This window comes from Bos taurus, chromosome 2, assembly GCF_002263795.3.
Source record: "Bos taurus isolate L1 Dominette 01449 registration number 42190680 breed Hereford chromosome 2, ARS-UCD2.0, whole genome shotgun sequence".
NCBI lineage: Eukaryota > Metazoa > Chordata > Mammalia > Artiodactyla > Bovidae > Bos > Bos taurus.
The window spans coordinates 74581630-74725808 of record NC_037329.1 but is presented as its reverse complement, the minus strand read 5'-3'; positions in this window follow the sequence as shown (position 1 = coordinate 74725808).

Here is a 144179-nt window from a genome sequence, read left to right as displayed (position 1 = left end):
TTTTTCAAGCCTCTGACTAATTTACAGACTCTTCTAAAAGGAGTTAATTCTGACAGCTTTTGATAATGTTCTCATTGCTTTTAAGAAGAAATGGGTTTTTGGAGGTCCTTGCTCCACCATTCCCACTGATACAGAAGGTTCACATACTGAGATATGGAGAAGTCATTCTGACTTTTACATGAGTTAATGTGAATTTTATACCTGTTTGTGGCTTATCAAATAAGCATTGTACATTTACTTTAATTATTAAAGAAAAGGGTGCATTGGCCAAAAGTAAAGAAAGTCCATGCTATAAATGAAGAGTAAATGCTGGGGTCTCAGTGCTGGTACTCTACTGTTGAGCAGACACCCTTCCCAAGTGCCAAAGCCATACTGACTCACTGTGCACATGCTGAGCTTCTTTTTTTTAATCTTTAAGGAATGTATCTCTGCCTTGTTTTGATGTTCTTTGTTCTGACAAGACAGAAAACTGTGTTGACAACCATGCTTCTTCTCCAGGGCAGTTCCTCAGAGTCATCTGAGAAGCTGCCTTCAAGGGTATAGTCCTCAGCTGGGCTCATGTAAAACTCTTTCCTATCCATATTATAGATTGTTTACTGATTATTTTCATCAACACCACTGATCTCATTCAGTGTTTTTTATTATTAACCATGATTTGAGTACAGGTATTCCTACATGTTAACATTCAAGAGAGAACCTGATGGGAAATCAATGTGATTATTAGTTAGCAAGTAATTTGGGAATAATCTACTGAACATTCTTTGTTTGTCATTCTGACTTTCACATGACTTAAACCACAGAAATATGCTTGAAATAAAACTCGTGCAGTTTACTAGACATGAAACATTCATATCAAAACTATCTTTTTTTGAGGCAGAAGTGACAGACCCTATGCATTTCTGCTTGCCCCTCTTTCTGCTTGTGGACACCCTCAAGAAACCCTGGGATTTATTGGAAAATAAATGCAGTCTGAGGAATAAAGTAACAGTTGAATAAAGTGGGTCCATGAAAAGATGTGATGGGAAGGTGGCTTCCCTAACATCCACAGATGGAGATGTAGGTACTAGAATTTCTAGTCCAAGACAATGTATGGAAGCAGTATACTTTCAAGGTGGAACTACTCATTACTCATCTTTTTATTTGAAGAATATTATGAGACAATATTTCTCATTGTTCAGCCTGCCTGAGTAAACATTATATGACTACAATCATTCTTATATAGATAGTACATTTGTAACTAACACTGAACAAAAGTATCCATAACAAGCTGGATGAAAAACACAAAACATTCCTTTATTTTCAAGGCCACTAAACTGTAAATGAACCACTATTTCAAATTGATCTTGGGAAAATTGCTTATTTAGCTTTCCTGTTACTTTGTTTTCCTGTTAGTGTAATAAAGAGTAACTGAAAAAGCAGTGATGTTTAAGAGCACCCCAGCACAGAACAATAGAAAACATATTTCCCTGCACACAGAGAGATGAGTGAGATGACTTGCCTCAATGCTAAAGAGAAATAAATTAATTGGTCTTATTGAAGTCTTTGTTTTCTGTTGTTTTTTTCACATCAGAAATGCCAAATGAGTCTGACATATATGTCAGTCTCTCTGTTTTGTATGAGATAGCACTTGGCTTTTTAATCTGCAGAAATAAGCTTTGGTGTGTTCAGTGATGCCAGTCAAAGTTGTTTTTATTTATTTTTAAAGCATTCAATGGAAAAGTAATCCACAATTCTCTTTCATTTGCCAGATCTTCTAACGTCTGTATTTCTAAATTGGGAATTTATATCTTCAAGAAAATAAGTAACTCAAAGGGAGTGCATTTTAAACACCACAGTGGTCAGAGAGAACATGAGGGTTTTGCAGTGTGCTTCCTCTATGCCCATATGAGATAAAATCATGTGTAAGCACAAGGCTCTAAAGTAGGAATCAGCGACAAAGGTCTGTGGGAGAAATCCATCCTGGTGCCTGATTGTGTAGGGTCCATGAGTTCAAAATAGTTTATACATTTTAATGGTTTGGAAAAAAAATAAGCAGCTTATTTGGTGACATAAGAAAATTATATAAAATTCAAACTTAAGTTTCCATACAAAGTGTTTATTGGAACAGGTAATGCTCATTTTTTGACATATTATCTGTAACAGTTCTGCTACAATGTCAAAATCAAGTAGTTGCTAAAGCTATAATATTTACTATCCACCCCTTTGCAGAAAGGGTTTGACAAAGTATCTGAAAGTCTCAAATCTAGTAGGGCCACAGGCTGTTTTGACTTCCTTATTCTTTTACATTACCTTATTTTTCATTCACCCATACATCCTATTGCTTTGATTTCTGCCTATACTATGTTTTATTATATTTGTAATAAATTGCATTTATAAATCATGGAGCAAACAGGACCCTCTAGATGTGTAGGTTTCTGTTCTTATATCATTCACCTTCCCTTCTCCTTGTGCCTAGTACAGCACCAGAGAATTCAAAATACACTGTAAAACTAACTTTGGCTTGATCTTCCGGGTGTTGCTAGCTACCAATCTTGCTCTTTTTCTTTCTGTCTTAAAAGAGTTAAAGATCCATTTCAAGAAATCATCAAACCTGTCAATTTCTTCATCTTTCCATGTTACCACTCAGTTCAGTTCAGTTCAGTCGCTCAGTCATGTCCGACTCTTCGTGACCCCATGAATAGCAGCACGCCAGACCTCCTTGTCCATCACCAACTCCCGGAGTTCACTCAGACTCACATCCATCGAGTCAGTGATGCCATCCAGCCATCTCATCCTCTGTCGTCCCCTTCTCCTCCTGCCCCCAATCCCTCCTATCAGAGTCTTTTCCAATGAGTCAACTCTTCCCATGAGGTGGTCAAAGTACTGGAGTTTCAGCTTCAACATCATTCCCTCTAAAGAAATCCCAAGGCTGATCTCCTTCAGAATGGACTGGTTGGATCTCCTTGCAGTCCAAGGGACTTTCAAGAGTCTTCTCAAACACCACAGTTCAAAAGCATCAATTCTTCGGCACTCAGCTTTCTTCACAGTCCAACTCTCACATCCATACATGACCACAGGAAAAACCATAGCCTTGACTAGACGGACCTTTGTTGGCAAAGTAATGTCTCTGCTTTTGAATATGCTATCTAGGTTGGTCATAACTTTCCTTCCAAGGAGGAAGCGTCTTTTAATTTCATGGCTGCAGTCACCATCTGCAGTGATTTTGGAGCCCGAAAAAATAAAGTCTGACACTGTTTCCCCATCTATTTCCCATGGAGTGATGGGACCAGATGTCATGATCTTCGTTTTCTGAATGTTGAGCTTTAAGCCAACTTTTTTACTCTCCACTTTCACTTTCATCAAGAGGCTTTTGAGTTCCTCTTCACTTTCTGCCATAAGGGTGGTGTCATCTGCATATCTGAGGTTACTGATATTTCTCCCAGCAATCTTGATTCCAGCTTGTGTTTCTTCCAGCCCAGCGTTTCTCATGATGTACTCTGCGTATAAATTAAATAAGTAGGGTGATAATATAGCCTTGACGTACTCCTTTTCCTATTTGGAACCAGTCTGCTGTTCCATGTCCAGTTCTAACTGTTGCTTCCTGACTTGCATACAGATTTCCCAGGAGACAGTTCAGATGGTCTGGTATTCCCATCTCTTGAAGAATTTTCCACAGTTTATTGTGATCCACACAGTCAAAGGCTTTGGCATAGTCAATAAAGCAGAAACAGATATTTTTCTGGAACTCTCTTCCTTTTTCCATGATCCAGCGGATGTTGGCAATTTGATCTCTGGTTCCTCTACCTTTTCTAAAACCAGCTTGAACATCAGAAAGTTCACAGTTCATGTATTGCTGAAGCCTGGCTTGGAGAATTTTGAGCATTACTTTACTAGCAAATGAGATGAGTGCAATTGTGTGGTAGTTTGAGCATTCTTTGGCATTGCCTTTCTTTGGGATCAGAATGAAAACTGACCTTTCCCAGTCCTGTGGCCACTGCTGAGTTTTCCAAATTTGCTGGCATATTGAGTGCAGCACTTTCACAGCATCTTCTTTCAGGATTTGGAATAGCTCAACTGGAATTCCATTACCTCCGCTAGCTTTGTTCGTAGTGATGCTTTCTAAGGCCCACTTGACTTCACATTCCAGGATGTCTGGCTCTAGGTCAGTGATCACACCATTGTGATTATTTGGGTCGTGAAGATCTTTTTTGTACAGTTCTTCTGTGTATTCTTGCCACCTCTTCTTAATATATTCTGCTTCTGTTAGGTCCATACCATTTCTGTCCTTTATCAAGCCCATCTTTGCATGAAATGTCCCCTTGGTATCTCTGAATTTCTTGAAGAGATCTCTAGTCTTTCCCATTCTGTTGTTTTCCTCTATTTCTTTGCATTGATTGCTGAGGAAGGCTTTCTTATCTCTTCTTGCTATTCTTTGGAACTCGGTATTCAGATGCTTATATCTTTCCTTTTCTCCTTTGCTTTTTGCTTCTCTTCTTTTCACAGCTATTTGTAAGGCCTCCCCAGACAGCCATTTTGCTTTTTTGCATTTCTTTTCCATGGGGATGGTCTTGATCCCTGTCTCCTATACAATGTCATGAACCTCATTCCATAGTTCATCAGGCACTCTATCTATTAGATCTAGGCCCTTAAATCTATTTCTCACTTCCACTGTATAATCATAAGGGATTTGATTTAGGTCATATCTGAATGGTTTAGTGGTTTTCCCTACTTTCTTCAATTTAAGTCTGAATTTGGCAATAAGGAGTTCATGATCTGAGACACAGTCCTTTCTTCCTGGGGAAAGGACTATTTGTACTGTGATTAAAGCTAGAATGAAGCACCAGTCAGAATCAGTTCAGTTCAGTTCAGTTCAGTCGCTCAGTCGTGTCCGACTCTTTACGACCCCATGAACTGCAGCAAGCCAGGCCTCCCTGTTCATCAACAACTCCCAGAGCCTACCCAAACTCATGTCCATTGAGTTGGTGATGCCATCCAAACATCTCGTCCTCTGTTGTCCCCTTCTCCCTCTGCTCTCAATCTTTCCCCGCATCAGGGTCTTTTCAAATGAGTCAGCTCTACCCATCGGGTGGCCAAAGTATTGGAGTTTCAGCTTCAACATCAGTCCTTCCAATGAATATTCAGGATTGGTTTCCTTTAGGATGGACTGGTTAGATCTCCCTGCCATCCAAGGGACTCTTAAGAGTCTTCTCCAACACCACAGTTCAAAAGCATCAATTCTCAGCTTTCTTTATAGTCCAACTCTCATATCCATACATGACTAGGGGAAAAACCATAGACTTCCCTGGTGGTTCAGACGGTAAAGCATCTGTCTACAACGCAGGAGGCATGGGTTCAATCCCTGGGTTGGCAAGATTCCCTGGAGAAGGAAATGGCAACCCACTCCAGTACTCTTGCCTAGAAAATCCCATGGACAGAAGAACCTGGTGTCCATAGGGTCACACAGAGTTGGACACGACTGAGTGACTTCACTTTCTTTCTTTCTTTGACTAGACAGACCTTTGTTGGCAAAGTAATATCTCTGCTTTTCAATATGCTGTCTAGGTTGGTCATAACTTTTCTTCCAAGGAGTAAGCATCTTTTAATTTCATGGCTGCAATCACCATCTGCAGTGATTTTGGAGCCCGAAAAATGAAGTCAGCAACTGTTTCCACTGTTTCCCCCTCTACTTGCCATTAAGTGATGGGACAGGATGCCATGATCTTAGATTTCTGAATGTTGAGCTTTTAGCCAACTTTTTCACTGTCCTCTTTCACTTTCATCAAGAGGCTCTTTAGTTCTTTTTCACTTTCTGCCGTAAGTAACTAATGCCAGAGAGGGTGTGGAGAAAAAGGGAAACTGTTTACACTATTTGTGGGAATGTAAATTGGTACAGCGACATTGAAAAACAGTATAAGACTTTTCTCTTTGTATTCAAGTGGCTATAATATGCATTCTCATAATAAGCAGAGGAAACTTTTAAGAACAGTAAGGAGAGTCCTTAAAAAATCTAAAAATAGAGCTACCATATGATCCTGTAATCACAATCTTAGGCATTTAGAAATAGAAAACCATAATTCAAAAAGATATATGCACCCTGCTGTTCATGGCAGCAACATTTAAATAGCCAAGATGTGAAAGAATCTTAGTGTCTACTTACAGATGAACAGATAAAGAAGATGTGGTATATATACACAATGAAATATTATTCAACCATAAAAAGGAGGAAATAATACTATATGCAGAAACATGGATGGATCTAGAGAATGACAAATATCATATGATATCACTTACATGTGGAATCTAAACATAGATACAGTGCGTCAGTTCCTCAGTCGTGTCCAACTCTTTGCAACCCCATAGACTGTAGCCAGCCCTGCTCCTCTGTCCATGGGATTTTCCAGGCAAGAATACTAGAGTGGTTCGCCATTTATATGTGAGCTTATTTACAGAACAAAAGTATATATAGACATAGAAAACAAGCTTATGGCTACCAAAGAGGAAATGGGCAGGGAAAAATAAGGAATTTGCGATTAACATATACACACTACTATAGACGAAATATAGGGAGACAGTGAGGACAGGGAAGACTGGCATGCTGCAGTCCATCTGGCGAGTCTGACATGATTTAGTGACTGAACAACAGCAACAATATTAAATAGATAACTAACAAGGACCTGCTGTATAGCACCTGAAACTAACATGACATATAACATTATAAATCAACTAAACTTTGATAAATAAAAGTTAATTAATTAAAATATTCTTTATAAAAATAATTAAAATAAAACTTAAATAAAGAGTCACAAATACACATTTCTTTAACTTATTCTCTTTCTCCTAGGCACAAATGTTCTGAATCCAAGGAGTAAGACCTAGAATATAAAATAGAAAGTAATAGGGGGGAAAATTTGTGCTTCTAATAGGGAAAGAATAGTTGGATCTTTTTCTACCTTAAAACTTTCAGAGAGCATAATTCCAATAAGATTTAATGATTTTTCTTTGTTTTTAATCTCCCCATATCAAGCATCTTAAAATTGATATAAAATTGCAATAACCCATTTCCTTGACATTATAAATGGATTTCCATTTTATATTGACATGGCAAAGTTTTCAAAAAGTGTTTATTATTTTTAACAATCATTTTCTTTTTAAGATATCTATAGATTTTCCAATTATGTTTTTCTAGAATAGGAGTACCTCCAAAAATTTTTTAAAGCCTGACTATTGTTTTAATACATTTTCAATTGCAGTCCAGGTTGTATCCTCAAGAACGAAGACCAAAAACCCATTAGAAATACATCCCTTTGATTATAATCCTGTTTTGCCTTTAAAGAGTTGTTAATTTTCCAAATCCCTGCAGATGGATATAGAGCACAGATGTGCACAGCAGTAAGTGAACAATATGTAGGCGTGTACCTTATCTTCCAAAGTAGCAGTTGAAAATGGCACTCAACCTAATTAGCTCTCAGAAATGATTTAGAAGGACAGGAATTGGAAGGAGAGTCAGAGCCAGACAATATGTTGCTAAGTTTTGAAATAGAAACATGTCTTTAGTAGAGAGTCTTAAAAAAGATTCATATGTGGGAAAGAGGATGATCAAGCTTCACTCAGAGTTGACCTCGACTGTGATTTCATTGGCCTCAGTCTTCTCAAGACTCTACAGTTAGCTTGACAGGGCTTTCCTTTTGAACCTTAGGACCCTATTTTCATGAAGGTGTATTCTGCCAGTTCTTCTGCTTTTGACCTCCACCAGTTTAGTCCCAATTCTTTCAGTGCCTCTAGTTCTTGTGTCTGTGATGTGCTCATTGACCCTGATGTCCAACTCCACTGTCTCCTCTTATTAATCTTGATCTTGACTCTAGAGCTTATCTTCTCAGTTAAACTTCTATACTGGGTTTCCTTGTTTGGGTGTGGACTTCCAAGAAAGTTTCCAGGGACATAAACTTATCTCCTTAGAAATGTCTAAATATATATAACAATAAAGTTAGTTATAACTAACTTTGCGTTCATGAGTCCTTGAAAATGCACCATTTTCTTAAAGACATTTTGAGGGTTTTGTTGTTTGTTTTGTTCTAATACCAGAATTTTCAGTAAGGCTGGTTTGACAGCATAGCTGAACTTGTCTCAAGAGAACAATTTCCTAAAATTTTAAGGTTAAAAAAAAAAAGAATATTGGGAATTGCTAGAGGAAAAGTCAATGAACTACCATCTCTACCATACCTATATTTGGTGAAAATATTCTCTTTAGCTATTAATGGGACTTCCCTGGTGGCTCAAACAGTAATGAATCTGCCTGCAATATGCGAGACCTGGGTTCAATCCCTGCATTGGGGTTTGAGGAGGAGGGCATGACAACCCACTTCTGTATTACTGCCTGGAGAATCCCCATGGACAGAGGTGCTTGGTGGGCTACTGTCCATGGGGTTGCAAGAGTCAGATACAACTGAGCAACTAAGCACATAGCTATTAGTATATCTTGTGCACATAGATACACAAATACCAGTGCTATTTAGATAAATGTTTATAAAAAGTAAATTATATAATCTAAACTCTTAAGACATGGTCATTAATTTCTTCAAGACTTACTTATTTAAAACACTGTAGACTTGCCTGGAAAATCCCATGGATGGAGAAGTCCATGGGGTTGCTAGGAGTTGGACACGACTGAGCGACTTCACTTTCACTTTTCATTTTCATGCATTGGAGAAGGAAATGGCAACCCACTCCAGTGTTCTTGCCTGGAGAATCCCAGGGATGGGGGAGCCTGGTGGGCTTCTGTCTATGGGGTCCCACAGAGTCCGACACCACTGAAGTGACTTAGCAGCAGCAGACACTGGTAAACATACCTATTTTCACTCTTTACTATGTAAAGAAAAAACAGAACATTTTTGTCCTCACAAATAATTTAAAAGGATTGAAGGAGGCTTTCAGACATGATGAAATTTTCTCTATTCAGCACATCATTCCTTCATTCCTTCAATGCTAGTCCTGACTCTGGGTCCATCTCTAAGTTGCTTCCTAATTATTCTCAGATATACCCTCCCTGGCTTCTACTTTTTGCTGTTCAAATGACCCATAAATTAGTGTTTCAAGGTGACTTATGTTTTATAATGAACACAGAGTGATTCTCACTACCAGGAAGTAGCCCATTCCTTCCCCTCCTTGCCACTTTTCTCTCTTCTGCCAAAAGATTCTCTTCAACTAAGAAGAAATGTGTTCTCTTCATGAAAGAACACAATGTTGAAGTGATTTCTGCATTCTGAAGTTTCTCTCAGAGGCATTGACTTGACCAGAATCATATTTTCCAGTTTTGAAAAAAAATATGTGCCCATGTTCCTCTTAAATCAAATTCTACCCTCTATGCAGCTTAAGACAAACATGAAGTTTTATGCAAAAAATAATCTTTACATTATTCTCAAGCTATCACTAATTATTGAATTACTTTTGTAACTAAGCAGAGATTGAGAGATTTTCCTTTCTCACCACTCAGATTTGCTTGATCTTATTACTCAGTGATACACCTATCAACCTGATATACACACAAACACACACATATGAACTCATATTTTGTGTGTGTGTGAGAAAAACAAGGTCTATTTAATACAGCAAAATATTTGTAATAATTTTTTACGATTAAAAAAAAATAAAAATCCTCTATCAAATAACCTCTCTGAACTAATCTGGAAATGTTTGAAGATGTAGTTATATATTTTTATATTTCTTAATTCTTTTTTCTGATTGGCACGAAGTGGGTAGACATTGAGAGTTTAGCCTACAAGCCAGCGATTTGGGAGTTGCTGCATTGGGATTTCACCCAGAAACCCATGGTGGCATTGGCTGCTGCTCAAGAAGAAAAGCCAAAAAGCAGTTTGCTCCCATCTGGGTAAGTAGAACTTTAGCCTGTCATTTCTGAAAGTGGAAACATATTAATTACCAAGAAGAGATCTTCTCTGCAAACTTCTAAATAAATGAAGTGGGAAAATTTTGAAAGCAAAGCTGCTGTTGCTGCTGCTAAGTCGCTTCAGTCGTGTTCAACTTTGTGCGACCCCATAGACAGCAGCCCACCAGGCTCCCCTGTCCCTCGGATTGTCCAGGCAAGAACACTGGAGTGGGTTGCCATTTCCTCCTCCAATGCATGAAAGTGAAAAGTGAAAGTGAAGTCGCTCAGTCATGTCCGACTCTTAGTGACCCCATGGACTGCAGCCTTCCAGGCCCCTCCATCCATGGGATTTTCCAGGCAAGAGTACTGGAGTGGGGTGCCATTGCCAGTGATAGTCTATTAATTTAGCAGCCAAAGGTGATGCTGTGCTTTGTCAAAACTACCACAGCTCTCCTTTCCCAGTCTCCTCAAGCCCGGAAGAAGCAGTGCATCAAAGCTAGGTTGCTTTTCTATTATTTAAAATAGGTTGCAGCTCTTTGTTTTTATAATAAGAAGCTGAGGCTCACAAAGTGTATTAACTAGAATCAGAGAGTTTTACTCAGTTTCATCCTGAATGTAAACAAAGTTGGTTTCCCTAAGGAAGGAATCTGGTCACAAATCGATGACCTTGTAATTATGTTCCCACTTTATTTAATTATTATGAAAACTAAGTGCAAAGAATTGGATGCTTGTGTCACTCTAAGATGTGTTGAAATCCTAACTCCTAATGTGATGATATTAGGGTTGAGTCTTTGAATTAGGGTTCTTATAAGAAACCCCAAAATGTCCCCTTACTGTGCTTCCTCGGGCTCTCACAAGAACCTGACCATGCTGGAACCCTGATCTCAGACTTTCAGCCTCCAGAACTGTGAGAAATAAGTTTGTGTTCTTTATAATGTAGCCAGTCTATGGTAATTTGTTATGGCAGCTGAAACTAAGACATTAAGTGTTTATTTTAAATAAAATATTCTGACTTGGCTCGAGAAAGCTGATTGTTTCATTTTTAATCTTTTACCCTGAAATTACAGTGAAGACAACATCCTTCCTTGTATACACAAACTAAGTACATGTGTGTGGTTTCTCTTCACAATATGAGATTCATTTCCATCATCTTGACTTTACCAATTGTGCTTCTTTGCTTAAGATACCCCTTAGCTATAGCAAATCCTCTCTGTATGCTGTTTGTTTCATGAATCAAATCCCACGCTCTTTGAATATTAGGACCAAGGGGCTGGATATTCTATCCCTAGACATTCATGAAAATATGATAATGAAATTAAGTACTTGATTTTTAAAATCTTGTTGGAAATATTTCAAGAATAGAGCAATCTGGGGACTTCCTTGGCGGTCCAATGGCTAAGTTTCCATGCTCCCAGTGTGGGGGGCCCAGGTTCATATTCTTATCAGGGAACTAGATCCCACATGCCAGAAATAAGAACCTGCATCCTGCAACTAGAGATCCCTCATGCTGCATGAAGATCCTGAGTGCCACAACTAAGACCTGGCACAGCCAAATATAAATAAAGAAATATTTCAAAAGAATAGAGCAACCTGACAACTCCCTGCCTCCTCCAGTTTCTCCATCCTGTTTGGTAATATATCTGTAATATTGTCCCAATCTCTCAAGATTTATACTTTTAATTGGTTGGGCGGGTTTGTTTTCCCTCAGTAATTCATTCATGCGTGTATTTCATGTCTCATAAGAGTTTACTGTGCTTGTGCCAGGCACTGAGGCTACAGTAGTAAACAAGCATAACAGTTATGCTCTCAGATTCCTTGTGTTTGCTGTCTCTACTGTGTCCTGTTCCCTTGATCCACGTTTCCTACCTCTTCCTCCTTTTTTACGGTTATGACCTCTTGCCACATTGCTCATCATTGCCTTTATATTTGCATCTTTGTTGTGATGTTGCTCTTCAAAGATTGACTTGAATAACACCATGGATGTCATGGGCCCTTACTGCAAAATGACACAGACAGGCCCAGCTCAACTGTTCCAGGTCCTCCAGGTCCTCCTGGGGCATTCCAAAATCCCCCAGGCTCCACACTGGCATCACAGAGGAGGTTTGTGGAAGAGCTGAGGACCTGGGCTCCTGTTTATGCAAGTGTTTGGCCTAGGGTCTACCAGCAGGCTCTTCTCACATCTGCTGCAGGACTCAGCCCCTGAAGTCTCTGTGAAACAGAAACATTTGCACCTTCCTGATGATGTAACTAAAGCCCACTTTCCTCTATGATTGACATTTTCTTGACACCCTCCTTCCTAAATAAAAACCACTTTGCCTCAGACTATTTTGGGATCACAAGAAATGAAGCTCTACTTCAAGCAATGGCACATCCTTGCCGGTTTTAGGAAATATGTCCTTGGGCAAAATGGTCTTCTTTGTGAAACTCTGGTCTCTCACTGAGGCAATGGGATACCTGCCCATACGTAAGATGAACTTAAGTCCTGCCACTGAACTCAGTGTAATAAGGTAACGGGTGCTAGATATGGAGGCACAGGTGATGAACTCAAAGTCTCCAAGAATAAATTCCAAGATAGAAAAAAGCAGAAATTGACAGACTATAGGAGACTTTGGTGACAACAACCAAATGATATTGGTCAACTTTATTTAGGTTCTGATTTTAATCAGTCAAATTAAGCACAATAGTTTCACGGAGAGTGGAAGAGATAGAGAGAAGCTATGAGTAAGATAACTGTGGACATTTGGACACTTACTTGACACTTGATTCTATTAACCAGTTTAATTTTTTTGCATGTGGTGTGTCTATGGTCTTATAGGTGTGATTTTTAAAGAAAAAAATCCCTTACATTTTTATAACTATGAGCTATTTACATATAAAATTATATATTGCCTGGAATTAGGCTCAAAATAATCCATTGAAGACAGTGGGGGTGGGGGCATAAAGTTAACAGAAATACTTATATAATATGAATTTTCAAATATAGATAATAAATACACTAGGTTTTATAACATAATGTTATTCTACTCTACTTTTGTTTATGTTTGAAATTCCAAGTTTGGAGAACAAAGATTATGCAAGGGGTAATTCAGGCAAAGAAACACTTAGCACAGTATTGAATAATCTGGCCTATGGAAATGGAATTGTGTAAGTACCAGACTCCAAATAACTTAAATTGAAATCTGCTTCAAGCATCATATAACTGAACAATGCATGATAATGTGTTGGATCACGACCATGACCACACATTTTTTATTTTTGTGTAAAAAAGTTTCAAATGCTCACTAGAAACAAAGAAACACATTACTCTGTGTGGTGGTTAGTGTGTGTGCTTAGTCATATCCAACCCTTTGGGACCCCATGGACTGTAGCTTGCTAGGCTCCTCTGTCTGTGGATTTTTTCCAGGCAAGAATACTGGAGAGGATTGCCATTTACTACTCCAGAGGATCTTCCCAACCCAGAGATCAAACCTCAAGTGGCTCTAGTTATCAAGAATCCACTTACCAATGTTACTTTGAGAGTTGTTCAAAAGTTCCCTGAGATCTGAAGAAAAGATTGGAGGATATTCAAGACTGAGACAAAGTGGAGTGAGTATGAAGGGGTGAGGAAGGACATAGATACAGTATGTCACCCACAGAGAATGATGAAGGACATGAAGAACAAGGTAGATAGGGGATGAAGTAGACTCATCCAGGTAAATAATGCCAAAAGCTCTGGACATCCCTGGAGCCTAGAATTTCCTGTTGACTGGGTCAGTTTTCAGCCACCATGCAGTTTGGACAGATTGCTCTCATTAGACTGCTTCAATAAGATGATGTTCTTCCTTAGGAATATAGAATCAACTTTATATCCCAAATTTTGCATCTGTGAAAACAAATGCCATTCTGAAAATATTGGTTATTGTGTTGCTAATCAGATATAATACTTTAGGTAAAGCCTAGACATTCACTAGAGAAGGCAATGGCACCCCACTCCAGTACTCTTGCCTGGAAAATCCCATGGATGGAGGAGCCTGGAAGGCTGCAGTCCATGTGGTCGCTGAGGGTCAGACAGGACTGAGTGACTTCACTTTCACTTTTCACTTTCTTGCATTAGAGAAGGAAATGGCAACCCACTCCAATATTCTTGCCTGGAGAATCCCAGGGACAGGGGAGCCTGGTGGGCTGCCATCTATGGGGTCGCACAGAGTCGGACACGACTGAGGTGACTTAGCAGCAGCAGTAGACATTCATTAGAAGGTGGATAGCTTCAATGCAGTTTTATTGAGGGAGATGGAGAATAAAAAACAATTGATGAGGCACTGTTTTGGGATACAATTTTTGATAGTTTATTGATCTTATTTGTGGTTCATTAAAAGTCACTATTTTCTTTTAGTTCATCCAATCATGTAATTACAAGGCAAGTTTTTGGAGGTCATTGAGCAGTTTCTTGACAATAGAAAGTTTGAGCAGGCAGCTGAAACAAAGGGTCCTACTTATATGAAGTATGATATACAGAATCTAAAACTTGTGATAAGAGATAAAAAGAAACTAATAGCTCTTGAGTTAGGTGTGAACAATCATGGCACCTCTCTTTTCGAAGGAGTTTGAGTATACTACTTTCTAGTATACTATATGCATTCTGCTCAATATACTAACCTAAAATAAATTCTAATATTAAAATTACCTTTGCAATTTTTGCCCATATAAAAGGAAGTACTAGCTTTCTGTCACTCATATCTTCCTCAAGTAAGTAAGTATATATGAGAATAGTGCTGAGACTGAGGTACTAAAACATAAAATTTTTTCTGAGAAATGAAAATATGATCAGAAAAGACATCTTTCTCCAGAGAGTAACTTCAGGATGAATGATACTGACTAAAGATGGAAGAGTTTCAGAATGAAAATGTACAAAAGAAAACACATCAAAAGATGACAGGCCTTTATCTACCATACAGGGAAGAAAACATCTAGATTAATCTTCTTTCCTTAGAAAGCACTTCATTAAATATGTGAATTTAAATGTTGGTCAATCATGAGAAACTTGTTTAGGTCACAAGATAAATTCTGGTGAAGTCATTTCTTTTCCTCTTTTAATTTATTGCAGCTTGGTGACCAGGTTTTCATTTAAATGTTGGGTGGGGAGGGAATAATGGAGTGAAAAAAAACTGGCAACAGGATTAAAGTGTTAAGCAGGTGTTGACTGAGCAGTGACTCAGTGCCTGAAAGAGAGAAGGATGCACTCCATCGGCAGGTGCTGGCAGAGCCTAAACCCCTGTCCAAACCCCTACCAGCACCAGCACCAAATGACAGGAGTGGATTAGCTCTGCATGTTCTTCCACAATATGATCATAGAGCCTGATTTTAGTGGGTTGTCGCTTTGTCTATAACAGTCCCATTTGATGCCTCGTATGACTTCCCAGATGGCGCTACTGGTACAGAACCCATCTAACAGTGCAAGAGATGTAAGAGATGTGGGTTTGAATCCTGAGTTAAGAAGATCCTCTGGAGAAGGGCATGGCAACCCACTTCAGTGTTCTTGTCTGGAGAATCCCATGGACAGAGGAGCCTGGCGGACTCTAGTCCATAAGGTCCCAAAGAGTCAGACATGACTGAAGCTACTTAGCATACACACAGCACATCATGGCATTAAAAATTGCTTTTTTTCCCCTCAATTTCAAAATATTCCAGTTTGGTAAAAACAATTAAACTATCTTAATTTTCTGAGGTCTACATTTTTCTTTAGTATTGTGTTTGATATTCATTACAAATTTTTTAAAAATTGATAGAGGGACATTTAGAAGTTTATAGTTGTATACAAACCACTACACATAAAATAGACAGGAAACAAGGAGTTACTGTATAGCACAGGGAACTATATTCAATATCTTGCAATAACCAGTAATGAGAAAATAATCTGATATGTATGTGTATATATATATATATGTGTGTCTGTATATATATATATAGATAGATAGATAGATATAGATATATATAGATATAGATAGATAGATGTATATATATATGCATTGGAGAAGGAAATGGCAACCCACTCCAGTGTTCTTGCCTGGAGAATCCCAGGGATGGCAGAGCCTGGTGGGCTGCCGTCTATGGGGTCGCACAGAGTCAGACACGACTGAAGCGACTTAGCAGCAGCAGCAGCAGCATATATATATGCATATAACTGAATCACTTTGCTGTACAACTGAAATTAACACAGTATTGTAAATTGGCTATACTTCAATTAAAAATATTTAGAGTGGGATATTTTGCAACAAAATCTTTTTAAATATGTCCTGCCAATGTCACTCACAAAATTGTACATGGCTGTTCATAAGACTTTTAATTAAAAATTATGTGTGTGTGTGTAAATAAAGTATGTGTGTAAACTATGTGTATCTAAATATATGTGTAAATATTATAAGTGAAGTCGCTCAGTCGTGTCCGACTCTTTTCGACCCCATGGACTATAGCCTACCAGGCTTCTCTGTCCATGGGATTTTTTAGGCAAGAGTACCGGAGTGGCTTGCCATTTCCTTCTCCAGGGGATCTTCCCGACCCAGGGATCGAACCCAGGTCTCCCGCATTGCGGGCAGATGCTTTACCTCTGAGCCACCAGGGAAGCAGTGTAAATATTATAAATATATAACATATTGTGTGTGTGTGTGTGTGCACGCTCAGTCTTGTCTGACTGTTTGCAACCCCATGGACTATAGCCCACCAGGCTTCTCTGTTCATATAATTTTCCAGGAAGAATAATGGAGTGGCTTGCTATTTCCTTCTCCAGGGGATCTTCCAATCCCAGGGATTGAACCCATGTCTCTTTCATCTCCTGCACTGGCAAGCAAATTCTTTACACTAGCACCATCTAGGAAATCCATATAACATGAAGTGAAGTGAAGAAGTGAAGTTGCTCAGTCGTGTCCAACTCTTTGTGATCCCATAGGCTGTAGCCCACCAGACTCCTCAGTCCATGGGATTTTTCAGGCGTGAATACTGGAGTGGGCTGCCATTTCCTTCTCCAGGGTATCTTCCCGACCCAGGGATCAAACTCAGGTCTCCCACATTGTAGGCAGATACTTTACTGTCTGAGCTACCAGGGAGGCCTATACAACATATAATGCTGTTATATATCATACTTTGTACTTCTTATGTACATGTCCAGATAAAAACACATGTATGTGAACATGTCTTCACAGTTATACATAAACACGCACAGCATACACACATATACCATAAAAATGATGTGTGATTCATTTAAAATAAACTGCTGTACGTTCATTATTCAACTTAAAAGGTAAAGGTTATAGGCTTTTTTGTTTGTTTTAATTTCTTTATTTGATGGATAACTGCTTTACAATATTGTGTTGCTTTCTTTTTTTCTTTTTTTTTTTACCATACATCAACATGAGTCAGCCATAGGTATATATATGTCCCCTTCCTCTTGAACGTCCCTCTCATCTCCCACCCCATCCCACCCCTCTAGGTTGTCACAGAGCCCTGGTTTCAGCTCCCTGAGTCATACAGCAAATTCCCATTGGTTATCTATTTTACATATGGTAATGTATATTTCCTTACTACTCTCTCCTTTCTCCCATCCTCCCCTATCCGCTCAGCGTCCACAAATCTGTTCTCTGTTTCTGCATCTCCATGACTGAGCTGCAAATTTGTTCATCAGTACCATCTTTCCAGACTCCATATATAGATATATATGATATTTGTTTTTATCTTTCTGACTTACTGCACTCTCTATAATAGGCTCTAGGTTCATCCACCGCATTAGAACTTACTCAAATGAGTTCCTTTTATGGCTAAGTAATATTCTATTGTATATATGTACCACAGCTTCTTTATCCATTCATCTGTCCATAGACATCTAGGTTGCTTCCATGTCCTAGTTATTATAAATAGTGCTGCAATGAACATTGAATGAGGAAATATTTCAAATAAGAGTTAGACTGTAAGTGATCTATTTTCTTCAAATACAGTCATGTAGAATCCTTTCTATACAGCACACAGAAAAGAAAGCATTTTCTGGATAAATCAATGTTGAAACTGTATGTATATTTACAAGATTATAAAAGAATGACAACTCTATCTTTTCTTACTTCTACATTTTTTTTAAGTGAGAGAAGAGTGGCTAGTGCTATAATAAAAGCATTAATACAGGTTCTAGGTAAACATTAAATTTGGGGGAGCTGTAAAAATCTTGAGAATATGCTGCAATTAGTATTTCAGTAATATTTCAAAAGCATTCCCAGCTCCATGTGAATGTGAATTACAGGTGGTATGAAATAACAAAATCCATGTGTAATGCAGATTCAGATACTTGGCAAATAGATTCCTGATCAGATGATTTATTTGTTCTCTGGTGTGGTAAAAACCACTGGAGCAATGGTTATACTGTCAGTAAGATATATGAATATGTGCATACACACGTTTACTTATAAGTATATAAATACATACACATACATTCCATATGAGGGGATTTGTGTGCATCAATACAGATAATTTAACTGCACTGGTACTAAATGCAGAGAATGGCTCTTAAAACTGATGTGCTGTTTCTTCATGATCCTCTATTCAATTGATATAAAAGAACATTTATTTAGTTCAATCTGGTTTAAGACTTTATCCAATCAGTGGTCTAAGTAATCCTTTTAAGTCACATTATCTTGCAGGTACTTGCTTAGCCTCATAGATTCTGTCCCTTCTCCTGTGTGTACCCAGTGTGACTTCTGACTATGTGGAGGAAAGAGGACTCTTGTGAATGGAATGACACAAGAATGGAATGACAGGTTTGACTGGTTTGATCTCCTTGTAGTCCAAGGGACTCTCAAAAGTCTTCTCTAGAACTACAATTTTAAAACATTAATTCTTTGGTGCTAAGCCAAAGAGTTTTATGGTCCAACTCTTACATTTATACATGACTACTGGAAAAAACCATAGATTTGGCTATACAGACCCTTGTTGGCCAAATGATATCTCTGCTTTTTAATACTCAGTCTAGGTTTGGCATTACTTTCCTTCCAAGGAGAAAGTATCTTTACTTTCATGGCTCTGACCACCATACACAGTGATTCTGGAGCCTTAGAAAATAAAATCTGTCACCACTTCCATTGTTCCCCCTTATAGCTGATATGAGAGAAGAAGATGGCAACCTACTCCAGTCCTCTTGCCTGGAAAATCCCATGGACTGAGAAGCCTGGTAGGCTACGGTCCATGGGGTAGCAAAGAGTCGGACACAGCTGAGTGACTTCACTTCACTCACTTCTTACTTTATCATTGGAGAAGAAAATGGCAACCCACTCCATTATTCTTGCCTGGAGAATCCCATGGAAGAGGAGCCTGACAGGGCATGGTCCATGGGGTCATAGAGGGTCAGACATGCTGAAGTGATAAGCAGCAGCAGCAACATAGTTGATATGAAGTGTTGGATCAGGATGCTATGACCTTAGTTTTTTGAATGTTGAGTTTCAAGACAGCCTTTTCACTCTCTTCTTTAACCATCATCAAGAAGCTCTTGAGTTCCTCTTCACTTTCTGCCATTAGACTGGTATAATCTGTTCATCTGAGGTTGTTGATATTTCTCCCTGCAATCTTGATTTGTGCTTGTGATTCATTCAGCCCAGAATTTCACATGATGCACTCTGCATATAAGTTAAATAAGCATGGTAACAAGATATAGCTTTGTTATACTCCTTTCCCAATTTTGAACCTGTCATTTCTTCCATGTCCAACTCTGTTTTGTTGTTGTTGTTGTCGTTGTTGTTGTTTTACCTACATACAGATTCTACAGGACTCAGGTAGGTGGTCTGAGTCTTAAATATTTAAAAGGTCTTAAAATATTCCCATCACTTTAAGAATTTTCCAGGTTGTTGTAATCCACATAGTCAAAGTCTTCAGTGTAATAAAAGAAGCAGAAATAGATGTTTTTCTGAAATTCCCTTGCTTTCTCCATGATCCAACAAATGTTGATCTCTGATTCCTCTGCCTGTTTGAAACACAGATTATACATCTGGAAATTCTTGATTCATGTACTTTTGTAACGTACCTTGAAGGATTTTGAGCATCACATTGCTAGCATGTGAAATGTGTACAATTGTGTGGTAGTTTGAATGTTCTTTGTCATTCTCTGAGATTGGAATAAGACTGACTTTTTTCAGTCCTGTGACCACTGCTGATTTTTTCAAATATGTTAACATATTTAGTGCAGCACTTAGTATCATCTTTTACGATTTTCAATAACTCAGTGGGAACTTCATCACCTCTATTAGCTTCATTCATAGTAATATGTTCTAAGGCCCACTTGACTTCACACTCCAGGATGTCCATATCTAGGTGAATGAATATATCATCATCATTATCCTTGTCATTAAGATCTTTCCTCTATAGCTCTTCTGTGTATTCTTGTCATCTGTTCTTAAATCTTCTGTTTATGTTAGTTCCTTACCACTTCTGTCTTTATTGTGCCTATCCTTGCATGAAATGTTCCCTTGATATCTCCAATTTTCTTGAAGAGATCTCTAATATTTCCCATTCTATTGTTTTCCTCTATTTCTTTGCATTGTTCTCTTAAGAGAGCCTGCTTATCTCTCTTTGCTATTCTTTGGAACTCTGCATTCAATTTGGCATATCACTCCCTTTTTCCATTGCCTTTCACTTCTCTTCTTTCCTCAGCTATTTTTAAAGCCTCTTCAGACAACCACTTTTCCTTCTTGCCTTTCTTTTTTTTAGGGGGGGGATAATTTTGGTCACTGCATCCTGTACAGTATTATGAACCTCCATCCATAGTTCTCCAAGCACTCTGTCTACCAGTGCTAATCCCTTAAATCTATTTGTCATCTTCAATATATAATCATGAAAAGGCAAAATGATAGGATACTGAAAGAGGAACTCCCCAGGTCAGTAGGTGCCCAATATGCTACTGGAGATCAGTGGAGAAATAACTCCAGAAAGAATCAAGGGATGGAGCCAAAGAAAAACAATACCCAGTTGTGGATGTGACTGGTGATAGATGCAAGGTCTGATGCTGTAAAGAGCAATATTGGATAGGAACCTGCAAAGTTAGGTTCATGAATCAAGGCAAATTGGAAGTAGTCAAACAGGAGATGGCAAGAGTGAACGTCGACATTCTAGGAATCAGCGAACTAAAATGGACTGGAATGGGTGAATTTAACTCAGATGACCATTATATCTACTACTGTGGGCAGGAGTCCCTTAGAAGAAATGGAGTAGCCATCAGGGTCAACAAAAGAGTCTGAAATGCAGTACTTGGATGCAATCTCAAAAGTGACAGAATGATCTCTGTTCATTTCCAAGGCAAACCATTCAATATCACAGTAATCCAAGTCTATGCCCCAACCAGTAACACTGAATAAGCTGAAGCTGAACGGTTCTATGAAGACCTACAAGACCTTTTAGAACTAACACTCAAAAAAAGATGTCCTTTTCATTATAGGGGACTGGAATGCAAAAGTAGGAAGTCAAGAAACAACTGGGGTAACAGGCAAACTTGGCCTTGGAATATGGAATAAAAAAGGGGAAAGACTAATAGAGTTTTGCCAAGAGAACGCACTGGCCATAGAAAACACCCTCTTCCAACAACACAAGAGAAGACTCTACACACGGACATCACCAGATGGTCAACACCAAAATCAGATTGATTATATTCTTTGCAGCCAAAGATGAAGAAGCTCTATAGAGTCAGCAAAAACAAGACCAGGAGCTGACTGTGGCTCAGATCATGAACTCCTTATTGCTAAATTCAGACTTAAATTGAAGAAAGCAGGGGAAACCACTAGACCATTCAGGTATGACCTAAATCAAATTCTTTATGATTATACAGTGGAAGTGAGAAATAGATTTAAGGGCCTAGATCTGATAGATAGAGTGCCTGATGAACTATGGACGGAGGTTCGTAACATTGTACAGGTGACAGGGATGAAGACCATCCCCATGGAAAAGAAATGCAAAAAAGCAAAAAGGCTGTCTGAGGAGGGCTTAAAGATAGTTCTGAAAAGAAGAGAAGCAAAAAGCAAAGGAGAAAAGGAAATATATAAGTATCTGAATGCAGAGTTCCAAAGAATAGCAAGGAGAGATAAGAAAGGCTTCCTCAGCGATCAATGTAAAGAAATAGAGGAAAACAACAGAATAGGAAAGACTAGAGATCTCTTCAAGAAAATTAGAGATACCAAGGGAACATTTCATGCAAAGATGGGCTCGATAAGGGACAGAAATGGTATTGATCGAACCGAAGCAGAATATATTAAGAAGAGGTGGCAAGAATACACAGAAAAACTGTACAAAAAAGAGCTTCATGACCAAGATAATCACAATGGTGTGATTACTGACCTAGAGCCAGACATCCTGGAATGTGAAGTCCAGTGGGCCTTAGAAAGCATCACTATGAAAAAAGCTAGTGGACGTGATGGAATTCCAGTTGAGCTATTTCAAATCCTGAAAGATGATGCTGTGAAAGTGCTTCGGAAACTCAGCAGTGGCCATAGAACTGGAAAAGGTCAGTTTTCATTCTGATCCCAAAGAAAGGCAATGCCAAAGAATGCTCAAACTACCGCACAATTGCACTCATCTCACATGCTAGTAAAGTAATTCTCAAAATTCTCCAATCCAGGCTTCAGCAATATGTGAACCATGAACTTCCAGATGTTCAAGCTGGTTTTAGAAAAGGCAGAGGAACCAGAGATCAAATTGCCAACATCCGCTGGATCATGGAAAAAGCAAGAAAGTTCCAGAAAAACATCTATTTCTGCTTTATTGACTATGCCAAAGCCTTTGGCTGTGTGGATCACAGTAAACTGTGGAAAATTCTGAAAGAGATGGGAATACCAGACCATCTGACCTGCCTCCTGGGAAATCTGTATGCAGGTCAGGAAGCAACAGTTAGAACTGGATGTGGAACAACAGACTGGTTCCAAATAGGAAAAGGAGTACGTCAAGGTTGTATATTGTCACCCTGCTTATTTAACTTCTATGCAGAGTACATCATGAGAAACGCTGGGGAAGCACAAGCTGGAATCAAGATTGCCAGCAGAAATATCAATAACCTCAGATATGCAGATGACACCACCCTTATGGCAGAAAGTGAATAGGAACTCAAAAGTCTCTTAATGAAAGTGAAAGAGGAGAGTGAAAAGGTTGGCTTAAAGCTCAACATTCAGAAAACTAAATCATGGCATCTTGTCCCATCACTTCGTGGGAAATAGATGGGGTAACAGTGGAAACAGTGGCAGAGTTTATTTTGGGGGGCTCCTAAATCATTGCAGATGGTGATTGCAGCCATGAAATTAAAAGACGCTTACTCCTTGGAAGGAAAGTTATGACCAACCTAGATAGCATATTCAAAAGCAGAAATATTACTTTGCCAACAAAGGTCCGTCTAGTCAAGGCTATGGTTTTTCCAGTGGTCATGTATGGATGCGAGAGTTGGACTGTGAAGAAAGCTGAGTGCCGAAGAATTGATGCTTTTGAACTGTGGTGTTGGAGAAGACTCTTGAGAGTCCCTTGGACTGCAAGGAGATCTAACCAGTCCATCCTAAAGGAGATCAGTCCTGGGTGTTCTTTGGAAGGAATGATGCTAAAGCTGAAACTTCGGTACTTTGGCCACCTCATGTGAAGAGTTGACTCATTGGAAAAAAACCCTGATGCTGGGAGGGATTGGGGGCAGGAGGAGAAGGGGATGACAGAGGATGAGATGGATGGATGGCATCACTGGCTCGATGAACATGAGTTTGTGTGAACTCTGGAAGTTGGTGATGGACAGGGAGACCTGGCATGCTGCAATTCATGGGGTCGGAAAGAGTCGGACACGGCTGAGTGATTGAACTGAACTGAACTGAACTGATGAGTAAACTAGTTCTAACAAGATTAGTTTTTAATCTTAAGATTTTTGTCTCTTTCTTCTCAGATACATACACTCATAGTAAGCTAACAGATTTTTTATGCACCTCATTTCAATCATTTGCATTGTAAGAGTCTAATACAGATGAAAGAACATTAAATTTTACTTTGCACTTATTGCTCTGGTAACCTTGGGAAATTAATTCAGCCTTGGTTAATTGGCCTTGGTCTGTTAACTTGTAAAATGGGCATAATGCCTGCCTCACAATGTAACTGTGACTATCAAATATACAAAAGACTTAGCAGATGACAAATAGTGCACTTTATTTCATTTTCTTATTTATATTGAAACCTAATACATATATACTTTGATATATGCCTTATAGATTACCTTTTAATAAAATTAAGCTCTAAAATAGGACGAAAAATCATCCTATCATATCAACAATTTAATGTGTTCTTTTTCACATTTTTTCTATATACATTCAGTTTTAGATATGATCAGAGTACAGATAATTTATATTTTCCATTTTTAACATTAATTGATAACTGTTTTAACATTGTTGTATAACCTTTACGATATCAACTAAATGGCTTCATATGTTCAAGGATCACTATTAATATTTCCCTGATATTGAACTTCTGGTGTTTTTCAGTAACTAGGATGTGTCCAATTCTTTGTGACATCATGGAGTGCAGTGATCCAGACTTCCCTATCTTACTTTTAAATTTTGTCTTGAGTTTTGTAATAACCAAAAGAGTCTGTTTTGAGAGTATCTTACACAAACACACACACACACATGCATATCCACATGTACATAAAAGCTTTTTTGTTCTAAATACTTACAATACACACAAGCACCCTGCACTGAAAGACTTATGAAGTGCTGCATCTCTGCACAGGAAACTATGACATGTTTGTCCTGTATGTAGGTATCTCTAAAGCCCCCAGATACTCTGAGATTTTCATGCTCATCTATGATGCTAACTGTAGTTTCAGCAATAGAAGCAACATCTGATTTGGAATTTTACCACTGTGTCTAAATGCAGGCTAATCACTGGATCTTCCTTTGCCTTAATAGGAATTGTCAAAACCCCTGTGAAATGTATCCAATCCACCATTGTACAAAGGCTGGAAGTTGAATGGGAAGGAAATAATGACAGCACTAGACTGAGTAGCAGCCCTTCATTCTACAGACCAACAGACTTCAACTCTAAAAAGAAACTGATGAAGTTGTTAAAAAGACACACGATGCCATATGCCACCTCACTAGCTGAGCACCAGTTCACAATACCCTTCCCTAAGGGCAAGCACACTGGGGTTCACCTGTAAGGCCTCAGACATCTGTGCATCAGTAGGAAGAGACTGAGGATGTCCAAATGGCCAACCAGGCAGCTGGGCCTTGTCTGCAGCTGACACACTTAGCATTCCTAGTTAAGCAAGTGTCCTTTGGGTTAAACATAATTATCTCCTTCTCAGCGTGAGGATTAGGATGGTTGCATGTGTTTTTTAGCAAGAACGTAAAAAGGACAAGATAATGCAGTAAAGAGTAGATTTAATCAGTTATAAGGCCCATGGAAATAAAAAGAGAAGGCTTTATTGAACAGAGATTAGAGACTATGTAGAAAGATATAAGAACATCCCATTCATAAAGCATTTTACTTAAAAAAAAAAAATGCTGAAAAAGCACCTAGAGAGGTTCCAAATATAGTTTCCATCAGCAATAGAAAACAAACTCCCTAAGAAAAAATATCTGATGTTTATAACTATAAAGTAAAACTGTTTTAATTTTAAATCACTGTTTAATCAGTTTGTTTTTTTATATTTAAATTTATTTATTTTAATTACAGGCTAATTACTTTACAATATTGTATTGGTTTTGCCATACCTCAACATGAATCTGCCACGGGTGTACACATGTTCCCCATCCTGAACCCCCCCTCCCACCTCCCTCCCCGTACCATCCCTCTGGGTCATCCCAGTGCACCAGCCCCAAGCTTCCTGTATCCTGCATCGAACCTGGACTGGTGATTTGTATCTTATATGATATTATACATGTTTCAATGCCATTCTCCCAAATCATCCCCCCCTCCCTCTCCCACAGAGTCCAAAAGACTGTTCTATACATCTGTGTCTCTTTTGTTGTCTCACATACAGGGTTATCGTTACCGTCTTTCTAAATTCCATATATATGCGTTAGTATATATATATACTAAGCAGTATATAAAACACTGTATTGTATTTTATATACAATACAGTATATAAAACACTGTATTGGTGTTTTTCTTTCTGGCTTACTTCTAAATTCCATATATATGCATTAGTATATATATATACTAAACAGTATATAAAACACTGTATTGTATTTTATATACAATACAGTATATAAAACACTGTATTGGTGTTTTTCTTTCTGGCTTACTTCACTCTGTATAATCACTGTTTTAATCGTTATGTACTTATAAACTTTTAAAGTTAAGAATTGTGCCCTCCATCCCAGACAAACTATCCAACAGAATTTTTTGAGGTGGAAGTAATTGGGAAATAACCTATTTCCAACTGCAAACACATTTTTAGAGCTAAAAGGCATCTGAAGTCCAGAAATTTATAACTGGTTAGATGACTTAAATAGACTAGAGCTGAGAATCCAAGTATCTTGAATCTCATAGATATTGTGAGATAATATAATATACGTGCCTTTTTCAGAAAAGTTGTCCAAAATTCACTTTCTAAAATAAAAAATTGTTCAGTCGCTCAGTTGTGTTCAACTCTGTGCAACCCCATGGACTGTAGCATGCCAAGCTTCTCTGTCCTTTACTACCTCCTGAAGTTTGCTCAAATTCATGTCCTAAAGATGGTCTAACTGGGAAAACTTTTCTGTCATTTTCCACAATGACCTCACTTTTTAAAATTACAGTTTCCACTTTTTACCTTCATATAATGTTTGTGCCCATCTGCACATGGGCTGAGAAAGACTGGCATTAATTCTTCTCTAAATGTTTGATAGGATCTATCATTATTAGCATCGGGTCTTAGACTTTTATCCATTGGGAAGTTTTTGATTACTAATTCAATTGTCATTGATCTGTTCAAATTTTCTCTCTCTTCAATGATTTAGTTTTGGTAGGTTGTATGTTTCTAGGAATTTATCCATTTCTTCTAGTTTATAAGGTTTGTTGGTGTATAATTGTTTATAATAGTCTTTCATTAGCCTTTGTAATTCAATGATATCATTTGTAATGTTTCTTCTTTCATTTCTGATTTTATTTGAGTCTTCCCTCTTCTTTTCTTAGTCAAGCTAAAGTTTTTCAAATTTGTTCGTCTTTAAAAAATAGCCTTTAGTTTTATTAATAGTTTCTATTGTTTTGCTGATCTCTATTTATTTCTTCTTTGATCTTTGCCAGTTCCTTCTTTGTGCTAACTTTGGGTTTCTTTTCTTTTTCCAGTTTATTGAAGTTCTTCATTTGAAATCTTTCTTTTTCTTAGTGTTGGTATTTATTCTAATGAATTTCAGTTTCAGAGCTGTTTGTGAATCATCCCATAGGTTTTGATATGCTGTGTTTCCATTTTATTTTGTTTCAATATATGTCTTATTTTCCTTTAAATTTCTTCTTGACTCATTGGCTGGTCAGGAATGTTGTTTATTTTCACTCATTTATGAATTTTCCAGTTTCCTCCTGTTGCTGATTTTGAGTTTCATATTATTGTGACAAGAAAAGATACTTTATATGTTTCCAGTGTTCTTAAATTTGCTAAGACTTGTATTGTGATATATCATATGATCTATCATGGAGCCTAGTCTGTGTGTGCTTGAGGGGGGAAAAAAAAAGTGTATTCTGATCCTCTTGGATGGAAGTGTTCTGTATGTCTGTTAGGTTCATTTGGTATAAAGTATGGTTCAAATCTAATGTTTTCTTATTGATTTTCTAGCCATTATTGAAAGTGTAATATTGAACTCCCCAGCTAGTACTGTAGTCTATTTCTCCTTTCAGATATATTAGTATTTATTTAACTTATATTTAAGTACTCCAATGTTGAGTACATATATATTTACATTTGTTATATTTTCTTAATGAATTGATAACCTTATCATTATATAATAACATTTTTTGTCTTGTACTGTTTTTGACTTAAAGTCTGTTTTGTCTGATATAGATATACCCATTCCTACTCTCTTTTGGTTTCTCCTCTCACGAATGTTTTTTTTTATCCCTTCACTTTGAACATATTTGTATTCTTAAAGCTGAAATAAGTCTCTTGGTGTCAACACACAGTACACAGTCTTGTTTTTTTTATTCATTCAACCACTTCATGTCTCTTAATTGGAACATACAATGTATTTACATCTAGAGTAATTATCAGTAGGTAAAGACTTACTAATACTGTCTTACTAATTCCACTATTCCTTTCTTTCTCTCTTGCTGCTTTCATTTCTGAATTGATGATTTTTTTCCTTAGTAGGGTGTTTTGATTTTCTTCTGTTTATCTTTTATGAATTACTGTAGGCTTTTACTTTGTGGTTACAATGAGGCTTACATAAAAATTATTAAAGTTATAAAGTCTATTTTACACTAATAACACTTTAACTTGATTTGCATCCAAAAACTTCACTATTTTATTCCTCCCTTTTGTTTTTGATGTCATGATTTACATCTCTTTATGCTGTGTCTCAATTAATGATTATTATAGATATAGCTATTGTATACATATACTTTGTTTTTTAACCTTTATATAGTGAAATAGTTAACACAACACCATACTGAGGTATTAAGAGTATTCTGACTCTTACTATAGGCTTACACTTACAAGTGTTGTTGTATATTTTTCTATGATGTCATTATTATTAATTAGTGGAGAGTTTACACAATCTATACTATAGATTAAATTAAGGCTAATGTCAAAATTTTCTAATGTCAAAATGTCTAATCCTTGACTCAAAAGTTTGGGAGATATCTTGGCAGGTAGAACTGGTCATTGTTACAGAAAGAGTCAATTTTCTGATCATGTGAACAAAGTCTAAGCAAGTTAATTTCATATAGGCCTTAGTTTCTGAATATATACATGAGTGGTGTCAGGAAAAACTTATTTGAGATGCTAGATACATAGTGAGAATGAAATAAATATTTCTTTAATTTAATTGGATTTTAGCCAAAGGCAGATATCATGTTCAACAACAGGAAAACAAAACCACTACATTGCTTGGAACATGTGAAAGGTTGACCTGCAAACTCTCACCTATTTAGTGGTCACATTGATCCTACATCATGTTGATTTCGCGCTGAGTTAATTTCTCACTTTTTTTCATATTGTATTGTCAGCACAGTTGTACATCTTTCTGCTTCTTACCTAAAAATATCATCAGAGTTGTAGTCCCCATAGCTAAAATACATAAAACCTATGAATCAACTGAAACTCTGTTCCATTTTGACAGTTGTAAGAAAGATTAATAACTTAGAAAATCCCTTTGTAATATAGCTTCAGTTCAGTTCAGTTCACTCACTCAGTCATGTCCAACTCTTTGTGACCCCATGAACCGCAGCACACCAGGACTCCCTGCCCATCACCAACTCATGGAGTTTACCCAAACCCATGTCCATTGAGTCAGTGAAGCCATCCAACCATCTCATCCTCTGTTGTCCCCTTCTCTTCCTGCCCTCAGTCTTTCCCAGCATCAGGGTCTTTTCCAATAAGTCAGCTCTTCGCATTAAATGGCCAAAGTATTGGAGCTTCAGCTTCAACATCAGTCCTTCCAGTGAACACTCAGGACTGATTTCCTTTAGAATGGACTGGTTTGATCTCCCTGCCATCCAAGGGACTCTCAAGACTCTTCTCCAACACCACAGTTCAAAAGCATCAATTATTTGGCACTCAGCTTTCTTCACAGTGCAACTCACATCCATACATGACTTCTGGAAAAACCATAGCCTTGACTAGATGGACCTTTGTTGGCAAAGTAATGTCTCTGCTTTTTAATCTGCTGTTTAGGTTGGTCATAACTTTCCGTCCAAGGAGTGTCTTTTAATTTCATGGCTGCAGTCATCATCCGCAGTGATTTTGGAGCCCAGAAAAATAAGTCAGCCACTGTTCCCACTGTTTCCCCTCTATTTGCCGTGAAGTGATGGGACCAGATGCCATGATCTTAGTTTTCTGAATGTTGAGCTTTAAGCTAACTTCTTCATTCTCCTCTTTCACTTTCATTAAGAGGCTCTTCAGTTCTTCACTTTAAGGTTGTTTTATTTCATATCATTGCATAATAAAAGTACAAAACAATAATAAAGTTTGATATTTAGGCTATGAGAGGAGAAAATGCTTCTAGACTAGATTAAAGAGGTGATAACTTGGACTGCGAGGAGATCCAACCAGTCCATTCTAAAAGAGGTCAGTCCTGGTGTTCTTTGGAAGGAATGATGCTAAAGTTGAAACTCCAGTACTTTGGCCACCTCATGTGAAGAGTTGACTAATTGGAAAAGACTCTGATGCTGGGAGGGATTGAGGGCAAGAGGAAAAGAGGACGACAGAGGATGAGATGGCTGGATGGCATCACCGACTCGATGGATGTGAATTTGAGTGAACTCCAGGAGTTGGTGATGGACAGGGAGTCTTGGCGTGATGTGATTCATGGGGTTGCAGATAGTCAGACACAACTGAGTGACTGAACTGAACTGACAGAACAGAGATTATAAGATTTAGTTGCGAAGGAAGATTTGAGGATCAACAACACTTAGGAATTCTAAAAACATCTAGCCTTTCCCCTAATCAAGTCCATTTTCATGTGATTTTAGAACTGCAAGCAGAAAGTTGTATGATCTTTGGAAAAGTATGACTTTTCTGGGCATGAATTTCAACTACTTTCAAAGAAGCACAAACCTCAAGATTGTTGTGAGAATGTAATGAGATACCCTTCTTATCAGCCAAAACACAATAGAAAATAATAATAATACGACTAAAGTTGCTGGTAAATATTCATAACTCCAAGCCCTCGTAGTGTTTACCTCCATCCTCTGGTCAAGTGCACTTTTCCCTGGGGACTCTTCCAACCTAATCACTGTGCATAACCAAGGATTGCTCAACATTGTGATTATTACTTCTTTACCACAATGCAATATACATAGTATATACCTAGTGAATGATTGTTCACTGGTTAGTAATCCACATGGAAGTACTTTCAATAGACATGACATGTAATTACTAAACATTATTCTATATTTTCAAATATGTAATCATTTTGAAATTGTTTTCCTTTAAAAATGTATTATAATTAATGTGATCTTTCTCTCTTTGCAAATATATATATGAGGCATTAATGAAAAAACACAAGAACACAGGTCACACTAACTAAAATACAGAATTTCAGCCATTTGCTAGATTTGAAGAGTGCCATGAATCTGCCAAAATAGCTTTTAAAAATCCAGGTGTCACTGCTGGGGAAATAGTTTCCACTTCTGCTCATTTAATTCTTACATTACTAATTAGCTTTAGCCCACAGAGAACTAAAATTATTCACTGAGAAAATATTTTGTGACTTTCAGTTATATTTAAATTTCACACTTTTTGCTACTACTTATGTTGGTGCATCCTTTCTTCCTGTGCATTCTTCCTCTCTGCTTGCCTTCCTTCTACTCAACATTCATGTATAGAGTTAGTCAAATGTCCATGCCTCCACTTGGGTGTCAGCAGTCACCTCAAATTTGCCAAGTCCAGATCCCTATCCGTGTCCTGAATTGTTCCCTCCCTTAGTAAACAACAGGGGCTTCCCTGGTGGCTCAGACAATAAAGTATCTGCCTTCAATGTGGAAGATCTGGGTTTGATCCCTGGGGCAGGAAGATCCTCTGGAGAAGGAAATGGCAACCTGCTCCAGTATTCTTGCCTGGAAAATTCCATGGATGGATGAGCCTGGTAGGCTACAGTCCATGGGGTCTCAAAAAGTCAGATACAACTGAGCGACTTCACTTTCTTTCTTTTAGTAAACAACTGTATTTTCATCCCCAGTGTTCAGAAACAGTGTTAAATAAATTAAAATGGAAGTAGTCTTGTTCAAGCTTCAGAAGTAGTGTAGCAGGCCTCTGACTGACTTCTGACTTTGCCTAAGCCCTTCCTGGACATGTATGCCTGCCTGCAAGCACACCAATTTTTACCTGCAAGTTAAGTAGCACCTTAGATAGGAAAGGCAGTGGGTCTTGAAATTTTTTAAGCTCCACAGGGCCTGGCCAGTCCCCAGGGTCTAAGAAATCTTATGGCTAACAAGGTGAAAAAAATTGCACTGTAAAAATTAAAACCAGAGCAGAGTTTTTGCTCACAAATTGATGATGATATCAGTTTGTAGCCTGAGATTATAAGCAGGAGTCCCCAAAGCTGCAGTGTGAAGTCCTACCACTGGGTGGATGCATGGTCTGGGACTCTTTCCCAGCTGGGACTCCAGATTACAGTCATTCAAGAATTCCCAGAGCTGTTCAAGTCTGGATGTGTACATCACCAACTTGGGGTGTATGCTGTTACTTAGGGCTTCCAGGTGGCACTAGTGGTAAAGAACTGGCCTGCTAATACAGGAGACATAAGAGATGACAGTTCAATTCCTGGGTCAGGAAGATGCTCTGGAGGAGAGCATGGCAACCCACTCCAGTATTCTTGCCTGGAGAATCCCATAGACAGCGGAACCTGGTGGGCTGTAGTCCATGGGGTCACAATGAGTCAGACATGAGTGAAGCAACTTAGCATGCGTGTACACACACTGTTACTTCTTTCTATTGCTTCTATTTCTTTTCTTTTAATGACTGTATATTGAAATCAAGTCAAATAATCTACAAAAATTGAAATTGTATATATGTGTATAATGAATAGCTTCTTTGGTTAACAAAGTCTTTGAACCTAAAATGAAAGTAAAACTTTGAGCAAAACAAACAGTAAGTCTCTTGAAGAATCCTTGCTTTCTCTTTTCTTCCCAATCAACAGAACACATCCAAACACTTGACTCTGCAAAGTATTCTCGAAACTGAAAACTTCTTTTGCCATGATCTCTTGTCTGGATTATTGCAACATCTTTAGTGAGTTCCCAGACACTGCCCTCATGCTCCAGCATCTACTCTCAAAATATCAGCCTTTGAATATTTCAGTGCCTTCACCCCATTCCTCGTCTCACAGTCCTCACTTGGCGTCCTTTCTCACTGAGAGGAGGGATCAAATCCTTTATCATCGTCTATGAGACTCTCTCTGCTGTCTCTCACTAGCTTTCTTCCCTTTTGTAATGTCTCCTTATTCTTCCTAAAACTAGCTAAGCACAATCCTTGGTACTTGCTATTGTTTCCTGTATTGGATGTTCTTCTCCAACACAGAGTCATTTCTCTGGTATCCACTTAAATGTCAAAGTTAAGGCCTTTATTTTCTTCCTATATAAAATAGCAATCTTCACATTGAACATGGATCACCTTCTCCAGAATTTATCTTTTCTGCAATACTTATCACCATCTGAAATATTGTATAGTGAAGTCACTCAGTCGTGTCCGACTATTTGTGACACCATGGACTGTAGCCTACCAGGCTCCTCCTTCCATGGGATTCTCCAGGCAAGAGTACTGGAGTGGGTTGCCATTTTCCTTCTCCAAGTACTGATAAATTTAAAAAAAATTCTCTGCTCTTAACAGAAGCCCAAGGAAGTCCAGCTATATATTGTTAAATGCCTGAGTCAAGTGTCTATAACATATTAAGCACATTCCTTGATACTATTGATACAGATATTTTAGAAAATGACTGTCTCTCTCAGAGTTCTCATAGCTTTCTCTCCCTAGGCCTGGACTAGGGACAGAAGGAATATATCCTACTATACACTGAGTTAGCTTTCTCAAAATACATTTACCTTCATGTATATTCTCTCAAGTAAGTAGGGCTGAGATTAGCTACTGTTCCATCTTAAAAGTGAGTGAGAATCTTGTATAATTCTGAAGTGTGAAAATGGGAAAATGACTAAATTCATCCTTTCTTATAAACATGTTCATAAAATTGATTAATTCTAAATATGCTCAATAATAGTCACTAATTAGAAAAATAATTCAAAAGATTGGAATAAATGAAAACTGCATGTTTATTTACAAAGAAAGTTGAAAGGGAAAAAGGAATGTGAATGTTTAATTATGGCTCTGAATGTGCTTTTTCACAAAGTTTTTATCCACAGTCACTTCCACTGATTGTAGGGAATTTCAACTCAAAATACTAGGACAAGGTTTCTGGGGGTAATGGGTTGAATAGAACCAGAGAGAACTGGACCCAGTTGCACATGTCGAAGTCACACCTAAAACGCTTTAATTTGCCATCCAATGTTTGCATTTGTATTAGTAATTCAATCAAGAAATATGTCTTAAAACCCACCTGTGATGAAAAGTCATTATTTTTATTTTTTATTATTTTTTAATCTTTCTTTTTCTAAAAAAATTATTAGAGTACAGTTGATTTACAATGTTATGTAAGTTTCAAGTGTATAGCAAAATGAATCATATATATATATATATATATATATATATATATACTTTTTTAGATTCTTCCCCATATAGGCCATTTCAGAGTACTGAGTAGAGTTCCCTATGCTATACAGTTGGTTTTTACTAGTTATCTATTTTATATATAGTACTGTGTATACATCAATCTAATCTCCCAATGTTCATTTTTTCCTAAGCATTTTCACCAAATAGGCAATGTCTGAAATAAGCTTATGCAACATAAATATTAATCTGGAAGATAAATTCTCTTTGTCATTATTCCTAAGTGAAGATTTATAAAATTGCCATTTTACATTGCCAGTGAATTCTACAAATCAAAATAAAATTACTTGAGATGCAAATGTTATTCAGTATTCCTGATTAAGTCAACCAGATTAATTTTGCACTTATTTGCAATTTATAGCAAAATTTGTATTCATTTTGGCCCCTCAGTCTAGTTGGTACAGTTGCTAAACATTCCTATCAATATTTCAGACAAGATGGAGCATCTGATTAATCCATATACCTAAACATAATTTGCCTGATCTTAGCTAATGCATCTTGCATTGACAAAATCAAAAGTACTTCAGAAATAAGCGTACAAAATGTTACTCACCATCTTGTAAATGTCAACCTTATCAGAAGGCAATATTATGTGTGAAATGCTTGCTTGATTTAAATTTCCCAGCATAATTGAGAATATGGTTTAATAAATCCTACATATTAAAAATAATCTGGTTATAACAGGACAAGAAAAATTAGACTCATTTGATAACATTCTCATTTAAATACTTAGTACTGTGCTTGTATTCAATGATTATATCAAGTAAATCCTCCAAATTGTCAGTAAAAATGTAATTGCCTGAGAAATAATATAATACTGAACAACAAATATATGAAGTCTACATAATAATTCCAGAACAAGTCAATAACAAAAAATGGATAGTGTTTTGTTCTTGATATTTTAGAGTTATCATTTGAGACTGTTTATGTTGCAGCTATGTAAATTGATGGCTTAGTATAAAAAATGCACCATTGGAGAATTCACTCCTTTCTTTCGCTTAAAAGCACAGAATAAAATTATAAAATCAAATTCTTTGTTGTGAATTAATTTAAGAAAAGAAAATCTCCCTAGGAAAACATAGATTCAATACAATTTGCTGTATTTTTTCCAATTCTAACCTATGTATCTGTTCCTTGATCATTGCTTCTCATGGTAAAAGAGACTCATTTCTTATCAACACCTTAAAAGTAGATTTCATTCTCAGTTTTGACTGCCTTGTTAATCTCACTTTACACCTGGAGTTTGGGTCAACAGTACATCCCTCAAAACCTTTCATTTGAGCCTTTCAGAGAGAATCACACCTCTTTATTGACTCTGTAAAGGTGCAATTATTAAAATGCCATTTGCACATTAAAAGAAAAATAAGGTGATCTATTTCTGCACTTGACAGTGAGATCTTTGAAAGTGTGGATCAAGCGTTCATCATCACTGAAACCACAGAACCTCAGTTTCTGACACATAGAGAAGATTCAATACATACTTGTTGAATTTAATGAAATAGAATAGAATTGAGCTTACAAAGCAAGAAACGTATTTTATTATGCTCTACAAAGCTCCTTAATTTCTATTTATCCAGTCAATCTAATCACACAAGGACCACAGCCTTGTCTAACTCGATGAAACTAAGCCATGCCCGTGGGGCAACCCAAGACGGGCGGGTCATGGTGGAGAGATCTGACAGAATGTGGTCCACTGGAGAAGGGAATGGCAAACCACTTCAGTATTCTTGCCTTGAGAACCCCATGAACTGTATGAAAAGGCAAAATGATAGGATACTGAAAGAGAACCTCCCCAGGTCAGTAGGTGCCCAATATGCTACTGGAGATCAGTGGAGAAATAACTCCAGAAAGAATGAAGGGATGGAGCCAAAGCAAAAACAATACCCAGCTGTGGATGTGACTGGTGATAGAAGCAAGGTCCGATGCTGTAAAGAGCAATATTGCATAGGAACCTGGAATGTCAGGTCCACAAATCAAGGCAAATTGGAAGTGGTCAAACAAGAGATGGCAAGAGTGAATGTCAACATTCTAGGAATCAGCAAACTGAAATGGACTGGAATGGGTGAATTTAACTCAGATGACCATTATATCTACTACTGCGGGCAGGAATCCCTCAAGAGAAATGGAGTGGCCATCATGGTCAACAAAAGAGTCCGAAATGCAGTACTTGGATGCAATCTCAAAAACAACAGAATGATCTCTGTTCATTTCCAAGGCAAACCATTCAATATCACAGTAATCCAAGTCTATGCCCCAACTAGTAACACTGAAGAAGCTGAAGTTGAACAGTTCTAGGAAGACCTACAAGACCTTTTAGAACTAACACCCAAAAAAGATGTCCTTTTCATTATAGGGGACTGGAATGCAAAAGTAGGAAGTCAAGAAACACCAGGATAAACAGGCAAATTTGGCCTTGGAATACGGAATGAAGCAGGGCAAAGACTAATAGAGTTTTGCCAAGAAAATGCACTGGTCATAACAAACACCCTCTTTCAACAACACAAGAGAAGACTCTACACATGGACATCACCAGATGGTCAACACCGAAATCAGACTGATTATGTTCTTTGCTGCCAAAGATGGAGAAGCTCTATACAGTCAACAAAAACAAGACCGGGAGCTGACTGTGGCTCAGATCATGAACTCCTTATTACCAAATTCAGACTTAAATTGAAGAAAGTAGGGAAAATCAATAGACCATTCAGGTATGACCTAAATCAAATCCCTTATGATTATACAGTGGAAGTGAGAAATAGATTTAAGGGCCTAGATCTGATAGATAGAGTGCCTGATGAACTATGGACGGAGGTTCATGACATTGTACAGGAGACAGGGATCAAGACCATTCCCATGGAAAAGAAATGCAGAAAAGCAAAATGGCTGTCTGGGGAGGCCTTACAAATAGCTGTGAAAAAAAGAGAGGCAAAAAGCAAAAGAGAAAAGGAAAGATATAAACATCTGAATGCAGAGTTCCAAAGAATGGCAAGAAGAGATAGGAAAGCCTTCCTCAGTGATCAATGCAAAGAAATAGAGGCAAACAACAGAATGGGAAAGACTAGAGGTCTCTTCAAGAAAATTAGACATACCAAGAGAACATTTCATGCAAAGATGGGCTTGATAAAGGACAGAAATGGTATGGACCTAACAGAAGCAGAATATATTAAGAAGAGGTGGCAAGAATACACAGAAGAACTGTACAAAAAAGATCTTCATGGCCCAGATAATCACAATGGTGTAATCACTGACCTAGAGCCAGACATCCTGGAATGTGAAGTCCAGTGGGCCTTAGGAAGCATCGCTATGAACAAAGCCAGTGGAGGTGATGGAATTCCAGTTGAGCTACTTCAAATCCTGAAAGATGATGCTGTGAAAGTGCTATACTCAATATGCCAACAAATTTGGAAAACTCAGCAGTGGACACAGGACTGGAAAAGGTCAGTTTTCATTCCAATCCCAAAGAAAGGCAATGCCAAAGAATGCTCAAACTACTGCACAATTGCACTCATCTCACTTGCTAGTAAAGTAATGCTCAAAATTCTCCAAGCCAGGCTTCAGCAATACATGAACCGTGAACTTCCTGATGTACAAGCTGGTTTTAGAAAAGGCAGAGGAACCAGAGATCAAATTGCCAACATCCACTGGATCATGGAAAAAGCAAGAGAGTTCCAGAAAAACATCTATTTCTGCTTTATTGACTATGCCAGAGCCTTTGACTCTGTGGATCACAATAAACTGTGGAAAATTCTGAAAGAGATGGGAATACCAGACCACCTGATCTGCCTCTTGAGAAATCTGTATGCAGGTCAGGAAGCAACAGTTAGAACTGGACATGGAACAGCAGACTGGTTCCAAATAGGAAAAGGAGTACATCAAGGCTGTATATTGTCACCCTGCTTATTTAACTTCTATGCAGAGTACATCATGAGAAACACTGGACTGGAAGAAGCACAAGCTGGAATCAAGATTGCCAGGAGAAATCTCAATAACCTCAGATATGCAGATGACACCACCCTTATGGCAGAAAGTGAAGAGGAACTAAAAAGCCTCTTGATGAAAGTGAAAGAGGAAAAGAGTGAAAAAGTTGGCTTAAAGCTCAACATTCAGAAAACAAAGATCCTGGCATCTTGTCCCATCACTTCATGGGAAATAGATGTGGAAACAGTGGAAACAGTGTCAGACTTTATTTTGGGGGGCTCCAAAATCACTGCAGATGGTGACTGCAGCCATGAAATTGAAAGACGCTTACTCCTTGGAAGAAAAGTTATGACCAACCTAGATAGCATATTCAAAAGCAGAGACATTACTTTGCCAACAAAGGTCCGTCTAGTCAAGGCTATGGTTTTTTCTGTGGTCACATATGGATGTGAGAGTTGGACTGTGAAGAAAGCTGAGTGCCGAAGAATTGATGCTTTTGAACTGTGGTGTTGGAGAAGACTCTTGAGAGTCCCTTGTTCTGCAAGGAGATACAACCAATCCATTCTAAAGGAGATCAGTCTGGGATTTCTTTGGAGGAAATGATGTTAAAGGTGAAACTCCAGTACTTTGGCCACCTCATGCGAAGGGTTGACTCATTGGAAAAGACTCTGATGCTGGGAGGGATTGGGGGCAGGAGGAGAAGGGGATGACAGAGGATGAGATGGCTGGATGGCATCACTAACTTGATGGACTTGAGTCTGAGTGAACTCCGGGAGTTGGCGATGGACAGGGAGGCCTGGCGTGCTGCGATTCATGGGGTCGCAAAGAGTTGGACACGACTGAGTGACTGAACTGAACTGTGCCAAAGATTGTGGGCTCATTACAATGAATAGGCATCATGCAGACTCAAGTGATAGAATGAAAAATTTCAAGGGAAAACTGTCAAGAAGGACCACTGTCATTCACTCATATATCCATTTATAAAGCTTTTGCTAAGTAGCTAATATATGCACGACACTCAGCTCATTTCTGGCAATACAAAGACGTCCCTTTCCTCAAGAATCTTCAAACCTAGTAGGCTGCTTGCAGTCATATTACAGTAGGGATACTGAATTTCTTCTACCAAACAGTTGTGTCCACAGTATCTCATTTCTTACAACCTTGTAGTACAAAATCACGGGGGAAAACTAAATTAATGAGGTGTGTGTTAGTCGCTCAGTCATCGCCAATTCTGTGCAACCCCATGGACTGCAGCACACCAGTCTTCTCGGTCCATGAGATTTTCCAGACAGGGATACTGCAGTGGGTTGCCATTTCCTTCTCCAGAGGACCTTCTCGATCCAGGGATCAAACTCAGGTCTCCTGCACTGCAGGCAGATTCTTTACCAACTGAGCTACAAGGGAAACCCCAAAATTAATGAGGACAACACATTAATAAGGACATTAAACACAACATAAATGCATAGCCTGATTGTAGAAGCTGACGATTCTCAGTGAAGTTTTAAGTTTTCAATAACCATTGGTTTTGCCAACACATAAGCTGAATTGGCTTATGCTGCCTTTTTTTATTTCTGGATCAGAAGCTCCCAGCCCTCTGGTTGGCAGCAACTGTATCCCAGTCAGCACCATCTCAACATGAAGCTCTCTGTGACCTTCTAGTTAATCTTACAGAGGGAGAAGGAGAGTATCCTCAGATTTCTCCCCTAACCCTCTACCCCAAAGACGCTTTATCTTCATGCTAGAACATGGCCTCTGATGCTCTGAGACTTGGAGCAGTTGTTGGTGTCATGATTTGGGAGCAGTTTTCCTACAGATGTCTTATGTTTGTTACCAAACTTTCACTACTTCCATCCTAACTCTGTGCATCCACATATTAGATCACTTGTCCTTTTCAAGAAACAATTGCTGAATATACATAGAGAATTGAGCGGTATAAGACATGCCCTCTGCTGTTACCAAGTTTACGTTCCCTGAACACAGAGTACATTTGAGGTCCGTGTGGCTTTGTTCATGCTGTTTTTTCTCTACCCCTTGCAGTCTTCAAAAGGCTAAACATGAATGCCCACTGCTTTTAGAAGTGTTTGGGTATGCATGTGTGTGTGTGTTTTACAACATGTCCAGCTTTCAAAGACAGGCAAACACAGACACACACACACAGATGTCCCCTTAATAAATATTTTTTCCTTTTTCAATCAGAAATTTTCTTGCTACATGTAGATGACATTTTCTTTCTCTCTTTGCCACTCACAAGCCATAGTATGGTATCTTGAACAGCTTCTATGGGTACCTGAGGAGTAATATATAAATAAAAAATGAGCAATTGATGAACCCAATTTTGCAGCCACCCACATAGATGGGGAAATTTTTAAATAGCTTATAAACATGCTGCTTTGTGATAGATTACTATTTTTAGCTTGGAAATTTCCTTTATTTTGGTTAGATCTGATAAATTATATTGTGATTACTTAAAATACTTTCCTGTTCTATCTGCAAATGAGAGAACATAGGAGTAAAGAAGTTGGTTAACAGCAAAGAAAAAGCAATGCTCTTTACTGGTCATTCAATGTTTCTTTTCTTGCTCCTCATTTCTACTTTTATTTTTTGCTTGTTTTACATTTTTATTGTAGCATACTGATTTACAGTAGTGTGTTAGTTTCAAGCGTACAACAAAGTGAGTCAGTTATATATGTACATGTATACACTCTGTTTTAGATTCTGTTCCCATACAGCTAGACCATTACAAAGTACTGAATAGTGTTCCCTGTGCAATACAGCAGTTGTTATTAGTTATCTATTTTATATACAGTAGTGTTTATATGCCAAACCCAACCTCCCAATTTATCCCTCCACCCCATCCCATGGTAACTTTAAGTTTGTTTTCAAAATCTGTGAGTCTGTTTCTGTTTTGTAAACAAGCGGATTTACATCACTTCTTTTTTGTATTCTGCCTACAGGCAATATCATATGATAGTTCTCTTTGCTTGATTTATTTCACTTAGTAGAATCACCACTAGGTCGATCCATGTTGTTGCAAATGGCATTTCATTCGTTTTACGGCTGAGTAATATGCCATTTTATGTATGCACCACATTTTCTTTATTCATTTCTCTGTTGATGAACATTTAGGTTGTTTCCATGTCCTGGCTATAGTAAATAGTGCTGCAATGAACACTGAGGTACATGTAGATATACTACTATTTTTAAATATTCACCATCTCTGCCTGTATGATTATTCTTCCCCAATCCCTTGACATGAGGCTAATTCAAATGACATGCTCTGCCCAATAAAATTGAGCAGAAGTAATATTTCCAATTCTTGAGCAGAAATGTGAAGAGTCTCATATTTCCCTAATCTCTCTTTTTCCCTTGTTCCCTGAGACCAGTATATCCCAGATGTGGGCTTTGTCTTCAGTCTGACTCTAGGATGTAAGAGATATGGAATACTATCTCAGTATGTACAGGAAGGAAACAAGTCAACTTTTGCTATTTTAAGCCATTGAATTTTTTTTTTATCATTATTATTATTATAGTGCAATAGAGTCTAAGCAAAATGACTAGTGGAATATCAAGAACTTGTTTATTTGATAGAGGAATTATCCAGATCTGAGACCATGGAACTATGTAAAAGAAGAATACACAAGCATTCCCAGAGAATGAATTGAGCATCAAGCATTAATCACTCTTATATTTAGAGTGAGGTAGTGATTCTGCTTTATTGACTATGCCAAAGCCTTTGACTGTGTGGATCACAATAAACTGTGGAAAATCCTGAAAAAGATGGGAATACCAGACCACCTGACCTGCCTCTTGAGAAATTTGTATGCAGGTCAGGAAGCATCAGTTAGAACTGGACATAGAACAACAGACTGGTTCCAAATAGGAAATGGAGTACGTCAAGGCTGTATATTGTCACCCTGCTTATTTAACTTCTATGCAGAGTACATCATGAGAAACGCTGGACTGGAAGAAGCACAAGCTGGAATCAAGACTGCTGGAAGAAATATCAATAACCTCAGATATGCAGATGACACCACCCTTATGGCAGAAAGTGAAGAGGAACTCAAAAGCCTCTTGATGAAAGTGAAAGAGGAGAGTGAAAAAGTTGGCTTAAAGCTCAATATTCAGAAAACAAAGATCATGGCATCTGATCCCATCACTTCATGGGAAATAGATGGGGAAACAGTGGAAACAGTGTCAGACTTTATTTTTGGGGGCTTCAAAAATCACTGCAGATGGTGACTGCAACCATGAAATTAAAAGATGCTTACTCCTTGGAAGGAAAGTTATGACCAACCTAGATAGCATATTCAAAAGCAGAGACATTACTTTGCCAACAAAGGTCCATCCAGTCAAAGCGATGGTTTTCCCAGTGGTCATGTATGAATGTGAGAGTTGGACTGTGAAGAAGGCTGAGTGCCAAAGAATTGATGCTTTTGAACTGTGGTGTTGGAGAAGACTCTTGAGAGTCCCTTGGACTGCAAGGAGATCCAACCAGTCCATTCTGAAGGAGATCAGCCCTGGGATTTCTTTGGAAGGAATGATGCTAAAGCTGAAACTCCAATAATTTGGCCACCTCATGCGAAGAGTTGACTCATTGGAAAAGACTCTGATGCTAGGAGGGATTGGGAGCAGGAGAACAGGACAACAGAGGATGAGATGGCTGGATGGCATCACTGACTCGATGGACGTGAGTCTGAGTGAACTCCGGGAGTTGGTGATGGACAGGGAGGCCTGGGGTGCTGTGGTTCATGGGGTCGCAAAGAGTCAGACATGACTGAACGACTGAACTGACTGAATTGAGTGATACTAAATCCAAGCTTGTACTACTCACCACATGACAGGCCAATAAATTGAAAGACAAGTTGAGGCAAGGAATAATGGCTTTATTTGGAAAGCCAGAGAACCAAGGAATGATGGACTGTTGTTCAAAAAAACCATCTTCCTGGATTTAGAATTCAGACTTTGTGTTTATTACCAGTGGAGGGGTATGATTGGTTGTTACAAACTTCTTAGTGTTGTATTGACTCCTTTTTCCTTGAAGCTGTCATTAAAAGTGGGTTAAGATGTTCCTTAAATCTTCACCAAATCACATGGCAAAATGTCATTCACTATTCCACAACTTTTTAATGGAAAGCTGTTATACCTTTAAGTCAGAGCCTTAAGAATGGGTTTCCTGTATATTTTAGGCTATAGGCAGTATTCTTTTACAAAACTGTAGAGTCAGCATGACTAAGCACAGGCAACAAAGTACAAAATCTAGAATTCAAGGAATAGATCCTATATGGAAACAAGTTTGTTCTTCTCTGTTTCAGTAGGACCTATCAGAATTTACAGATGAGAAAGGAGGCAAAATTAATAAAAACAATTGCCTTTGTTGAGCTTTTACTATCTTCCTGCTTTACATAATGTTGTAATTCTTATAATTATTCTAGACAGAGATGATGACTTACATAAATATAGAGATTTTATTTCTTGACTCTTCATTCTGTATGTTTGTGAGGTGTACGTGTTACTGTGTCCATGTGCACTGGCAGGTAAGTGGTTATGAGAGGAAGCATAGAACTATGACCTTGTACCCATAATAACACCTGTGGGTTTTGTAGAGTAGTTCAGTTTCCTATCTGTAACATATTTCCTCATTTGCAAAATGGGCATTGATGCTCAATACATCATAATGTGTGTGTGTGCTAATTGTGCTAAGTCACCTCAGTCATGTCTGACTCTTTGCAACCCTATGGACAGTAACCTATAAGGCTCCTCTGTCCATGGGATTCTCCAGGCAAGAATCCTGGAGTGGACTGCTGTTCTTTCCTCCAGGGGATCTTCCTGACTCAGGGATCAAACCTGTGCTTCTTATGTTTCCTGCATTGGCAGGTGGGTTCTTTACCACAAGTGCCATCTGGGAAAATAAATATCAAATACTACATGCAAAAATCCTTTGAAGTATACTAACGCATATATATGGAATTTAGAAAGATGGTAACAATACCCTGTATACTAGACAGCAAAAGAGACACTGATGTATAGAACAGTCTTTTGGACTCTGTGGGAGAGGGAGAGGGTAGGATGATTTGGGAGAATGGCACTGAAACATGTATAATATCATATATGAAATGAGTCGCCAGTCCAGGTTAGATACACGATGCTGGATGCTTGGGGCTGGTGCACTGGGATGACCCAGAGGGATGGTACGGGGAGGGAGGAGGGAGGAGGGTTCAGGATGGGGAACACGTGTATACCTGTGACAGATTCATGTTGATATATGGCAAAACCAATACAATATTGTAAAGTTAAAAAATAAAATAAATTAAAAAAAAATCCTTTGAAGGATTTCAATTTCTTTTATGTCTGTTCAATTCCTCTGCTATTGTTAACAGAGGAGAAGGAACCTCTCACTTCTGATTTTTTCCTAATGAGTCAGCAGGGCATAGATGGAAGAAGGCAAACATTTTTACATGTGCATGTCCCTGGTGGAGTAAGAGAAAAAGGTAAATACAATTTAAATTTAAAATTAGTTCCAAGTGCTCATAATTTCCCACTATCAAACAGATAGGAAAAGATTCATGAACTCTTTCTTATTAAATGAAAAAAATGGGAAATCAGAAAGCAAATAAAAATGTAACATTTGACTTCATGCTAGCTGAAAAAAGTTTCACTTGGAATTAACAATGTGCAGAATTGCAAAGTATCTTAAAGATTCACAGATCAGGATCATCACTTCATGGTGTGGAAAACTGATGCACAGAGAGTGGAATGTGTCTTGCCTAAGATGATTCTAGTATTTAGTTCTCCTAAGATGGTTTAACAAGTTTCAGGATGTCAGAGTTTGGATGAGTTGAAATTTTGCCCTCGGGGGTGGAGGGGGGGAAGCGTTAAAGTAAATTTTCTTTTTCTGTTCCTGATTTTAATGCAGGCAGTGGTTAGAACTTATCTGGATTCTCTACTTGAAATCTAAACCTTACAATCCATATCTTTTATTTGCTTTAACATTTCTCTAGTTAACATTCTAATTTATTCCATCATGCAGGGAACTGAACTCTGCTAAGCAAATGGTATCATATCAGGAGGCAAAAGGAATCTGTAGGAGAATAATTCTCTTTGGTTTACTTTTTATAAGCCTATCCTTCAAAATTTGATTACATTAGATTAATGGTCTAACTTTAGAGCTTGGAGGACAAAACCATTATAAGCCATCATAGCTAACAGGCCACCTAAACAGAAGCTAAAGTTTTAATGAACATTACACAGGTTCCTCTGAGTTAGAATCTATGAAAAGTATTCATGAATGCTTTAAGTGAATAATGTTTGCATTGATTAAAGGGAAGATTCAGTTACCTGTTGCCCTTTGAATTTTACAAGGTATTTGGAGCATGGAGGAGAAACATGAGACTGCAGCAAAAACATTTTCTTTGCAAAAGTTCAAATATGTTAACAGATGTCTCTTTAAGACAGCAGTTTCAAAGCAAATAGGAAGCATCAGTGGACATTCATTAATACTTTAGTATAAATTCATCTATTCTGCTAAAGTACTAAGAAAACCTCAAAAGTTGGATTTTCAAAGGAAAGTAAGCACAGGGCCTTTTAATAAATGGAGATATGGATCAGATTCTAGGATGAAGGTCATTGCAAGGTATAGATAGCAAATTCCAGGACATAGGAGAGGACCATAAAAGAGAAATAAGAAGGGGACAAATGAAAAACTTCAAAGATTTGCCTAATCCATGTCTATATGAGGAAAGATATACTAAGATAAGTGAATCACAAAACATTCAAGTAGGCATTCTGCAGTTGTGCCGTCAAAGCAAGACTAGACAAGACGTATTCCTGTCATTTCCAAAACCAAGAAAATGAAAAAAATAAAATAAAATAAAACAGGAATCTAGGACTATTTAGGAGCTTTCTCTGTTGGATACAGGATCACTCATTCTTTTAAAAATATTTAGTGATTTACTCTAAATATAAAACACTCATGACTCACAGGTCAAGAACCTCCAATATAAAATGATGATGAAAAAGTATTTGATGAAAGTAGAATGCTCAGTGAATTCAGAGGAGATGCATATGGATAAATTGGGGATAAATTGGGGATGCTGTGGATAAACTGGGGATACTGAGCTGTGCTGTGCTTAGTTGCTCAGTCGTGTCCTACTCTTTTTGCAACCCCATGAACTGTAGCCCACCAGGCACCTCTGTCCATGGGGATTCTCCAGGCAAGAATATTGGAGTGAGTTGTCATGCCCTCCTCCAGGGAATCGTCCTAACCCAGGGATCAAACTCAGGTCTCCTGCATTGCGTGTGAATTCTTTACTGTATTAGCCACCAGGGAAGCCCAAGAATACCAAAGTGGGTAGCTTATCCCTTCTCCAGTGGATTTTCTCAACCCAGGAATCAAACTACAGTCTCCTGCATTGCAGAGTTTACCTGCAGATTCTTTATCTGCTGAGTTACCAGAGAAGCCCCAAACTGGGGATAATTTATGATAACAAAGCATCAGAGAGACATGATGGTGTATATTTTAAGTATACAGGCTACAAGATCAGACTCTGTAGGTCAGATACTGACTCCATAAGTCACTAACTGGGCAAATTGAATTAGTTAATATTTGCAAAGTCCTTAGAACAATGTCAGGCATTTTTCTGTTTCATTAGAATAAACTTCTACCCGTCTGAGAAGGTGATGAAGGTTTTAGAAAAAAGGGAGGGAATGACAATCTGTATGAATATGCCCTGAGCAGTCACAAGACAGAACTGAGCAGGAGAAGAAACTGGCAAGGCCATCCTGTGGTCTCTGAACACCTACAGCATGTATCTGCTTCTGTCTCATGGGACAGATCACTTACTTCCCATCACATCAGTTTATGGACATGTCATATTCACACTTGGCATCTGAGAAAAGTGGTTAAATACTCATTGACTACACCAGTGGGTGTTGGTTAAACAACACAGTAGAACACAGGCATGCCATACACAGTCTCCAAAACTGAGATTTGGGCTCTCTCTTGGCCTCTCTGTCCATGTGCAGAACTTCATTCTCCCTATTTGTTGGTTTTGCATGCCATAGTCAATTCCTCTCTTTGCCTTCTTGTGTTAATTTGTTGATTCTTCCAAATCTCCTTTTAGGTATATTTCACTCTCTTTCTTGCCAAATTATAAGCCTATCCTCATAGATTGGGTGACATCCATTTTTTTTCTAGGAGCATTCCCCCATGACTGCATTTCATGCTTATCTTCTTGCAGTCATATATCTCCAGAATAAATTTTTATATAACATGAGTATTGACAATATATCTAAGGACTTCCCTAGTGGTCCAGTGGTTAAGAATCTGCTTTCCAATGCAGGAGACACAGGTTCGATCCCTGGTGGGGAAATTAAGATCCACATGCTGTGGGGCAACACTCTGTGCCACAGTTAGAGAAGCCCATGCACCACAGTGAGGAGTCCATGCACTGTGATGGAGACTTAGTGCAGCCAAAAAGCAAACAAGCAAACAAAAAAGAAGCCCCCCCCCCCCCGCAAAAAAAAAACACACATATATCCACTTCCATCATTATTTGTGACTCACACGATGCCTGTACCTGTGATTGACATTCTTGAAGGATTATGTGTGAATTTCCTTTCAGGAACTCTCTAGTAGGGATACCAGGACAGGTTGGTTCAGAGATAAATAGGAAATATGTAATTATCTGTTTCCTCAGTAATTCTGCTGGATACTACATAGATAGACCAGCAGTAACATTTTAGGATAGAATTTCAAATTTCAGTAGCAGTTCAATATATAAGAGCTCTAAGAAGAGACTAAGTATAGCCATCTTCAATGCTAATTCAAATGAGACCTATACCATTAAGTATAGGACCTTGCAATCAGTTCAGTTCAGTTCAGTCACTCAGTCGTGTCAGACTTTTTGCGACCCCAGGGACTGCAGCACGCCAGGCTTCCCTGTCTATCACCAACCCCCAGAGCTTGCTCAAACTCATGCCCATCAAATCGGTGATGCCATCCAACCATCTCATTCTCTGTTATCCCCTTTTCCTCCGGCCTTCAATCTTTCCCAGCATCAGGGTCTTTTCTAATGAGTCACTTCTCTGCAGTAGGTGGCCAAAGTATTGGAGCTTCAGCTTCAGCATCAGTCCTTCCAATGAATATTTAGGATTGATTTCCTTTAGGATTGATGGGTTTGATCTCCCTGCAGTCCAAAGACTTGCAAGAGTCTTCTGTGACACCAAAGTTCAAAAAGCAAGATTGGGAACTGATTGTGGTCCTTATTGCAAAATTCAGACTTAAATTGAAGAAAGTAGGGAAAACCACTAGACCATTGAGGTATGATCTAAATCAAATCCCTTATGATTATACAGTGGAAGTGACAAATAGATTCAAGAAATTAGATCTGATAGACAGAGTGCCTGAAGAACTATGGACAGAGGTTCATGAAATTGTACAGGAGGCAGTAATTAAGACCATCTCCAAGAAAAAGGCGAAATGGTTGTGTGAGAAGGCCTTACAAATAGCTGAGAAAAGAGAAGCTACAGGCAAAGGAGAAAAAGAAAGATGTACCCATCTGAATGCAGAGTTCCGAAGAATAACAAGGAGAGATAAGAAAGTCTTCCTCAGTGATCAATGCAAAGAAATAAAGGAAAATAATAGAACGGGAAAAACTAGAGATCTCTTCAAGAAAATTAGAGATAGCAAGGGAACATTTCATGCAAAGATGGACACAATAAAGGACAGAAAGGTTACGGACCTAACAGAAGCAGAAGATATTAAGAAGAGGTGGCAAGAAAACACAGAAGTATACAAAAAAGATCTTAATGACATTGCATTCAGACACCATAGATGCTGGCCCCCAAATCACAAGTATGTGGGTCCACACTGTTGTGCCAGGGGCTCAGGAAGACCCAGGAGAGTGTGGGTTATCTCTTGGAGTGCCAAAAATTTGGGGCAGACTGTTATTTCTTTTATTAAAATTAAAAATGATATGTTAATAGTGTCTAATACAAAATCTATGTAAATAAAAATTTAACCTGAAGATGTCTGTAGATTCCAACAGTTGACTCAGGAAATTACCCCATGGGCTCTGGAGTTATTTGTTCCCTTTCAACAGGGAAAAAAGACGTTGGGGAGAATCCCACAGAGCGTGCACTGAATCTCCAGATAGACAACATCCATCGTGTGACTGGTACATGGACAATGTCTGCAAGAATATTTCTTTTCCTAAAAGAGAATTTCTGAGGGAAGAACCTTCAAGAAAAAATACACTGTATCCTGCCTTGCCATTGTAATTAGTCAAACTGTTTTGTTTAATTAGAGTAAATGTGTTTGGAATGCTATAATTACTTGTTAGAGGGGAAAAACATTTGCTCTAATTAGGTATTTCATTAGGAATTCAAAAATCACTTAATATTAGCAATGAAAACCAGAACTGTACTTTGAGATTGAATTTACCACATCAGTAAACTAAACAGCCCAACATGGACTGGTTCTGCATTTTGCTTAATTGATAACAATTCTGAGGAGCACAGAAGAAGAGGGTGCTCAGTCATCTCAGTCATGTCTGACTTTTTGCAACCCTATGGACTGTAGCCCACCAGGCTCCTCTGTCCATGGGATCCTCTAGGCAAAATACTGGAGTGGGTTGCCATTTCCTCCTACAGGGGATCTTCTTGACCTAGGGATTGAACCTACATCTCCTGGGTCTCCTGCATTGGCAGATATCACTAGTCCCACCTGGGAAGCCCAAAGAAGAGAGTAGCAGGCTTAAGTGGAAAACTCGGAATGGGGTGACTGAGATCTGGAAGAGCCAATCCCCTCAGAAGTAACTGACACAGAGGGCTGAGTGAAAAATCTGGTGAACCATTTGTTTAGAAAAGAGCTTATCAAAAGGAGGTCAGGAAGGAAGTGAGAAGGAGGAAAGGAAGAAAGCAAGTTATTCATCCAACAAATAACTGAATGTGCAAGAGCAGTCTGTGTTCATACAGAGAACAGACTTCTGAGGTAATCAAGGGTTGGTGCAAAACAACAGCAAACAACATGATAGCTAAAACTTAGGAGGAAAAAATCACAGTGCGATATTATACACTGCATTAAGCAAAACGGTAAAATGTCACATAAATGATCAAGAGTATGAGGCTCAACCAGTATTTCAAAGGAGCAATAGTCCCTCAGGCAGGAATTTATCGAGCAGCTTTGTCAAATGCGTAGGGTGTTTGCTTGTTCCTTTATTTGACAGAGAGAAGGATATTGCATTTCTAAGTAAGAGCACAGGGTCATGGATATAAAACATTTTTAAAACATGTATTTTGGTTTTCATTAAGAATGCAATGTTGTACAATTTTGCTCAGATGGCTTTTTGCTACCTTATTTGAAAAAAAATTTGGATTATTTTTTGATGTGCCATTGAAGCTATTTTCCTACATGAAATAAAACAGTAGTGAAGTCTAAATCAAGGTCAAGGCAATGGTGTTTGTATATGAGCTGACTCACACATCTCTTTTTAAAGATCTTAACTTCCCTATTCATTTTTCCCCTTCTTTTCCATAAAAGCTTCCAAAATTGTATGTTTCAATCTCTGGAATAAAATTAGCATAGTTTGGTTTTCTTTTAAAGCTATTCCAAGCTTCAGTGACAATTCCTACTCAATAAACAGTATTTTTTCACTTTAGACAGATGCCACATCTTTCATATACAGGGTGCTATTGTTCTATTTTCTAACTCATCCCTGTCCATGACATCAATCTTGCAAAGAAAGGCTGTATCTACATGTACAACTCATTTGACTATTTTGACTGAACTGAAGGGCTATTACCTGCTTGCTGATAACTTGTTAAATAACTAGCTGTCAAAATGATTGCGCTGGCTGGATGTTAGAACACAGCAAGAGTGGTTGAGAGAGACTGTATTCTACTGCTAGGTAAGGACTCCAGCGACAACAGAACCATGGGTTCTATAGCAGTTTGTCCTTCCCTGGAGGTATCAGCTTAAGCACCACTTATTTCAATTTCCTCGTTGATTAAATGAGCATAATAGTGTTTACAATTGGTCTTGGTTTTTGAAAAAAAATTAAATATTTATATACTCATGTTCATAACAGCATTATTCACAATAGCCAAAATGTGGAAGCAATGCAAAAGTCAACTGACAGACGAATGGACAAGTAAAATACGGCATACACATACAATGGAAATGTCTCAGTTTTGGAAAATTGCTTTGCTCATACACTCACTCATCTGCTCTTTTAATGAACACTTTTTCATCTACTTCCCACATTGCAGATTCTATGCCTGCTTCAAGGCTTTCACCATTAAGTGGCAAGAGAGACTGGCTCCTTCTTCTCTGCCTCTATCACATTCTATACATGATCTTCTCATTCCCCAAATCCCTGGACATCTCAGGATTCCCTTCTCGGTACTGTCTTCTTATTTTAAATATCCTTCCTTGGTTATTTCCACATATCAGGTTGCTGCTGCTGCTAAGTCGCTTCAGTCGTGTCCGACTCTGTGCGACCCCATAGACGGCAGCCCACCAGGCTTCCCCGTCCCTGGGATTCTCCAGGCAAGAACACTGGAGTGGGTTGCCATTTCCTTCTCCAATGCATGAAAGTGAAAAGTGAAAGTGAAGTCACTCAGTCATGTCCGACTCTTAGTGACCCCATGGATTGCAACCCACCAGGCTTCTCTGTCCATGGGATTCTCCAGGCAAGAGTACTAGAGTGGGGTGCCATTGCCTTCTCCGACATATCAGGTTACCAACTCAATAAAAATGCTTCTAAAATTTGTCTCCACCCCTCAGTTCTTTTATAGACCCAATAGCCTCAAGAACATTGCTTTCTGCATATTTCTGAGGCACCTAAATCTAAGAGCTCAGGCCTCTCCTTGTCTTTCCCTGCAAATCTGTGCTTCATCTACCAGTTCCTGCCTCAGTGAGTAACCTCTCCCCAGGCCATTGCCTATGCCTCATCTTATATGAACAGCCTTAAGTCTTTTCTCAGCCTCAGGTAGCACTTATAATGAATCCGTATGAAAATTTTTATCATAGTCCCTTTTTATGCCTCACATCTATGTGCTGGTTTCCATATCACTATCATCCTCTTGGTTTAGAACAGGTAATCACTCAGTTTCAGGCAACCTAAAATTTGTCTTGGAACATAAGAACCTTCAAATATAAAGAGATCTTTAGAGCCTATTTCCCGCTAACCCATTGTCCACTGTGCAGACAGTAGATTTTCTCATGTGCTTCAAACAATAAATTTACATTATATTTATAAACAAAATGCTTGATATTCATGAATACCTTAAGTCTCTCACAAGCAAATCTTAAGTCAAAATGTAGATAAATCCAAATTGCAAATTTTCTAGGTAAAAAAGTGATAATGAGAACACTACCTTTCAGAACCAAAATGTAACAAAAAAATGATCAGAGGAAATATTGTTTTAAACACTCATATAAATAGATAATAAATAATAAAGTGAATAATTAAGCATTTTATTGAAATTTAGGGGAAAATGTGAAAAATAACAGAGAAGTTAAACTGAAGAAGAGAAGACATAATTGAAGATAAAATATAAATTATCTGGGAAAGAAACTAATAAGAAACCACTAATAAATAAATAACTTACTTTCATAACAATACAAAATTAATAATAACTTTCCTGATGAAAAGATAAAACACAAAATAAACCCACATAATCACTAAAACAGAAAGAGTAGAATAAAAAAAAAAAAAGTCTTTTTTTTTTGCAAGCTCAAAGCAAATACACAGAATCTGGATGAGGCAAGGTACTCAGGGCTGGTGCACTGGGACATCCCTGAGGAATGGGATGGGGAGGGAGGTGGGAGGGAGGTTCAGGAATGGGGACATGTGTACATCCATGGCTGATTCATGTCAGTGTATGGCAAAAACCACTACAATATTGTAAAGTAATTAGCCTCCAATTAAAATTAATTAATTAATTTATAGAAAAAAAGAATCTGGATAAAATATTTATCTAAATGTCTTCATGAGAGAAGAAACTAAATAGAATGATTTACTTCAATAGAAGTAAATAAATACATAGAAATAGAAAGTTTTGATTACAGTATACTGCTTAAAGAATGTCAAAAACACATAGCTTCAAAGCAGAATTATACCAAACAAACACATAATTCTAATAATAAACTATTTCAGATTATAGAGGGTATAAAAGTCATCAGTCAATTACTTTAATGGAAAAAACATTGATTCAAAATATAAAGATGATAGCACCAAAAAAAGACAGAACAAAATCCCATTTCAGAAAATCAAGGATGGTTCGCTACTAAAAAATATGTTAATGAAATTGATACAATAATTTTATTTAATTATAGAATTTATATCAACCTCTCCAGAGAAAGTGAAATTATACAGTTTTCAACTATAGTCTTGAGAAATAATCCACAACTGTAATATGGTAGAAATTGATGATTACATGTTTAAATATGTTGTACACACACACACACACACACACACATATACATCTCAAATCCAGCTTAATGAAAGGACAGACTCGGATGACATTATCACTCTTTAAAGTCAAGAACAAGACACAGATGCCTGCTATCTCCTAACTTCTAAAATTATTATTTAACTTTTAATTGAAGGCGTTTTCAGACAAGCAAAAGACATTAGAGAACTCAAAGTGGTAGGGAGAAAGTTAAAACAGACGTACCTGCCCCCTGCCTCTGGATTTCTCTGGGGCCAGCAGCCACCTGACCACTGGTCCACAGACACAGCTGATGACCATGGACTCTGTTGCAAACCAGAGGCTTGCAGGTGGCTGAGCTAAAGTGCATGGGGAGCTGCCACCCACTGCCTGCATCTGTAAGTGGTTCAAAGTGTGCACAGGGTTAGGCCTACTGTCCAAGACTGCACCAAAGTTGCGCTCACCCCCAACCACCAACCCCATGGATGTTTTGTGCTGCTTCCAGAGCCTGAAAGAAAATGAGGTTGTGATGTTCACCTTTAAGAATTCTGCCAAGGAATGTATCCTGAGTCACCGGACCTGGTGGGGTGTTCTGTATTCACAGTGAAACACAGAAACGTGGCTCAAAGTGAAGAATATGCTCAAACAGATAAAAAGGAGGGAAGTGAGGACTTCCTTGGCAGTCCAGTGGCTAAGACTCTGGGGTCCCAAAATAGGTCTCCTGAGCTCCTTCCATTTGGATTTCTGGTCAGGGAATTAGATCTTCTGTGCAGCAAGTAAGACTCATGCAGCTAAATAAATACACAAATAAAAATTTTAAGGGCTTCCCTGGTAGCTCAGCTGGTAAAGAATTCACCTTTCTGAGTGCCAAAGAATTGATGCTTTTGAACTGTGGTGTTGGAGAAGACTCTTGAGAGTCCCATGCACTGCAAGGAGATCAAAACCAGTCAATACTAAAGGAAATCAGTCCTGAATATTCATTGGAAGGACTGATGCTGAAGCTGAAACTCTAATACTTTGGTCACCTGATGCAAAGAACTGACTCATTGGAGAAGACCCTGATGCTAGGAAATATTGAAGGGAGGAGGAGAAGGGGGTGATAGAGAATGAGATGGTTGGATGGCATCACTGACCCAATGGACATGAGTTTCAGCAAGCTCTGCGACGTGGTAATGGACAGGGAAGCCTGGAGTGCTGCAGTCCATGGGGTCACAAAGAGTTGAACATGACTGAGTGACTTAATTGAACTGAATTGAAAATGTGTTATATATCAATACATACAAAGGGATACATTCAGCAATAAAAGGGAATGAAATATTAAAAAAAAAAAAAAGAATCCACCTGCAATGCAGAAGACCTCGGTTCCATTTCTGGGTCAGGAAGTTCTCCTGGAGAAAGGATAGGTTATCCACTCTAGTATTCTTGGGCTTCCCTGATGACTCAGCTGGTAAAGAATCTGCCTGAAATGTGGGAGACCTGGGTTCAATCCCTGGGTTGGGAAGATCCCCTAGAGAAGGGAACAGCTACTCACTCCAGTATTCTGGCCTGGAGAATTCCATGGACTGTACAGTCCATGGGATCACAAAGTCTGTGGACCCATGGTCAGATGGCTGCTAGCCCCAGAGAAGTCCAGAGGCAGGGGCCAGGTATGTCTGTTTTGACTTTCTCCCTACCACTTTGAATTCTCTAATAATGTCTTTTGCTTGTCTGATAATGCCTTCAGTTAAAAGTTAAATAATAATTTTGGAAGTTAGGAGACAATGGGTATCAGTGTCTTGTTCTTAACTTTAAAAAGTGATAATGTCATCCGAGTCTGTCCTTTCATTAAGCTGGATTTGAGATGTGTGTGTATGATTTAAAAAAAAAATTTTTTTAAGAGAGACAGGTTCTACAGCTGTGGAGGTCTAGAGTATAATGCTAAGGAATGCAAACTGGCACTGCAGCCTGAGAAGTGCCACTTCTGCCAGAGCATTAACCATAAGGTAGCCTTGGATCTGCTGAAGGCCCACAAGCTCCCAGATCAAAGGGAAAGCCAGCTTATTTTAGGAGGAAGAAGTAGAGATCCACAGCCCTGCCACCATGCTCCCAGAGGCCCAGGACTGAGCTGCAGTGGGTGGGGGATATCATTTTTGTGATTAGGAAATTTCGAGGAGCAGGCATCAATTGGCAGATGTGTTCTTCTTCCCCTATTTCCTATTCTGAATAAGATCTTCCGTCCTTACTACTAGATTCCTACCCCCTCCTCTTCCCAACTTCATGAGCCCCAAATAGCCCATACATTTGTATGTTTAATTTGTGGGGTGCCTGCAATGAAATGATTTGTGCAAAAATCCTGAAAGAGCTAAGAACTCTCCGTCCCTTGTTCCCAGTCTCCTGAGCCATGACCATTCCTTGATGTGATTCCTGTCAAACAGTCTTTGGATGGATTAAGACCTAATTTAATCTCTAATTCTAGAGTAGAAAGGAGTAATGAGGGGAATTTGCATAGAAAATGGGGTTGGGAGACCACAAAGGGAAAGATGAATGTATATTCAAGTCACTCAGGAACTTTTAACGGAGAAGGCAATGGGCAACCTGCTCTAGTACTCTTGCCTGGAAAATCCCAGGGACAGAGGAGCCTGGTAGGCTGCAGTCCATGGGGTCGCTAAGAGTTGGACACAACTGAGCGACTTCACTTTCACTTTTCACTTTCATGCATTGGAGAAGGAAATGGCAACCCACTCCAGTGTTCTTGCCTGGAGAATCCCAGGGACGGCAGAGCCTGGTAGGCTGCCATCTGTGGGGTCGCACAGAGTCAGACAACTGGAGCGACTTAGCAGCAGCAGCAGCAGGAACTTTTTTTTTTTTTTTTTTTTTTAAACTTTACAATATTGTATTAGTTTTGCCATGTCCAAGTGGCCACAAGACTGTTTAATAGGAAATGGATGAATGTAACTCCATGTTTACTGCTAGAAATCAAGGCTTGTGTGAACTCTTGAGTTTATGGGGTGTGAGGAAAGGATGGAAAAACAGGTAGCAGTCTGTGCTTTCCCTCATTCTTTCTTCTTATTCCTGAACTGCAGAAAACATAGCCCTTTGGGCTCTGATGACCCCATCTTGGCAGCATTTATTTGATGGCTGATTTTGCTGTGCCAGGCACTTCCTTCCCATTTGCTATCATTTTGTAACACACGTGCTGACCCTTTTCCCTTCCCCTTCTTTTCCTTGAGAAAATACAATGTATAAAGTCTTGTTGGTACTGAAAAATAAAAGACCCACCCACACCATCAGCATCCACTACACACACTACCTATATATGATGTGACTGTAAAACAGAAAACCTCTAAAGAGTCCACAGGAAAAAAAAAAAAAACTACTAAGCTCCATAAAGTAACTCAGTGGATAGCAGGTTATTGAGTCAATATTCAAAGGTCAGTATCCTTCATATTATATATATAACTGATAAGATAGAAAAAAAGACATCACCTTTAAGAGCAGAAAAAAAGCCTAGTAATAAATATAACAAGAAGTGTGCAAAAACAACTATATGCAGAAACTTAAAGCATTTCTAAGAACTCAGAAGTAGACCTGATGAATAGAATTATAAAAATAAAACATGTTCATAATAGAATGATTCAATCTCATGAAGATGTCAATTCTAAATAATTTATAAACTAACATTGTCAGTGAAAACGCCAAGACTTATTTCCAGAGTAAGATAATTCTAAATCTTATATAATATATGAACAAGTAAGTATGGCTTTAATACTACCGGAAGTAAAAAGGAAAGAAGGACATACAATTTAAGAGATATTAATGTACTATAAAGACTCAACAATTTTAAAATGTAATGCTGGCAAATGAATAGAAAACCAAAGTAAGGAAACAAGATAGAAAATTCATAAAGAGACCCAAATATTTATGAAAATTTTACATACAAGGTAACACACAAGGTATCTCAAGCCAGAAAATTATAATTTGGCTAAATGTAAAGGAACAATTTTATATGGTCTTGAAAAAGCATGTAAAGATAGTGAGGAACTGGGAAAGCATTGTTATTTTATTCAGAGTAACATGTTTGCAATAGCAAAAATCCGAAATCATGCAAGTGATCAATTGGGGTAGTTAGCTACTTAGATTCAGCTGTATCCACACAGTGGGCTCCTAAGAAGTTGGAAATTAATGAACCTGTACAGGCAGATGTCCAGAATATATTGTTAATTTAACAAAGGAAGGGTGAGAATGATGTGCACATGTTGCTACCTTTTGAGGAAACAAGAAGTTTACATGTCTTTGTACATTTGCATCAAGAAATCCTGGAAGACTACACTATACTCTTATTGTTGGGTTTTGCACATGCCAATCTTCTGTTTGGATGAATTTTTCCTGCTTCGCTTGCAGATCACTCCTACTCACCCTTCAGGTCTCCCTTACTATGTAACTCTGGAAAATTTTATAGTCTCTGTGATCTGGGAATTTGTTAGAACTCTTCCCTTGTGCTCATCTACTCAAACTTAGTTTAATTTTATATTAAAAAATTGTTTGTTTATTCCTTAAGTTCTTTGAATAAATGACTATACTTTGGTGTTTCTTTTATTTTACCCACCCAACTGCATGGTGAAAAGATTGAAAAAATTCAGTGAATTGCCACACAATTAATGATACAATGTACATTAAATGTAATCATAGGAAAAGCTATATCTTTGCATTCTTGTGGGAGGCAAAGAATCCACAGATTTACTTGGCATTTTTTCCCTTTACCTCCAATCTCATTCTTTTCTACAGAATATCCCCATGCTTTTTATCTTCTTTAAAGAGATTTAGTCTTATTGAAGAGATGAAAGTTGAGTATACATTTGGGAAAAGTATTTTAAATCCATCAAGATTTGCAAGTAAAATAAGTCTTTGTCTCTTCCCAAAAGATGAAATGCTGTATATTTGTTTAAGGTGAGAAAATAATGGTCATTAATTAGGCTCATGCTACATTCTAGGAGCATTACCAGGTCTCTGGCCTAAGTCTTCTCTCCAAATGAGAAGGCAGTGTGTCATAATGAAAAGAGAAAGGGTTTTCTAGTCACAGTGATAAGCTAGTTGACATGTGAAGAAAAAAAAAATAATAATCTTTAAGCAGATACATCAGCATTCTGGTTTTTTCAGAGTAAATAATGTTTTTGCTTCTTCCCTTGACTCATCTACAGCTTATGAGCGTCTCCTGCTGCTGCAGACTCTCAGTAGCCATGAGATGAGAAAAATGGCATTATTAGGAACCAAAATAATTTAATCTGATATCATCTGAGGTTCTTCCCTTGACTTATCAGAGACCAGGTAGAATTTTGGAGGTCTCAGATATGGTGTCCTAGGGGACTAGCTCAGTGTCCAAGACATCATTCAGACATTTGTAAAACTGGATCCTTAGGGAAATGATCATAACAGTGCTTCCAGGTCAGTGGCAATGATACAAAAACCTACATTAGTGTGTAATCATGTCTAATCATTACCTATGTTAAAAAAATAAAATATAAACCCTCCCTTTTACACCACAAGGTACCACTGCACATCCCCTTAGTTAATGCTCTCATACCAAGTTTGTTCTAGCATTGCCTCACTATATTTTTAGGTTTTTAAAATGTTTTTTTTTTTTTAATTCTTTTATCCAGTTGTTTGTGGTAATTTTCAGTAGCAAGCTTGCTCTTAGTGATACAGCCCAACATTTGCAGAAAAAGGAGATATCTATACTAGCACCCTTGGAACACAGTGTTTTTCTTGCATTATTAGATCTGGTTCTTCCTCCATTCCAGGGAAAAAAGTTACCATTTTGTACCTTTGAATATGATTTTGTTCCATTTCTGGAGATCTGTAATTCAGGGACAAGAATGATGAATATGCACTTTCCTTTGTCTTTACAAAAAAAATGAAATCTAGCATTGCTGTTGCTACTGTTGTCTGATTGTGTGAACTTGCTCATGTTTATAATGACTAGACTCCTTTCACCCGAGACCTGATTTTCTTCTCCAATGAGCTAAAACTTAAGTAATCTAAAGACTGTAGCTATTGACCGAAGATGGTGCAGGAAAGAGCTAAGGAGCTGGATTGGGACCAACATCCACTTCCATAAACAGTAGTGAAAAGGATGAACTTGATTTGAGTTATGTGGGAAAGATCCAGCTGAATACACCTCTAAAGGGACGTTTCCTGACAGGGCCCCCTTGTGGTTGAGGAAGAGTGGAATGGGGCTGCCTCAGAATTCACTGGGGGCGGGGGGAGGGTGGGGGTGGGGGAGGGGGTGGACTGCAGAATCATTGTGTGAACCTCTGGGAAATGACATCACCCACATTAGAAGACTCACAGTGGAAATTTTCCTGTGTGGGATCACTGAGAAAGTCATGAAAGGACCTGGTGAGAGTGAAGCCACCTCCAGACTACCACATATCCAAGAGTCCCAGCCGTCACCATGGCGAACATATCACAGTGATTGGGTTCTTCCCTCCTGCCTCTTCCCACCTACTTGAGGAGTCAGACAGGAACTACATACAAGGATACAAGAAGACAACATAAAAGAATTAATATTTAAGTCCAGGTCAGTCTCAAGCCTGGGCCCACAAAGAACCCCTTAATAATGCTACATAAATCTCTGTACATCCAAGTTTCCCCTATGATGTGTGGCCATGGTCTTCATCTATGGCTCCTTCCTAAGGAGGTGGAAGAATGATGAAGAAACAGGCAGATCTCAAATTTCAAGGAAGTATAAGGAGCCTTGCCCAATGCACACTGGACATAGTTCCACGTGTGTTCCCCAGCTCTCAACAAGAAGCTAAGACACTCCAGGGCAGGACCAGGATCCCAGTATCTCTGCCTTTCAGGTCCTAGCAGATGTTTTGACCTGTGAGAGACACCAAATTCATGTTGAATTAAATGTCTTTACAGTAAGTTTTCAGCCTAAACTGAGGCATCCACTGCATGGTCTTTTTCTCCCTTGCAGAAGGGCCAATACGTTCAGTATTTTGAAATAAAGGAAACAGCACATTTCAATGGTCTAAAACCCCTATATTTCTGCCATCAATTTACCAAAGAGGCAAAAAGGAAGAATGAGATTCATAGCACACAAGTAGCCTGAAATAGATTCCCTGGACTATGTCTAAGACACTTGGTGGCTTTGAAGGAATCATCAATTTTTATCTTGACTTAAATCTAGCTTCATATGAAATAGAAATTCCAGTTTTAAAAATGAGTTGGGTTGGAGTTCAATCCTCAAAGAGTGAAGGGAAAAGAAGATAAAAATTCTCTGAAGCACTCTCCATGAGACAATTTTTCTCCTCAGATTTCTAAACACATTTCTCATAGCACAACTTCAGAGTGAAACAGGAGTTTGTCTAGCTTTCCCTTCTCCTTGAATTACCTGGAAATTACCCTGCACAATCTCGACTGTGAGCCTTGAACTCATCAGGGTTCTGAAGCTGCTACAAGGCATTCATTCTGTTATCTCCTAGCAAAAACAAAACAGCTCAGGTGTCCAGCAGCTGTCATCAATTCTGACTGCTGAGGCTGCACAGCTATGGGAAAAGGGAGCCTGCTCTCTGATAGAGATAAATGGTCCAACTCAAGATGCTTCTTGCATACTTGTCAGAGAGAACTACTAATAGGGGAGTGATTTGCCAAAGTCAGAATGGTACTTCCTCCCCCCGGTTTTCTCTACCTCCAGCCTTGCTGGTGGCATCCTTAGTGGGAGAGCCCAGCCTAGGTGATAAGAGTCCTGTTTGGTTGGGCTGTGCCATTTCTTAGCTGTGTAAACTCAGGCAACCTCTTTAAACCCTGAATATGTGTTTCTCTAAGTGGAAAATAGAAGCAATTTATAACTATTTCAAATAGGTTGTTGTAAAAATTATATCAGACACTCTTTGTGAAAATCCTCCTCAGAGAAGCAATCCATCAGGCTTTGGAGAAGGAAATGACAACCTCCTCCAGTATTCTTGGCTGGAAAATCCCATGGACAGAGGAGTCTGGCAGGCTATATAGTCCATGGGGTCACAAGAGTTGTACATGATTTAGCAACTAAACCACCAGAGCTTCTCCCTTTGACAATGTTCCTAGGCTTTTATGAATTATAATTTGTTTAGGTCATCATCTTTGGAGTTTTTTGATTCCTCATTTACAATTTAAAATCTCCTAGGTGGAACAATACTTAAGATCAGAAGCATCCACACTTTAAAAAGAAATTATTGGATTATAGCTGCTTTACAATACTGTGTTATTTTCTGCTGTACAGCAAAATGAATCAGTCAAATGTTAACATGTGTGTGTGTCCCAAGTTGCTTCAGTTGTGTATCTTTGAGACCCTATGGGCTATATACCTCTAGGCTCCTCTGTCCATGGGATTCTCCAGGGAAGGATACTGAAGTGGGTTGCCATGCCCTCTGCCAAGGTATCTTCCCTATCCAGGGATCGAACCCACATCTCCTGCCACTCCTGCATTGTAAGTGGATTCTTTATCACTGAGCCACCAGAGAAGCCCATGTATACATGTATCCCCACTTTTTTGGATTTCCTTCACTATAGAGAACAGTGTAGAGGTTTCATAAAAAGCTAAAAATAAAACTATTGTATGATCCAGCAATCCCACTTCTGGCATGTATTGAGAGAAAACCATAATTCCATAACATTCATGCATCCCAATGTTTATTGCAGCACTATTTGCAATAGCCAGGACATGGAAGCAACCTAAATGTCCATTGACAGAAAAATGAGTAAAGACGACGTAGTCACATACACAATGGAATATTACTCAGCCATAAAAGGGAATGAAATTGTGCCACTTGTAGAGATGTGGATGGACCTAGAGACTGTTGTACAGAGTGAAGTAAGACAAAAGAGAAAAACATATATCATATGTATCCATATGCTTTTAATTGTATCTCAAATTTCAAATGTCTGTATGTGAGGGAATTTTATTTTACATTTTACAGTACCTGGTAAATTAAGAGGGTTTCTATTTTTATGCACAGAATACCTCAACCCTTTAGAGGCTGAGTTTCATGCTCTACCAACTGAGCTAGCTGGGCACATGATACCATTTGAAAGGGGAATGTGAGCCAAAGATATTTGATTTCACTTAAAAAAGGAGTTTTTCCTTTATCAACTTGTTAAGGGAGTCAAAACTTTCAGTTATAAAACAGGTACTTTATGGGCATATATAGCATGGTGACTATAGTTAATATATTGTATATATATATGTATATATGTACATACATATATATATATATATATATGTACAATATATAGTATATTGGAAAGTTGCTAAAAGAATAGGTCTTAAAAGTTCACATCACACAAAAAAATTCTGTAACTATGTTTGTTAACAGATATTAACTGGATTTATTGTGGAGATCATTTGAAAATATATACAAATATTTAATGACTATGTTGCATACCTGAAACTAATATAATATTATATGTCAATTATACCTCAGAAAACCCATCCCCTAGGTGCACTTTGAGGCTTCCCAGGTGGCGTTAGTTGGAAAGAATCTACCTGCCCATGCAGGAGACCTAAGAGACATGGGTTCGTGGCTTGTGAAGATGCCCTAGAGAAGGTCATGGCAACTAACCCAGTATTCTTGCGGGAAGAAGCCCATGGATAGAGGAACCTGGTGGGCTACAGTCCATAGGGTTGCAAAGAGTCAAACATGACTGAAAAGACTTAGCATGTATGCATGCACGCACATAGTGCACTTTAATGAAACCGAGGCTCTTACCTTAGACTTTAAGACTCCACCTGCCTCCAGGTGATATTGCCCAGCACCTTAGTCTGTCACACTTTACAACATGGGAACCGCTCTGCCCTATTTCTAGAGGCTTCTGTCTCCAAATCTTCACATAACTGCCTCATGCTCAGCATTTTATACCCAGGATGGGGAAGCCTGGTGGGCTGCCATCTATGGAGTCTCACAGAGTCGGACATGACTGAAGTGACTTAGTAGTAGTAGTAGTATAAATGCCTACTCTTCCATGACACCTTCTTAAACATTTAACATAAACTAGACTGGTCACTTTCAGAGTCCCTAAGAAACACCTGGAGTAACAGGCAAATTTGGCCTTGGAATATGGAATGAAGCAGGGCAAAGGCTAACAGAGTTTTGCCAAGAAAATGCACTGGTCATAGCAAACACCCTCTTCCAACAACACAAGAGAAGACTCTACACATGGACATCACCAATGGTCAACACCAAAATCAGATTGATTATTTTCATTGCAGCCAAAGATGGAGAAGCTCTATACAGTCAGCAAAAACAAGACCAGGAGCTGACTGTGGCTCAGATCATGAACTCCTTATTGCCAAATTTAGACTTAAATTGAAGAAAGTAGGGAAAACCACTAGATCATTCAGGTATGACCTAAATCAAATCCCTTATGATTACACAGTAGAAGTGAGAAATAGATTAAAGAGATTAGATCTGACAAATAGAGTGCCTGATGAACTATGGACGGAGGTTCGTATCATTGTACAGGAGACAGGGATCAAGACCATCCCCAAGGAAAAGAAATGCAAAAGAGCAAAATGTTGGTCTGGGGAGGCCTTACAAATAGCTGTGAAAAGAAGAGAAGCAAAAAGCAAAGGAGAAAAGGAAAGATATAAGAATCTGAATGCAGAGTTCCAAAGAATAGCAAGGAGAGATAAGAAAGCCTTCCTCAGTGATCAATGCAAAGAAATAGAGGAAACAAAAAAATGGGAAAGACTAAAGACCTCTTCAGGAAAATTAGAGATACTAAGGGAATATTTCATGCAAAGATGAGCTCAATAAAGGACAGAAATGGTATGGACCTAACAGAAGCAGAAGATATTAAGAAGAGGTGGCAAGACTACACAGAAGAGCTGTACAAAAAAGAACTTCACGACCAAGATAATCACGATGGTCTGATCACTGACCTAGAGCCAGACATCCTGGAATGTGAAGTCAAGTGGGCCTTAGAAAGCATCACTACGAACAAAGCTAGTGGAAGTGATGGAATTCCAGTTGAGCTATTTCAAATCCTGAAAGATGATGCTGTGAAAGTGCTGCACTCAATATGCCAGCAAATTTGGAAAACTCAGCACTGGCCACAGGACTGGAAAAGATCAGCTTTCATTCCAATCCCAAAGAAAGGCAATGCCAAAGAATGCTCAAACTACCACACAACTGCACTCATCTCACATGCTAGTAAAGTAATGCTCAAAATTCTCCAAGCCAGGCTTCAGCAATACATGAACCATGAACTTCCAGATGCTCAAGCTGGTTTTAGAAAAGGCAGAGGAACCAGAGATCAAATTGCCAACATCCGCTGGATCATGGAAAAAGCAAAAGAGTTCCAGAAAAACATCTATTTCTGCTTTATTGACTATGCCAAAGCCTTTGACTGTGGATCACAATAAACTGTGGAATATTCTGAAAGATATGGGAATACGAGACCACCTGACCTCCCTCTTGAGAAACCTATATGCAGGTCAGGAAACAACAGGAAGAACTGGACATGGAACAACAGACTGGTTCCGAATAGGAAAAGGAGTACGTCAAGGCTGTATATTGTCATCCTGCTTATTTAACTTATATGCAGAATACATCATGAGAAATGCTAGGCTGGAAAAAGCACAAGCTGGAATCAAGATTGCCAGGAGAAATATCAATAACCTCAGATATGCAGATGACACCACCCTCATGGCAGAAAATGAAGAGGAACTCAAAAGCCTCTTGATGAAAGTGAAAGAGGAGAGTGAAAAAGTTGGCTTAAAGCTCAACATTCAGAAAACTAAATTCATGACATCTGGTCCCATTACTTCATGGGAACTAGATGGGGAAACAGTGGAAACAGTGTCAGACTTTATTTTGGGGGGCTCCAAAATCACTGCAGATGGTGACTGCAGCCATGAAATTAAAAGACGCTTACTCCTTGGAAGGAAAGTTATGACCAACCTAGATAGCATATTCAAAAGCAGAGACATTACTTTGCCAACAAAGGTCCATCTAGTCAAGGCTATGGTTTTTTCTGTGGTCATGTATGGATGTGAGAGATGGACTATGAAGAAAGCTGAACGCCAAAGAATTGATGCTTTTGAACTGTGGTGTTGGAGAAGACTCTTGAAAGTCCCTTGGACTGCAAGGAGATCCAACCAGTCCATTCTGAAGGAGATCAGTCCCGGGTGTTCTTTGGAAGAAATGATGCTAAAGGTGAAACTCCAATAATTTGGCCACCTCATGCGAAGAGTTGACTCATTGGAAAAGATTCTGATGCTGGGAGGGACTGGGGACAGGAGGAGAAGGGGCGACAGAGGATGAGATGGCTGGATGGCATCACCGACTAGATTGACATGAGTTTAAGTAAACTCCGGGAGTTGGTGTTGGACAGGGAGGGCTGGCATGCTGCGATTCATGGGGTCGCAAAGAGTCAGACACGACTGAGTGACTGAACTGAACTGAACTGAAACTTAAAAAGTGAAATGAAAAGGTAAAACCAATACACAAAGATAAATTTTGAAAGTAGTTTATAATAAGGGGATGGATATTACAATAAAATATTACAGAAAATATTACAATATTACAGAAAAACCAGAGGCTTCTATATACAGCACAAGATTAAGAAAAATAAGCAAAGATTAAAAGAGTTTAAAAGTAATGAAATGATAATACAATATGGAATTGAAGTAATAATAATAGTTATAGAAGCCAGATTCTTAAATAAATAGGTGTTTCTGAAGAAAAATAGTTATTTCTGAAGAAAACAAAAGAAACAAAAAAAAAGGTATAATTTAACATTTTACCAGATATAACAGAATACTCGATTTTAGATATTAAACAGTGCATTGAGTACTGGAGGAAACTGACACATGATAATTAACCCTGAAACATATCCTAATAAAGTTATCGAACAGTAAATCAAAGAGTCTTTTAAGCTAGCATTTCTAGCACTGGTAGAAAAGAGCAGCTGCTGCTGCTGCTGCTGTTGCTGCTAAGTCGCTTCAGTCGTGTCCAACTCTGTGCGACCCCATAGATGGCAGCCCACCAGGCTCCCCCGTCCCTGGGATTCTCCAGGCAAGAACACTGGAGTGGGTTGCCATTTCCTTCTCCAATGCATGAAAGTGAAAAGTGAAAGTGTAGTCCCTCAGTCGTGTCCGACTCTTAGCAACCCCATGGACTGCAGCCTACCAGGTTCCTCCATCCAGAGGATTTTCCAGGCAAGAGTACTGGAGTGGGTTGCAAAGCAATTCCTAATTCTTATATGAACACAAATGTCCCAAGAATTTTGTATTAAGTATAATGGGATTTAAGAATAAAAGCAATAGACATATATTGTTTATAGAGTTTCCAAGAACACAATAAAGATATCCAGTGGAGACTTCTTACGGGAAATATGATGGAATGAACTTTTGAGTCAACCAAAGGTGGGCAGATAAATCATATATAAGGGTTAATGCTGAGCATTGATTTCATTTGGTTATAGGACAAAAACTAAAAAAATTTGGAATTACGACTTTAATAAAAAATTTGAACATTAAAAATGCTGGTGCCATAGAAATTGTATAACAAGTTGATGAGGGTAGGAAGGTATGTAGTAGTATAAGTATGAAATTTCCAGATATTTTTTAAACAAGGGTGAAAAAATATTACTTGAAGGATATAAAATACTTGAGAATATTTAAAGACATAAGCCTTAACACACATACACACACACACACACACACACACACACACACACACACATGCTATAATTACCTAGAATTTGGAGATGAAGAGAGTGGTAGAAGCAAATTGTACATTTTTTCTTATTATATGAAAAGAAAATACAGAAAATGATTAATGAAAGAGATATACAATGTATATATGACCATTGTTACTAAGATAAAAACTAGATAAAAAACAATGAAGTAAAGAAGGAACCACAGAGATGGATAATAGGGTCAGAGATGTGGTATAATCAGGGCTCACACCACCGGGGAGGTGACCCACATAAAGGAGGATAATCACAGTTGTAGAGGCTCCCCCGAAGGAGCAAAGGGTCTGAAGCAGCTCAGGGACCCTGTCCCAGAAGGAAGCCCCGAATATCCGGCACTGAATGCCAGTGGAGTTTGCACATGAGAGAGACAGAGGCCGTAGCAAACCGACTCTGCTCTGAAAGGACACATACAAAACTTCACTTGCACTGAGACTGAGTGCAGAAGCAATCATTTGAGACAGGCCCAGCTTCTCAAGAAGTCCAGACCTATTTGTGATTCTGGAGAACCTCCAAGAGAGGTAGCCATAAAAAGAACAAAATCTTGCCATTTGCCACAAAATGGATGAACCTAGAGGGAATTATGCCAAGTGAAGTAAGTCAGAGAGAGAAAGACATATACTGTCCAAGTTCACATACATGTAAATTCTAAAAAGGAAAACAAATGAGCAAACATAAAAAAGAAATAGACTCATAGATAAAGAAATCAAGTAAGTGGTTACCAGGGAAGAAGGATATTATATGAGATAGAAAACTGAAATCAATTAAACAATTAAAATATGGAGAAAGTTATGAGAAGTCTCCTCTATCAAAGAAAAAAATAACAAAGATAAAAATATGCAGACTATTTCACAGGAGCTTTTCACTTAATATTTAAGAAACAGTAAAAATAAACAAAATACTCTGATTTATTTACACTCTTCTGTGCTGTAGAAAGAGAAAACTATTCAAATAATTCTTATGAAGTTAGCTAAATATTCTGGCCAAAACTCAACAAGGATGACATCAAAAGGAAACTTAAGATCAATCTCTTATTTAAATATTGATTTTAAAAATCCCTAAACAAAATCGTTGCAAACTCTGGCAGTTCACTTAAAAACAGCATAATAAATCCAAGAAGGTTTGATTCCATGAAAGCAGTATGCTTATATTAGAAAACAAGTCAGTCTAGTTCATTTGATTTATAGATCAAAAGTTAAAATGGTCTTCAAAAACTCAGCAATAGCTTTTGATAGAAATCATCATCATTTCTTGGGTAAAATGCCTCAATAATACCATATATTAGTGATGCATATTTATTGAGCTCATACTATATGCTTGGCTCCATTTCAAGTGCTCTGTGTGTATTAACTCACTTTATCATTTATGGCCACAATTTTACAGAAGGATAAACAGCTGGAAAGCTCCTAAATATAACCATATAATTTCTTCATTGCAAAGAGTTAACTATGAGCCAAGAATTGTTCTAAGTGCTTCACATACATTATCTCTTTGAATTCTCATAACACCCTATGGGGTAGATATTACTATCTTTTCCTTATACACATATGCACATGACTATATAATCATACTTCATATATCAACTCAAAAGCTCCCCTCTGGGTTTAACAGAGAGGTAATAAATGTCTCACCATTAAATGCATGAAGAAGACATGGTTTCCATAAGCACCACTATTATTTCACCAGATTCTGCTATTGTGAGTAAATACAACTACAGAAGAAAAAAATAAAAATTTAGGGGAAAAATTGGCAAAATGATTTGCAGAATTTTAACCTTACACATGTAATATCTTTGAGATTCAATTGAAAAAACTAATGTAAATGTTCAAATTATCAAGAAACTCAGAACTATTGCTGAAAATTTAATATATGGGAATAAATACTTCCTAATTAACTGGTTGGAAGCAATAATGGAAGGGGGGAAAAAAGCACATTTACAATAAGATTAACTATAGAAAGATATGATAGGGAGCTAGACCTAACTTGGTAGGTAGCAGGTCTACATCGAAGTAAGACCTTATTGATAATGAGTGCCACAATTGAAAATGACAATGAGAGCCATAAATAGAGAAGTACAAGGACTTTAGCAAATAGGAAGCCTTACTATATTTAAAGAAAAATAACCATGTAAATCGGAGAAGGCAATGGCACCCACTCAGGTACTCTTGCCTGGAAAATCCCATGGACGGAGGAGCCTGGTAGGCTGCAGTCCATAGGGTCACGAAGAGTCGGACATGACTGAGCGACTTCACTTTCACTTTAATGCATTGGAGAAGGAATGGCAACCTACTCCAGTGTTCTTGCCTGGAGAATTCCAGGGATGGGGGAGCCTGGTGGGTTGCCATCTATGGGGTCACACAGAGTCGGACACAACTGAAGTGACTTAGCAGCAGCCATGTAAATAATCTCTGCTAACATATAAATGTAAAGCTAATTAATAAAATGACAAATGTATTTTTTAAGTAAAGCTCTGTTTTCAAGATCCTTATAAACTCCTTACAAAAATGGCTTGGAAATTCTGAAAAAGTAAGATAATGAGAGATGATTAGCCCCAGTTGATAGTAAACATAATATGCAACTTCAAAAAAAGAGTGTGATTCTTATATGCAGAGACAGACAAATGAGAGACACTGGGAAGTTGACAAGAAAGCTAAAATTTGCTAAGAGCATCCAGGTAGCAGAGGGCAATGCAGTTATTCACTTTGCACCTTACTTTCTTTGCTTGGAGAATAAAATGAACAGTAGTAACCCCTTGATCACTACAAACAAACACTACATACAGGAAAGGTAAGTCTGCATCTTGAGTATCTATTACTATAAAACAAGACATTGTCCTTTCTGATATAGAAGTGGCCCAATATAATCCACTTACTACCAGATAGCTGAACAGTTACTCTAGAGAAAGGTGCAATGTCACAGGCATAATGTTAGTTTCTGCTGCTGGCAGATGGGCACTCAGTGGTGGCCACAGCCAGTTTGGCCTTTATGTGTGCAATTCTTTTCATCTGAATACATTCCTGGGTTGGGAAGATCCCCTGGAGGAAGAAATGGCAACCAACTCCAGTATTCTTACCTGGAAAATTCCATGGACAGAGTAGCCTGCCAGGCTACAGTCTAGGGGATCACAAAAGAGTCAGACATGACAGCAACCGAGCACCATGCATAACCTCTATCCCTGCAACTCTGGTTACTTCACCATGTGTTATTTGTGTAATGACAAGGGTATCTGGGAGAAAGCCTGACTGGATCCACAGAATGAGTCATTCTATCCACTTGATATTAAATTCCCCTTCTGTTGAAGGAACTCTTGGATAAGCACTCACACAGGACATAAATATCTTCCTATTTTCCTCATTCAGAGAGGTCTATCCATACGCCTCTTACTGATATCTCCTTGCCCCCAATTTTCCAATCATGCAACTTACAAGTCCCTGACCATTCATCCATGGACCACAGCCCTATAATTGGTACATAATTGCATGTTTGGCCTTCCAAGATGAGTGAACAGCCAGATGCATCAGGTGCCCTGCCCACTAGGAAGATTTCCATTTGTCACTGTCCTTCTGTATGTCCCAGACAGATGCTACAGTTTTGCAGCTGTCCACTCATGGGTGGTGCCTGCATATTATTATGCAGAGCCATCTATAAACAACACACGTGTGTTTTCTTCCTCTACCAGCAGATCTTAGGAAACTCCTCATGAGGCCATTAGTGCAGGCTTGGAGAGAGAAGGTAATGTAGCAGAAGTGAAGACCGTGACATTTGAGCCGCTTCTTCATGTAACTTACCTGTACCTTCAGGCTCTGGTTGGGCTGGTTTACACATATACCTATTCATTTGATGACAAAGTGCTGACATGAACACCCAGCTTTATAGTTTGGTGGATCACACACATCCAGTCCATGACAAGCCAGTTAGGTTGGGAACTTGGTGGACCACTGGCACTTGGTTTAGTAGGCTTTGCATCATTCAGCCTCCAATAAGTCTCAGTAACAGACCAAGATCCATTTCAGAAAATAGCTGTCAGTTTCAAAACACAATTTCAAAAAACCAAGAGCTTTTTTTCATTCTCTCAAAGGAAGAGTAGTTATCTACATAACATGACAGGGCTTTGCTCCAAAATCGTAGGGGCCTTTGCTGTGAATCAGCTTTAAGGGACTGGCAAAGTTTTTCAACAGCATCTGTATTTGCTACTACACTTCAAGCCCCATTGGATCTGCTGTATCATATGGCCTCTTGGCCGAGCAGCTTGTACAGTAACTTGAACCAGTGATAAAACTTTCTCTTGTTTTGAGATCAAATCAAAACCAGCAGCTTTTCAGGTACTTGATAAATGAGCGAGAGTAACACACTCAAATGAGGAATATGTTGGCTCAAATGTCCCAAGAAGCCTGAGTACTCTGCCACTTATTCATTTGTGGTGGGGAGCCAGATTCAACAATTTATCTCTCATCTTAAAAGGCTAAAAACTTTCTCAAGTCACTGAACCTCTAAATGTTTCACTAAGTGGAAGCTCCCTGAATTTTTTTCAGGTTCATTTTCCATCTTCTGACATGCAAATGCATTACCAATGAGTCTGAAACATTTTTTTTTTCTCACTATGTCCAACCAGCACATCATCAGTGTAATGAATCCATGTCATATCTTATGGAAGGGAAAGGCAATCAAGATCTTCAATAACTAAACTATAACATAGTTGCTAAAAGTTGATGTATCCCTGAGGTCAGAGTAAAGGTGTATTGCTTGCCTTGCCAGCTGAAAGAACACTATTTTGGATAGTCTTTTTTAATAGGTATGGAGAAAAAGACATTTGCCAGATGGATAGCTAGAGGGATAGCCAGATACTAGATACCAAGAGACATGTTAATTTGCCCTGGCAAAGAAACCACATCTGGTACAGTAACTGTAGTTGGAATCACCATCTCATTTAACTAAGGATACTCTGTTCTTGGGTTTCCCTGGTGGCTCAGTCAGTAAAGAATCTACCTGCAATGCAGGAGATCATCTGCCATGCAGGAGACCCAGGTTCAATTTCTGGGTTGAGACGATCCCCTGGAGAAGGAAATGGCTACCCACTCCAGTATTCTTGCCTAGGAAATCCTATGGACAGACGTTTGGGGCTACTGTCCATGGGGTCACAAGAGTCGAACATGACTTAGAGACTAAACAACCACCACCACCACCACCATTCTTCTCTCGTTATCTGAGATCCATATGTTTTCTTTACAAATAGACTAGTTGAATGGGGGATATTGTGGGAATTACTATCCCTGCATCCTTCAAATCCTTGATGGTGGCACTAATCTGTAGCCTCTCATGTGTGAGATGCTTTTGGTTTATAATTTTCCAAGGGAGAGGGTTTCTAATGATTTTACTTGGTCTTTCCCACCATACTAGCTTTCACTCCACAGGTCAAAAAACCAATGTAGAGTTTCTGTAAATTGCTAATTGTGTCTATTCAAAGTAAGCATTACAGAACTGTGTTTATGGATTAATGAACTCACTGAATGTATTTTAAGATGGACTTGAGCTAAAATTTCATTGATCACCTAACCTCTACAAATCCCCTCTCAGTGTTCTAGAGGGCTGTTTTGGATCCCCTTGGATTAGTTCAGAGTGAGTATTTGATAATTTCTGAAAGACCTGATATATCTTTATCCCAGTACTGAGTCACCATGATAAAAGACTGTATAGGACAAGGCATTTTGCTCAATATCAGGTAGCATCCAAGGTAAGAAGAGAGTTTGAAGGGAAGTGGATGCCTGTGTGCACGTGGCTGAGTCACTTTGCTGTGCACGTGAGACTAACACAGCATTGCTAGTAAACTGTACTCCAGTATAAAATAAAAAGTTTTTAAAAACCCATAGCTCATTTTGGGTTATACTGAGAGAAAGATGGAGAGTATAAATTTCTGAAAGGGTACAGGGTTCATCTCTAGGGGACTCCATATTCCCTTCATACAAGGGGCTCTGGGTCTGTAAACTGGACCAAGTTCAGAAATTGACTTGAGGGGCCATGACTGTAGATGATTCAAATCAGAGTTTTGTTCACTTGATCTGGAATTCCTTCACTGATGCAGCTAAAGAACTTAGTAGGCCTCACATCTATTTCACTTGTAGGAACACCATAATCACCTAGCCAATATCATAGGTCTTTGTGAGCCAGACTATTTTGATCGCTGCTCTGCTGTCCTCTGTGATATAACTCTGTCCATCATGACTTGGACAGTCAGTGCCACCATCTGGCCCTGTTACCCCAGTATCTGATTATTTTCATTGCATTAAGTTTTCCATTCATTCACTGGTAACAATTCCCACTTCAATTTTATGTCTGTAGAAAAGAGTGACCTCAGAGCTCTTGCAAATATTCTGGGGCTCCCCTCACAAACTTAGTCCTTATAGTACTGGTAGCATATATGTCCACTGGAACCTGCCAGTTGGGTGAGCAAGACTTACGAGACAAATTCACTCTGACATTCCAATCTCTCTAAACCTTTGAATTCCTTCCTCTCACAGTATTCCTAGCATTTCAAATTTATTTAACTCAGGCCACCTTTGATTCATGCTTTAACATCCAACCAAAACTGTTAGAGCTTTTTCTAACACCCTGAGCTGCAACATTAAATCCAGAATTTCTGCTTAGGGTGCCCATATTCATAAATTCAGCCTGATACAACTTTATATTCCTTCTACCATTATCCTCATGGGCCATAATTTTTACCTCCCTTTCAAAGCCTGCTGGGGCTTGAGTCTAGTTATAGGACTAAAAGCAAAGAGGGGTGATGAGGGTGACTCCTGAGGAGAACCTGTGGTTTCTTGACAGGTATTATTTCAGGGGAGGCCATTACTGTTTCTGCAGGTGAAGCAAGGTTCATTTCCTCAGATGGGATAGATCAGCTACTTCTACTGGCAAAAAAAGATTCATCAGAATTTGGGGGTTTAGTGTCTACAGTTTCATCAGAATCTTCCCATACACCCCTATGCCAGCTTCCAGGATCCCATTCTTCCCTGATCAATGGCCTCATTTTAACAGTAGACATACCATGAAATTGGGCATTCACTTTGTTCTGTAATTCAGTCACTCATGGGATGACTTTCTGATTTTGGTTTTTCAGATAGCTCTGCAGCTATAGTAGATAAGGGTCTCTTTCAGGGCAGACAGAAACTTTCAGGTCATTTATATAGCACTTCACTGGGAATTGAATTCTTGAGTTTGTACTCCCCACCCCCATTTTTTCCAGTGGTATAGGAGCAGCTAGTCAATTTCATTATACTCATTATTTCAACAAAAATGTTCAAAGGTATTGTATGCATGATAACACATAACTTTGCCTTTTATAAGTGTTTGATTGTGAATATTATGGTGATATCTCGTTTACCTCTACTGTCACGTCACATTATGGACTATAAGTTTCCTCTTTACTACTGGAAATAGAGCCATTAGTACCTCTAAATGTCATCAGGTTAGGAAAACAATTCCAGAAAAACTAGAATCAATTTAGAAAACTTGTTCTTAAGACTATATTTCCCAAGAACACTCTCTGTATCAAAGTCTGTAGCAGTCAGAGTTCCCCAGAAAAACACAATAGGTTGAGGGTATATAACATGCATATATCTGTATATATGCAAATATAGATATTATATGTATGTCTTTATCTTTCTGTGTCCTCTATCTATATCTATATTAAGAGAGATTTTGTTAGTGGAAGGACACTGACTGAAACCGCCCACCCTGGCCAGGCACCATAGTAACCATTTACATGAGTTGTTTTATGACACGGAGGTCCTGGTAAGGAATATGGAACTAATAAGCCACCACCAACTGAAAGAGTTTGGGAAAGGTCAAAAGGAGACACCATGTGTCCATCCACCTCCCAGAATCCTTCACACTAGCATCTATCTTGGCTGAGTGATGCGTGTGCCACCAGGAAGGACTGTGAGTCAGAATGATTGGCCAAAGACAACCCAGAAACTAGTCCCATCAACATAAAACCTGAGACCACAAGCCACATGGCAGAGCAGTTCTCCTGGGTTCCCTTACCCTGCTGCTCTCTGCCTGGGTGCCCTCTTCCAATAAAGTCTCTTGCTTTGTCAGCATGTGTCTCCTTGGACAATTCTCTTCCAAGTGTTAGACAAGAGCCCACTCTTGGGGCCCTGGAGGGGGTGCCCCCTTCCTACAACAATTTCATGTAAGGAACTGGCTCACTGATGGGGAGGCTGGCAAATCCAAAACATGCAGAGTAGATTGGTAAGCTGGAGACTGAGGGAAGGCTTGCAGCTTGAGTTCAAAGGCTATCTGCTGCAAGAATTCCCTCTTCTTCAGGGGAGGTTAGTCTCTTTTAAGACCTTCACTGATTGAATAAGGTCAATTCACATTATGAAGGGCTTTATTTAAAGTCCACTGATTTAAATGTTCACCTCTCCAAAAGTATATCTCCACAGAAACATCTAAAATAGTATTTGACTAAATATCTGAGTACCATAACCCAGCCAATTTGGCACATAAATTAACCATCTAACAGACATGAAAATAAATGAGTCATTTTAAGTAAATTTTCTCATTGAACATGAAAAAAATAATACTTATTAAATCTTGTTTTGAGATTTAAATGAGATAATAAATGTAAGGTACAGTTCCAGGCTTAAGTTCACATTTAATAAACTGACAATTAGTCATATATTTACATAATTTTCATATGTATATTTCAAACTAGTTTTATTCAAATGGTAAATAAAATTTTATGTCCCGCTTTTCTATGTACAGTTATAAGATTTTTAAATGTGTTATTTATTATACATCAGTTATAATATATAATGTATTATTACACATTATATAGCTAATAACTATAATTTTATGAACATATTATATTCCATCTAGTGGAATATAACCAAAATTACTTATCTTCTCTTTTATATTTAATTTGTATCCAATTTTTCATTATAAACTATGTCATAAACTTTGAATAAGACCTGCCCTGCTTTTTATCTTTATTATTATTTATACAGCATTTACATCCTCACGAAGAAACACATTTTTTATTCTAATGTTTTTATTTTGAATGCAGATTTTCACTTTAAATATAAAGGCTAAATTCAAGGTGCACCTTGACTTCAACCCAATTTCATGTCTTTCCAATATAACAGGCAAGACATTAATTTCCTTCGAGACTGGTATGGATTTATGTATGCCTCCTCTACAAGAAAATGGTTAAGTGACCTTTTCCAATAATCTTTGCTTTGAGGAAAAAGAAAAGGTTTTACAGGTGCCTTGAGAACATTTCAGAATTACATCAAGCACTTCCTGGACTTCAAATATAACCTCTGAGTGCAGAGAAATATCTCTGGATATTATGACAAGGAGGTCCTGGTAAGGAATATGGAACTAATAAGCCACCACCAACTGAAAGAGTTTGGGAAAGGTCAAAAGGAGACATCCAGACATCTCTGGGCATCCAGCACATATTAGTGGTCAGAGAGGAGTTAATACATGAATGTGTGATGGATTATACAGTGAATATATCAGCAGGGTAGTTTGGTAAAGTGAATGGTAACTTGTTAAAAAGAAACTTGGTAAAAAGTCTCACTTATTTCATATTTGCCTTTGTCCTCTGTCTTACAGCTTGAAAGACCCACAGAAACCACTTAACCTATGTCTTACGGACCTTAGCGATCATCTCTTCCAAAGAGGAAGAGGATAAATTAAAATCCTTCAGGGATTGGTTTTAAAGTGTGCATGTCAGTTTCCACACTACCACCCCTGGTATCCTGTCATAACTTGAGGCTTACAGAGTGGAATCATGTAAGTTTAATATACTGAAAAAGAAAAAAAAAAAAAAGCATTCTCAGGTGATTTTGATAACTGTGTGCCTAATTCTGCTTCCATACTCAATTGAGATCACAGATCCTGCCAAATGCCAAATTCTGACATTGTATAGTAAAAACAATTAATTGCTGCTTTGTGATTTGAGTTAGGAACCAAGCTGGAAGGGAAATGCAGGTCATTTCTTTTATTCTGATGCTCTTTTCACTCCACTCTTCATAATGAAATTGTATTCAATTCCTCACTTGAAATTGGAAATACATTTTCTTAGTTTCAGTATTAAAATATTAAGAAGTATTAGTTTTTCCATCCCTGGAGGAAGGCATGTTAACCCACTCCAGTATTCTTTCCTGGAGAAACCCCATAGACAGAGGAGCCTGGGAGGCTACAGTCCATGAGGTCGCAAAGAGTTGGACATGACCTAGTGACTAAGCACAGCACAGCACAGTTTTTCCACATTTCTGAAGATAGACTAACATTCTGCAAAATTTGAAAGATGTTGGAAGAAAAGGGAAAGATCTGAAGGGAGTGTATTCTCAGATACTCAAATATACCACATACTATGGGAAAACAGCAGACTTTGGGAATAGTAATCTTTTTTTATTTTATTTTATTTTTAAACTTTACAATATTGTTTTACTTTTGCCAAATATCTAAATAGTAATCTTGAAGATCAAACCCAACATAACAACTTACCAGCTGTAGGAACTTGAGTAAACTGCTTAACCTTCCTCTTTGTTTCCTTACTGGGGATAACAAGGCTTATATCACAATGTTGTTGACAGAGTTAAATAATATACTTTATAAAAAGGATTTCTCACTAAGCAATAGTGAAAATGATAGTAGTTATAATTGTGTTGTAATCAATAATTTCTATATTCCCTCCTTTTTAATATAGTAGTAGGATGGAGGAGGGTAGCATTTGTTCAGTGGGTCAGCAGAAGGCATAAAAATGTTTATTTTGAAGATGACAAGAAACTATCAGGCACTTTATATTTTATCAAAATATCAAAAGTATGCCCCATGCCTTAAATTGTTGGAGAAAACACTTCTATAGAGGGAGGGGAAATGAGAGATAGGAAGAGGATGAGGGAGAGAGAGAGAGTTTTCAGAGCTCAAGTTTATTTTGCTTGATTCCAGAACACTCTGGTGGACACATATTATATTGTGTGAACTTGGAAAAGTAATTTATTCTTTTTTTTTACTTTTCTTCCCTAGCTGTAAAGTGGGGTAGTTAGTGGAACTTAGTACACAATGGTCCCTTTTTTTCTATGGTTATTTGACTCTTTAAGACTATGGTAACCCCACGTAAGTGTTCTTGTCATAACTACAGTTGACCTGATTATTTTTACTTTAATGGAGTTTGTCTAATTGGCAATCAATATATAATGTGCAGCAAAAACCATAGTAAGAAGGAGGAAGGCAAATTGCTCACAGGTAACAGAGACCTCACCTAACCTTTCCCCAAAACTCAGGTCATAAGCACAGCTGTAGTATCCTGTGGTCTTCTGTATTTACGGAGTCAGAAAAATATGCCCATCAACAAGCATATAATGAAAGTCCAGGTGGATTTGGACTCATGTTTAATTCTTTATGAAACTGTATATTTCTACCATGGTATCACTGCTATAGGAAAGAAAGGATGGAAGGCCAACCGTTCCTCCTCCTCCATGTGCCCCATTTTTAAAAGCATGTCAATCCATGGAAACAGGAGAAGGGTCCTCCTTGTCTCCCTCAAACCAGTGACTAACCAAAGAAAATTCATCACAGATGTTTGTTTAGATCTCTGCTACACAATACAATAGCCACTAGCCACATGGAACTATTAATATTTAGATTGGATACTGATAGTAAATGAGAATGACTTGCAGCAAGGTATGCCCTAAGAGTCTTGGCACCTTGTATCGCTTCTGGTATAGCATCCCGGGCAGATGGTCATGTAGGACTTCTGATAGAACCTGTGTAGGTGGCAAATCAGGGGGGTGGGTACAAAGAATTTGATCAAGGAGACCCAGAACACTACTGAACTGTCCCCAACAGAAAGGATATATTTATTTCCCCAAAATTATTTGACCATGGCTCTCTTTGTATTTTTTTTGTGTGTATATACATATACATTTATGTGTGTGTGTGTGTGCGTGTGCACATGTGTATGTGTGTGTATTTTTTGAGGCATAGTTGATTTACAGTGTTGTGTTAGTTTCAAGTGTACAGCAAATTGATTAAGTTATACACACACACACACACACACACACACACACAACTGAAGCAGCTTAGCACACACACACATATATTCTTGCTTGGAGAATCACCATGGACAGAAGAGTCTGGTGGACTACAGTCCATGGGGTTGCAAAGAGTCGGACACAACTGAGCAACTAAGCACAGCACATAGTCTTTTTCAGCTTCTTTTCCCTTGTCAATTATTACAAGGTATTGAGTATAGTTCCCTGTGCAATATGTTAGGTCATTTTTGGCTATGTATTTCACATATAGTAGTGTGCATATATTGAGGAAGGGATAAATTAGGAGTTTGGAATTACCATTGCTCTTTTTTGTTTGTTTGTTTTTGTTTTTTTGTTTTTTACCATTGCTCTTTTTGAAATAGGAATATCTTTTATTATTCATAGAACACATTTTTGGGGGAGATTTTCTCTACAGAACATACAACTATGGGTCACTCAAGCTACTTATCTTCACTGAATTTAAATCTGGATTGCATTTACAGTAGACCTAAAAGAACTATTTAAAAGAGCTGTTAAATACCTCTTTGTGCAGAGAGAAGGAATTGAGAGAGACTCTCTCAACTTCTTGAGGGTAGAAGGGAAAACAACAGTTATAATCAGGGCACAAACCAACCAAGGCATTAAATTTTACCCTAGTAAACAACTTGTGTCACTATTTTATGTCATTTAAATTTAATTTACTCAAATGTTTCCTCATATCAGCTGATTTGTCTGTTGACAAATTTTATAATAGAAACAATATGAACTTATTCACTTTCAGTAAACCCAGGTACACAAAAACTTTTGTGCTTTAAATCAATGCCTCTAAAGACATCTAAAAGATACATCTATATTAATGAAACCAAATTTATATGTTATTACTTTTAATATATAATACAACCTTTTTTTCTTTTCACAAGCCTGTTGAAGTTCTGTAGATGAAGAATGTTAGACTCTCCAGAAAATGCTCTTTTTCTCTGTCATTTCAGTATTTATTTTGTCCAGGTTGATGGTTCCCTTTTGATTGGTGATGACTGACATGCAAAAAAAAAAAAAAAAACTGTTCATATCAAGGCCGGTCAAGTCAATGTTAGCTTTAAGCATCACTGTTTGAAGCGCCATTGGATGAAATTTCAAACAGTTAGGAAAAGGTGAATATAGTGACATGAGCAATTTACAATCTTAACTTAGGACATTTCAGTTCAGTTCAGTTCATTTCAGTCACTCAGTCATGTCCGACTCTTTGCGATCTCATGAATTGCAGCACGCCAGGCCTCCCTGTCCATCACCAACTCCTGGAGTTCACTCAGACGTCCATCGAGTCAGTGATGCCATCCAGCCATCTCATTCTCTGTCATCCCCTTCTCCTCCTGCCCCCAATCCCTCCCAGAATCAGGGTCTTTTCCAATGAGTCAACTCTTTGCATGAGGTGGCCAAAGCATTGGAGTTTCAGCTTTAGCATCAGTCCTTCCAAAGAACATTTAATAGAACACCAATATTTAGGAAACACAGTTTGTTTACTGTTACCATTTCCATTTTAAAAGGCTTGAGGGCTTGCTGTCACACCATGGACATATTTACCTTGTTATCCTGAAGCATTTTCTAACACAATGTTCCAATATTCCACTGAAACAGCTATGGCTCTACAAAGACTTACTGTATCAAAGATTAACTGTCAGTGTTGCATACAAGTTTGGCATTAGTTTCTTATTGCTACTGTAACAAAATGACTACAAATTTAGTGGCTTAAAATAACACAAATTCCTTCTCTTACAATTCCAGAGGCTGGAAATCTTAGCATCAAGATTTCAGCAGAATTGCATTCCACTTTGCCAGTCTAGATAAAAATCCATTTTTCTTGCCTATTCCAGCTTCTAGAGGTGGCCCACCTTCCTTAGTCTGTAGACCTGTCTCCATCTTCAAAACCATCAATATGGCATCCTCAAATCTCTCTGTCACTCTTTTATCTACTTCTGTCTCCATATATTTTCTCAGACTCCAAGTCTGCCTCCCTCTTACAAAGATCCTTGTGATTACATCTGTCTCACTCAAATAAAACAGGATTTTCTTTCCATCTCAAACTCATTAACTTAATCTCATCTGCAAAGTCTCTTTTGACATGTAAGATAATATATTCACAGATTCCTAATATTAGACTGTGAACATCTTTGGATGGATCATTAGGTAGCTTATTATACCTTGACTCCGAATCACAGAATCTGTTTCTTTGTTCCTATTGGCCCTCCTGAGGGAATTCTTACTAGATTAGTAACTAATTAACACTTCCTTGATTGGGTCCATAAAGCAACATTCAATTAAAAGTCTTTTAAACTTGTTTCAGCCATGGAACCATATGTTTGTGAGACTTGCTTTAAAGAATGTTTTAAAAATATGTGGGACCTAGAGATTGTCTTACTGAATACAGTAAGTTAGAGAAACAAAAATATCATATGCTATTGCTTACATGTGGAATCTAAAAAAAAAATACAAATGAACTTATTTACAAACAAGAGACAGACTCACAGACTGAGAGAATAAACTTATGATTACCAGGGGGAAAGGTGGAGGGGAGGAGTTAGGGAGTTTGGGACAGACATGTACACACTGCTATATTGAAAATGGATAACCAATAGGATCTACTTGTATAGCACAGGGGACTCTGCTCAATTTATGTAATAACCTAAATGGGAAAAGAACTTGAAAAAGAATAGCTACATGTGTAACTGAATCACTTTGCTGTATGCTTGAAACTAGCACATTGTTAATCAATTATACTCCAATATAAAATAGTTAAAATTTAAAAAAAAAAAAAATATGATGACTTGAGAATTGAGACTTAACTGGATGATGTTAAGGAAGTCATGGCTAAGGGCAATACACTGTTAAAGGCTGACAAATTATTCTCCATTTACTTTAGAACCTGGGTATGCATCAGTTTGAGCCATTTATTGGGATCTGAGCCATTTATTTTTTCTTTCTTTTTTTTTAATTTTATTTTATTTTTAAACTTTACATAATTGTATTAGTTTTGCCAAATATCAAAATGAATCCGCCACAGGTATACATGTGTTCCCTTGGGATCCCCAACATAAGAGGAAAAAATAATTATGGCCTGTCCTTTGAAGTACAAAAAAGAGGCATGTTTTCATACATATAATACTTGTTTGAGCTTCTAGAAGGCAACTTTCACAAGCCCCATAAGATAATGGGAGTTCTACAGAGTGATGGAGAGGGCAGACGATGAGAATTTCCCAGAACAGAGAATGGATTTCACAGCTTCGCCTAAGGCCATCCCTGAAGGACATTTGATGCCAGAGACCAAAGTAATTAATGGATAAGAGAAAGATGACCTGGAAGAAAGTAAGCTTTCTTCATACTCAGAAAGAAATATTCAGTCATTTCCAGTGTCTACAGCTTGTACTACAAAACAATAAATGAAATAGAGAAGTCAGCTACATGCTCCCACCTTGTCCTTTCACCACTTCCATAAGGGATGAAGGTATGGATAAACTTATACCCTAATAAGACTTCTCCAGGCATTGACTGTGTCAGCTAGTAGCTCAGAAGTTGGCATGAGACTACCGTGAAAAACATAGAAGACTGGGGTACTAGGAGAGTTTTACAACCAAAACATCATGTGATGTTGGGTGTCATAGTTCATGCCTTGAAGGACAAATGATACAATGGAAATAATATGAGAATTGATATTTGCTGGGTCAATTTTGATTCTAGAAGAGAGCAACACTTTTGAGAAAATAACTAAGGCTACCTCAGTGCCTCTTCCGAATAAAAAACAGAATTTACATGAGAAGTGAATGGAATAATACATTAATGCATGCAAATCCCTGATAAGAAGGAAGTGTTGAACATTAGTTTTTCACTAAACTGCTTGTGAGAAGCTTGTGAGAATTTTTAAGAATTTTATAGTCATTTTTTCCCTCCTGCTATCACCTCTTAATGAAGAGTGTGCCATTGAGGTGTGGGCATGTTAATAAGATAATACCTATAGAAGGTTTAACAGGAACTTAATGGAGAAGAGCTAAATCTTTAGTTAATCTGCTTTAATCATGGGCAATGTAGCTTATTTGTTCCATGGTCTCTCAGCTGTTGATATAATTCCATAGGAGCTGCTTTGATTGCAACTCCATAATTTCCTCTTTTAAGCGAGGCAAGGTAACCAAGGGCACCTTGAAGATGAGTGTTATGAGGGGGCCCCTTGGTTCATGTTCCCAGGATCTCCCATCTTGCTCTAGGCTGTCAGCAATTACTTGCTTGCACACTGATTGACCTCAGTGTTCAAACATGCCTTATATCCCCCTGCCTTAGTGAGAAGTTTATAGAGTCTGCACTCTCTTTTGAATTTTAGGTGCCTTTTGTGTGTTTCTCCAGTCACACCTGTTGTGGCTTATGACATCCATCCAGTGCTCTTTCAAGTATAATCATGCATAATAGCTGAGGCTAAATATAAAATGAACATATATTTAGTCGTTCTTTGAATGCACAGTTAAACTGCCCTTACTAAGGTACAATACTCAGGGTCAGATTCTATTTTATGATGGAGACAAGGGAACAATTTAAGGGAGGAAATAACCAAGGATTACTGTCTAAAGATAAGAAAACCATTGGATGCACCTGTGTTTGGAATAAGAGCCAGAGCCGCCTTCTGTACCTATAACACTTTCTTGCCCAGATACTCAGGAACCCACAAAATAATTTCTCAGTAATGGGATTGCCAAAGACATTAATTACAAATGATTTCATTGGATACACTCTGTCTCAGCCTCTCTTTCCACATAGCCCTTTGCAAGTTTATTCAAAAGCCTACCATTTCTGCTGCCACTCCAATATGAACCACCATTATGTTCCCCATCGACTGTTGAGTAACTTTCATCTTGGCCTTTGTGGGTGCAACCTTCCACACTCGTAGACTGGTAGTCTCATCACTGATACAAAGGGAAACTGTTACTTGCTCAGTCATGTACAACTCTCTGTGACCCCATGAGAGGGTAGCCCGCCAGGCTCCTCTGTCCATGGGATTTTCCAGGCAAGAATACTGGAGTGGGTAGCCATTTCCTTCTCCAGGGGATCTTCCTAACCCAAGGATAGAACCTGGGTCTCCTGCATTTCTGGTAGATTCTTTACCATCTGAGCCAGCAGAGAAGCCCACCCTCCCAAGATTTCAAGTTCAAATTGCCAACAATACTCCACTCAGTCCAGTTCCTCACCTTGGGGCAAAAGACTCTTCTTGATTCTTTGCTTCTTGTTCATTCCTCTTTTAATTCCTTGGTTCCCTCTCAGCTCCTCAAGTACACAGTATCTGTCTCCCAGCAATCTGCTAATTTACTCTTTAACCTGCTTTACATTTTTCCTGGGTATCACCTGCTCATCAAGACCTTGCCTATCAATTCTATTTGGCATTAAACTGTTGTTCACAATATTTCTTTTCCAATGTTTTACATTATTAGTTTTATCAGAGTACTTAATATATTTTATTCCTATATATAATATATTTTTAATTTTTGAGTTTCTCTTTTCAAATGGAAGTCCATGAAGACAGAGTTATTTGCTAGTTTTGTTGCTGTTCTATCCTGAGCATTGTGTCTGGGCCACAGTAGACATTCACTATGGGCTACCCTGGTGGCTCAGATGGTAAAGAATTGGCCTGCCAGTGCAGGAGCTGTGGGTTCAATTCCTGAGAGAGGAAGATCCCCTAGAGTGGAAAATGGCAACTCACTCCAGTATTCTTGTCTGGAGAATTCCGTGGGCAGAGGAGCCTGGCAGGCTATAGTCCACGGGGTCACAAAGAGTCAGACATGACTGAGTGACTAACAACATTTCACAAACAATTGTTGCAAAAATTAATCTAGAGTTATCGCCAAATGTTAAAAAAATTTTATTCAAACATTTGTTCAAAAGATATATTAAACACAATCTGAAGCTATTATTATCAAATCAAACTTGGATCTTCTCACCTGGGCATACTAAAGCAAATCTACTGACACTGGTTTGTGGTAATGGAAAGTGAAGCCTGTATTACAGGATCCCAAGTAAAGACCCAAATTCCTGATGGCTTTCAGTGAAAGCCTTTAAAAGATAAAAGTGACACAGAAATTAATACAATGTCATAAATCAATCATATTTCAATAAAATAAATTTTTAAAAATTTCAGGGGACATGGCATCATCTTGCTGTTACAAATATAGGGGGGAAGGTATGTGATAAGCTCAAGGACATTCTTCTGATTGGTTGATTATGAGGTATTAGAAGTCAGTATCAGCAGCTTTCTGGTTATAAGCCAGCTAGGGTCTACATGCTTCTGGTCAGCATGCAGGCAACTTCTTCCACCTGGTGGGGGTTTCAGTATATGCAAAACAACTCAAAGGATATGACTATCATCTATAGTCCTTGAGGAGGAAAGATGAAACCCAGGTGGCTCAGTGGTAAAGAATCCACTTGCCAATGCAAGAGACAGGATTCACTTCCTGAATCAGGAAGATCTCTTGAAGAAGTAAAGGGCAACCCACTCCAGTATTCTGGCCTGGAAAATCCCATGAATGAGCAGCATGGAGAGTTACAATCATGGAGTTGAAAATAGTTAGACATGATGGAGCACGCATGCATAACTTGAAGAGGAATTAAAGGCCTTGGACTTTTGTATTTTGGCTAAGCTGTTATTTTGTCTTGCTTGATTGTTTTCCTTTGCTTCTATATTTTCTCACTTCTTTGATCAAATTTGCTCTTTGGAACTTGGGGAAGGCTGAAGTTTTTCTATAAACAAGATTAAGGGATGAATTACATTCAATATCCTGTGATAAACCATATGGAAAAGATTATGAAAAATAATGCATATATATATAATATATATACATGTATGTATGCATGTATAACTGAATCATTTGTTGTACTGCAGAAATTAATACAATGTCATAAATCAATCATATTTCAATAAAATAAATTTTTAAAAATTTCAGGGGACATGGCATCATCTTACTGTTAAAAATATAGGTAGATTAAAAATCTGGCAAAATTGTGACCTTGTGGTTAAAATGTTTTCCTCATAATATTAGCAGATAATACATGGCACTATATTCTAGGGTTTGTTCTAAGAACTTTATATATATTATGCAATTTATTGAATATCTTTATAACAACACAAAGATAGATTTACTATCATTTTCCTCATTATACATGTATAGAAACTGAGCCACAGAGAGGTTAACATACTTATCCAGTGTCACAAAGCTAACAAAATGGGAGAACTGGATTTTGTTTGTTCACCAGAACCCTCTGCAGGTCCCATAAGTCACAGGCCTCACAGGGTGATGCCTGAGAAACGCACAGAATCACTGGAGTTCCCAGGGGCCCCATTTAACAACCACCAACTGCAGTCTGGGATACAGACTCTGAGTGAGGCCCACAAGGACTGCATGATTTGGCCAGGTCAGTCCTCTCACACTTGTAACCCATGAATTTGGTAGATGTTATTTCTGTTTTGGGGAATGGCCATCTCATCCTCATCTGCCTGGAAAACTATTGGTGTTTTTCATGCACCTCATTATTACAAGGCTTTATTATGAAATGACAGAGTTCATTAGTCCCCCAATAAATTGTGCAATTGTGCACATTTGCTAATGCAGTTTTCACATTGATTTATTTTTATTTGTTTATGAATTTTAACTCTCCTAATAAACCATGAGCCCCTTGAGGGTAAAGACTGTGCTGCCTCTGCATCTCCAGAACCAAGTATCATGGCATATGACCCCAGAGACTCATATTAGATTCTCACTGATGTATAGAGAACTTGCCTGTCAAAAGTCATAAACTTAGAGAAGACAAAAAATAAAATTATAACCTGTTCTGCTATATTATAGGATATTCATAATCCCCTAAAATGATTCTGCTTCTATCTTTCGCTTTACATACTCAACAAGCCATTAAAATCCATTATCTTTCCTCATCCCTATAATGTCTCTAAAGCAATTCCAGAAATATACCCAACATTCAAAATTCCCCTCAGCTGGAGTATTGAAACCACGACTCAGCCGCTTGGCTACAGGTACTCATGAGGATAGCTTTCTCTGCAGTTCCCTGCTCTCATTGGCTTAAGTCATAAAGAGGTTATTATTTATTATAACAAGAAGTTCAGAGGAAACAGAGTTGCAGGGCTTATTCATGGGTCAAGATGACCAAAGCAAATTCTAGATCTCCTGCATAGAAACACAGAATCCAGCAAAAAAGGAAAGGAGGCTTTTCTTTAATACATCTGTTTTTTTCTTAAGGAGATGAAAAATAAGAAACAAATCTGGACCTAGGTAACCCGAGACTATATTCAAAAAGATGAAAGCACTAAGGAGAGGGGAATATTGCCATAGAAGAGACACTTATACTGGAGGAAGTGCAAGTATCATAAGGATCAGGCCGAGAAAGGGTTTTCTTTTATAGGAAAAGGTAAACAAATGGAGAAGGAAATGGCAATCCACTCCAGTGTTCTTGCCTGGAGAATCCCAGGGACGGGGGAGCCTGGTGGGCTGCTGTCTATGGGGTCGCACAGAGTCGGACACGACTGAAGTGACTTAGAAGCAAACAAATGGAAAAAGGTAAGGAATTGAGTGTGGTTGCCCAGTTGGTCAGTGGGTTGAAGCAGCTGCTTAGCTAAACATGTGGCAAGCAAGGAAGGGGAATCTGGGGAGCCTGTATCTTACTTTGTTATGGGTAGACAGGGGGACATTCTGAGTCATCCGTCATATGGGGAAGGGTGGATATTTTCAGGGAGTTGTGTCCCAGAATATGTGAGGGATTTCTCTAACCATCACAGTTTTTTAGGATCCCAAGGTGAGGTTAAGTTCAACATTGACAGAGAATCCTTTTACCCAGAAGCTCAATATGCTGACTACCTCCCAAGACTCACTGGCTAGGACTGGGTGGCAGGCCAAGCTGTAGCTGCAAGGAATTCTGCAAAAGATCATGAAGCTTTTAATAGAACAGGGGTCCTGTTAGAGAGGAGGAACAGGGAAAGCAATACACCCTCCTACCTCTAGGGACTAATTAATGATAGGTAAGGTGTGGGTTGTTACTACACATATGCCTTGTTCACTGCACATCTATAGCACTCAACATAGAGCAACAAAATAAATATTTAATTCTGATTATGTACAGATAAGATGTATGCTAAAAATGACTAAAAACCTGAGATTAATTCATTCATGTGATTCATACAAGATAACCAATTGAATATTTTAATATTTCTCAGTTCAGTTCAGGTCAGTAACTCAGTAATGTCTGCTTATTTGTGACCCCATGGACTGCAGCATACCAGGCCTCCTTGTCCATCACCAACTCCCAGAGCTTGCTCAGACTCAGGTCCATTAAGTTGGTGATGCCATCCAACCATCTCATCCTGTCAGTCCTTTCTCCTCCTGCCTTCAATCTTTCCCAGCATCAGGGTCTTTTCCAATGATTCAGCTCTTCGTATCAGGTGGCCAAAGTATTGAAGCTTCAGCATCAGTCCTCCCAATGAATATTCAGGACTGATTTCCTTTAGGATTCACTGGTTGGATCTCCAAGGGACTCTCAAGAGTCTTCTACAACACTACAGTTCAAAAGCATCAATTCTTCAGTGCTCAGCCTTCTTTATGATTCAGCTCTCACATTCATATATGACTACTGGAAAACCATAACTTTGACAAGAGGGACCTTTATTGGCAAAGTAATGTCTCTGCTTTTTAATATGCTGTCTAGATTAGTCACAGAAAATCCCATGGACGGAGGAGCCTGATAGGCTGCCGCCCACAGGGTTGCGAAGAGCCTGGCAGGACTGAGCAACTTCCCTTTTACTTTCATGCATTGGAGAAGGAAATGGCAACCCACTCCAGTGTTCTTTCCTGGAGAATCCCACCAGGGACGGGAGCCTGGTGGGATGCCATCTATGATGTCACACAGAGTCAGACACGACTGAAGTGACTTAGCAGCAGTTTCTTCCAAGGAGTAAGCATCTTTTAATTTCATGGGTGCAGTCACTATCTGCAGTGATCTTGAAGCCCAAAAAAATGAAGTCTGTCACAGTTTCCATTGTTTTCCCATCTATTTGCCATGAAGTGATGGGACCAGATGCCATGATCTTTATTTTATGAATGTTGAGTTTCAAGCCAACTTTTTCACTTTCCTCTTTCACTTTCATCAAAAGGCTCTTCAGGTCCTCTTCACTTTCTGCCATAAGGGTGGTGTCATCTGCATATTTGAGGTTATTGATATTTCTCCTGTAAATCTTGATTCCAGCTTGTGTTTCATCCAGTTCAGCAATTAGCATGATATACTCTGCATATAAGTTAAATAAGTAGGGTGACACTATACAGCCTTGACATATTCCTTTTCCAATTTGGAACCAACCTGTTGTTCCATGCCCGGTTCTAACTGTTGCTTCTTAATCTGCATACAGATTTCTCAGCAGGCAGGTAAAGTGGTCTGGTATTTTCCCCTCTCTTGAAGAATTTTCCACACTTTGTTATGATCCAGACAGTCAAAGGCTTGGGCATAGTCAATAAAGCAGAAGTAGATATTTTTCTGGAACTCTCTTGCTTTTTCTATGATCCAGTGGATGTTGGCAATTTGATTCCTGGTTCTTCTGCCTTCTGTAAATCCAGCTTGAACATCCGGAAATTCACAGTTCATGTACTTTTGAAGCCTTGCTTGGAGAATTTTGAGCATTACTTTTTACTAAATTCTTAATATTTACACTCTTTTCCAGGATCTGGAGGTGTTAGATAATGATTATATATGAAAAATGGATCTTCTTGCAGTTATGTACATCAGGTCAAGTTCAAATGACAAGAATTAAGAAAAAAATTAGTACCCCTAAAAGCCAACATGAATTTATATCAAATTGCTGTTGTTGCACTTGTTGCTGTTGCTTGAGTGAGTGAGGGTGAGTAGATCTTATCCTTCTAAGTATGTGCATATGAGACTCTTAAACAACAGTGAGCTGAAGAGATTAAAGTCTGGACCTGAGCTAACTCCAGGAGAAGTAGTGAGAAAAGGTGGGTGCCTCCATAAACAGGATACAACTGCCTGAGGAAAGAGGGCTCTCCATTCAAGTCTGTAGTACCATTAACTGCGGCAATGGGGGACCAATCCAGGTGCCGTCATCGAAGGCGAAGTGCAAAATTAACCAAATGAGGGTAAAGCCCAATGCCACTTATGTAACTAAACATGTATCTACTTTATACATTTCCCATGAGCATATACAAGCTAATCAGAATAGTTTGCTATGGGGAATAAATGGAAGAAAGGGGAATTGACCAAGCAGAGGGCTTGCATTGTACAAGTGTGCCATGTACTAGAAACACAATCACCATCTACTCCTGATCAAAACAATTCCTTTACTCTGGATGAAGGCAAGTGTTAAGTCAATGAAATTTCAAAGAGGAAGAAAATTAAAAGTGCAGGAGAAAATTACTCCCACATCTTAAAGAAGGCTCTCGGCAATGCAAATTCCTTTATAAATGATTGTCCTTATGCCCTGGTGTACATAGAATAAAGGACAAAGTGCTCATCTAGAGTTGGAAGGCTTTCTTTCAGTTGACCCCATGCTAACTTCTGGCCAAGCCTATCACTTTCTTTACCTGTTTTTCCTGTGTGTGAGTCAAATAAAACTAATTATCAACTCTCATTCATTATTTGAATATCTATCACACATCAGGAAACAGACAGTCATCTTAGCCCACAAGGACCTGACATTCCAGTGATGGAAGATATAAAATAAATAGTAAAATTTATAAATAAGTGAAATGTATGATGCTCCAGAAGGTTCTATGTATGGCAGACAAAAAAGAAAATTCAGGAGTAGACCTCAAAGTAGGGGAACTGGACTGGCATGGGACAGATGATGGAATTAAATAATGTCACCTCATTGAGAGGATGCAATTGGAATAAAAGTTTTAGAGGCAAGGGAATCACCAAGCAGGTTTTGATGGAAGAAATTTTCCAGGTTGAAGAAAGATCTTTGGGTAAGGTTGACATGTAAATGATTTGTGTGAGGTACAAGACCGGTTGGCATGAGCAGAGTGAGGCAAAGAGAAAAGATTGGAAGGACATCAGAGACACCAGCCAGACGAAGAGGGAGCTTGTGGACTTCTTCCACTTCCAATCTATCCCTTCCCTTTCCCTTTCTCATGGTAACCAAGTTTACTCTCCAAGTCTGAGTCTTTTTCTGTTTTGTAATTAAGTTAATATTGACCATTTTTTTGATTACACAATAAGTGATATCATATGATATTTGTGTTTCTCTTTCTTCACTTAGTATGATAATGTTCAGGTCCATCCATGATGCTGAAAGTGGCATTATTTCATTCTTTTTCATGACTATATAGCACAGGAAATTTTGCTTAATAATCTGTAATAATCTAAATGGGAAAAGACTTTGAAAAAGAGTAGATACATGAACATGTATAACTCAGTCACTTTGCTGTACACCTGAAACTAACACTGCTGCTGCTGCTGCTGAGTCGCTCAGTCGTGTCCGACTCTATGCGGCCCCATAGACGGCCTCCTACCAGGCTCCTCTGTCCCTGGGTTTCTCCAGGCAAGAGTACTGGAGTGGGGTGCCATTGTCTTCTCTGGAAACGAACACATTTTCAATCAAATATATAGCCACCAGATGCAAACAATTGACTCATTTGAAAAGACCCTGATGCTGGGAAAGATTGAAGGCAGGAGGAGAAGGGGATGACAGAGGATGAGATGGTTGGATGGCATCACTGACTCAATGGACATGAGTTCGAGTAAACTCTGGGAGTTGGCAATGGACAAGGAGGCCTGGTGTGCTGCAGTCTATGGGTTCACAAAGAGTTGGACATGACTGAGTGACTGAACTGAAATGAATAGTAAAAATTTTAAAACACGAAAAGTCTCCATCCAGCTTTCCTGTTAAGAATAGACTGTAGAAGAGGCAAGGTTAGAATCAGATTTTTTAGAAGACTACTGCAGTAATCAAAGTCAATGATGTCTGGGGTGGTTTGGTCTGAAAGTATTTCGAGGTAGAGCGAATTGGATCCCTGTTAAGCTGGACATGGGCTGTCAGAAGAAGAAAAAGCATGACTCTAAGGTATTTAGCTTGAGAATAAGAGCATGTATTTGCTGAGTTAGGAGAGGCTGCAGAAGGAATAGTTTGGATACACTGAGATTTTGACAATCATAAGGCATCCTTGTAAGGGAGTCCTTTGTCCTCAGAGCTCATATTCTCTTTATCTACCCAATTCCCTATCTTCCATCATTTTTTTCTTTTCTCCAATCATTTATCCATCAAAGCCCAGCTCAAAAATCATTTCTTCTGGAAGCAATTCTTTATACTTACCACTTATATAGGGAAAAAAGTTAAAACTTGTTTATTTAAACCAGAATCAATTACATTAATTTGTCCATTCATTCTTATCCAATTCACATCAGTTCCATTATGATCAAGCAACACAGGTTTTAAAGAAGTTGCAGCTAGAGTGGAAAGGAAGTCCAGGAAGATTACTGCCTTTGTGGAACTTTTATTCTAGTTGGAAGAAAGAGAAAAAAATCAAGAAATATTTGGAAAAGGAATTTCAGATAGAGACAAGTGCTATAAATAGATTATGACATTGTGAAACAAGGTGTCCAGAAATGAAGGGACATCTCAATAGTATCATCAGAAAAAAGCTGTCACAGGGAGCAAGGGTAGAGGTGACACAGGGAAGTTAGGAAGGTGTCCGACATACAATGAGAGGGACATTGGAATATGTGGAGCTGCCCAAAGTGAGTGAAAAGCCAGTGTACAATCAGAGAAGCATGGAAAGGTTTGCTATGTACAGAACAGTATTCAGGGCAGGGAGACAGATGTTCAGCCCACAAGGAATGGGAGCAAGCCAGAAAACGGCCCTGGAGCCAGATACCCAGTGCCTTGCTAACACTGGACAGAAGTTTGGATTTTGTTCCTGAAGGTGAAGAAAAGTCACTGCCTCTTCTCGTCTTGAACTTTCTTGAAGACAGAGCACATGAATGATTCTGAATAAGGAGGAATGTTTTATTTCTTGTAAGTGTCAAGGAAATGCCATCATTAATAATAATAAAAACTACTTATTATATATTCTGGATCATCACGTTTTATGTACCCTAGTGATACCATTCCCAAATTCTCACAAAATCCTAGAAGTCACTATCATCTTATAGATCCATGAAAATGAGACTCAGGCAGGTGACTCACCAAGCTTCTAGTGAGTGCAGAACTCCAGCTGAATCAGTCCCACACTGGAATGATGCAGAGTAAAATAACAGGGTTGTTCCTGAGCCCAGTCTGTTCCCTTAGAGACCAGCACTGCTTCCCTTGTACCTGGCTAATGCCTCTATGTGCAGCTTTCAGTGCAATTAGGCATATAATGAATACTTATGTTGAGCAAGATAATGCTGTTTTCTGAAAAGAATAATGAATATATAGAATAAGTTGTTGAACAAAGAGAATCTACTGGGGCATGTGAAATTAAAATGTTGCTGGAAGGTCAAAATTAATTTTGAAAACATTGGTGGAACAGAGTTTTACAGAGAGAAAATTGAGAAAATAAAAACTGCATGAGTTCAATGAACAAAAAGGGCAAAACATCTATCTAGAGGTCTTTTGCCTTTGCCGGAATTCATTAACTTTTATTTTGGCTTCAACTCTTTCAAAAAGTTCTGCCTTAAGGAATTCTTAATTTGGATTTAATGTGGCCCATGGGAGCAAAGTGAAGACTGGAGTGGCTCAGAGGCTGAGCAGATGCTGGGAGGAGTCTAAGACCACCCAGAGAGGTCCAGGATCAATGGGGTGCTAGGGGGTAGAGCAGGAAGGAAGGACTATTTTGATATCAGACAGTGTGATTATAACTGCCTGTGAGCCAGAATCAATCTTTCTTATAAAGGCAAATGACCTCAAAAAACACAGGACCCAGAAACTCCAACATTTCTCTTATCTGTCTCTGTCTTTTGACAATTGATGAAGTCTAAACACTGCGAGTGTTTCTCAACAGCAGACTCAGAACTCAGTATTTTCAGATCCTTAAAAATTATGTCACTACTGCTCATAAAAAATTTTAAAGTCTACATTTTTTTCATAAACAAACAGATGACCTTTTAATTAATCAGAAAGGAAGAAAGGAAGCAAAGTCTCGATAACCTCCACCACACAAACAAGTTTTGTATTTTATAACATTTCTTTTATTATTTCATTATATGGGTATCATTCATTGAGCTATATATGTACACTTGTTGCTTCTCTTTATTATTTTTTAACTGGTGGAAATTTGTATTACATACATGATAGAAGGATTATCTAGTATAACATGTTTGTTAAAATTACCTTCTGGATTCCAGGTTGCTTAACATTGAAGAGTGGCTCTGCTATTACCAAACAGAAATTATAGTAATTCCTGGATAGTAAGTGCATAATGAATAACCACACTCACATAATAATTATCACTATTGCAGTTATTTTTAAGACATGTTCACATAAATGTTCTTATATTTAAGTGTTCTGGTACAAGAAAAGTTATGTTACTAGTGAAATTTTTTAAAAAGTCTTATTAGAATTTGAGCACATTTTTTTTTTCATATAATGTAGAAGATGCTGCCAGTCATCATTGTTTTGGGCACACCAAGCCCAGAAACTTTCCCCTGAAGACATCTGTAATTCTTATGTCCTGGGTCTGTCTATAACCTCTAGAGCATATGTCATGCACCCAATGAGCCATAAGTGCTATAGAGATACTGTCTCTATGACAGTCCTCCACCAATGACAGAGCCAGGGGCAGATAAAGACACCAGTTTCCTGGTCCCTTGGGTGGAGCAACACTGAAGTACACCCTGTATGTCTCATGAAGTCTCCAGTAGGACTGAACCCCAGTTTCCAATAGTGACAAGCTGTTTACAAACTATATTTATTTTTAGTGGCTTATCTCCTTGTCTATTTGTTTGCTTTTTTTACTGTATTTCTTATAATCATTTCTCAGACAAACAACTTGGACAAATCCTTAACTCAGGGTCTATTCCCAGGAAAATTCAATCTGATACATATTATCAAAGTTTTTTTTTTTTTTTTTTTTTATTGCACTCTTTTGAAATACACATTATAATGACCACACAGTATTCAATTGAGGGGTATATGATATTTTTTACTAATATTCCACTGTTGCGCATTACATTGTTTTCCCATTTCAATATTAAAAGCATTGCCAGAATGAATAAATGAATATCTTTGTGTAAAAAGGTTTTAAAAAATCAAGTATAATTTCCACAGTTAGATTATCCTCAAGTAAGGAGTTAATTGGTCAAAAAATACAAGCTCTTAAATATTTCTTGACTATATATTTTGAAACTGATTTCCAATAAGTATTCATTACTGTCATGAGCGAGGTAGGATGCTCAACAATTCTTTAAAATTTTGTTTTCATGGAGTGCCCATTTTATTTAACCTGTACTCATTTCAAAGTGGAAGTGAAAGTTGCTCAGTAGTGTCTGACTCTTTGCGACCCTGTGGACTATACAGTCCATGAATTCTCCAGGCTAGAATAATGGAGTGAGTAGCCTTTCCCTTCTCCAGTGGATCTGCCCAACCCAGGGATTGAATCCAGGTCTCCTGCCCTGCGGGCAAATTCTTTACCAATTGAGCTTTTAGGGATTTCATTTCAAAGAATAAGTTTATTTCCCATTATCTTTTTAATGTTGGAGAGAGAATAGCATGGTTGATGAGAACCTCACCGTGGAGCCAATTAAATCCATCCCAGAGCTGCTTTCTACTTTAGTTCACCACTTACTAAAATACCATGTGATCCTTCCCACAAAGGCTTGTGAGAAAGTTATCAACTGCATTCTTCCAAACGCTACCACTCCCTCTTCTGCACAGTGGCCATGCTTCGCGGAAGCACTTATAACATAAGCCTACGAGATAGGATAATAATCATTCCTATTTGTATATTGCAACTTCCTTGTATACTCAACTCCTGAAACAGAGTAGACCTTGAAAATATATTTAAGGAACAAAATTGGATCATTTGTTAAGATGTGGATGGACCTAGAAAGTGTCATGTAGAGTTAAGTAAGCAGAAAGAGAAAAATAAATATTGTATATTAATGTATATAACTGGAATCTAGAAAAATGGCATCAGTTTAGCTCAGTTCAGTCGCTCTGCTGCTGCTGCTGCTGCTAAATCACTTCAGCTGTGTCCGACTCTGTGCGACCCCATAGACGGCAGCCCACTAGGCTCCTCTGTCCCTGGGATTCTCCAAGCAAGAATACTGGAGTGGGTTGCCATTTCCTTCTCCCATGCATGAAAGTGAAAAGTGAATGTGAAGTTGCTCAGTCGTGTCCAACTCTTTGCGACCTCATGAACCACAACACATCAGGCCTTCCTGTCCATCACCAACTCCTGGAGTTCACTCAAACTCATGTCCATCGAGTTGGTGATGCCATCCAGCCATCTCATCCTCTGTCATCCCCTTCTCCTCCTGCCCCCAATCCCTCCCAGCATCAGAGTCTTTTCCAATGAGTCAACTCTTCGCATGAGGTGGCCAAAGTATTGGAGTTTAACCTTTAGCATCAGTCCTTCCAAAGAACACCCAGGACTGATCTCCTTTAGAATGTACTAGTTGGATCACCTTGCAGTCCAGGGGACTCACAAGAGTCTTTTCCAACACCACAGTTCAAAAGCATCAATCCTTCGGCACTCAGCTTTCTTCACAGTCCAACTCTTGCATCCAAACATGATCAATGGAAAAACCATAGCCTTGACTAGATGGACTTTTTTTGGCAAATTAATGTCTCTACTTTTTAATATGCTATCTAGATTGGTCATAACTTTTCTTTCTAGGAGTAAGTGTCTTTTAATTTCATGGCTGCAATCACTATCTGCAGTGATTTTGGAGCCCAAAAAAGTAAAGTCTGACACTGTTTCCACTGTTTCCCCATCTATTTCCCATGAAGTGATGGGACCAGATGCCATGATCTTCATTTTCTGAATGTTGAGCTTTAAATCAACTTTTTCACTCTCCTCTTTCACTTCATCAAGAGGCTTTTTAGTTCCTCTTCACTTTCTGCCATAAGGGTGGTATCATCTGCGTATCTGAGGTTATTGATATTTCTCCCAGCAATCTTGATTCCAGCTTGTGCTTCTTCCATTCCAGCGTTTCTCATAATGTACTCTGCATAGAAGCTAAATAAGCAGAGCGACAATATACAGCCTTGACATACTCCTTTTCCTATTTGGAACCAGTCTGTTGTTCCATGTCCAATTCTAACTGTTGCTTCCTGACCTGCATACAGGTTTCTCAAGGGGCAGATCAGGTGGTCTGGTATTCCTATCTCTTTCAGAATTTTCCACAGTTTATTGAGATCAACACAGTCAAAGTCTTTGGCATAGTCAATAAAGCAGAAATAGATGTTTTTCTGGAACTCTCTTGCTTTTTCGATGATCCAGCAGATATTGGCAATTTGATCTCTGGTTCCTCTGCCTTTTCTCAAACCAGCTTGAACATCTGCAAGTTCATGGTGCATGTATTGCTGATGCTTGGCTTGGAGAATTTTAAGCATTACTTGGCATAGATGAGCTTATTTGCAAAGCAGAAATGAAGACACGGATGTAGAGAATAACTGTATGAATACCAAGAGGGAAAGGGGCTGATGGGAGCAATTGAGAAATTGGAATTGATACATATATACTATTGTTACTATGTATAAAATACGTAACTAATGAGAACATACTGTAGAGCACAGGGAACTCTGCTTAATGATCATGGTAGCCTGAATGGAAAGGAAGTCCAAAAGGAAGGAGATACATGTATATGTACAGTTGATTCATTTTGCTATACAGTAGAGACTTACACAACATTGTAAAGCAACTACACTGCAATAAAAATTAATTGAAAAGAAAGAAAATGAGAATATTCAGACCAATCTTGGTCAGAAATAAAGATAATTATGCTGGTATTGAAGGAGGAAACAGACAGAACAGGCTCCGTCTTGAAAGCAGGACTCCATCTTGGGCTCACACGCTAGTAAAGTAATGCTCAAAATTCTCCAAGCCAGGCTTCAGCAATATGTGAACCGTGAACTTCCTGATGTTCAACCTGGTTTCAGAAAAGGCAGAGGAATCAGAGATCAAATTGCCAACATCCACTGGATCATAGAAAAAAGCAAGAGAGTTCCAGAAAAACATCTATTTCTGCTTTCTTGACTATGCCAAAGACTTTGACTGTGTGGATCACAAAAAACTGTGGAAAATTCTGAAAGAGATGGGAATACCAGACCACCTGATCTGCCTCTTGAGAAATTTGTATGCAGGTCAGGAAGCATCAGTTAGAACTGGACATGGAACAACAGACTGGTTCCAAATAGGAAAAGGAGTTTGTCAAGGCTGTATATTGTCACCCTGTTTATTTAACTTATATGCAGAGTACATCATGAGAAAGGCTGGGCTGGAAGAAACACAAGCTGGAATCAAGATTGCTAGGAGAAATATCAATAACCTCAGATATGCAGATGACACCACCCTTATGGCAGAAAGTGAAGAGGAACTCAAAAGCCTCTTGATGAAAGTGAAAGTGGAGAGTGAAAAAGTTGATTTAAAGCTCAACATTCAGAAAATGAAGATCATGGCATCCGGTCCCACCACTTCATGGGAAATAGATGGGGAAACAGTGGAAACAGTGTCAGACTTAATTTTTTTGGGCTCCAAAATCACTGCAGATGGTGACTGCGGCCATGAAATTAAAAGACGCTTACTCCTTGGAAGGCAAGTTATGACCAGCCTAGATAGCAGATTCAAAAGCAAAGACATTACTTTGCCAAGAAAGGTTCATCTAGTCAAGGCTATGGTTTTTCCTGTGGTCATGTATGGATGTGAGAGTTGGACTGTGAAGAAGGCTGAGCACCGAAGAATTGATGCTTTTGAACTGTGGTGTTGGAGAAGACTCTTGAGAGTCCCTTGGACTGCAAGGAGATCCAATCAGTCCATTCTGAAGGGGATCAGCCCTGCGATTTCTTTGGAAGAAATGATGCTAAAGCTGAAACTCCAGTACTTTGGCCACCTCATGTGAAGAGTTGGAAAAGACTCTGATGCTGGAAGGGATTGGGGGCAGGAGGAGAAGGGGATGACAGAGGATGAGATGGCTGGATGGCATTACTGACTTGATGGACGTGAGTCTGAGTGAATTTCGGGAGTTGGTGATGGACAAGGAGGCCTGGCGTGCTGTGACTGAGCGACTAATCTGATCTGATCTGATGGACTTTGATCTATATGCCCAGTATCCATGGAAACAACATACCAACTGGAAAACCAGACCCCCGAGATGGAAGAGCCCCAGGGCTCATACCTAGACTCTCTATCACCTAAAAGAATACCCTAATTATCTGTGTAACCGAATAGAGTCATAAATTCTATTATGCTTATTGGGGTATGACCACAGGCCTATTGATAATTGTCCACTGTTAACTACATAGGCCTAAGGAATATGAATCATGGGTTATCTTTGACTGTATCTTTGTTTTCCTTTGTTCAGACTAGTATCAGGGAATTTGGGGAGGTGGGTTTGGGCAAGTACATTTAGGGTATATAAGGTTTTCACAAAAACTGGTCGGGGTCCTTGGCTAAGAGGAGACTCTGCCTTGGGCCTGCCAGTGTAATAAACTGCACTCCACTATCTGCATTGTCCTTCTGAGTGAGTTTGTTTCCCAGAACGTGTGGCTACAACGGTATCACTAAAAACAAACAAACAAAAGAAAATTTATCACCTAAAATGTACCAAATATTTTGCATGAAAGTTATTCAGTCATGATAACCATTCAAGTTAGGCATTGACAGTTCCATTTATAGATATTGCAGTTTAAATAATGTCCCCGCCAAAATGCATGTCAGAACATAAGAGTATGACCTTATTTGGAAATAGGCTCTTTGCAGATGAATTAGTTAAGTATCTTGAGATGAATTCACTTTTGATTTAGGATAGCTGTTAAAATCCAATGAAAAGAAAAAGAAAGCATTAGTAGTGTTTGACTCTTTGAGATCCCATGGACTGTAGCCCACAAGGCTCCTCTGTCCATGAATTCTCCAGGCCAGAATACTGAAGTGGGTAGCCATTCCCTTCTCCAAGGGATCTTCCTGATTCAGGGATTGAACCCAAATCTCCTGCATTGCAGGCAGATCCTTTACTGTCTAAGCCATCAGGTAAGCCCAAAGAAGGGTGTCCTTATACGGAGTGAAGTAGACACAGGGATACAGGTAAGACCAATACAATATTGTAAAGTAAAAAAAAATAATAATAATAAAAATAAATCAATGAGAAAAAAATAAGGCCATGTGAAGTGTCGACTAAGAAGTATATTCATAACCTGAATTGGAGAGTTATTTTATTTGATGGGTATGTTTAGAACTCCAAACCTGAAACACAACATCTCAGTAGCCCTGAGAAAACTGCTCCAAGAAGGCCGGAGTGGAAGTCAGGCTATGTAAAAGTTTGAAACAAAGGGAGCAGGCAGTCTGAACAACAAAGATCAAGTATCACGCTAAGGAATTCTATATGTGGGAAGATGCAAGCCCCTGGGCTCACTGAATTCATTTCATTCATAAGCATCACAGCTATCTGAGGTCAATCCTGTTTCCTTGGTCACCTTACTCTTTGAATTCCCTCAGCTCCTCTGTAATCACCACAGAGGGTGGCAGCAGGATCACTGTTTGGGAGCTCTCATTCACAGTTAGAGGCCAGAAATCGCTGATGGTTGTGACATTTCTTTTTTATTAATATAGCAGGGGATATTTTCATTTCACAGAAGATAGAGGCAGAGATTATAAGTATGCTACAAGCCAAGGAGTGTCAGGAGATGCCAGAAGCTGAAACAAACCAGGAAGAAATCTTTTCTGGAGTTTTCTAAAGGTGACCCTGCCCGTATCTTAATTTTAAGCTCCTGACCTCCAAAACTGAGACTAAATTCCTGTTAAGATACTCAGTTTGTGGAAATTTTTTATGACAACCTTAGGAATGAATGCTCTGGGTGGGGAAAGTGATGCTCTGAGCATATCAATTCCTTTCTTTGAGTTTCAGTTTTCAGAATACTGGTATATGAAGGAACTTGGATTTTCCTGGGTTTCTGGGATAAATACCACATGTTGAGCAAAGTTTCCCAGGTTATCAGGGATAGACAACAGGCATTCTACAGCACATGCAGAGAATGAGGCAGACATAGACAAAACAGTGGGTTTAAGATACAATCCAAATTAGCTTAATTTTAACATTCCGTTCATTTTAGAAACAGCTTTTGTTAAATCTTCCTATTTCCTCCTCCTTTGGCAGTTTCACTATTATGAAAAATGATACAGCGAGTTTGCCTGTGACTCCTATTTTCATAATCTAATAAAAGTACCCACATGTTTATAAGTCAATCAATCACCTATCTCTACATGTGAATTCCACTTTATAACAACAGAACATACTCTGATGACACTAACACTTCCAACCTCTCTCCTTCAGAAATGTTGAAATAGCATGACCTGTTTCCTACAGCCTTAATCACATTAAAAGAGCATTCCTTTTCCTATCATGGAGGAATATAATGCTAAACATGTAAAGGATTATTTATTTAAAAGCATTGGAAGTTTCCCTAGAGTGAATTCTTTCATTTTAGGCAATAGAAAGACTATGTTGTTTTTTGGGACAGTAGAGAGAAATTTGAGGTGGAACTTATCCATTTGCCATCATGAAGGAAAAATTTGATTTGGTAAAATTTGAGTTTTAAACTGTCACTTTCTACAGAATTGTCTTGATTAATTTCACCATCCAAATACTGTATCTTGTTCTGATCATAGATCCTATGTTTAAATTTCCTAAAATTGTCCAGAGGTTATAATATATATGTATGTATACATATATGTAATATCCCAGGTGACACAGTGGTAAAGAATTCACCTACCAAACAAGGAGAGACCAGAGATGCATGTTTAACCCCTGGGTTAGGAGATCCCCTGGAACTGGAAATTGCCAACTTCTCTTGTATTCTTGCCTGGAAAATTCCATGGAGCCTGGTGGACTGCAGGTGCTCAGGCACACACACACACACACATATAAAATACTAAATCATCTTATTCCATTACTTAATCTCTCTTATTTCTTCCAATAGAATAGGAAGCAGTTAGGAAGGAAAGTCAATAATATGATATTTCAGACATGAATCCTCTCACCTGACTCAAGATTAGAAGTCCTCTGAAGGTGAAAAGAGAAGCAAACTTGAATACAGTGAGAAAAACAATTACATCGTGTGATACTCAAGTAACATCTTTATTTTAAGGCTAGTCTACCACTTCCTTATTACCCAAAAGTTAGAGAGAACTTTTCTAAAAAGATAGGATCTTGGGACTTCCCTGCTGGTCCAGTGGCTATGTCTCTGTACTCCTAATGCAGGAGGCCCAGGTTCAATCCCTGGTCAGGGAACTAGACCTCACATGCTGCAACTAAACATTGCCACAACTGAAAGATCTTGTACGTGATGCCTGGTGCAGCAGAAAAAATAATAATAATAATAAATTATTTTTTAAAGTAAAATATAGGATCTACTAATGAATATGAGATGTTGGACAAGTCAATAGGATTTCAGGGCCTCCAACTCCATGAAGTCATTGTAAGTTTTATTTGTGAAATTATAACTAAGAACAGCTAATACCATAGCTAAATATTTTGGAAATTCAATAAAATTAGTAAAACTTTCAATCTTATAGGGCCACAAAATCCAATAATAATAAAACAATAGACTTGGGCTTTTGTTTTTATTATCAGAAAATCTCAGGCACCAAAATATGCTATTTGGGATGAGGCCCATAGGGTGCCCAGCTAGCTAAGATTATAATTTCTAGAGAAGATTAATTACTAGCTAGACCACCACTGTCCTCCAGGCCCAGCAGAATAATCTGCTAGTTGGCCTCCTCTTTTTCACATATGCAGTATTTCAAGGTTGTCTCCAAAAACAACAAAAATACCGTTAATTACTACATAACCTTTATTCATTATCCTTTTGTAAGGGATAAATTTCCAAACTACTGACAGTGGCCTTCTGGATTTTTCATGTTCTGGTGCTTACACACCCTCCATGCCCAGCTTAGGTCCTTCCCCACCTTGTTCACCACACTCCATGCTTACAGATTTTCTTTCAGTTCTGGAAAAGCTCAAACTCTTTCCTGCACCAGACTTTAACATATGCTCCTTTGCTCTAACTTGAATGCTCTTTCCTCAATTCTTGACTAAGTCCTATTCATCACTAAACTGTGAAATGAATATCCTCTGCTTTTGGAAAGACCCACAGTGTCTAGTGTCTGTTCTATCTGTATCTTCCAAGAACACCTAGAATCTAACCCAAGAGTCTCAGATGAACCTCAACAATTATCCATATTGATTATCTGTTTCTTTCCCATTAGTATCTTCTATAATTACTGTGGTTACTTGTTTTTTATCCTTTTTAATGCTACACAGTGTAGGTGCTGTGAAGAGGGAATTACTGTCTCTCTGACTCACATTGCAACTTCCAAGCCTAGTGTAGATTTGTCCTATATATTTATCACTTAAAGGAATGTATGGGATGGTAGAGGAAGAAGCCTACTAGAGTGGGTTGAATAGGAAGTGGAGAGTGCAAAGATAAATCACACAAGACTATTTCTGTGAATTTGAGGCAGACAATATATAAATAGCCAAACAGAAATGAAGAAAAGAGAGAATTCTTTATTTTTCATTTTAAATATGGAGTTTGCCAGCATATGTCTATGTGCTAATGGAAATGATTCTATGGAAATATGGATGCTTATGTTTCAGGAGAAGCAGTATATCCAAATAGAGGGGATGAGACACTGGCCCTAGATGTGTGGGAATTGACCTTTGGTAGGGGAAGGAACAACTCTTCCTTTGTACCAGATTAAGAATATAAAGCTGAATAGAATGAGACTACCAGTTGATGATAGGAAAATGATGTAGTTTATCTTTATTGATTTCTTTTTATCCCAATGTCATTTGAGCAACTTCATACTTGAAACAGGAGGTAGAAGGAATGGGTTGGAAATATTATGGGGATAGATGTTATATGAAATTTATTCCTAGGGTGAAAAATGATCCTTCTAGAAAAACAGAGAGGGTATCATGATAGTATTGAGTGCCCATTTGACTTGTACTACAGCTTTGAAGTGAAGCCACTGAGAATGTTTGTGTAATTTTTCCCAGCAGCACAGCACCCAGCAGAGGGTTTTACTCTGCACTTGGACTGTGGCAAGTGTCATAGTGCTTGTCATCAGAAATACCATTAGTTCAATGATTTCAGTGAATAAGCTTGTAAGTATTTTAATGCACTGACTCTGAGTAAACTTCAGGTCTTCTCAGGTCCTTACTAGACCTGAATATAGTAAAGAAAGAGAGGGAAAATACTTTAAGTATTTTAACTTGAATTGGTCACTATTATTATGCCCATTTTACTGATGTAGCAAACTTAAGCTTAGAGTGTTGACTCATCCAAGTTTATACACTTTAGAAGTGGGATAATTGAGAATCTGGACAAAAGATACAAAGAGACTAAAAAATCCTGCTCCCATTTCTGAAGCACCTGGAGCAAAAGCATTGGGTTGGGAGCAAAAGCAGGGTACTGCGCATGCCCCCTGCATACAGCAGCACTAAGGGGTGGGCAAAACACCTAAACCAGTGCTCTGATCCAACCCTTGGACATAGCCTTACTCTCAACTCCTATGAAGAACCACCTTGCGCCTCCTTGAGGAGAAAGCAAGTATGGGAACGTAATAGTTGTTCTTGCTCTCTCCTGCTGCAGCAGGAGCCCTGATAAAGCCTTGCCAGAAAAACGAAGAAGAAGAAGAAAAGAAGTACATTGGTTCTGACATTATTTCAGCAGTCACATACAACAGTGAGAAACATAGAGGTTATACTGGAGGGAAAAGGAGACAGAGGACTCAGCTGAAAGATCAAGGCTCTAAGTGAAAAGAGAATTGTGTGTGTCCAAAGTACTCCAGTAAAGAGAGGCTTTGAGGGCACTTGGTAGGTTGCATCCAAACTCATCTTACTCCCAATGCTCAGAGCCCAGAGAGTCCCTGACAACATGACATATTTTTATTTTTATTCAGATAAAAACTGAACCACTTAGAACTGAGCTTGTGGTTCACTCTCCATGGTGGCACCTGCCTCTCTTGGTCAGCCCCTCACTGTTAAGTGGCATCTCCTCCAAAAACATTCTGTCCTTGACAATCTGCCACCTTCATGTTCTCTTTATTTAAACTAGGCATAAATAAAAGTCCTTCGTTTTTATGTAACCAATAAAAAAGAACAAAACGCTTCTCAGAAATTGGATACAAGTGCACAAGTTGAGAGTGACATATTTACATCATGTCAGAAATGAAAAAGGACTGCTTTCTCTTCTTCAAATACATCTGTTCTCGTAAAAACATTCTAAAGAGTGTATTGTTTATGAAATCTATGCCTTTAGCTCATTTTTGTTGTTGTTAATAGGGCCGCATTCAGGAGTTACTATTAGAAGAAAGACACCTGATTTTCCTTCATTTCAGTTCAGTTCAGTCCCTCAGTCGTGTCCGACTCTTTGCGACCCCATGATTTGCAGCACGTCAGGCCTCCCTGTCTATCACCAATTCCCGGAGCTCACTCAGACTCACATCCATCGAGTTGGTGATGCCATCCAGCCATCTCATCCTCTGTCATCCCCTTTTCTTCCTGCCCCCAATCCCTCTCAGCATCAGAGACTTTTCCAGTGCATCAACTCTTCACATGAGGTGGCCAAAGTACTGGAGCTTCAGCTTTAGCATCATTCCTTCCAAAGAACACCCAGGACTGATCTCCTTTAGAATGGACTGGTTGGATCTCCTTGTAGTCCAAGGGACTCTCAAGACTCTTCTCCAACACCACAGTTCAAAAGCATCAATTCTTCGGCACTCAGATTTCTTCACAGTCCAACTCTCACATCCATACATGACTACTGGAAAAACCATAGCCTTGACTAGACAGACCTTTGTTGGCAAAGTGATGCCTCTGCTTTTGAATCTGCTATCTAGGTTGGTCATAACTTTCCTTCCAAGGAGTAAGCATCTTTTAATTTCATGGCTGCAATCGCCATCTGCAGTGATTTTGGAGCCCCCCAAAATAAAGTCTGACACTGTTTCCACCGTTTCCCCATCTATTTCCCATGAAGTGATGGGACCAGACGCCATGCTTAGTTTTCTGAATGTTGAGCTTTAGGCCAACTTTTTCACTCTCCACTTTCACTTTCATCAAGAGGCTTTTGAGTTCCTCTTCACTTTCTGCCATAAGGGTGGTGTCATCTGCATATCTGAGGTTATTGATATTTCTCCCAGCAATCTTGATTCCAGCTTGTGCTTCTTCCAGCCCAGGGTTCATTACATGAAGTCAATTCTTTCAAACATAATTTTACCTTGATATAGTGAATGCTGTGTTAAGTGGAAATTTAAGGCTAGTAACAATAGACATCAATCTGATCTTATTTTAATGAAGAGGAGAATAATGCCTTGAGTCTACAAGTGATCATATACTGGGAGTTAACTCTTGAGTGTGCATATTGTCATATGAGATGGTGAGTTCTCATATGTGATTCCAGCAGCGCTGATGCCTCAGTGAGTATCTTCTCAGTGCTGGGAAAGTTTAGGCACTTGCTAGAGATGAAAATAGTCAGACATTGCCGTACAATGCAACTGATGAAATTATACTTTCAAAAAGTATGCAATGAAGTTTTTCATGCTTGTTATCCTAGGCTAAAACCATTTAACTGCTTTTCTAATTTAATCTTTACAACAAACCTCTGTAAGCTAACTCAATTTTATGAATAAATCTCTGATATGTCAGATGAATCTGTCAACATCACAAAGTTGGAAGGTGGCTGCCCTATGATTCCAGTCTAGGATTTCTGCCTTATGGACTTCATTACTGTTCTATACTAAATGTCTCAAGGAATTGTGAAGACCCAAACCAGGATGCTAAGTTATTTCCTGAAATCTGAAGAGCAACTTTGGGATTAAGTGACATAAAATCAAGGCTAAAAACCAAGTACATGTGGTGAATATAAAAGGCTTAAACCAAATACAATACTGTTCTAAAAATTAAACCAAACACAATACTGTTCTAAAAATTCTGTAGTTCTTAGAGTCACAGATTGATAGGGAAGTAAAAAACACCAAGATCCATCTCTTTACCTGGATAAAAGTTGCAATGGAAAATCTGTCTGATATAACCATTTTGGAACTCTAGAGTTTATAGAAAGCTTGAAACTTCCAGATGAAGACTTAGACAGCAAGTTGTGGTTTAATTCTGACAATTTTAGCTCCTAATTTACTAGCAGCAACCCATCTGATACCCCAACCATGTGTCAAGCATCCATGTAAGTATCCCTGAAGCAGAAGCCAAAAGGATATGCAAAAACAGTGCTGTCCTACAAATACTGGGTATCTGTCCTCTGATTGCTGGTTCCTGCTTCTAATCACAGAGGTGCAGACAAGAGGTGGGCAGTCACTATATTTGCATCGACCCCAATGTTGCAAACTCCTCTTCCTCAGACTGAAGTCGCTTCCAAGGAAGTTAAAGGACTGGCACTTTTTTATCTCCTTTCTGTTTTCTCTTTTTCCCCTTTGTGGAAATAAAAAATAAAAAAACCAAACAATTAAAGGCTAGGACATTTAAAAACAACTGTATGTGTGGGGAAATACAGACCATGTGTGCCCAGGGAAAGCTCTAGTAAAGATCTGAGAAGATCTTAAGTTGAATCTCAGACTTATCCTCAGCAAGAAATAGCCTGAAATAATTTTAAAAATAAGCAAAACAATCACAAAATCCAGCAAACCCCAGGGAAGGGGAAAACCTGATTTCCAGAGTTATCACATTATTAGGTTCAAATGTCTAACTTTCAACAACAAAACAACAAAAATCACAGAGTTTACAAAGAAACAGGAAAGTACAGGCAGACCATTCAAAAAAAAAAAATCAAGTCAAAAGAAACATTCCCTGGGCGGGGCGGGGTGGGGAAACTTTATGGAACATATAGTAGACAAAGATGAAAACAACTTCTTAAAGGTACTCAAAGAACCAAAGAAAAATGTGAATAAAGTCAAGACAATAATGTATAAACAAGACAAAAATGTCTATTAAGACATAGAAAACCTAAAAAGAAACAAAAAATAAATTTTGGAACTGAAAAGTACAGTAACAGAAATGAAAAGTTTACTAAAGGAATTCAAAGGCCTATTTGAGCAGACAGGAGAAAGAATCAGTAAACATGAAAATAAGCTAATGGAAAATATTAACTGTAAAGAACAGTAAACAAAAATTGAGAAAAGTAAAAAAGGCGTAAGTGAGAGTGTTAACAGCCTCAGTAAGGGAGGTCAGAGGTCCCCAAGGGGCAGGAGGAAATAAACTGCAAGTGGCAAATGCCTTTTTATCTTTTCTTTTCTAATCCTGTGTTGTCATGGCTACACCTGGTTCTTCCTGAACTTAACTTTATCTCAAACCTTGAGCTAACAATGTGTTTTTCTCATGAAAATGTATTCCTTAAGATATGTTAATGAACTATGTATTTGCTTTGCAAATCCTCCTTTCTTCACGATTCATGTAAATTGTTTTATGGCTGGGGATGACTCACCTTGTGCCAATGCTATCTCAAAATGCATGTTGTGGGTGAGGGGTCTAGTGCAGCGCTCTCTCAGATTTAAGGCATTTCTGTTCTCTAAGTAGGAGCTTGCTAGCAGGTATATAGCTCCTTGATAAAAGTTAGCAAGGGGGCACTCTTCTGTCCCCCTCTGATGTCTATATCAGAAGCTTTCAGCATCTCTTTTATACTTTAATAAAACTTTGCTGCACAAAAATTTCTGAGTGATCAAGCCTTGTCCCTGGCCCCAGATCAAATTCCTCTCCTCCGGAGGCTACAAATCCTGGTGTCATTCACAGCTCATAGCAGCAACCTTTCATAAGGAAGATGTGGGACTCAATCAAATGGACAAATATAGACATTGTGGTGGTCCAAAATGAAAAAAAAAAAAAATGGCAGAGAGGATGTTTTAAAAATAATAGCTAAACACTTCCCAAATGAATATGATAACATACATGAATACAAAGATGATGAAATACATGAACTTTAACATCCAAAATGCTCAGCAAATTCCAAGTGGAATGAACTCAGAGACCACAAGTTATGTTATAATCAAACTTTCAAAAGCAAAAGGCAGGAGCTGGAAAGCAAAAAGAAAGAAGTGAGTCAAAGCACACAAGTGATGCCCAAAAAGAAAATCATCAGGTTTCTCATCAGGGACATTGAAAGCCAGAAGGTAGTGGGCCCAAATATTCAAAGTGTTAAAAATAGAAAAGAGCTGTCAAGAAGAATTCTATGCCCGGCACAGCTACCTTTCAAAAGTGAGGAGGGAGAAATTAGGGTATTCCCAGCTAAAAAAATAAAATTACAGTATCCTCAAAAATGATAAAATACTTAGGCATTAACTCAGAAAGTGAAAGACTTGCACAATCAAAACTTTAATACATTCTCTAAGGAAATGAAGGGAGTCATAAGGAAACACATCCCTGTTCATGGATTGGAAGACAATGTTGTTGAAATGTCCATACAATCCAAAGCAATCTACAGACTCACTGCCAACTCTATCAAAATCCCAATGATGTTTGCATACACAGAAAAATCCATCCTAAAATTCATATGGAATCTCAAGGGACCTTGAATAGCCAAAGCAATTTTGAGAAATAACAAACAGGCCAGACTCAATTTCTGATTTCAAGCTTTATAATAAACCTATAATGGCACCCCACTCCAGTACTTTTGCCTAGAAAATCCCATGGATGGAGGAGCCTGGTAGGCTGCAATCCACGGGGTCGCTAGAGTTGGGTATGACTGAGCGACTTCACTTTCACTTTTCCCTTTCATGCATTGGAGAAAGAAATGGCAACCCACTCCGGTGTTCTTGCCTGGAGAATCGCAAGGATGGGAAGCCTGGTGGGCTGCCGTCTATGGGGTCGCACAGAGTCAGACACGACTAAAGCGACACAGCAGCAGCAGCAGCAGCAGCATAGTAATCAAGACAGTGTGTTACAGTTGAAACAAAGAAACAAATAAATAAAAAACAAGCAAACAAAAAAACCCAGACATACAGACCAGTGAAATGGAAAAGAAGGCTCATAAGCAAACCCACATAAATGCAGCTAAATGTTTTTGACAAGCCTGACAAGATCAGTCAACGGACTGACACTGAATGTCCGTCAGTGAATGGACAAAAGCCACTCAATGAAAAGACAGTCTTTTCAATGAATTATTCTGGGACAACTGGATAACCATATGCAAAATGATGAAGCAGGACTCTTACCTAACATTATACACAAAAATCAATTCAAAATGGATGAAAGGTGTACATATAACATCTAAAATCATAAATCACTCAGAAGAAAACCTAGGACAAAAACTTCATGTCACTGAATTTGGCAATAATTTCTTGGATAAGACTCCAAAGATGTAGGTAACACAATAAAAAAACAAACATATTGGACTTCATGATATTAACAGATGTGTATACCAGCAACACTATCATTAGAATAAAAAAGTAACCCACAGTATTGGAGAAAATATTTTAAAATTATATATCTGATATATACATCCAGAATATATAGAGAAATCCTAAAACTCAACAACAAAAATATAGAGGACCTAATTCAAAAATATGCAAAGGACTTGAGTGGATATTTCTCCACACAGTACATGCAAATGTCCAATATTCACATGAAAAGATGCTCAATATCAGTAGTCATAAGTGAAATGCAAATCAAAGCTACAATGAGATACCAGCTCACACCCATTAGGAGGCTACTATTTAAGTACAGAAAAGAAAACAAGTGTTGGTGAGAATTTGGAGAATTTAGGATCCTTGTGTATTGCTAGTGAAAATTGCTATGGAAAACTATGGTAATTCCTAAAAATAGAATTTCTATATAATCCAGCAAATCCACTTCTGGCATATACCCTAAATAATTGAAAAGAAGATCATAAAAGAAAAATTGTATGCCCATTTTCATAGTAGCATTATTCACAATTGCTAAAATGTGGAGGCTCCCCAAGTACCCATGGACAGGTAAATGGATAAACAAAATGTGTATACATACAATGGAATATTATTCAGCTTTAAGTGATAAAGAAATTCTGGAATATATTACAACATGCATGAAACAATATTTTGCTAAGTGAAATAAGTCAGTCACAAAAAAAAAATATTGTATGATTCCATATATATGAGGCACTTAAAATAGTCAAAATTATAGAGATTAAAATTATAATTGTTCCTATTAAGTTGGAATCGGGGAAAAAGAGAGTTACTGTTTAGAGGATACAGAGCCTCAGTTTTTCAAGATGAAAAGATTTCTGAAGATGGATGCTGGCAATGGTTTCACAATATTATGTATGTATTTAATACCACTGAACTATACTTTAATAATGTTTAAAATTGCAAATCTTATGTTATATATTTTGCTACAACAGAAAGTTGAAACAAACAAAAAAAAATCCTGTAGAATTTAACTCTCAGTTTAGTTTTATTTGGTCTTACTATTGTGTATGGTAAAGTAGTAAAGTAATGCTCAAAATTCTTCAAGCCAGGCTTCAGCAATATGTGAACCGTGAACTTCCTGATGTTCAAGCTGGTTTTAGAAAAGGCAGAGGAACCAGAGATCAAATTGCCAACATCTGCTGGATCATAGAAAAAGCATAGAAAAAGAGAGTTCCAGAAAAACATCTATTTCTGCTTTATTAACTGTGCCAAAGCCTTTGATTGTGTGGATCACAATAAACTGTGGAAAATTCTTCAAGAGATGGGAATACCAGACCACCTGATCTGCCTCTTGAGAAATTTGTATGCAGGTCAGGAAGCAACAGTTAGAACTGGACATGGAACAACAGACTGGTTCCAAATAGGAAAAGGAGTTCGTCAAGGCTGTATATTGTCACCCTGTTTATTTAACTTACATGCAGAGTACATCATGAGAAACGCTGGAATGGAAGAAGCACGAGCTGGAATCAAGATTGCCAGGAGAAATATCAATAACCTCAGATATGCAGATGACACCACCCTTATGGCAGAAAGTGAAGAGGAACTCAAAAGCCTCTTGATGAAAGTGAAAGTGGAGAGTGAAAAAGTTGGCTTAAAGCTCAACATTCAGAAAACGAAGATCATGGCATCTGGTCCGATCACTTCATGGGAAATAGATGGGGAAACAGTGGAAACAGTGTCAGACTTTATTTTGGGGGGCTCCAAAATCACTGCAGATGGTGACTGCAGCCATGAAATTAAAAGACGCTTCCTCCTTGGAAGGAAAGTTATGACCAACCTAGATAGCAGATTCAAAAGCAGAGACATTACTTTGCCAACAAAGGTTCGGCTAGTCAAGGCTATGGTTTTTCCTGTGGTCATGTATGGATGTGAGAGTTGGACTGTGAAGAAGGCTGAGTGCCGAAGAATTGATGCTTTTGAACTGTGGTGTTGGAGAAGACTCTTGAGAGTCCCTTGGACTGCAAGAAGATCCAACCAGTCCATTCTGAAGGAGATCAGCCCTGGGTGTTCTTTGGAAGGAATGATGCTAAAGCTGAAGCTCCAGTACTTTGGCCACCTCATGTGAACAATTGACTCATTGGAAAAGACTCTGATGCTGGGAGGGATTGGGGGCAGGAGGAGAAGGGGACAACAGAGGATGAGATGGCTGGATGGCATCTGAGTGAACTGTGGGAGTTGGTGATGGACAGGGAGGCCTGGTGTACTGTGATTCATGGGGTCGCAAAGAGTCGGACATGACTGAGCGACTGATCTGATCTGATCTGATCTGATTGTGTATAGATGAATAGGTTTGGTAGAGCCCAGGATCAGGGTCACTTGGACACCTGTTAATGGGCCAGCTGTCTGGCCATCTGTGGATATATTGATCAACAAGGGATGCTAAACTATCAGTGAAATAAATAGAAAATATGGAGCCAGTTAACATGGGTTACTTCACAAAGTTCAAACAAATAGCAAATTATAAATTGGTTTATCTTGCATTCAGTAGATATAATAAAGCTCTTGTTTTGAACATTTGCATAGAACAGGAAGAAATTATTCATCATTTGTTATAAACTACTGCTGCTGGGGAGGAAGCATCCTAGTAACCTTTCTTTTAGTGGGTATACATGATAATCTCAAAAACAAAGGTATTTGCCACTCTTGGAAACAGTTTTAAGGAACAGATAAGGAACAGAAAATAACATAGCTGGGACAGAATGAAATGACTGGCAGAGAAACCCAAAAGCCTGTGGGAAGAAGTCAGAAAGAGATGTCAGAAAAGTAGTCAAGAGCTAGAATACCTTAGCAGGAGACAGAAAACAGAGACATAGCTGCTGATGCAGTGGGGAATGGATACTGCTCCAGAGCTCAATGCTGGGCCATGGGGATTCACCTCCACCTCACTTACAGAATCTTCAGTAAATTCTACTTTTCATCTAATTCCCTAGACAAGTGTAGCTTGGGAGGGAAGTCTGAAAAGTATGAAGAGAGGGCATCTTATATGTGAATAATAAACATAAATAATAAGGTATCCAATTTCAATTTATTTAAAATTTAGTTTATCTCTGTTTTGAATTTAATAGAATGTTGAGTTAAAGGGGAGCAGACCTGAGCTTACCAAGAGCATCCCAATGTTCTGCTTGGCCTCAGGCAGATTCAACTTAGTTTACTTACTAGTGTGTGTGGGGCCTAAGTTGCTTAAGTCGCATCCAACTCTTTATTACCCTATGGAATTTAGCCCTCCAAGCTCCTCTGTCCATGGGATTCTCAAGGGAAGAATACTGGAGTGGGTTGCCATGCCCTCCTCCAGGGCATCTTCCTGACTCGGATCAAACCCACAACTTTCATGTCTTCTGCATTGGTAGGTTCATCATCTGGGAAGCCCCTTACTTATCAGAGACCTATTCAAAAGACATCACTGTCAGTCCTTTCCATGTACTAATTAAGAGATACCCACAGCTGTGTTTAACTAAAACAGAATAGCATGAGACATGATTAAAACAGCACCCCAGGGCAATACAGCATGATATTTCACCTCCTAAAAATGAAGCTTTTCCAGCTCACTGAGGACTTTGTTGGCTTTGGGTTTTCCTATAAAATAATTCATTAAGCCGATAATTAGAGAGTAAATATTAGAAGATGGAGTCTAAAGAGAGACATAACCAGAATTTGCAGAAAAATGGCACAAGCTTTGGTTGGTCTCCTACATGGTAATCCTATAGAGAACAAGACTCTGAGGAACAGGCTTTATTCTGTTCTTCAAATGTATTTTTCTCAGCTTGAGGAAGACCAATAACTCTTTTGGAAACAGGAAACAAGAACTTGAAGATATGGAGCTATTTTTAAAACCATAAAATGATTGTAAAGGAGCCTCAATTGGAAATCTGTGTAGGAGAAAGTTATAGCATTTATGCCCCCAAATGCCACCATCCAGAAACTATACATTATACAATGGCCATAAAAGAGGAAAACAGAAAGCTACCTGTTTGGTGTGAACAAAGCAGCCACTGTTCCTGCTGATAATAATAATAGCTGCTATAATAGAACACAGAGTGAAATTTTCCAGTTGCCCTCTAATTGGCAATTAAGGTCTCTATTCAAAAGAGGGTGATCAACAAAAGTGGTCAGGTACAGATTCCCCCTCACCTCAGGATTACAAAGATGGAATTGAAATTTTTCTGAAAACACTGGATAACTTGTCAACTCAGGATATGCAATGTATGACTGAAGGGGAGTTGTGGAGAAACCCAGAGGATCATTTCTAAAAATACTTCTTCTTCAGAGAATAAAACACTCATGATACAAGAGAAATTACTCTCTACTTGCCCTGTGATCCCCTTCCCAGAACTAAGAGGTGGTGGGTAGGGGACCTTCAAGCAAATCACCCTCAGGGGTTGGGTATGTCTGCAGGAAAGAGTGATTGGCATTTCACTCATCAGCTGATATTCACAGCACTGAAAATCTGTAGCACGATCTTAGTGCTGAGAATAGTGCATTGTGAGAGAGTTCTGAGGAGCTTAACATGTGTACCTTTGGTAATATAAACAGAGATGTTTATTTAACTGTTGCCAGGCAAGATGATATTTGAACACAGGAGTTTTACAAGAGTAACCCTAAAAAACAGGAAAAAGTATGCCATTCCCTATCCCAGATCCTAAAGAATCCCAGAAGACACAGAAAGATATGGAACCCAGTAGTTCCAGTAGCTCCTTTTGAAGAGAGAATGTTGGAGGTGTGGGTTCTTGATGGTGGCAACAAATGAAGGGACATGTGTGTCACTCAGCAGCGTCCAACTCTTTGTGACCCCATGGACTATAGTCCTTTGTAGCCCACCAGGTTTCTCTGTCCATGGAATTCTCCAGGCAAAAATACTGGAGTGGGTAGCCCTTCTCTTCTCCAGGGGAATCTTCCCAACCCAGGGATCGAACTTGGGTCTCCTGCAGATTCTTGACCATCTGAGCCAGCAGGGAAGCCTGAAGGAACATGTATGCCCCTCTAAAAGTGGTCTTCAAACTAAAAAACTTCTGTACAGTAAAGAAGATCCTCAACAAAGTGATAAGGTAACTAACTGAATGGTAGAAAGTGTTTGTAAATCATACAAGTGATAAAGGGCTAATAAGAACTTAGACAACTCAATAGAAAAGAAATTGGTCTTTTAAATGAGCAGAAGATTTGAACATAAATTTTTTTTTTTCAAAGAAGTTATACAGATGACTAGCAGGTACATGAAAATATACTCAGCATCACTACTTATCAGGAAGATGCAAATCAAAACCACAATGAAATATTAGCCCACATCTGTTAAAATGGCAAAAACAAAATGTTTTGTTAAAAGACAAAAAACAAAAATGTTTTGGGTGGAATACAGAGAAAGAAACCTTGTACACTGTTGGTAGGAATGTGAATTGGTGCAGCCACTGTGAAACACAATATGGAGGCTCCTCAGAAAAATAGAACTACTATATTCCCCAGCAAACTACTATATTCCACTTCTGGGTATTTATCCAAGGAAAACAAAAGCACTAACTCGCCAAGATATATGGAGATGATGTCTGTTATTTTCACAAGTCTCTGATCTGCACGGTAAGTCTGGTGATTTCAGGGCATGGAGTACATCTGTACAGGCAAAGCTTGAGAAAAACAAGGGACTGGCAAATGACCTGTATTTATGAAGGCTTGATTTCAGGGGAGTCAATTCTGCTGAGAAGGAAAGGAGGAGTCTGGTTCAAATCTCTGGTGGATAGCATACCAGCTGCTCTAGAGCTTGACACCACTGTTATCAAGGAATAAAGGAAGAAATTGTGCCACATTAGTGCAGGCTGACTTTCAATGGCAGCTCTGGTGGTGTTGGAATTGCTGCTGACCACCACCCTCAATGGACGGTATGACATTGACCAGGCAGCAGTGATCAAGACCATCCCCAATATAAAACAAAGGAGAAATGGTTGTCTGAGGAGGCCTTACAAATAGCTGAGAAAAGAAGAGAAGCAAAAGGCAAAAAGAAAGGAAAGATATACCCATTTGAATGCAGAGTTCCAAACAATAGAAAGGAGAGATAAGAAAGCCTTCATAAGTGATCAATGTAAAGCAATAGAGGAAAACAATAGAATAAGAAAGACTAAAGATAACTTCAAGAAAATTAGAGAAACCAAAGGAACATTTCATGGAAAAATGGGCTCAATAAAGGACAGAAATGGTATGGACCTAACAGAAGCAAAAGGTATTAAGAAGAGGTGGCAAGAATACACAGAAGAACTATACAAAAAAGATCTTCATGACCCAGATAACCACGATGGTGTGATCACTCACCTAGAGCCAGACATCTTGGAATGTGAAGTCAAGTGGGCCTTAGGAAACATCACTACGAACAAAGGTAGTGGAGGTGATAGAATTCCAGTTGAGCTATTTCCAATCCTAAAAGATGATGCTGTGAAGGTTTTGCACTCACTATACCAGCAAATTTGGAAAACTCAGCACTGGTCACAGGCCTGGAAAAGGTCAGTTTTCATTCCAACCCCAAATAAGGGAAATGCAAAAGAATATTCAAACTACTGCACAATTGTACTAATCTCACAATCTAGCAAAGTAATGCTCAAAATTCTCCAAGCCAGGCTTCAACTGTATGTCAACTGTGAGCTTCCAGATGTTCAAGCTGGATTTAGAAAAGGCAGAGGAACCAGAGATCAAATTTCCAACATCCATTGGATCATAGAAAAAGCAAAAGAAATCCAGGAAAACAGCTACTTCTGCTTTATTGATTATGCCAAAGCCTTTGACTGTGTGGATCACAGCAAACTGTGGAAAATTCTTCAAGAGATGGGAATACCACACCACCTTACCTCCTCCTGAAAAATCTGTATACAGGTCAAGAACCAACAGTTAGAACTGGACATGGAACAACAGACTGGTTCCAAATTGGGAAAGGAGTACGTCAAGGCTGTATATCCTCACCGTGCTTATTTAACTTGTATGCAGAGTACATGCTGGGGTGGATGAAGCTCAAGCTGGAATCAAGATTGCTAGGAGAAATATCAACGTAGATGATACCACCCTTAGGGCAGAAAGTGCAGAGGAACTAATGAGCCTATTCATGAAAGTGAAAGAAGAGAATGAAACAGCTGGCTTAAAACTCATCATTCAAAAAACTAAGATCATGGCATCCGGTCCCATCACTTCATGGTAAATAGAGGGGGAAACAATGGAAACAGTGACAGACTTTATTTTCTTGGGCTCCAAAATCACTGCAGCCGTGAAATTAAAAGACACTTTCTCCTTGGAAGAAAAACTATGATCAACCTAGACAGCATATTTAAAAGCAGAAGACATTACTTTACTGACAAAATTCTGTCTAATCAAAGCTATGGTTTTTCCAGCTGTCATGTACAGATATGAGAGTTGGACTCTAAAGAAGGCTAAGCACTGAAGAACTGATGCTTTTGAACTGTGCTGTTGGAGAAGACTCTTGAGAGTCCCTTGGACTGCAAGGAGATCAAACCAGTGAATCCTAAAGGAAATCAGTCCTGAATATTCATTGGTAGGACTGATGCTGAAGGTGAAACCCCCTTACTTTGGCCACCTGATGCAAAGAACTGACTCATTGGAAAAGACCCTGATGCTGGGAAAGATTGAAGGCAGGAGGAGAAGGGGACAACAGAGGATGTGATGATTGGATGGCATCACCAAGTCAATGGACATGAGTTTGAGCAAGCTGTGAGAATTGGTGATGGACAGGGTAGCCTGGCATGCTGCAGTCCATGAGGTTGCAAAGAGTCAGACATGACTGAGCAGCTGAACTGAACTGAACCACCCTCAACAGATCTACATCCACCCAAGAACCATCTATCTCTCCTGACTTGGTTATGCTTTCTCTTTATTCTGACTGCAGTATTAACTGAAGCTGGAATTGTGAAGTAAGCTGATTGACTGCTGCTGCTGCTGCTGCTAAGCTGCTTCAATCATGTCAGACTCTGTACGACCCCATAAATGGCAGCCCACCAGGCTCCCCCATCCCTGGGATTCTCCAGGCAAGAACACTGGAGTGAGTTGCAATTGCCTTCTCCATTGAATGAAAGTGAAGAGTGAAAGTGAAGTCACTCAGTCGTGTCCAACTCTTAGCAACCCCATGGACTGCAGCCTACCAGGGTCCTCCACCCATGAGATTTTCCAGGCAAGAGTACTGGAGTGGATTGCCATTGCCTTCTCCAAGCTGATTGACTACTGGTTAGGTAATTGACTCTTTTGTTTCCAACTGTATCACCTGACTCATCAAAAGAATAGAGTGTGAAGATTCAAAACTGTGAGAGAAAAAAAAAAAAAGATATATGCACTCTTACATTCATTGTAGCATTATTTATAATAGCTAATATACAAAAACATCCTAAGTGACCATTAACAGATGAATGGATAAAAAGAATGTGATATATAGATATAAAATTTGAGATAGATATGTAATGTGATAAATTATATATATATATATATGTATTATTAAGTCATAAAAATGAAATCTTGCCTTTTTCAACAAAGATAGACCTTGAGGGCATTTATGCTAAGTGAAATAAATCACACAGAGAAAGACAAATACTTATTCACCACTTATATGGTGAATTAAAAAAAAAACAGAAAACAAGCTCATAGATACAAAGAAGAGATTGGTGACTTCCAGACTTCCATTGGCAAAGGCTAAGGGATGAGTGAAATGGTTGAGGGAATAAAAAGGTACAAACTATCAGTTATAAGATAAATAAGTCCCAGTACAGCATGGTTCTACATTAATGACACTGCATTCCATATTTGAAAGTTGCTAAGAGTAGATTTTTAAAACTCTCATCACAAGAAAAAATTCTGTAGCTATGTTTGCTGATGCATGCTAAATTGCTTCAGTGGTATCTGACTCTTTGGCACCCTCTGGACTGTAGCCTGCCAGGCTCCTCTGTCCATGGGATTCTCCAGGCAAGAATACTGGAGTGGGTTGCCATTCCCAGTTCCAGGGGATCTTCCCAAACCAGGGATTGAACCCATGTTTCTTATGTCTCCTGCACTGGCAGGTGAGTTCTTTATCCCTGGCTCCACCTGGCAAGCCCTAATCACCTGTTAGTGATAGATGCCAACAAGATTTATTGTGGTGATCATTTTGCAGTATGTGTAAATATCAAGTAATCATGTTGAACAAGTAAAACTAGTATAATGTTGTATGTCAGTTACACCTCAAAAAGTGGCCTTCAGTGAAACACAGGCTGGAGAAATCTGGATATCTCTCCAAGAAAATCAGATACTTCATATACATACTGCTATGTCTTCAAATGCCCCACACATCAGGGGAAGGCCAGGAGCCATTCTGCATCATTCCGGCACCTACCACACCCCAGTACATATGACCGTAACTGTTTCATCACAGCTGTTCACACAAGGTCCAGAAGAGGAATGGCTACAAGTGATAAAACAAGCCATGCTCAATTTTCACTCAAATATTTTTCGTCCTCAGTTCAAGTCAGTGATGAAGGAAACAAAGGCTTGAAATTCTCAATGAGATTGGATTTATAAACTATCCTGGACTGAGTTTAATAATCATAAATAAGCAAAAAATTATGAAATTGTATAATTGCATCTTGAGATGGGAAAATGAGCTTCTATTTAGCTAGTTGAAAACAGTGAACTGAGAAGAAAAACTTTATATATTAGACTATATTTTTCTGCAAAACTCCATGTTCTGAGTGTTTCACATATCCCCCAAACCCTAAAAAATAGTATTATTATATCAATTTTGCAGATAAAGAACCTGAGGATGAGAACACCTTGTCCAAAGTGACACAGAGCATAATTTAGATTCAAATTTGGTACTGATACTCTCAAATCCTGTGCTTTGTTCAATACACTGCTATGTATTACTCTGGTTTCTTTGACCCAAGTCACATTGATTTCTTTAACATAAAAATATTAAGATAAAGCATACAGCCAACTGGAAATGGTTTTAGGTTCAACTCCTTGGAAGGAAAGTTATGACCAACCTTGACTGCATATTAAAAAGCAGAGACATTACTTTGTCAACAAAGGTCCGTCTAGTCAGTTCAGTTCAGTTCAGTCACTCATTCGTGTCTGACTCTTTGTGACCCCATGAACCACAGTACGCCAGGCTTCCCTGTCCATCACCAACTCCCAGAGTCCACCCAAACGCATATCCATTGAGTCGGTGATGTCATCCAACCATCTCATCCTCTGTTGTCCCCTTCTCCTCCTGCCCTCAATCTTTCCCAGCATCAAGGTCTTTTCAAATGAGTCAGCTCTCGGCATCAGGTGGCCAAAGTATTGGAGTTTCAGCTTCAACATCAGTCCCTCCAATGAACACCCAGGACTGATCTCCTTTAGGATGGACAGGTTGGATCTCCTTGCAGTCCAAGGGACTCTCAAGAGTCTTCTCCAACGCCACAGTTCAAAAGCATCAATTCTTCTGTGCTAAGCTTTCTTTATAGTCCAACTCTCACATCCATACATGACTAATGGAAAAACCATAGCCTTGACTAGATGGACCTTTGCTGGCAAAGTAATGTTTCTGCTTTTTAATATGCTGTCTGCTGCAGCTAAGTCGCTTCAGTCATATCTGACTCTGTGCGACCCCATAGACGGCAGCCCACCAGGCTCCCCCATCCCTGGGATTCTACAGGCAAGAACACTGGAGTTAGGTTACCATTTCGTTCTCCAATGCATGAAAGTGAAAAGTGAAAGTGAAGTTGCTCAGTCGTGTCCGACTCTTCATGACCCCATGGATTGCAGCCTACCAGGCATCTCCATCCATGGGATTTTCCAGGCAAGAGCATTGGAGTGGATTCACCTTCTCTGAATATGCTGTCTAGGTTGGTCATAACTTTGCAAGTGTCTTTTAATTTCATGGCTGCAATCACCATCCGCAGTGATTTTGGAGCCCAGAAAAACCACTATTGCTGCTGCTGCTGCTACTGCTAAGTCGCTTCAGTCATATCCGACTGTTAGGCTATGGTTTTTCCAGTAGTCATGTCTGGATGTGAGAGTTGGACTATAAAGAAAGCTGAATGCCAAAGAATTGATGCTTTTGAATGGTGGTGTTGGAGAAGACTCTTGTGAGTCCCCTGGACTGCAAGGAGATCCAACCAGTCCATCCTAAAGGAGATCAGTCCTGGGTGTTCATTGGAGGGACTGATGTTGAAGCTGAAACTCCAATACTTTGGCCACCTGATGTAAAGAGTTGACTCATTTGAAAAGACCCTGATGCTGGGAAAGAAGGGAACAACAGAGGATGAGATGGTTGGATGGCATCACAGACTCAGTGGACATGGGTTTGGGTGGACTCCAGGAGTTGGTGATCGAGAGGGAGGCCTGGCATGCTGTGGTTCATGGGGTCACAAAGAGTTGGGCACGACTGAGTGACTGAACTGAACTGAACTGATATATTTGAAAAGTATGGCCTCAATATGCCTTACTAATGCTGATAATGGAAATTGTTTCAGCCTTCTTATTAAATGTTGTGTATGTTATTACATCTACCCTGTTTGGTAAGGATCTGTGACAGTTAATTTTTTGAGGTCAATTTGGTACCCAGTTGTTTAGTCAAACAGTATAGATATAACCTATTAAGGTATTTGTGGATATCATTAACATTTCCAATCAGTTGACTTTAAGTGAAACAGATATGAGTGGGTCTCATCCAATCAGTACAGCAAAGACTTAAGAGTAAAGACTGAGGCTTCTGCAAGAAGTCTGCCTCAAGACAATAAAGAAGAAATCTGATCTCAATTTACAGCTTGCTGGCCTGCCCTACAAACTTCAGACTCAAAACTACATCAACCCTAATCTGAATTTCTACCTATGCATTACAGATTTATCAGCTCTCATAATCTTGTTAGCCAGTTCTTTAAAATCAGTCTGTGTCTGTGTATTTGTTTCTATTTGTCTCTCTCATCTTCTCCCTCACTAGGGAACTCTGATTTAAAGTATCCGTATTTTTAATCTGGAGATGAAATTTAGAACATTTAGAATATTTTCCCAAAGAGCCAAATGATGGGTCTAATAATTGAAGGTAGATGTTTATCTTTGATATTTCTTTCTTGGATGCCAACTAATGCCTCAAATTATATCTACCTCAGAAATAAACACATACTTTCTTACCTTCTCATGTTGTTGTTGCTGCTGCCATTCAGTTGCCCAGTTAAGTCTGATTCTTTGTGACTCCATGGACTGCAGTGTGCCAGGCCTCCCTGTCCCTCACCATCACCTGAGGTTTGCCCAAGTTCATGTCTATGGCATCGGTGATGCCATGCAGCCATCTCATTCTCTGTCACCCTCTTCTACTTTTGCCCTCAATCTTTTCCAGCATCAGGGACTTTTCCAACCTTCCCCCAAATACTCAAATATACATTATTTTTTGGAAGTCAAGCACTATTCTTCCATGTGTCAAAGAGAGGTAACTCATGGGCACATGCAATTACACCCTTCTGAAGTGCCAAGGCTGGGCATCTGGAGAAAAAGTATCAATGCTGAGAAGAGAGTCCATGAATGATGGCTCCAGAGAGACCAGTCCAGCTACTTTTGCCCACCCTTCACTCTTTTAACACAGTGGACCTTTGAAAACCCCATGCTCAGCAATGCTTACTTCAGTCAGAGCCTTAGACTCTCTCTCTGCTTAATATCTATATTTTCTTACTACAGACTTATTTTCTTGCTTCTCATTTTTTTTGATGTGTAGTTGATCTACAATGTTATGTTAGTTTCACTTATACAGCTAAGTGATTCAGCTATATATATACATATATATATATACACACAAATATATACATCATTTTCCAGATTATTTTTCCTTATAAGTGTACACCTGTGGCGGATTCATGTTGATGTATGGCAAAACCAATACAATATTGTAAAGTAATTAGCCGCCAATTAAAATAAATAAATTTATATTAAAAAATAAATAAAATAAAATATTATATAAAGTTAGTTCTCTGTGCTATAGAGTAAGTTCTTGTTGGTTATCTATTTTATACATAGTAGTGTGTATAATTTAACCCCAAACTCTGAATTTATCCTCCCCTTTCCCCTTTGGTAACCATAAGCTTGTTTTCTATATTTGTGGATCTATTTTTATTTTTTAATAAATTCATTTTTTAGATTTTACATATAAGCAATATTATAGGATATCTTTCTCTGTCTGACTTATCTCACTAAATATGGTAATCTCTAGGTCCATCTATGTTCCTGCAAAAAGCATTATTCCATTCTTTTTTTATGAGGAACCTTCCTACACTGTTGGTGGGAATATAAACTGGTGCAGCAACTATGGAAAATAGTATGGAGATTGCTTAAAATTAAAAACAGAATTATCATAAGGTCCTACAATCATACTCTGAGGCATAGATCCAGACAAAACTCTAGTTTGAAAGGTGGATGCACTCCTATATTCATAGCAGGACTATTTTCAAGATCCAAGACAGGGAAGCAATCTAAAAATGCCTATTGACAGGTGAATGAATAAAGGAGATGTCGTACATATATACAATGGAATATTATTCAGCTTTTAATCTATTTTTCACGTTAGACCTGCCTGCTCTCCACTTTGTAGTTCCCATATAGTCCCTCTATTCCATGATTGGAACCCCAGACCTTCACCTTGGATTCAGAGATTCAGCAAAAGTCTTCAGTGGCAGCAGGTTCTGTAGGAGAGCCTGATTCTATATGTCATTTAAGTCTTTTGTGACAGCAGACTTCTACCCGTTGTACAAGTTCACCCTCATAATAGTGCTGTGCATTGGGAAGATCACTGTCATCTGAACTTGACAAGTAAGGACAGTGAGATCTAAAAAAGTTTAACATGTTTTCCTAAGGTTTCAAGTAGACAGAATCTAAACTGGGGCCCAGGTCTCTTCAATCTTCATCAGATTAGCTTACTTCCACTAACTGGCTCCAGCTCTTTGTCTTGATGGGATGCTTGCCATTCAATTTTGGATTTTAGTTATAACTTCTGAAAAAGAGGCAGAAACTAACTTTTGATTTGGAGTATTTTAATTAGCTATACAGGGTCACATGTTTTAATTGAGTAATTTTCTAATCCTTTATTCTGTGTCTGGAAAAATATAGTAACAAAAAAGCTATATGCAAGTGAGTACCTACAATACAGCTAACACCATTACTATTTATTTTAGAAAACACTACTTACATGCAGCCTGCCCACAAAATGTACAGTTGTCAAACTGACAGAAACTCAGATTCTTCCTAGAGAATATTGTCCACTCATATAGGAACAAGAAGAATATACTGGAATACTAGCAATTTTTTCAGACTTTTTATGGAGAAAAATGCAATTGCCATAAAAATCAAAGTATTTTTACTTACAAGGTTACTTACTAAACAGAAAATCTAAATAGAGTTCAATATCATTGTACAACTACCATAGGCCAGGCATTAATCTAGAAGTGGCATATGCATAATATAAATTAATTTCACAAAAATCTTTTGTTCATTTTACAGAAGAGAAAACAGAAGTCAGACAAGTCAAATAAACTGTCATAGCAACTTATTTGCAGAGCTGCGGTTTTATTCAGGGCTGAAAGTATCCAAAACCAATACCATTTACATTCTCAGTTCAGTTCAGTTCACTCAGTCGTGTCCAACTCTTTGTGACCCCACGAATTGCAGCACGCCAGGTCTCCCGGTCCATTGCCAACTCCCGGAGTTCACTCAAACTCACACGTCCATCGAGTCGGTGATGCCATCCAGCCATCTCATCCTCTGTCGTCCCCTTCTCTTCCTGCCCCCAATCCCTCCCCAGCATCAAAGTCTTTTCCAACAAGTCAACTCTTCGCATGAGGTGGCCAAAGTACTGGAGGTTCAGCTTTAGCATCATTCCTTCCAAAGAACACCTGCCTGTAAATGATAGATTTTCTCATAAATTGGTATCACTGTTATGCTTTTGTATGCATCTTCATTCCTTCCTTTTCCTTTATTGTCCCATGAAAATGGGAGTATCAGAAAAGAGGGACATTTGGATTTTACTCCTATGATATGAGCCTCAGGTATAGTGTTCCAGGCTTTATAGAAAAAGTAGATCACTTTACATGTCATTATTCACAGAGGGGATGACCCAGAGCATTCAGTGATGGCAGGGATGCTAATGTATTGATGGTAACAATAGCATTGATGGTGGAAAAGACTGGTACAAAGGTGCCCTTTCTTGGGTACAAATTAAGAGAGGAATCACATACAACATTTGCAGGGGAGTCTTGATTCTTTTGTGTCTTGTTTTATAAGGGCTGCCAGCATTCATCAACAGCTCTGCTGGCAGAAGAATGCCTGGAGCTCAGCTCCCTACACTGTAAAAACAAAAGGTGTTTCTTTTTTCTTTACCCTTTTACGAGGTGAAAACCTGAAGGGTACATATAAATTATAAGAACAGGAAAGGGATTTGTGAGAGATTCTGGAGGAAGTGTGAGGATTTGAAGTTTGAGATGTAGTTGGATATAAACTGATACTGAAGTCTACGAAGTATTACTGCAGAATGTAAAATAAAAAGTAACTAAAAAATATAGGGAAGAAAGGTCAACAACAGCACATCTTCCATGTTCTCACCAGAGCAAGAGAAAATGCTTACAACAAATATACTGTCTTTACTTTCCAAGAAAATGAAACGTCATCTCTTAAATTTGTTTGTTTGGCGCATACCAAAAAATGGACATGAAAATACTTTAAATACTGCTTGATACAACTGCTAATCTAATGAAGATTCGTATATAAAATTGCACATAGCTATATATATATATATATATATATCGGAGAAGGCTATATATATATATATATATCTCGGAGAAGGCTATATATATATATTTATATATATCGAAGAGATATATATATATATCAGAGAAGGCAATGGCACCCCACTCCAGTACTCTTGCTTGGAAAATCCCATGGACAGAGGAGCCTGGTAGGCTGCAGTCCATGGGGTCGCTAAGAGTCGGACACGACTGAGCGACTTCACTTTCACCTTTCACTTCCATGCATTGGAGAAGGAAATGGCAGCCCACTCCAGTGTTCTTGCCTGGAGAATCCCAGGGACGGGGGAGCCTGGTGGGCTGCCATCTGTGGGGTCACACAGAGTCGGACATGATAGAAGTGACTTAGCATAGCATAGCATACATATATATATCAGATCAGATCAGATCAGTCACTCGTGTTCGACTCTGCGACCCCATGAATCGCAGCATATATATTAGTATGTTGTGTTGTATTATATTGTAGGGTTATTGTTTGCTGCTGTTTAGTCTCAAGTTGTTTCTGACTCTTTGCAGCCCCATGAACTACTGTAGCCTACCAGGCTATTCTATCCATGGGATTTCCCAGGCAAGGATACTGGTGTGGGTTGCCATTTCCTTCTCCAGGAGATCTTCCCAATACAGATATCGAACACATGTCTCCTGCCTGGCAGGCAGATTCTTTCCCACTGAGCCACCTGGGAATCCCATATTGCAGTGTGCATATTCTTTAATCCCATCGAATGGAAGGACTCCACAGACCACTCACTATAGGGTCTCTTTCCACCCTGACACAGACTCCACCAAGTCCCTGTTCCTAGCCTCCACCATGATTCAGCAAAAATCAAGCACCAAACCACATTTCTTGAAGTTTCAGCTCTAATCCTCCCTCTACATAAGTATTTAGCTCTATTTCTTGATAGCTTTTCTTTTTTTAATTTTTTGCTGGAAGTATAGTTGATTTACAATGTTGTATTAATTTCTGCTGCATAGCAAAGTGATTCAGTTATAAATATATATATATATTCTTTTCCACATTTTTTCTATTATAGTTTATCATAGGATAATAAATATAGTTTTCTGAACTTTATTGTAGCACCTTGTCGTGTATCCATTCCCTGTGTACTAGCTTACATCTGCTAATCACAAACTCTCACTCCACCTCGCCCCCATTCCTTCCCCTTTGGTAACCACCCACATGTTTTTTATGTCCACGAGTCTGTTTCTGTTTTATAGATAGGTTCATTTGTGTCGTATTTTAAATTCTATATACTCCACCATCTTCATCAGTATAGTGCTGACTATCCCTGTCTATCACGGGGGGCACTGGGATTCAATTCCCCAACAGGGAGGCATCGCACCCTTGGGCTTCTCACCCTTGGTAACAACCCATCTGTTCGCTATGTCCGTGAGTCTGTTTCTGTTTTGTAGATAAGCTCATTTGTGTCACATTTTAGATTCTATATATAGGTGATATTATATTATATATCCTTTCTCTATCTGACTTCACTTAGTATGATAACCTCTAGGTCCATCTATGTTGCTGCAAATGGCATTATTTTATTCTTTTTTTGTGATTGAATAGCATTCCATTATGTATATGTACCAGATCTTCTTTGATGTTCAGTCACCAAGTCATGTCTGACTTTTCGTGACCCTGTGGACAGCAGCACACCAGGCTTCCCTGTCCCTCACCATTTCCTGAAGCTTGCCCAAGTTCATGTCCATTGAATTGGTGATCCTATCCAACCATCTCATCCTCTGTCACCCTCTTCTCCTTCTGCCTTCAATCTTTCCTAGCATCAGGGTCTTTTCCAATGAGTCTATGTTATGTTCCATAACATTGGAATGTTATGATAGAATCATAACATTTTATTTCTTTGTTTCCTAACCCTGGAACTTGACATCTGATACCATTCTGAAAATAAGTCACTTTCTTTTTTATACTGTGGCTCTCCTGACTTGGGTTATACTAATTGTGGCCAAACAAGGTCTTGCCCCAGATTTCACAAGCTCAAGACACTAGAGCTCATTTTGTCTTGTATTCTATTTATTCTATATATTGGCAAGATTTTATCTAGCTGGCTAGGTAGAAAATATTTGTTCAAAACCTAAAATCACAGGCTTCATTTATATTTTCTAATTCCTATTAAAAGTAGTAGTGTGGAAAGAAAAGAGGATTAGGGAAATCAGAGCTATCTAGATTCAAATTCAAAATCTAGGAAAACTTTGACTTTTAAATGACAAAAGTGGTCATTTGAAAAAGGAGAATTTTGAAAAAGGAGAATCACAAGAGTAAAAGTGAACATATTTGACTATGTAAAAATTTGAAGAGAAAAAATGTTCTGTAGACACAGTCAAAACATAAGTAAAGGGCAAGTGGAAAATTGGGAGTAAATATTTGTAAGAAATACTGACATTTGAAGACATTATTTTCAACACATGAAGAGCCCTTGACAATTAGTAAGAAAACCATTTCTACTCTGAGCAATAAATTGACAAATGACAGGATAGGGTAATCACAAGGCAAAAGCAATGGGAATGATCCATAGAATTTGAAACAGAGTTATCTGAAACAATAAAATGATAGAATTATAAATAATACTTGGTTTTAATTTCTACCTAAAAGGGCATATTTTTTAATGATTTGTTTATTCATTTGGCTGTATCAGCTCTTAGCTGCAGCACATGGGATCTTTCATTGTGGTGCAAGGACTCTCTAGGTATGGTGTACAGACTTAGCTATTCCATGGCATGTGGGATCTCATTTCCCCAACAAAGGATTGAACCCAGGTCCCTGCATTGCAAGGTGGATTCTTAAGCACTGAACCACTAGGGAAGTCCTCAGAACTTTTTTTTTTTTTTTAATGAGTACTGTTTGATAGTGCTATGAGAAGTCAGCAATTATTTCCTTGCATAACTAGCTCTCAGGCGTCATTTAGAACTTTCAAGGTCACTTCCTCTTAGAGTCCTCTGACTGCCTAACCGATGTTTGCCCTCTTTCTCCCACACTGCTTTCTTTCCTTCATAGGGTTGATAACTATCTGGCATCTTTTTTTTGTTGTTGTTACTAGTTATTGTTTTCCCACTAAACTATAAGAAACCTGAGAATAAGACCCTATCTGACTTTTCTGCCTAACATCTAGAAAAAGTTCCCATTGTATGACTCAGTAAACACACACTGATTGAAAGCCTGGAAGGAATGCATATTTTATACTTATGAATCACAATTCTGCAATATACATCAAAAAGCTATCAAAATAGTCTTCCTTTTAACTTGGGAATCCCACTTCTACAGATTTATTCCCAGCAAATAATCAGAAATACACATTAAGATTTATATGCAATGATAGTCATCTCAGTATTATTTATAATAGCAAAATTGGGAAAATAATATAAATATCCAAAAATACAGGAAAGGGTAAATAAATTATAGTGCATATAAAGTATGTAAAATTATGCAATCATAAAAAGTCATGTTTTTGAAAATTATTTTATGACCTGATTTTTTTAACTGAAGTAAAACCAGTACATAAAAATTTATATACTGAATAATCTAAATTTTGCTAATGCATATATATAAAGGAAGATATCCTATATATGTTGTGATTCACTGGTCTTTGAATTCATTATTTCCTTTATGCCAATTTACTATTATGTAAGTAACTATTTCTGAAATAATCCTTGTATTTTACCACGTTAATTTCCCCATCATTACTAATGTCTGTGTGTGTATGTGCGTGTGTGTTTGTGTATGTGTGTGTGTGTGCGTGTGCTCAGTCATCTCCAACTGACTCTTTGAGACCCCATGGACTGTAGTGTAGCCCCCCAGACTTCTCTTCCCATGGGATTCTCCAAGCAAGAATACTGGAAGGGGTTGCCATGTCCTCCTCCAGGGGATCTTCCTGACCCAGGGATTGAACCCAGAACTCCTACATCTCCTGCATTGATAGGAGGGTTCTTTACCACTGTGGCCACCTGGGAAGTCCCATTATGAACCTCATTTAACCTTAATTACCTTCAGAGAGGGGGAGAGGGAGGGAAACAGCATTCAGTCCATGCACCCCACATGTAATACTGCTACATACACAATGACACCAAATTCTGGTGAGGATGTGGAACAACAGAAACTCTCATAATTTGTTGCTGGGAACACAAAATGGTAAATCCTCTTTAGCCAAGCACTTAGGAGGTTTCTTACAAAACTAAACACATCATACCATACAATGAATCAATCACATTCCTTGCTTTTTAACCAAAGCATTTGAAAATGTATGCTTACACAAAAACTTGCACACAGATATTCATAGCAGCTTTCTTCCTAACTCTCAAAATTTAAAAGGAACCAAGATGTCCTTCAGTAAGTGAATATATAAATAAATAGTGGTACATCTAGACAATAAAATATTATTCATTGAGATCTCAAGCCTTAAAAAGACATGGAAGAATCCTAAATGCACATTATTAAGTGAAAGAAGCCAATTCAAAAGGCTACATATTGGATGATTCTAAATATATCACATTCTGGAAAATGCAAAACTATGGAGGCAATTAAAATACCAGTTGTTGACGTGAGTGAGTGGGAAAGATAAATATGCAAAGCACAGAGAATTTTTAGATTAGTGAAAATACTCTATAATATTATAGTGATAGATACATGCCATTATTCATTTGTCAAATCCATAGAATGTACAATACCAAAAGTGAACACTAAGGTAAAAAATAGAATTAGGGTGATTATGCTGTGTCAATATAGGTGTATCCTTGGTTTAAAAAAAAAAAAAATCAATCTGATAAGTGATGTTGATAATAGGGAAGGCTAAGAATGTGTGGAGCTGGTGGTATATGAGCAATCTTTTTTTTCCCTCTTGATTCTGTTGTAAACCTAAAACTGCTCTAAAATTGACTTTAAAAAAATTAGAGCAAAATAGTTGCAAAAATTGATAAAGACAAAAATGAAACAAAGCATAATGTTATCACTCTAATAAATGTCAGGAAAGAAGAAAAAGACTGCAAAAGGAAAAATAAATAGCATAAATTTTAAAGTCAATTGCATATATATCATGTGATAAGGTATCTAGAATAAATCCAAATATGCTATAATCACAATAAAATTGACTCAGTTAAAACCCTGTCCTCCACTCTGTAATATAGAAATTGTCACATTTTGTAATATAATAGAAAACAGAATTGAGAATATGTTATCTACAAAACACACTCAAAGCAAATGGCTCAACAAGATTGAAATTGCTTTAAAAATAGCATACATAATAAAGTTTTTAATTTTAATATCACTTACAGTTTAAGAAATATGACTGGGAAATTTTTTGTTAACAAATAGAGGAAAGATGGTGTTATAGAATCTGTTACGTGGAAAACACAAAGAAGAGTTCAGCTTTATTTGAAGTAAAAATGAGACAGATCGTTCCAATGACACACAATCACCTTGTACATGTTTTTAAGAGTACTCTCTGCCCTTATCATTTCCTGGTGGCTCAGATAGTAAAGAGGCTGCTGCAGTGCAGTGGGCCCATGTTCTGATATGGGTCGGGAAGATACCCTGGAGAAGGAAATGGCAACCCATTCCAGTATTCTTGCCTAGAAAACGCCATGAATTGAGAAGCCTGGCAGGGGTCTCAAAGAGTAGGACATGACTGAGCAAATTCACTCTCCATCATTTTCTAGTGCTTTATAGGAACAACACTTTGGCTGATAATATGTATTTCCTACCCAGCATCAAATTTTTTTTTTTTTTTTGCTATTGATGGAAATTAATGACTGCAAATTCCCTGGCTTTCAGAAAATGTTAAAACTTAGAAAAGTGAAAGATAATTAGTAACTCTTTATTGAAAGACAGCAGCACAATGAGGATCCTGCAGAGTGCTTTGTGAAATGAAGAAGACAGGTAACTCATGTCCTCTCCTCACATGAAGTTACAATCTCATCAGAGATTTTACACAGAGGAAATGGTCCATCCAATGGACATGACATTCCCAACATCCACTATAGGGCCGACACAAGCACAAGGGAAGCTCATTGGAGTTCCATGAATTCCTCGAAACTCCACTTCTCCATCTCCTACATTCCCTTCCTCCAAAATAGCTGATTATTCCTCTCTTCAAATCTCCAGTTACCTAGTCACTTCCAAGTTTTGCATGTATAAGACTGTAGCATTTGCTTAAAGTCTACCTCCTCAATTAGTATACTGTAAATCCCTTAAAACTGAAAATTAATCTTATTATTCTTGCAAATTTTGAATGCTGGATATTGTGCATCAAAAAAATGAAAGTTTAATAAAAACAGACTGGGAAAGAGCCTTGAGGAGTGGGTAAAAGAAGGCCAGAGAGAGGGCATCTCAGGGATTAAAAAAAAATAGTTTGATTAATTCAAAAACGTGGGAGTGAGTGTGGAAGCCAAGACACCCTCCATAGAAGGTATGTGTTGAGTGGCAAGTTTTGGCAAATAAAGTTTGCTTAATGTGGTTCTGTTAGCAAAGTCTGATGGGATTTGTGACTGGGGTTTCTCTTTCTTTCCATTTTTCATTATTAAAAAAATTTTTTTCATAAATTCAAGGCATCATATGTCTAGGACATGACTTTTGGTTGGTTTGTTTGCTGTGTGTTTAACCAAAAAGAGAAAACAGCATCATATGATTTAAATCATTAAATGTACTATAATGGAATATTTTGGAATTTCTTAAGATCATTTCCATTAACTTCCCACTCCTTCAATCTACAACTAAGGACAATGGAGTATTCAGTGGAGCAGAATATCAGTTCTTTGGGAATACTTGATAACATCAGATAAAGAGTCTTCCATAAAAATTAGACACTGATACTAGGAGAAAGTTATTATGCCTCATGATGGAAATAGCAACACATATGCTCAAGAATTAGTAAACTTCACTTCATGAACAAAAGAATTAGAAGAAAGCAGAATGAGATGGAGAGAAGAATGAAGATTTGTGGATCAAAACAAAGATGAGTGAAGTCAGACGAATCTGCTTGGTATCTAGCACTTGCTTCAAGTTCATTTCTGAGACTGCTACATCTCAGCCTTGGGCAATCTCAGATGATTCTGTATCCCCTGTAAGTTCTCTCTTTCTATTTTTCTAGTTCAGGTTGTATTGTACTGCTGCTGCTGCTGCTGCTGCTAAGTCGCTTCAGTCGTGTCCGATTCTGTGCGACCCCATAGACGGCAGCCCACCAGGCTCCCGCGTCCCTGGGATTCTCCAGGCAAGAACACTGGAGTGGGTTGCCATTTCCTTCTCCAATGCATGAAAGTGAAAAGTAAAAGTGAAGTTGCTCAGTCGTGCCCGACTCTTAGCGACCCCATGGACTGCAGCCTACCAGGCTCCTCCATCCATGGGATTTTCCAAGCAAGAGTGCTGGAGTGGGGTGTATTGTACTAGTCATACACAAATTACAGACAGGATAAGGTGTGGTTTCCACCTCAAACACAAATATCAAGAAACATGGGATGAGACCTAAGGTTTTCATATACATGTAATTTTGATGAAATAATATTTGAGATAACTAGTTAGACTGGGAATTGAGACATGCTATTTCACAATATGCCATTACACAAGAGTAAGGAGGCATTACACCATCACTTTTATACTTGCTTATTTGTGTAGAAGCATTTGCAATAGAATAGGGACCATTAACATCATGTAATTTTTCCTCCAGATTTCCCTTGTTTCTTCCCAATAGGTAAGACTATGAGTAAATATTGTTAGTTAAAACATGCCCATGAACATGAGCCATTCACTTGCAAGCGAATAGTTCTCCCACAATTTAATAAGTAGCTCTGAGGCACAGAGTTTCAAATTGCTTCTCATAATAATAAACCATAAAGGTAAACTTTATAACTAAGGGAATAGCAACCCATTCCTATATTCTTGCCTGGAGAATCCCAGGGACAGAGGAGCCTGGTGGGCTACAATCCAGGGATGGCAAAACGTTGGACATGACTAAGTGACTAACAGTATACACTAAATATACTGTACAATAGTTAGTATTGTCTGAATAAAAACAGATTAAAAAGTGGAAACCAACATTGGGACAAATTTGGTGGAAAATAAGGAATAATGTTTGAAAATCTAAATAGCCATTTGTTGTGTGTATGTGTGTGTTATGCTGCTGCTGCTGCTGCTGCTAAGTCGCTTCAGTCGTGTCCAACTCTGTGCGACCCCAGAGACGGCAGCCCACCAGGCTCCCCCGTCCCTGGGATTCTCCAGGCAAGAACACTGGAGTGAGTTGCCATTTCCTTCTCCAATGCATGAGAGTGAAAAGTGAAAGTGAAGTCACTCAGTCGTATCCGACTCCTAGCGACCCGTGGACTGCAGCCCACCAGGCTCCTCCATCCATGGGATCTTCCAGACAAGAGTACTGGAGTGGGTTGCCATTGCCTTCTCCTTGTGTGTGTTATAGATATATAATAAAATATACATCACTGGTAGTGTTATAAGCATTTGTTGATTGTGTGAGTGGTATCAGGTACACATCTAAATGGATCTGTTGAATAGTTGCTGAGTTTAGACTTAAGTGGAAAGTTTCACTCTAGAGATATAAATTAGGGTCATCAGAATATAGGTCATAGTTAGAGCCCAGTGTGTGGATATAGGAGAATAGTCCAAATACTAAGACTTGGTGAATGTATATATGCACACACACACACACACACACACACACACATATATATATATATTATATATATATATATATATATATATATATATATAGTTTTGTTTAGTCACTTAGCTGTGTCCAACTAGTTTCTGACCCCTATGGACTGTGGTGCACCAGACTCCTCCGAGGCAAAAATACTGGATTGGGTTGCCATTTCTTCTCTAGGGGATCTTCTTGACCCAGGGATCAAACCAGTATCTCCTGCACTGGCAGATGACTTCTTTTTACCACTGAGCCACCAGGGAAGCCCAGATACATAGACAGACAACTATATAGGCAGACAGATAATAGATAAGTTGATATACGTGAGTCGATTGATAGACAGATAGATAATCTTTAATCTGATAGCATTGAATACAGGACTTGATATAGAATAGTCAATGAACATCAACTATAAGAAAATAATGACTCAGTAAAAAGACATTTTATTAGCTTTATCAAAGTACAGTGCCCTCCAGGGAAGTCAATATCAGTAGGACAAGCTTGCTCTTATTTTCTACAAAAACTATATTTAAAATTCTCAGGCTGACATTTCAGAATATTTGGTTAATCATTGTCAGTGGATCATTATGTAGGATTATAGACCATAATGTGTGTGGGAACAAAACCCTCATCTAAGTCAAAGCAACATGGAAGGAAACCAACTTTAATCATTTAATTTTCAAGAAACAGTTTTTGCAATCTAAAATAGCTAAAACAATAATTGGCACCATGGAACAACACCCAACTTTCTGGAGATAAAATTTCTGACACCCTCAAAGATCTAGATAAAATTAGGCAAGGCCGAGAGGAGCAGCCTTCACAAAACCATGCTCTGATAGTGAAGACAGATTTTCCCTCAGTCTCCTTCCAAAGTATGGACTTTAAAAATCATACCATGTTTATGCTATATTTGAATGCATTGTTATTCTGGTGCTAGAGACACTTTGTTTTACATTGAATTTTCATATAAAATATAATAAAAAAAGGAAACGATCAACCAAAAAATATTTGCAACATGAATAGTACACAAGTCTAATTAAGACTAAAAAGGCTAAGAAATTTATAATAGAACTTCAAATATTCAAGAAAAATGTAAAAATATATTTTGTTTTTAATAAAAATTAAATAATCAGATACCTTTCTGATAATTTTGCCACAAAATATTCAGTATGATCAATAGAAAGATGCCCTTGCCTATTATTAGACCACATGCATTATAACAAACTTTCTAAAGAACAGTTTGGAAATACCACACAAAGTCTGTGCATTCTCTGCATTTCCTGTGCATAGAGATATACCAGGGTGCTTACATAGGTAGTTTTAAAATATCAAAACCATGAAAATGAAATAACCAACAAAATAATTATTGAATAAATGATGAGAGGTTAGTGTCATTAATAGATCATTTTATAGCAAATAAAATCATTTATTGATCTATTTATTATGTGCAGAGAAAATATTCGTGGCACATGTTTTTTAAAAGGAGTGGATTTTTTTATAGACAACGTACTCAGATGTTAACACCTATCTGTCATAAAATAGTAATAATAATAATTCTGTGTAATGATCTTGTAACTAGTGCTTAGCACAATATCAGAGCATGATACCTGGACTTGTGATATGGTACAAAGCACCAAGGTTATCCCTATATATCTGGGTTCAGTGATGTGACTAATTAAACAGTTACAGTTTAATTTTCATTCACAGTTTTCATCTTCATTGTTTAAAGGGAAAATAGTTATACTGTAACCTAAAAATGACTTTAAAATAGTCAGAAAAGTTTATTCTTTTCAGAATTTTCAGAAGAATTCAAGATTGAATTGAACCAAAGGAAAGGCATGTTTATAAAACTGTGTGTGAATGAAAAGAGGATTCTATGATTTTGTTCTGACATTCATTGAGGTAATTCCATTTATATCACAAGAATGCTATAATAACTAGTGAAAAGGTAATAATTTGTTATTGCCTTTGATAAAATAATAATAATATTAAAATGAAATATAAATGGAACTAAAATTTAGCTAATAAAACTATGTACCATTAAAAATTAATATAAGGAATAAAATATATTTCATTCTCTTCTTGAATTATGACTTTGATATATTAAAATAGCTAAATCACATCCAATCAAGAAATCTGACTTTAATATTCTTTGCTTTCACAAGATAAAATCGATAATGCACTTGACTTTGAAAATTCAGATAGAATTAGATGACCTGGAACTCTTAACAACATCCTTGGCTGTATTTTCATGAGAGGTAATGTAACTCACCATTACCACTCTTGGCTAGCATCTTTGCTACTCATTTATTCAATCTAGAGTAATCTGTGTTTAATAAAGAGCTGGAACATCACAAGAGGAACAATTAAATATGATTGTTGTCAGTGACAACCGACAGTTATTGCTAAAATGTCTCAAGAAGAAATTTGAGCACTGGGGTGTCTATTTTAAATAAAGGAGAAGTTTAACTGAAGTAGCTGTTGCAGATAATGACAACTAAATGCTTCCATTCAAATCATGCATTTCTCCTCAAGGGTAATAGAAATATTAACAAAGTTGGTTGTTTTTTTGTGTTTTTTTTTGTTTTTTTTACTATTTCTTTACTTGCTGGCATAGGGGGATTCATTCATTACTTGGTCAGGTTTTTTGACTGAGGGTGTTGATATGTAATTATTCAGGGGAAGATGGAGCAGCAGGTTTGGTTTGGGGAGTTAATCATTTCTGAACAGGACAAGAAGGGAACAGGCCCTTGAAATAGATGATAGAGGACAAATGACCTCTGGGCAAGTAGAGAGACCAAAATAATATTTGTAATAGTGAAAACATAAAATCAGATTTTGTTATAAACTTTATTTGGAAAAATACTCCATAAATGTTCTTCTTTTGCTCCAATTATGTCTAAAGCGTAAATAAAACTAACACAACATTGTAAATCAATTATATCCCAATAAAAACTTTAAATAAATAGTGTATGTGAGAGTCATCGGTTCTCGCATGAAACACCTATTGTGTGTGCATTAGTGTATGTGTGTGTGTGTGACAGGAGGAGCTGTTATAAGTAAATGTATCTCCTTGATGAAATCATTTAAGCTTCTGAAAAGTATAGTTGTAATTTTTATACCCTTATAATAGGGCTGCTAATAAAATTTCCAAATATGGAGATAAAATTATTTCAAGATAGAATTTCCTTATGGTTGACAATGACACTGAACCGTTGAGAGTAATATCCAGGGATGAATACAAACATCACACTGTGTCAAGGGGTAAAAAAGAAGTGGCCACATGAAGGGGCTAGTTAGTTACTAATACTGTGTAGATGGCTGTACTGAGGGGCAGGTCACAACCTGTGCTGGCCACAGATGCACTTAGGGAATCAAAAAGTGAAGCAAAATAAAGGAAATAAAGGGAGACAAAAAGTTTCCCCTTGTCCTCACTCTTACAAATTCTTGATAAAATGTGATAAATGACAGATCTCTCATTGGATATCTGATGTCACACTAGCAAAATTTAAGTGGGTGTCTTAACATTTATTTTACCTGACAATCCTACTTTCAGAGTAAGCCCAGCTTTTTTCATTTCTTAAAAAAATTAATTTTATTGGAACATAGCTGATTTACAATGTAGGGTTAGTTTCAAGTATGCAACATAGTGATTGAGTTTGCATATGCATACATTCATTCTTTTTCAGATTCCTTTCCCATATATGTTATTATAGAATATTGAGTATCATTCCCTGTATACGGAGGTCTTTGTTTATAGATAGTAGTGTGTATGTGTTCATCCCTACCTACTATTTTATTTCTCTCTACCATGTTTCTCCTTTGGTAATAAGTCAGTTCTCTATGTCTATGAGTTTGTCTGTTCTGTAAATAATGGGTTTCCCTGATAGTTCAGTTGGTAAAGAATCCGCCTGCGATACAGGAGACTCCCATTTGATGCCTGGGTTGAGAAGATCCCATGGAAAAGGGAAAGGCTACCCACTTCAGTATGATGACCTGGAGAATTCCATGGACTGGATAGTCCCTGGGTTTGCAAAAGTTCTGTAAATAAGTTCATTTGTATCATATCTTAGATTCCACGGGTAAGTGATATCTTGTGATATTTGTCTTTCTGTTTCTAACTTAACATGGTATGATAATCTCTAGGTCCATCCATGTTGCCACAAATGGAGTTATTTGATTATTTTTTATGGCCGAGTAATATTTCATTGTATAATATATACACACAGTTTTTTTTATCCATTCACCTGTCAATGGACATTTGGGTTGCTTCCATAACTTGGTTATTGAAAATAGTGCTACAGTAAACGTAGGGGTGCATGCATCTGTTCAAATTATAGTTTGCTCCAGTTACAGGCCCAGGAGTGGGATTGCTGGATCATATGGTTGCCCCATTTTTAGTTTTTTAAGGAACCTCCTAGTATCCTCCATAGCAGTTGAACCAATTTGCATTTCCACCAATAGTGTAAGAGGTTCCCTTTATTCCACTTCCTCTCCAGCATTTATTGTTTGTAGGTTTTTTTGATGCTGGCCATTCTCACCAGCACAGGTGATACTTCAGTGTCGTTAGGTCAAAAGGCACATGAAAAGATGCTCAACATCACTAATTATCAAAGAAATGCACATCAAAGCCCAGCTCTTTTCCTTTTGCTTATTTCATCATCTCTGTCTCTGTTTTTGTCTCTGTCTCTTCCGTAGTAAAAGATATTTCAACTGTGGCAGAGTTTGGCAGTGGGCTCTTACAGGCTTGTGAGACTGGACACAGTAAGTCTTTGGCCTCCCCACATGCTTTAACTCAGTTTACCTGAGATCAGCAGGGTGGATCCTGTGTGTGTCTTCTATAGATATCTCACCTGGAAGAGGGATGGTTATGATTTAGGACAGGATTCTGGCCTTTATGATTTCCCTGCTATCACAGCATCAAATGGTAGACCATATTCTATGCTTTTTCTAACACTTGTCATTGCTCTCCAGAACTTTCTTTTACCTCTCCGACCAACATAAACATGCATGAAGATTCTTGCTTGATGCTTTCCTGGATCTCTCCCTCATGACCTGACCCAGTCTCCTAGAGGTCCACTCTATTGAAGGCACATAAAGATAGAGGAACAATCCTGATGTCTTCCAATCTAGCACTATTATATGGAAGTGTCTGAACAATCTTTTATTTTCTTAATCTTTTCACAGGACTCTCTTTTGGTAATGCTTCAACCTATTTGTACTTTAGCCTGACTGAATGTGCAACCTGTTGAATTACCAACCACCTGTTAGTAACTGCTTAGCAACTGATAGAAAACCTAGAATTTTATTTTATCAGTTTCATGCTATTTTCTTTAGACTTGAAGCCTCGCTTTAACCCATCAAACTGAGGGAGTAAATCCTAGAAATTGATTAATAGGTCTATTTTCCTCACTTTTCTGCTCTCTCTAAAGTTTCATCTTTCTTTACTGAAGGGAGGGATGAAAGTGTTCTCAATCTGTGTTCACAGAGCAAAATACCCCAACATACACACACAATCCGTTCTTCAATTAGCCTACCTTTATCTCATTTTATTTGAGGATTGAATCATTAAGTAGAAGTATATACAGTCACCTAGTTGTCTAGGCTTCATGATTCCTGTCAATGATATTTGTTATTGATTCAGCTGAGAAAACAGCCCCCAGTCTCCACCTCAGAGGAGAGGTGCCATTGTATTGCTTCACACAAATAAGCTTGAAATGCTTGTTTGCCACTATCTTTGTATTTCACTTATAAATACCAGTGTTTTCTTCCAAAATCAATTTTCAGTTTTTTAGAGTAGACAAAAGATTTTGTTTCTGATATTAACCCAAATTTCTGTGTACGCTAGAGGAGCTGTAGAAAGTATTTGTTGACTAAGCAAATAATTCATAGATGGCAAAGCATATAAGTATAAGCAATCATCAATTACCCCAAGGCTCCATAGTTAGAGTTTTATTGACAATTTTTGCATGCTTTCATTTCAAAGCTTATTTTTATTATTATTTTGAGCTTAGTACAGTAATTTATAAATAAAAAGCTTCCCAGGAAACAGTTTCAGTTGTTTGTTTATTATCAATAAGCTCAAGTTCAAATTACTGTTTATTCTCTAAAATTTTCTTCTCTCTCATGCATTCTATGGAATGTGGCTTACATTTTAAGGGAAAATCTTAAAAGCAAAATAGTAAATTGAGTCTTTGATTTAATGAACCAGTGAATAAAGTAAAAAAAAAAAAAAGTAATTCAAGTGGTAGAAATAAAATTGAGAGGGTGCATGTAAGAAGGAGCTATATTTTGACATGATGCAAGTGTTACTCTTGCAGAAAGCTGACCATTTCCAGAATAGAGTAGAATACAGTTGTCCCATGAATAACATTAAGTTTGAACTGTAATAGTCCACTTGTACATAGATTATTTTTCATGAAATACATACTGTAGTACCACATGATATGAGGTTGGTTGAATTCCAGGATGCAGAACTTTGGATCCAGAGGGCAGAATGTAAACTCATATGCAGATTTTCAACTGAAGGGAAACAGCACCCCTAAACCCTACATTGCTCAAGAGCATCATGACTCAACAAAATTAGGTTGAAGGAGCAGAAGGGAGTTGCAATAATAAAGAAATTAAACCCTTAAATACATATTCAGAGTTCTTAAGACATTTCACATCCATATTAGTTAAGAAATGCAAAATATGTCCCAAGAACAAAAATAAAGAATTATATTCTCTTCTGGATACCAGAACTCCCCTTTTGCAGTCAGGAACAAAATGGGGTGTGCATTGCCAGCTATCTTTCCTTAAACATCGGCCTTCCTGGAAATTTTCCATGGGAGATATTATGAGAGAGGTAACTAAAACCCTTGAACATGACATGAAAACCATAGCAGAGAGGGATATCCACATGATAAGGAACTCTTGCTAAAAGAACATTTCTACTTATGTAGACATTCAGTACACACTTGCCTTTTAGTGGCAAAATTTGCTTTATCTCTACCCAGAGGCAGGATACACTCTATAATTGTAGTAAGGAACAGATAGTGAAATACACTTTTTAAAAATTATGTACATAAAGTGTCATGACTTGCCAGGACTCCAGCTTTAAACATGCTACCTTAAGAAGGGATTTGTCAAAGAAACGTCTTAATGACGTGACTATTTCCCAAGGTGTGGGCAGAGTTAGGGAACCCACAAGTCCCTAACTGAAGACCAGCAGTAACGAAAAGCTTTTCCACACCTAGACCTGACGGAACAGAGAAAGGAAATGGTGTTATTGGAGCCTGGTTAACATCTGCCCTCATTGCTATACACTAAGTCCCTTACATATGAACCTTCAAGTTGTAAACTTTTAAAGATGTGAACATGTATTCACATGTCCAATCACATAAGTTAGTTCATATGTCTGGTGCATGTGGTCATGTGCGGACATCCTCTACCAGTGGTTGTGATTTTTGTGTAATTTACTGTACAGTATTACATTACATAGAGTATAGTAGTACAGTATCTTCATTTCAAGCCCAGGATGTCTGGAAGCAAGTGTAAAAGGAGCTGGTGATGTAGCTGGCACTAAGAAGCCCCAAATGTTATATAGTGCTGCTACATTTCAAAGTATTACACTGTAAGTTTAAAAATGTTTTCTTTATTTTTTGTTTGTTTTTTATGTATAATTTGTGTGAAAAGTATTATAAACCTATTATTGTATAGCATTATATAGCTTATCATATCATTGGGTACCTGATATATTGGGCTTATGAATAAATTGGATTTATGAACACACTCAGAGTGGAACTTGTTCGTATGTAGGGAACTAGCTATAATCCTAGAGCTGCAGACATTGCCAGGCCTGAACTGAAGCAGGGACAACATGGGAGGGCTAAGTGCTCTGGTATCCTATTTCTCACCCTCTCATCTCTTTCCCATGGTTTCTATTAGCTTTGTAGAATTGAAGCAGAAGACCAAGGGCACCCTTTTGATCTCTCCTGCATCAGCCTCCAAGAGACACAGAATAGGAGAGAGTGAGTTGCAGAATGGAAATAGAGAGTCAATGCTGAGAAAGCACCACCACAGGGATGATGTCTTTATCTAATTAAATATTATGAAGAGAACCTAAGTTACCCTTACAGCAGCATTTTCCTACTAAAAGGTAAGTTAAGACCTGAATTCATGTCCCAAGTCTGCCCTTAGTTTGCTGAGAGCCTTTGAAACTGTCTCTTAAATCCTCAGTGCCTCAATACCAGCGCTCTTTTTACTGACCTATCTATTTTTTTAGCTTTTTGTTTTGTACCGGGGCATAACTGATTAATGGTCTTCCCATGTGGCTCTGTGGGTAAAGAAACTGCCTGCAATGAAGGAGATGCAGGAGACACAGGAGACGTGGGTTTCACTTCTGGATCAAGAAGATCCCCTGGAGGAGGACATGGCAGACCACTTCAGTGTTCTTGCCCGGAGAATCCCTTGGACAGAGGAACCTGGTGCGCTACAGTCTATACAGTCACAAAGGGTTGGAAACAAAAAACAACTGAGCAAACACTCATATCCGATTAATAATGTTGTGATAGTTTCAAGTGAACAGCAAAGGGACTCAGCCATACATATATATGTATCTATTTTGCCCCAAACTCCCCTCCCATCCAGGCTGCCACGTTAGTAACACTGAGAAGACCTCCATCTGTTATACAGTAAGCCCTTGTTGGTTTTCCATTTTAAATATATCAGTGTGTGCATGTCTATCCCAAATTCCCTTACTATCTCTTCTCCTTATTCTTGCCATTCCCTTCTCTAGAGAATCTCCCCAACTCAGGGATCAAACTCA